The sequence below is a fragment of the Rhineura floridana genome, chromosome 2 (assembly GCF_030035675.1).
Source record: "Rhineura floridana isolate rRhiFlo1 chromosome 2, rRhiFlo1.hap2, whole genome shotgun sequence".
Taxonomy (NCBI): domain Eukaryota; kingdom Metazoa; phylum Chordata; class Lepidosauria; order Squamata; family Rhineuridae; genus Rhineura; species Rhineura floridana.
In genome coordinates, this window is record NC_084481.1 from 138,926,117 (window position 1) to 139,070,295 (window position 144,179).

The 144,179-nt window shown below is 40.7% G+C and overlaps 1 protein-coding gene across 10 annotated transcripts; it reads right to left on the bottom strand.

Annotated features, from left to right (window-relative positions):
• Positions 1-6,561: 6,561 nt before the first annotated feature.
• Positions 6,562-97,843, bottom strand: PRMT3 (protein arginine methyltransferase 3). Of its 10 annotated transcripts, XM_061610639.1 has the most exons (17): positions 97,711-97,842; positions 97,492-97,633; positions 96,042-96,124; positions 95,085-95,134; positions 93,794-93,896; positions 90,274-90,427; positions 86,490-86,619; positions 78,815-78,880; positions 75,779-75,900; positions 68,037-68,136; positions 54,368-54,446; positions 38,631-38,818; positions 32,746-32,832; positions 20,425-20,475; positions 20,181-20,268; positions 18,119-18,223; positions 15,626-16,826 (listed from the first exon to the last, which is right to left on the bottom strand). In XM_061610639.1, the coding sequence occupies exons 1-17, from the start codon at positions 97,736-97,738 to the stop codon at positions 16,810-16,812; spliced, it is 1,593 nt and encodes a 530-aa protein (XP_061466623.1). In that variant the 5' UTR covers positions 97,739-97,842; the 3' UTR covers positions 15,626-16,809. The 10 variants fall into 10 exon arrangements, 8 of the variants coding, with proteins under 8 accessions (XP_061466624.1, XP_061466623.1, XP_061466626.1 ...); XM_061610640.1 differs by lacking the exons at positions 15,626-16,826; positions 18,119-18,223 and adding an exon at positions 6,562-8,566 and having other exon boundaries at positions 97,711-97,841; XM_061610642.1 differs by lacking the exon at positions 18,119-18,223 and having other exon boundaries at positions 97,711-97,841.
• Between the last annotated feature and the right edge of the window lie 46,336 nt (positions 97,844-144,179).

Here is a 144,179-nt window from a genome sequence, read left to right on the forward strand (position 1 = left end):
AGTCTATATAAAATCCCATTCTCACACACAACTTGATTCCTCAGCTTGTCAGTGAAAGGAATCTGTTGGATCAGAGCTTGTTCCTTTATCTGCTTCAAACTTACATCTTTATGCAGCTCTTCCCTGAATTGCTCTGCTTCTTTCTTATCAGAGACCACTTGATACAGTTTGTCTCCTTCAGCAGGCCTGCTAGTGGTTGCTATGGTGACCTGAGGCTGGTTAACAGATTCCACCCTGTTTGTTTCAGCCCCCCTTAATATGGCTTCTTTTTCTCTGCCAATTTGCTGTCTGGTCACTACATAGATCTTTCCTTGGGCTCCCATTACATCTCTTCCCAGTATTACTGGTTCTTGTTGCTGGGCATTAATGCCTACTTTATATCGGCCCTCTCGGCCTCTCCAAGTCATTTCCACCAGGGCCACAGGCAAACTTTCTGGTTGACCCCTCACTCCTTGGATAGTCACAGTTTCCTCAGGTGATATTACCTCAGATTTTATTAAATCTGGCCTCAGTAATGTCTGAGCGGCACCAGTATCAAGCAATGCCCAATAATTTGCCCCTTGTACACTCACTTCCTCTCTCAGACTTGAATCAAGGTCTGTTACTTCTGTCCAGTTTATCTGGCAGAACTGAACCTTTTTCACTGTTTCAAAAGCCTTGGGCTCTGTTTTCACTGCCCTTGTCTGAGCAGGATTACTAATGGGGTTGGCAACCTCACATTGAAAATGTAGGTGCCCCGGTCTACCACATTTGTAGCATAATTTCTCCTCACTTTTAGGGTACACAGATCCACTCTGGGGTGTCCTGTGCCCTTCAGATTTTACTGGAGGATTCACTCGCTGTGGTACCACATCCCTTCTGTCAGCATTATATGGTCTGGGTTTAAAATCTCTTGATGTTTTCCCCACCCAGCTAGTTCTGTTGGAGGCGAAGTGATCCGCCATCTCTGCGGCCTCCTGCACCGATGTAGGGGAACGGTCTTTGACCAGGAGCCTTATTTCTGGTGGTAACTGATGGTATAATTGATCCAATATCATGAGGTTTTTCACCTCCTCCACAGACTGAGCTTTTGCACTTGTCAGCCATTTCCCAAATATGTCCATCAGTTTTGCCCCCAGCTCCATGAAAGACCTCCCTGTCTGTATCTGGCAGTTTCTGAAAAGCTTTCTAAAATAATCAGGCCCCAGTCTGAATCTTTTAAACACTGCTTCTTTGAATTCAGCATAGGTGACGGGCCTGTCTGAGGGGAAATATTGGTATACCTCTGCCAATTCCCCTTTGATCAGGTTTGATAAATACTGCATGTATTTATCTTCAGGTAGCCCCCACAACTGAGCTGCCTTTTCAAAGGTTGTGAGATAAATTTGAGGATCTTGACCAGGCTCATAGACAGCAAAGTCCTTTGGAGTAATTTTTATTTTTGCTCCATCTCTGTCTTTCCTTGTCTCATCAGAATGAAACTTCTCTCTTTCAAATTTTAACTTTTCTGCCTGTAATTCCGCATCCACTCTCATTCTCTCAAATTCCAACTCCCTCTGTTTTTCCTTCTCTGCACCTTCCATCCTCAATCTCTCAGCTTCCAACTCCCTCTGCTTGTCTTTCCCATCAGCTTCCATCCTCAATCTCTCAGCTTCCAACTCCCTCTGCTTGTCTTTCCCATCAGCTTCCATCCTCAATCTCTCAGCTTCCAACTCCCTCTGCTTGTCTTTTTCCTCAGCCTCCCATCTTAACTTCTCTCTCAAGTACTCTATATAAGCGGGATTGCTTAAATATCCTTCTGGGGTCTCTTCTCTGACAGGTTGTTTTTGCTGGGCAGTAGCAAATCCTATAAGTGCTACCCTCAATTCATCTACCCCTTTACCCTTGTGAGGTAAATTGAATGTTATGCACTTCTCCACCAGCTCCTCTCTTTTCATTTTTATGTATTCAGCCATGGTGTTTGAGTTCACTCACTCTTTGCCACACACTCTTTGCCAGTCACTCTCACAAGAAATCTTGTTTTGTTATTTCTGTTTGCCACACCACTGTTCTGGATTCTCTAGTATTCGTATCTGGATTCTCTGTTGTTCGTATCCCACCGCTACTGCCACCACGTGTGACGCCCTTCCCTGGCTCTCCCTGTCAGGTTCCTACCTGCGCGTGGCTACTGCCTGTCACTAGGCATCACCAGGGACTCCACCAGTCCGGACTGTCCTTTATTTTATTTTTTCTCTCCCCGCTCTAGCACAGATCTCAACAGATTCCCCTGCTAGGCAACCACCAGTCACGTCCTAATACTAGTATTCCCAGAGACTCTGAATACTGGTATTGTTATTCTCTTCACCGCTGCCACCATTTGTTACAGTTTCCCTTCAGCCTTGGTCATTACCTTACCCTCCCTTCTGGTCTGTGAAACCCCAGCCAAGGATCAGGCCTTTGGTAAACCAAATTAAGTATTTATTAAAGATAACAAAGCTAACAAGATTAACAAGATTTCTTCTTAAGGCACATAAGCATATGGTTTTACTCAATACTAATCCGAACTCCACCCCCCTCCTTCTCCACTCTCTCCTGGCAAACAACTCTCTCAAACCCCACCAAGCAACCCACTCTTTCTCTTCTCCCCCCAGATTCCACTCTCACTCTTCCTTTTATACGTTCAGCCATTTTAAACACTCAGCCAATCATCTAGCATTCTACTGCCCATTCACTCCCCCTCCTCTTTCACTTCACTTACCATGTATCTTCTAAACAACCAACACTTACCATATATACATTAATATAGGAACATCACAAGGGCCTCCTGCAGATACCGTCTTATCAGGAGGTTTGTTCTGCACAATATAGGAAATGGACCTTTAGTGTTGCGGCACCCATCCTTTGGAATTCCCTCCCTTTGAATATTAGGCAGGCGCCATCTCTGCTATCTTTTCGGCACCTTTTGAAGACTTTCCTCTTTCAACAAGCCTTTTAGGTTGAGACCTATCCCAGTCTGCATCTGTTAGAATTGCTTAATAAGTTTTTTAATAATGTTTTTAACCCTTTTTAAAGTTTTTTTTTACAAAATGTTTTTAACTCTGTTTTGTTTTAATATTTATTTATTTATTTATTGTATTTGTATACTGCCCCATAGCCAAAGCTCTCTGGGCGGTTTACAGTAACTAAAAACATTAAAAACAAATATACAAATTTAAAACACATCTTTTAAAAACAATTTAAAACACAATTTAAAACAATTTAAAAGCACATGCTCAAATGCCTGGGAGAAGAGGAAAGTAATGTATTTTAAGATCTGTTTTTATGATGTTTTAGAGTGTTTTTAGCTCTTTGTTTGCCGCCCTGGGCTCTTGCTGGGAGGAAGGGCGGGATACAAAGTAAATAATAAAGAAAGAAATAAAAGATATATCTCCGCTTCTATTGCATCCTCAGAGAATTGCCGAGCAAAGCTGTTTAGAGTGGTAAACCACCTGGTCCAGACCACTGTGATATCACCAACAATGGACTGCTCAATAGCCTGATGTGAAAGATGTAAGAATCACTTTGAGGGGAAAATTACTCAAATTCGTGCTGAACTTGATGCTGCATTTGGTTCAGGCTTGTTGGAGGCTTCTGGAGCACTGACAAATCATAACTTGTGGGATCATTTTCAGTTGTTGCAACCCAAGGAAGCGGACAGGATGCTTGCAGCAGTGAGATTAGGTATGTGCCTTCTTGATCCCTGCCCACCATGGTTAGTAAAATCTAGTTGGAGGGGCTTGATTTGATGGGGCCAGGGAGTGGTCAGTGCCTCACTATGGGACAGAGTTATACCCACTGCTTTGAAAGAGGTGGTGTGCACCTGTTGAAGAGGTTCTCCTTAGACCCAGAGGTTTTAGTAAACTATCATCCAATCTCTAATATTCCCTTCCTGGGGAAGGTGATTGAGAAGGTGGTGGCTGGTCAGCCGCAGGCACGCCTGGAGGAAGCAGGTTGTCTATACCCATTCCAGCCTGGTTTCTGGCCTGGTTTCAGCACAGAAACAGTGTTGGTGACCCTGATTGATTACCTTTATCAGGAGAGAGATGGGGGCAATGTGACCCTGTTGGTTCTCCTTGATCTCTCAGTGGCTTTTGACACCATTGACCATGCTGTCCTATAGCGATGATAGGAGGTGGAAGTTGGCAGTACTGTCTTGCATTGGTTCCACTCCTACCTGCAGGGCCTCTCCCAGTAAATAGTACTAGGAATGTGTTGCTCAGTTCCATGGCTTTTATGCTGTAGGGTACTCACGAGGGTCCATTCTGCCTCCAATGCTATTTAACATCTGTATGAAATTGTTGGGAGCTGTCATGTGGGGATTTGGAGCTCTATTTCTAAATTCCATCTGAATCAGGAGAGACTATAAAGTGTTGGACAGGTGTCTGAAGACAGTGAGCGGGTGGATGGGGGCCAACAAACTGAGGCTCAATCCTGATAAGATGGAAGTACTATGGGTGGGTGGTACCCATCTCCAGGAATTAGGTTTATGACCTGTTCTGGGAGGGGTTGTACTCCCCCCAACAGAACAGGTTCATAATCTGGGAATAGTCCGGATTCCAACTTGTCACTGGAATCTCAAGTAGCTTCTGTAGTTAGGAGTGCTTATGCCCAGTTGAGGCTGATTTCACAGCTGCAGCTGTTCCTGGACTGGGATAGCCTGGCCTTAGTTGTCCAGGTTCTGGTGACTTCCCATCTGGACTGTTGTAATGCTCTGTAAGTGTGACTGCCTTTGAATCCAGTCCACAGGCAGCAGCTAGTGTAGAATGTGGCTGCTAAGCTGGTAAGACGGGCAGTCTGATGGGACCATGTGTCACCTTTCCTGAAAGGACTGCAGTGCCAATTCAAGGTGTTAGTACTAGCACATAAAGCCCTAAATAGCTTAGGACCAAACTACCTAAAAGAGCAACTTCCTCAGTATCAACTGTATTGGACCCTACAATGGGCAGAAGAGATCTTGGTAATGGCGCTGACCTGCATCAGGGCCTTTTTAGTGGTGGCTCCCCGCTTGTGGCATACCCTCCACACTGAAGTGCATCTGTCTCCATCACTATTGGTTTTTAGGAAAAAACAAAGAGGCAAAAAGAGTAAATTGCTAGGAATAACAAATCCAATAAATGGATCCAGAGATGTTTTGTGTGAGCAGAAAGGCACTTCTGCTTGTATAAGCAATCCTGCCTGATTACTCCACCCTGGTACAGTTGCTCAACCCATTACATGCTGTTCTAGAGCAGTGGTTCCCAACCTTTATAAGTATGGGGCCCCCTTTATAAGCTCAAAAAGTTTCACGACCCCCTCCCCCCAGGCTGGCTGCCAGAAAGGAAGGGGGAAAGCAGCCTTTCTTTGCAGCCTTGCTTCTTTTTTGCTTCACAAAAAGCTCTCTCCTCTCGTTCTGAGTAAGGGCATTGTCAGCAACGGTAGTGTGAGGAGTCTGTAGTCGGTGATAGTAATCCCCTCTTCTTCCTGGTATCTCCACCCTCAGCCTCCTTTGGCATCTGCCATGTATTTCAGAGGCAGATGCCTGCCCTTGGTGCTCCTGAAAGACACTCTGGAGCTTCAGAAAAGGCCTCCCCTCTTGTTTGGAGCAAGGGGGAAGGTGTCATCTGCAGTGGCAGTGGGAAGCAGACAGTGTCCAGGGAGTGAAAACTTTTTTAAAAAATTAATAAATACTTCATTTCTTTTCTGTTCGTGGCCCCTCTGGATTTCTTCACGGCCCCCCTGGGGGTCAAGGCTCCCAGGTTGGGAATCACTGTTCTAGAGGATCTTTCAACTCTCAGGAATGGCCTTTGTAGGGACACAGGAGACTATTTGTCTGGGGGTGGAGGAAAGGAAGCAGGAAAGTTCATTTGCATGAGGGGAATTATCCTTCTCTGAATACAATCCATAAGTGCATATTAACATAACATGGAGTTCAAACATCAATAATAAAAATAGTGGATAAAATACACTTCAGCTTTTACAAATACTACAGTGTAAGCAAGGTCTGAAATTCTGAAGGGCAATGAAGAAAATCCACAGAAGTTCAGCAGCTAACTAGAAAAATACAGGGACTGCAGGGTAGTTTGGTCACTTCATCTGTTTTCCGTAAATCTTCATTGACAGCCAGTTTCCATGCAGAACTTCAGCAGTCTAAATGCAACCCTTGGGTCTGCATCCAAGATTGAACAAGTCCAATGAAAATCCACACAAAAGAATCTTGTTGCACACACTTAAGCAACAGATTTAGTGTGAGCTTTCAGACTAGAGCACACCATGTGGTGAGCTCTAGTTCACAAAACCTTATGCCAAAATAAGTCTTAGACCTATACTTTAAAGACTGTGTATTTGCTGGAACAGATTCACACAGCAACCTCTCTGGAACAAAAGTCCTGCAACATTCCCAGTGGTGGCAAAAGTGAACCATACAAAAACTAATCCACTTCTCAGTAGTATGTTCTGTGATTAAGGTTGTTTTAAAATTCTGGGACACACAACGTAAAACATCAAGGGACACTCTCCATAAATTCATATTTATTGGTTGAGAAGTTCTACAGAGCTCAAGCTGCTTGACCATCCTAAACTGTATGGCAGGACATTTGATCATCTAAATCTGTTCCTTGATATAAGCTATCTGAATGAGTATAATGGTATGATTGTTTAGGACTGTTAACCCAATTAAGTGAAAATTTTGAACAACTATTCCTGTATAACCCATTGCAAAATACTAGGTAGCAGATGCAAATGGTCATGGGATTGTCCTGGAGTATTTGACCATTCTGAGTAACTCTTGAATATTAGCTACAGGAGTTTATCTGAAACATTATTCATGATTACCAGACCTGGTGCCTATACACAGCAAATGTTCAGTCTTCAGTGGTTATTCAAATCATTGCCTTAAATAGCTAAAGGAATCATTAAATATAAAAACAGTCGGCACAAACTGTAGTTACATCAGCTAATGACAAACCTCTTAGCTTTAATAGCCTATGTGGCTTTGCATCATTAATAAACTATTTAGTGATGTGATTAATTTGAGATCTTATTTTAAGTATTAGTACCACTTGTAAGGATTTAGCAAAAGAACCAGTCTCTTTGATAATGCACTGATTGGAAAGGGGTTGGCAAACTAAGGGACAAAGATTTTGGTTGAGAAAGCAAATTCTGTGAGTGGGACAGTTAGTGACAATTAGCCAGAAATGTATTAGTGTGCCCACTCTCGACAGAGCAAGACTTGAAAAGTATTTTGGATTTCCAGCCAATGTGCAAAGACATAGAGATTATCACCAAACTAGAATGAGTCCAGAGGATGGTGGCAAAGACAGTACGGGGACTGGAGAACAACAATGTAAGGAGCTGGGGATGTTTAGCCTAGATAAGAAATACGATAGCAATCGTCAAATATTTAAAGGGCTGACACATAGACAGACCAGATTTGTTTTCTGTTGCTCCAGAGGGTAGGGCCTGGACCAATGAGTTCAAATTTCAAGAGAAAGGGGTTTAGATTACACATCAGGAAGAATTTCCTGACGATATGATCTGTTACACAGTGGAAGAGACTGCCTCCGAAAGTAGTGTACTCTCATTCATAGGTGGACATGCAGCCTTAAAGAACTTCTACTGGGGTGTTGCAACAGTGGATTTCCTGCATTGGCAGGTGGCTGGATCAGATTACCTTTGTGGTTCTCTCCATCTCTCTGACAAGCAATTCTGTCTCTATGACAAGCAACAGTCTGGAACACAACATGATATATTGTGCATTTTATTTGTAACAGTTCATGGATTTAAGTTATGACAATCTGAATGGGTATTCAGATTTTATTCCATATGTAAAAGGGAATATAATATCAAGTGTGACAAGTTTGCAAAACAAAGAATTAACCAGACTAATTTCTTAAAGCCTGAATAGGTGACTCACTATGAAAATCAAGAGACATAATAAATGCATGGTGTCAATACAAAAAGTGTGTTTATTTTTTCAGATGTTATAGTATAAAAATACTTGAGGATAAATAATAACTTTTGCCTATCCAAGGGAAGCCTAAACTGAATTTTTTTATTAGAAGTCCCATAGGATTCCTTGCACTGTCAAGAATCTTGGCTATGTTCCTAAAACTAAGCTATCCAAGGGTGGCATTTGACTAAGTCATACTCAAGAGTAGAAATCAGTGGACTTTTAGTTATGAATAACTTGAGTCCATTATTTCAGTAGATGACTTGGACAACACACACACACCCCACAGTCTAATTCACAAACGGATCAAAAGTATTTTTAGAATATATGTTAGTAATGTACACAATAGCAGACTTGCAGCAAACTTAATTCCCTCATGGGTTCATGTACGTACGAGAAATGCTTTCCAGATTGTATGAAATGGTCTGCAGAACAGAATTATTTGATGTTTTATTGAGATGTATCTGCCTGCAAATAGCTATCAGGTACATTTTAAAAAGAATGTGTTTCAAAGCCACCTGTGGGGTAATCCTCACTGAAGACTGTATGCCTGTTTCACATTTTTAATTGAAAGCGTTACGATGAGGGAGCGTGGATCTTTTCTGTTTTTGTGGACTGTTATCTTTCCTTTCAGTTCTTCACCTACAAAACAATGCACAAATGCAGAAACTTTATTAAATTACCAAGCAGATGGTTGCATATAGTGGTACTGCGTTTGCATGCACGCTGGCACCCATTTCATTGAATGCACTTGTTATAATATGGCAAAAAGTTGTAACAATAGTGATCACCACTTGGATGACATTTCAGTTGGTTATATTTTTGCAATCTTCACCAGTACTGGGTAAAATTTATTTATTGATGAAAATTAAGCTGCTAGTATTAAAAAGAGAGCGAGCTATTCTACAAATATTGACGATAGCACTGGCACATTTTATGCAAGTATTTACTTGGCATCACGAGCTATTGCAGACTGCACAAGATGGAGAATTGCTGTGCCTGCAGCGATGAGGAAACCTTGTTTTTATAGTCAAACACATTATTTCTCTGACATGTATCCCAGAAGTCCTGATGAGCAATGAAATAAGAGATTTTATCTGACAAATGGAATGGTATTAAGAAAAACAGGGAACCTTAAAGCCTTATTCAACTAACTCAGCTAACGATTCCTTCCCCCCAATCCTCTCCCTGTGCACCCCCAGCACTGTTCCCAAATCTGCTTTGGAGGATCGAGAGAACCCTTTGAACAGCACACAGTGGAGGGGGGCAAGACTGTGCCATCATTGCAAGCATTTCTGTTTGTCTGACATAACAATATCCTTGGCGCTGCATTGAATACAATTTCCAGGCTGCAACTCTGTACTTTTTTAACTGGGAGTAAGTCCCATTCAACTTAATGGAACTAAATTCTGAATGGACATGTATAAGATCGTATAGCTGACCTATGAAATGATGGCACTAAGCATAGAGTAGCTTGAATTAAGGCACATATTGGCTTTTCCCCAAAGTGGCTTTCCTATCCACTCTTCCAAAGCAATTTCAAACCAGAAAGTACAATGTTCTCCACATTTTATGGCTCTCCCAATACAGGAAACTTAAGAGAGTGATATCTATGCCCAGGCATTGGAGGTTGTCAGCCTTGACTAATTTATCTTCGCTATTAACTTTTCTTCTAAGGGGATAGTTGTTATATTTTCTATCCCTTTTATACAACAATACCAGTCCTTGTTTCATTTTTTAAAATTGAGATTTAAAATTTGAAATATACAATGCAATAAAATAATGTATTCCAGAACTTGCATTCCAAAACATTTGGTCCATAATAAATTCAATATTTTCCTTCTCCAATCCTGCCTCATAACTCTTCTTTTAAGAGAGCAGGTAGAGAAAGGAATCTTTTGTGTCTCCTTGCATCATAGTACGTATGATTTTGCAAAATAAGCCTGAAGGTTTTGTGAATATACTCACGTACAGTTGATTACTTTGATGACATTACTATTTGTATCAACTAAAAATTGTATGAATGAATGAATCTTTGGAAAGGTGAAGCTTTACAAAAATTGCTGAAGAGAAAATGATTACAGTTACTGGGAGCTAACTTAAAAAAAACAGGACTAAAAATCAGATTATGCAGTCTGCTGCAGACGTCTCATGAGACTTCACAAAGGACAGACATATTTAAAAACCAACATGGTAGCAAAGTATAATCAGTCGTTTTGCAATTTATCACAAATTAACTAATATAGGGAACATGACATAGTTTTAATTCTGTTCACAAATGATCCAGGAACTCTTTATGAAAAGGAGATAATGTACATTTGGCATCTACTTAGCACCTTACCTTAGATACATATGTGGTTTCTACTTCTGAATTACTGGAGAAAGCCTAGATAAACCATGGTTTGAACTTAATTGTTAATATTCTAACCCCCCAAAAACATAAAAATGCACACATGCAATAGGTGGGAGCAGCCTGGGAACAGCTTGCAACTCCTTTTAAGATCTCATTCTATATTTTGACACTCATGACTTTCATGTATTAAAATATCAGCTCTTAAGTAAAGATCTTCCACTATTGGCATGTGAACAGTTCTGGAGATTGGTTTATGGGGGGAAAAGTAACAAGAAGAAAAAAAGCCCAGGTAGTACAACATGTGATTTTTCTATTGTATTTTCACAACTTTTTAGAAGAATTGCCTTTAAATCTCCAGGATTACTTTATTACAGTATTCTCTTGGGTAGCAGGCACACTTAGTACTGTCTTTTTGGAGTCTTCATGAATTCAAGAATATGAAGAACCTGACCTTTTTAGCTCTACGGAACACCATTATTTCATTTCATGGTAACTTTGAGCAGCACATTCAATAATTGCATAAATATAGAATTATATCCCTGTACTAGTTAATATTGTTGATAGGGACTTTTTGCTGAGTCATCATAAGCTTAAAAAAAGCAAGACCATATGTGCTTTTGGATGCAATGCACATCTGAACTTATTGAGCTGATGGGATTGATCTTGATCGTTGTTGTGTATGACCAGTTATGAAGTAGTGCAGAACTGAAGCCTACTTAAAAAAAAAAAAAACTCCCACCCATAAAGGAAAAAAAGTATCAGACAACTGAATGTTAGTTGAGAACTGAAGGTATATTAATTCATAAAAATGAACATGAATGCTACAAAATCTAAATAAAATAGGTTGGACAGGACCAAAGATTTCACAATCAGTTCGAGAGTATTTAAGAGATGCTATCTTAAAAAAGCAAATGTAGTGTTTAAAATTGCTTCAAATGCTCAAAGTACATCTGCCCACAAAAATATTCTATGATAGCACAGAAAACCCTAATCATATAATGTAACAACAAATATGTTTCTAAAAATATGGCCAACCAGATTTTACTGCAGAGTTGTAATTCTACCCCCTAGGGGATTTTATTGTCTTAGTTTAATTGCATAAAAATGAATTAAACTTGCTATTTAAACAGCATTGGTGATGAATACCTTGAGGCAAGCTCTAAGAGACATTTCTATAACAGCCTACTACTATTTTCAGTAAGGACAGCCCCCAGTTATTTATAGCTAAGTTAACTGCATTAAGCGACCTGGACAATCAGTTTATTTCATTGTCATGAGGCAGATCTTTGCCTTTTTCTCGCCCTAACGGGCCACGTTAAATCTTTTGCGCACAGCCATTTCTGTTGCTAAACTAAAGCAATGGCTGTGTAATCATAAAGGAGAGGAAGATCAGACCAATTAATCAATGCCATATAGATATAAAATGACTGATGTGGTTTCAACAGCTCTACTGCTCTATGTACTGCAGAGAACGCTTCCTAGGACTGAGCTGCATCACCTATGCTCAATAAGGTGCAAGCAAGGCACAAGTCATGTCATGGTTTGATCAAGACTGAATTCATTATCTTTCTACTGCAGTACTGTCACTCTTCCCTTGAAGAATGCCTAAGTTGGGTTTGCCTAATAAAAAGTACAGCAAAAAGGAACAGAACAAGAAACATGCTGTTTCTGCAGCATGCAAAACATAATGTTAACCTTTTGCCTCTCAAAAGGCAAAATGCACGATAACATTTCAGCTCATTTACGGTTGAGCTTCTTGCTTAAATTACTCACACTGACACTACATGATGCCTATGGGACAAACTGTTCATATGATAATGTGGCATTATTTACTATATTTAGCAGACATCCAATGAAGAGATTCTCTGGGTGATGTACAAGTTGATATTCAACCATTCCCAGTGCAAAAAATGGGAAGGAAAAGCTCAAACTGTAACATTTAGGATTCAATTGCAGCACATAGACAAAACAGAAAAATCATGGGATTACCATGCAAGCACAGAAAGATTACACAAATGGGGAAAATAGAGAAGCAAGACTACACCTCACTGCAGCCAACTTTAAAAGAAAGGGGAATACAGTTGGGAGATTCCATGGAATCCCCATATGCTCTTATTTATTTATTAAAGTATTTACAAGCTGCACTTTTCATACAAGTACATTAAGGCAGCTTACGACATACAAAATTAAAAACCAATAAAAACATCATTTAAAATAATAATTAATGCATCAACAAATACTACACCGGTTGGGGAAAAAATCATGTGAAAAGGCCTTTCTAAAAAGTTCAGTTTTCAAGAGACACTTGAAAGAAGGAATGGTTCCTGCCAAACCTCTATTGGCAGGGAGTTCCACAGGGCAGGGCCTGCCCTACTAAAAGCTCAGTCCCTGGTGGAGGCCAACTGAACCTCAGGGGCATGGGGAGCCACTAGAAATGCCCTATCAGAAGATATCTGTGTTGAAGATGGAACATATGGAGTCAGGAAGTCCTTAAGGCAGTTCTCTTGAGCAGAAATTACTTGTGACCTTATCAAATATTGTGCCCCGTGAAATCCAAGGGATCATGGAAACAGCCACAACATGGCAACAACAGGAAATCAGTAGTAACAGACATTAGCGGAAATGAGTGTGCAGCTTCTACAAAAATCACCAATGGAGTTTATCAGTAAAACAGAATCAAAAGAAAGAAGGCACATCCAAATACAGAGGAAAAAACCAAACTATAACCAAACGATTCTTCAAAATGTATGAGTACTTGAGAAGGAATATTAACAAAGCGGAAGGAATAAAATATCAGGTGGTAGTCATTCTCTATCGTTGTGCACCACATGCTTGATCTATTGATCCCATGAACAGAGTTCAGCTCAGGGAAAGATTGCTTCTGAAAGAACTAATGGAAGGGGAAGTTGATTTTTGCCCACTTCCCCACATCCTGCCATGCTCCTCCAAAGTCTGCTTCAGAGAGTGAAGCAACACAGGGCCTGCAGGGGGAGGCAGAAATCAGCAGAAATTGCTTTACCATAGTCTGTTAGTGGATGCCTCCATTGATCCAAATGCATGAGTTTGAAGTTCCAAGTGGGGTCAGGGCAACCACTCCATTGTTATCGCAGTTCCATTGGCCAGTGGTTTGCTTCCGAGCACAATTCAAAATGCTGGTTATGACCTATAAAGCCCTATCTTGGGTTCACGCTATCTAAAGGACCATCTCTTCCCATATGAGCCTGTTTGACCTCTAAGATGTTTGGGGGAGGCCCTTCTCTTGATCCCACCACTCTCACAGGTTCGTCTGATGGGAACACACAAGGCGGCTTTCTCAGTGGCTGCCCCAAGCCTCTGGAACTCCCTTCTGAGGAAGGTTAGGTTGGCTGCCTGCTTGCTGTTGTTCCGCCAGCAAGTGAAAACTTTTCTATTCCATCAGGCTTTGGGGGTATGACTGCACGGGCTTTTAATAGTGTGCTGTTCTACTTATCTTTATCTTTGGCTTTTTAAAATATGTTTTCAATGGTTTTAATTCTATAGATAGTTTAATTACATTTTAACAGTAACTTCTTGTATGATTTTATTTGTATTTGTTTTAATTTTTGTAAGCCACCTTGAGTCCCAGTCTTGGGAAAAAGGTGGGATATAAATGAAGAAATAATAATAGCAGGCAAGATTTTCCTTTTTTAAAAAAAAAACCCTCAGCATCAACAACAACGGAGTTATATTACATGTCCAGAGAAAATTTAGAGAATGAGAAAACACATTATGAAGTCTGGTTCAGTCAGGCATCCAGAAATAGCTCTGTGTGAGTGTGTGCATGGGTGTATGCGTGCACACATGTACACACGCACACAGAGGACAGCCAGCACCACCCAACATGGGAATCTGGCCATTCATCACTAAGTGCCTAGCCTTCATGCATCTGCTGTACAACAATGTATACACCTTCCCTTGATGTCCAAGTCTGTGAACTGTCTATTAAGTTAGCTACTTAATATAGTCCTGGGCCCAGTGCTCTTCAATATTTTTATGAACGACTTGGATGAGGAGGTACAGAGCATGCTTATCAAATTTGCAGATGATACAAAATTAGGGGGCATAGCTAATACCATGGAAGACAGAAACAAAATTCAAAGGGACCTTGATAGGCTGGAGCATTGGGATGAAAACAACAGAATGAAATTCAACAGGGATAAATACAAAGTTCTACACTTAGGAAAAAGAAACCAAATGCACAGTTATAAGATGGGGGATACTTGGCTCAGCAGTACGACATGTGAGAAGGATCTTGGAATTGTCGTTGATCACAAGCTGAATATGAGCCAACAGTGTGATGTGGCTGCAAAAAAGGCAAATGCTATATTAGGCTGCATTAACAGAAGTACAGTTTCCAAATCGCGTGAAGTATCAGTTCCCCTCTATTCAGCACTGGTTAGGCCTCATCTTGAATACTGCTTCCAGTTCTGGTCTCCGCACTCCAAGAAGGATGCAGACAAACTGGAACAGGTTCAGAGGAGGGCAACAAGGATGATCAGGGGACTGGAAACAAAGCCCTATGAGAAGAGACTGAAAGAACTGGGCATGTTTAGCCTGGAGAAGAGAAGACTGAGGGGAGATATGATAGCACTCTTCAAGTACATGAAAGGTTGTCATATAGAGGAGGGCTGGGATCTCTTCTTGATCGTCCCGGAGTGCAGGACATGGAATAATGGCCTCAAGCTGTAGGAAGCCAGATTTTGACTGGATATCAGGAAAAACTTCCTAACTTTTAGAGCCATATGACAATGGAATCAATTACCTAGAGAGGTAATAGGCTCTCCAACACTGGAGGCATTCAAGAGGCAGCTGGACAGCCATCTGTCGGGAATGCTTTGATTTGGATTCCTGCATTGAGCAGGGGGTTGGACTTGATGGCCTTAGAGGCCCCTTCCAACTCTACTATTCTATGATTTTATGGATTGTTTCTGCTTTCCGATTCTGAATATCAGATTAAAAACTGTCAATTTCTAAACATATTTATTAAAATAAACCAAAACTTAGAAACAATGGCTAACAAATTGGCAAGAAGAATGTCAAGAACGACACTTGTAGCAGTCGCCCAATCTCTGTACTTGTGACAGAATAAATCCTACTACATATACATTATTTTTAAAATGTACACCGTAGACATGTATTTTTTCTAACAGAGAAAATTAAACTACCAAGTATGAACTGGTCCTCAGAAAAGTATTTTCCTTTTTGTTGGTTGCACTGTTCTGTGGCGTACAACCTTTTAAACTGCTGTGGAAAACAAACATTTTATTTTCACTGCAAGGCATTATCAAGAACATAAAATGAAACCATGTGCCATTTTATTCATCATCAGCGCTTTATTTGCTTTTAGCCATAGGCCATTGCACAGCATACAACAAACAATTTAAAACCATGCAACCATTAAAACCATGCAACTTAAAATTTGCAATCATTACAAGGTTGTGGGCATTTTGCTTTTACGTAATTTGCTCTTAGCTTTTTTGCAGCTAGGGCAAAGTTGGCCACCGCAACTGTTACCTGGTTGTACTTATCGGCCAGGAGCTCGGCTACTAGGATGTCGCAAGGTAACCCCCCTTTAAGGTTGATCAGAGGTGCTAGGAATTTGTGTCTAGGGTTCCTATACAGGGGACAAAAGAGCATGTAGTGCACTAGATCTTCAGGCACCTTACAGCCACGAACACAAATTCGCTCCTCTATCGGAATACCCCGATACCTACATTCAAGGTAAGCTGTAGGCATTGTTTGAAATCTGATTTCTGTGAAAGCTCTATGCAAAGGGGCACTTGTTAGGGAGACGAAGTAGGGCGGGACAGAATGATTGGGTTTCAGCAAGGGAAACCAAGCTGAAAAAGGTGCCACCCTTATTGCTAATGGGTTTTGTTTTGTGTGGGGTTTTTTGGTTCAAGATAATGCCTTCCCCTCCTTTGGAGTTAAGGCAGAGCAAATCTTTAAAAAAGATTTTAAGGAAGGTTATATTTAACATTTGATTGTTATCTAAGTCTGGCAAGCCAGAAATATTCTCTAGCACATCCTTTCTATTTTGAAAATAAACAAACCAACCATTTAAGAGCTGGAGGAAAACAAGGCAATGTATTCCCAATTTGTGGTAGACTTTAGAGCTGAAGACAATTCTTGCATAAAAACACCACTGAGCGTTCAGGAACTAGCCATGTGAAATTTGTGAGGCATGTCTATGTCAGTCAAGAATGTACTCCTAAAAGTGGCCTTCAAAGTGGATAGTTTTCCCTGACCATAATATATCAAGATGGCTTTTTCTTCTGTCATTTAGCAATGCAGCAAGGTATTACGAACAAATGGAGTATAGTGACAGCATTCTGTTGTACCTCACTCTGAATTGCTGTCACATTTCGGAACATCACTCATTCATATCAAGTTACTTCCAGTCTAGTTAGAAAAATCTTACTTTTGCAATATACAGCCCAAATCATGACTGCTTAGATGGAGTTCAATGGACTGACTTCTTAGTATGTGACTCCAGCCTCTAAAAGCACTCACTTCACGGCAAGTAATTCACTGTAGTGGTATAATAGATACTTTTCTGGTCAAAACATTTTAAAAAAAAATTAGGTCTCAGTGCTGTGCAAGAGACATCTCTTAATTTTTTTGGAAAAAGCAGAAAACATAATACATAATATACAATATATGTCTATGAACAAATATAATAAATAACAATGAGAGGATATTATTAATTTAAGCAGGCAGTTCATAACAATGAGGAACCATTAGTATTTCAAAAAATGGATGGAGACACAATTTTTCTATAAATCATGGATGAAGAACCTGTGGTCGTCCAAACGTTTCTGGACTACAACTGCCATCAGCCAGGGCCAGCACCAGGGATGACTGGGCCCTTGGGCACCAGCCCGCCCTGAGCCCGTGGTACCATAGCCAAACACCCCCCCATACAGGAGGCATGGGGCTAACCCTATCGCAGAGAGGGAGCTCTCAGGCAGCCCCCCAATATAGAGAAGTGTGGGCTTCAATAAGCCTGCATGCAAGCCCCACCTACCTTTCCCATCGTATGAAAGACGTGTGCGTAGCTCACATGTCAACCATCACCCAAGATGGCAGTAGGGTGATGGCAGGGCACATGGCATTCACACTGATGGAGAGGCAGCGGTGTGTGGGCGGGCTTATTGAAGCCCATGCTGTCTGTATTGGGGACACGTCTAGGAGCTCCCTCTCTGCGATCTGTGGCAGGGTTGGGTTGTAGGACCTGATTCTGCCACGGATTACAGAATGGGAGTGCCACCCTCCCACTCTAATGAGGGACCCTTCAGGGGCCCTCAGCCAGGGCCCAACCTGGCTAACCTCTGGCACCAGCCCTGGCCATCAGCTCTAGCCAGCACGGCCAGTGGTTAGGGATGATGCAAGCTGTTAGTCAAACAACATCTGGAGGGCCACAGCTTCCTCACACCTGCTATACATTTACTAGAGGACCACAGTTAATTTTGTGGAGAGAACAACCTCCCAAATTCTTCTAATCCATTATATGATTCTGAGAGCTTCCACAGATTTCCAGTGGAATGCAATGCCTATCCTTTCAACTATTAATGAATTCAGGACTACTACCAGTCTACTGGTTCTACTACTTCTTTTACATGGTTTTGTAATGCTGTTTTTAAATTAAAAGGTAAGTGATACCCTGTCATCCATTGAATCTTTAACACATCCCTCCAGAATTTTTGAATATGTGAGTATGACCATAAAAATGAAATCAGAGAATCTGAACTTTATTTTTCATGAATGATTTTAACATAGGTTAAGAACTAAAGGTATGCAATTTTGGTGTCTAGTTGTGAGACCTGTAAATAGATGACTGGATCCGGCAGTTCTTCTCTGTGAATGGAAGGAGTCTTTTGTTCCCAGGAGGCCTCCTTCCTTGAACGGAAATGGCTTTGATCCAGTATCTTTCACAAGCAAAAGGGGAAGGAGACTTTTTTTGACTATTCCTTATTTGCTCTATAGCCCCTCACACCACCTCCCACACTGAACTAAAAGGTCCCCCAGCTCTCTGGCACAGATTTGGGGATTGCAGGGTGTCTGGAGGCTTATAATAGTCTTCCTCCCACTTCTGTTTATTGGGGCAAAGAACTCCGTACCCCTCACTGATTTCTGGATTCAACTACAAACAGCAGGTCAGAGCAGAACAGGCAGGAGGATCCTCCTCCATGTTGCCTAGGAGGTATTAAAAATATCAATTGGTGGGGTGATCTTTCTGCAAAGTACAATTGGAGAGGCAAGGGTTAACCATAAGATCAGCACGGCCACCCCACCCGGCATAATTTGGTTTGAAACAAGCAGGGTTTTTTTAAGCCTAACTGTTTGGGTGGGCGGGGGGAGAGAAGAAGAGAGTATACATATGCATGCACACACTTGTCTCAGCCACGACCATTACTGGTATGCTGGCTCCCAGGAGGCTTGGGAGCTCTCGGGCTGAAAAACATTCTCCACCCTTGCTGTAGACCTTGGATACTACTTTTAACAGAGATTAAGCTGGTGAAAGTGCCTTTTCTACTGCACCGCTGTAGACGCTTTCCCAAGGAATCATATGTTGAAAAGCTAGCATTTTTATAATAACTACAGGAATGTATGAAGGGTTAAGAAAAGCAGTTCTGATGGAGAGCAAGCTATGTACGAATTCTGTAACATATGGAAAGGAAATACTGATAGCCAGATTTACTGTGATCACTGGTACAGAAAGATCATGCACTTATTAAGTACATATGCTTAGGTCTAAGATTGTTCTTTAAGTCACTGGACCTTAGTTAACAGAGTTCTTATAGGAGATTAGACACCTATTTTCTTAATGTTATGTGTGTTCTGACAAATGCCACTGCACATTTATTAATGTAGATCTAGCAAAAAAAATCAGCTAAAATGATCTATGAAAAATGCAAGTTAGGAGCCTAGAAGCACTCCATCAAACTCTTAACACATACATTTCTTTGAAGTTGAAACATCGGGCAAAGGTGTTTCATGTATAAATACATGAACATGCATCTTCCTAGACTGTATAACTTAGGTTGGTATATTTCAGGAGCCCAAGACATTACACCCACAGAGAATCTTAGGTTAGATCAAGAATAGCCAACATAGTGCCCTCCAGATGTTGTTGAACTCTCAGCTCCCATCAGCATAGCCAATGGTCTGGGATCATTGGGTGGTAGTCCAGCAACATCTGGAGGGCACCCCTGGGTTACATGGAGGTCCAAAGCAACTAATGCCTGCTTTATATGTTACAGATTAAGAGGCTACAATAGCTCTACTAACTTGTTCTCCATGCATAACGTGCGGTTGTGCTATTGGCATTGGAGCAGTCCACATATGAACACCTGCTTCTATGTTGGCTTTTCTGACAGACAACCAGTTGTCCAGGGGTATGACCAGTACTCAGGGAGCAAATAAAGTATGCAAATCTTTCTTGGGCTCTTACCACTTCAGGCTGGATGACAGGGGTTGGAGTTTTGAATGTTTTCATGTAAAAACAAAACAGAACACAAACACCCTGCATGTAAAAAACTAGTACATGTGGGAGAAATATTTTATAGTCTAGTTCTCTTTCTTTTGTCACAGTTGTCTACTTGCACAGATTTTTAAAAAAATCACATATACTATGGAAGAGCATTCAAAATGCAATCCTGCATTTAGCATAGCCCTTGTCAGGCTCACCGCACTATTTTGGTGAACTAAAAAAGCAAGAGATTTTACACATAGTCCAGTCTAAGGCAGAACGGAAAGTAGTCTTGTGGGATATGCAGGAAATTTCCAAGTATTTACTTTCAGCTTTTGTAAATAAGATTGAAATGATATCAAGTAGAATCTAGTATTATGGAAATGCTATATATCTAGAAAAAAATATGGTACCTTCTTCAACAGAAATTGGGTTCTCCAGAAAAAATGCTGCTTGTTTCCAGTGTGTTTTGGTACAACAGGGACTTGTTGAGAACAATACCTGCAGTAACATAGTTCAAAAATCTCTGATGAAGTACAAGACTTACATTTATTAAATGCTTGCAAAAGCAAAATAGGCTTATTCCCAAACACCTTAAGGCAAAAAGCTGTCAAAATGTAACATATATCTTAAAATTAATTTTGAATGTGTACTCACTGGTGTGTTGCAATTCTTTTCAAAATATATATCAAAATATCCAGCAATTGCCTGAAATTTAGAAACAAACATAACATTTAGCAATCTTTACAGTCATTATCCTTAATTCTTTAAATGTTTGTTGATATTATCAATATAAATATTGAAAATAATCTTTTGATTAACACAACATTCTTGCTTGAGCATGGAAATTCAAAACAAACTAAAAAGTCATTTGCCAGTCAGCAAATATGGCTCCTTTACATTTTAAGATAAAAGAATACAAAGGTTAAAGCTGAGGGTGTGTGTCTTTATTCAGTTGAGGTTTGTCCTTCCATTTCCGTTACCATCACAGAAGTGATATCCTATTGTTTCAGGGGTATGAATAATGGAGAGCTAAAGCTAATAAACTGCTCAGAATCCAGGACTACCCGTGGTAACAATTTGTTCAAAGGATGCATTCATTTGTCCTGTTACTTTAAGAGTCCTTACCTCTGATGCACTGAACTATGTTGAAGAAAATGCAACAGATCATCTTAGGAATGTTGAGATCACCTGCTGGATCAGGCCAACAGCTCATCTACCCAGCATCCTGTTCTCACAGCCTGCAAGCGGAACCTGAGTGCAATAGCACTTGCCCTACCTGCAATCCCAGCAACTGCTATTCAGAGGCATACTGCTCTGACCGTGGAGACAGAATATTGCTACTGTTGCTAGTAGTCACTAATAGCCTTATCCTCCATTAACTTGTCTCATCCTCTTTTAAAGCCATCTCACTATCTCTTGTGGGAGCGAACTCCACTATTTTTTGCTACATGTCTAAACCACAAACCTCTAAGATGTTAAATGTTATATTTAACTGAAGACTAGCTGAGACCGTTATCTTAACTGCGAGAACAGCAAAAGGCTGCCTGCATAATGCTGCACTCACAAAGCCTAATGATGTTCTCATAGTCCCATCCCAGCAAATAAGCAATGCAGACACAAACTCTGTGAAGTCTCTCAAATAAGCAACCATAGGTTGTTGGATTCAGGGTTCTTTTCTATTTTGGCTGGCTTGTCTGCTGCTGACTGATGCAATTTTCAAATACAAATCGATTTCTGCATGTGGGCAGCATTATCTGGATTGCATTCTCTGTACAAGAACATGAATGAAAGACTACCTGTGAAGGCAATGTGTGAACTTTCCTTCCAATGAAACATCACTTGTGTTTTCTTCAGCAATGGAAAAAAATTAAATTGTAATCTGTATTGATAAGCACCAAACAGTGGCAAGTTCTTTAAAGAATAGCTTGAGAAATGAATACAAGAAACAACTATTCTATCCTTCAGCCATGCAATTCTACCACTACCCAAACTATTTATTTATTTATAATATTTGTATACTGCTATTCATTAAAAAATCAAAGCTTACAACAATCATATATATATGCAATAAAAACCATGTAAACATTTCAAATCAGAGATAAAATCAACTATCATAGAAAAAAAGTCAATTGCCTATATAAGTTTGGCAGCATAGAAATGTTTTTGACAAATGTTTAAATGTTAAAACAGAAGGCTCCTGCTAAATCTCTATCGGCAGAGCATCCCACAGGACTGTGCTGATGACACTGAAGGTTTGACTTCTTGCTGCTGTCAAATGAGCCTTGCCAACTCAAGGAGCTGGGATATAAGAGTTCAGGAGGTCCCCAAGGTATCCTAGTCCTAAATTGTTCAGGGCTTTGTAAATTAATACAAGGTCTCTGAACCTGGCTCACTAGCAGATGGACAGCCAGTGCAGATATTTTAACAATGGTGTCACATGTTGTTGGCCATGTACCCCCATCAGCAGTCTGGCTGCTGCATTTTGTACCATCTGAAGCATCTGAACCAGGCCCAAAGGCAGCCTCACATAGAGGGTGTGGCAGTAATCCAGCATTGGTTTCAGGGCACAAGGAGACACCTACTATAAAGAATGCAACAACCCGGACTTTAGATTCTCCATGCCTTTCACCAATTCTTTATCTCACCTATCAGAACACTAAATCCCCGAGGCAGCAACTGGAGTGCTTCTATATTCCACAGGCTGGATCCAGAGTGTTCCTCCCATGAAGTGAAAGGGATCCAGATTCAGTGGGGCCTCCCACAGGAGAAAGGGGAGGGAGACAATTTTCATTGATTTCCCCTTCTCCTTTCAACCTCTCACCTCTCACACTTTTGTGTCAGGTTCCCCAGCCCTGCAGAGCAACTTTTCAGGCAACTGCAGAGGGAAGGAGGAATAAAGTCTCCCCACCCCTTTCTCCATCCAGCAGGAGCTTCCCAAGAGTGGAGAAATAATGAATAAGCAAGTTATGCTTTTTAGCTGTTTGTGTTTCTTTTTTCATCGACCCAAGAAATGGAACAAATACATTCCCCTCCTCTGCATATAATAATATAGGAAGCTGCCTTATATTGTTTCAGATCATTGGTCCATCTAGCTCAGTACTGTCTACTCAGACTGGCAGTGGCTCTCCAGGGTTTCAGGCAGGGATTTCTCCCAGACCTATCTAAAGTTGCCAGCGATTGAATCTGGGATCTTCTGCATGCCAAAGCAGATGCTCTACCATTGAGCTATGGCCCTTTCCCCACATACTTTTCTCTGGAACAGTTAGCAGCAGTATGCCTTAGCCACCACTAATGTAGATCAGAATTAACTGGCATACTTTAACATAAGCAGCATTAATACGTGAATATAGTTTACATTGAGCCTTGAACAGTTGTTGTTAGAGCAGTTAATGGCTTAGCAATTCTCAGTTCTCTTTTACTAAAGACATTGACAAAAGCTTAAAGATTAATATCTCTGCAAATTGGACAGTCTTTTCTGCTGTCCCACACTATAATATTTAAACACTACTCATAGGAGATATAGATGCACAATACCCTTTATAGTCAGTCTTCAAACGCATTGTCACTCCCCCCCCCCAATTCTGGACATCACATCCTCACATCAGGATTTCCATCAAAAGAAATAAATACATCTGCTCAATGTTTGTGGTTTTTTATTTAAATAACTTATACTTTTCACTGTGTCTCAAGAGACAGACACACACTCAATACAACTTACCCTGTTTGTCAAATATAACAGAGCAATGCTGCTAAACACAGAATTAAAATAGGGAACAGAGAAAGGAAGTAAAAACATCAGCAGCCCACAAAGTTAAAAGCCTGGTAAAATAAAGACCTTCTTCATGAGGCAGCCACCAGGCCTCCCTAGGGAGAGGGTTCGACAGTCTGGACACAACCATAAAGGCCATGGCTCTCTTGGTATCTCAGCTCAATGACACAGCACAGCCCCCCTCCCCCCAGAGATCTTAACACACAGGTGGGTTCACATGCGAGGGGCAGTTTTTAAGGTACCCTGGTCCTAAGCCATTCAGGGCTTTAAAAGATGATAATCAGAACACTGAATTGATGTTGTAAAAAGACCAGAAGCCAATGGAGCTGTTGCAACAGTGGAATCACATAACCCCTACAGCTAGCTCCAATCAACATCCTAAACTGCTGCATTCTGGATGAAAATTTCCAAACACTCTTCAAAAGACAAGCACACGTAGAGGACATTACAGCAGTCTAATCTTGATTTAATTATGACACGTGTCACCATAGACAAATATACAATTGATTCTGTGGCCATTTAATGTCATTACACCTTCTGGACTAAATCTTTTCCAAGTTCAATAGTACTTTTTTCTACACTAAAGTTTTCTGAGCTAAGTGATGGTCCAGTTTGCATAGGCCAGTTTCCCACAGTGCCCTGCACTGAATTTTTGGAAACTGTCTGCAGGTTTTATGCAAGTAACCACCTATAGAATTATGTAGCGTGATGTCCACTTGATTGCACAACAGAAATATGCTTGCTCAACAGAACTTCTGCTTTCTCTTCTCACCCCTCCAGCTCCCTGCACACCTCAAAATCTGTTCTGGATGTTCCCCAAACCTCCAAAGCAGCTTTTTGGGGTGCGCAGAGAGCTGCATGAGATAAGGTGAAGGTGAAGCCTCATTGCATGAGTGAATGGCCGCTTTCACTATGTCAGGTCTTTCCCTTTCACAATATTTGTCTATGGCCAAACAATGTATATTCAATTCACTACAGCTCCAAACCTATACACACAGAAGCCCAGTTCACACACAATACTACACCGACTTCCCCAACCTTGTATTGCAAAACGTCTGGAGAGCACAACTCCTACCAGCCCCAGTCATCTGAACTTGACAAACTGTGGTTAATTTAAACTATGGTTTGGCAAAATATACTAACTTCAAGAACCTTATTTGTTTCACTAAACCATAGTTACCTTGAAAAATGAAATGGAAATGCCTTCAAGTCGATCCCGACTTATGGCGACCCTATGAATAGGTTTTTCATGGTAAGCGGTATTCAGAGGTGGTTTACCATTGCCTCTCCCTGAGGCTGAGAGGCAGTGACTGGCCCAAGGTCACCCAGTGAGCTTCATCGCTGTGTGGGGATTTGAAACCTGGTCTCCCAGATCACCTTAACCACTACACCACACTGGCTCTCATAGTTACCTTAACCATAGTTTAAGATTTGGATGCAACACTAAATTGTTGTGAAGAGTAAAACTGAAGCAAAAGGATCTGATATCCTCCTCATGGCCATGCTGGTGAAAAAGGTGAAGGAGAGAGAAAGAACACAAACCCAGGGCAAGACTAGAACGATTGCCATAATACTAAACCTGAATGCAGGCAGTGTTTCTTTCTAAGCTTGAATGCAAGTAGGTGGTAAATCTGCAACTGTGCCAGGCTCTTTCAGCAGGTATTTCCTTCTGTAGTTTCAGGCAAATGCCTAAGCCATTTCTTAATTGAAAAAAGGAAGCCTGATTCGAGTATCTCACACAATGTGTGCTTTTGCACAATTTTCATTTCTGCATACTGAATTTGAATCTATGCATTGTATTTTTGAGGAGAACTGGAAAAGTCCAAGAAAACCCACAAACCTGTTCTCCACATCATTCAAGTCAGGGAGTCCCACAGCTAATTGTGATAATTCCAAACCAATGTGATCATTCCCTAATCAATGGATTCCTTAGTTTGGCGGTTTCAACTAAAGGCATAGAAATAAAGAATAGACTATGTTGTAAAAATACTGGAAAATATCCAATGTTGCCTAAATTGGAAGGCAGCTGATGGAACAGTTCTTTCCCTCACCTCCCCATATTCTCTAAAAGTCTTCTCCAGAGGGTTGGGGGAACACACCCAACATTGTGTGCTATATTGTATGGGCAATCTCTCCACATCAGGTGGAGAAGTCTGGGGAGGGGGTACAGGGGCTGCAGGAGGAAATATCTATTCTGCAAGCTATCTTCTGCTCATGAAATATTGGATACAACCCTGTGTTTTTATTTTCCTACCACAGAAGTAGACAACTTTCAAACACATTAGTTTTTCCAGATTTTGCACAACTTGCTGGATTCTATGCCATGTCATATACCACATTGCCAATTATATCTGTGTGCCATGGTCATACATGGACAACTTCTGGGAGGTGCTTTCTCAATTGTGGAACTTCCATTGTTTTGATACATGTCAAAGCCTTAGTGTCAGACACACAACTATCTTTGGTAAAGGTTTTTTTTTTAATGAATATCTCATTTTATTGATGTTTTAATTTTGACATTCAATTTTTTACTTTGATCTTTCTGCTTTAAGTTCAAAAACATTTTGCATCCTGCCTCAAGTCCTATGTATAATGCAGGATAAAATGTGAAATTAAAAAAATATCTATCCTGCCAAATTACAAAGCTATATAGTCCTTCTAAAGCATATCAAGGCTCCATTTCAATGGTTCTACAGAAGATCAGCTGAGTACGCCAATCTTTTATTCCGCAGTCAACTTACACTATGAAGAGATAAATAAAATATATGTAACTTAAGGGAGTTACAAAACTCAAGTGTGAGAAATGGCATACAACTGAAACTTGTGTGGACTTCAGTAAGAGTTACTTTGGCAGTTTTCTTGTTTTGTTTTATTCACAACTGACTATGCTTCCTTTTACCTCTCCTCTACCACACCACCTCATCTTTGACAACAGATATATAATCTTCCAGAGGAATAATCATGATAGACTCCAGCATCTCCACTAGAGTAATTCAGACACTACTCTCTGAACAGTATCCACTGGGAAACTGAAAGTGAACACAACGGGATTGGCCATATATAACTGAAGATCTGGCCTGGCATGCCCTTTGAAAGGATGTTTTTTGTTAAGAAACACTGCGGCAGAGTAATTATTCTGCCTTCTGTTCTCAGCATCTCATCAACAGATAGAACTGCTATGTATTGTGTGTGTGTTGGGGGAAGGATGTTGTTCTGAAAAGTAGGCAAGCAAAAAAGAGCAAGTAGGTTAATGAGATGTAAACATTCACAAACCCCCTGAATTTCTCCTGCTCATAAACCATGTCAGCAATACAGAAGGAAAACGAGGTGCACCAGAGCTGCAAATGTGATCATTAAGCCTGCATACAGACCTGTGAAATCAATTCGCAAACCAAGATGACATTGAAATATAAGCTAGGCCAGTTGGCTTAATGTAGAAATCCTTCCAAATCTATTACAGGGAGCATGCATATAAGCAGCATCGGTAGCCATAATGTTGCCAATCTGGGGCTGCAAGTGCAAGATCAGGAAAAAAAAGTCTGCAAGATTTCTTGTACAAATCAAGTATTTGTAGCTCTATTCAATACTTATTTATTCTGTTGCTGCAGCAAGACACATTTTTACTTACAGGAATCATGAAATAAGCTCTCAAAAATTTCATTGTCTGTTTGAGATTGTCAAACATCCACAATTTAGTCAATAGTTATCCTGCATTTCAGGCTTATTTTCAAGCACAGATAATACAATAATTATTTTTAAGCACAGGATGATTTTTGTTTCCTCATTTACCTGAGCCTTTTCTTTAAGAAGCAAAACATCAGTTCTCATTATAAATACCTAACTGATTTATACAACACCCTGTGAAACCAGTTAAAAGCAATCTGACCAATTCACTTAGGAGAGAGGAAATTAAAAGTTACCATCATTGCTATCAGCTGCGGGGAGCAATTTATCATTTTTGTTCCTCATCAGTATCGTGTTCCGACAGCATGCAGCTAGAGCAGATACAATTAGGCAGCTGGCCACAGAAGTAGGAGGATAATGTGCTTTTGATGGAGTTTATCCAAGCATGGAGATGAAATGCTTGTAAGCCATACAGCAGAGAGGGAGAGAGAGAAAGAGAATCACTATGTTCTTGGAGCAGAAATACCACTTTAATTTTGAAAATGATATTTCTTAAATGAAAACAATTCAGTGTCTTGAGATTACTGAATGATCCTTTCTTCTCAAGGGGGTTCTGAAGAAAAATTACTTTGCTTATTGTACAATGTACAAAGCTACCTTCCATCTAACAACTAGACTAACTGAATGTCTTAGGTATTAGGCTTTGTACTGTATTATTCAAAGTGTGATTTCGCCTGAAAATTAATCTTCAATCTACACAACAGTAATTCCATATGATGAACTCAGTGCAAAGTTGTATCTCATGTGCCAGAATGGGTTAGCTGTTTATTCCTTGAAGCAAGCCAGTCTTCTTTTATTTGTCCTTTCCAAGTTGGGATCTGCAAAGAATCACAGAGGGGAAAGAAACGATTGGGAAATTCCACCCACCATAGTATATAATAGTGTCAGTGGTGAGCTTTGGAGCTACATAACTAACTATCTGCATACCTAGCTTGGAATCACAGCAGTCTAATACTATATCCTAATTGTCCTATAATGATGGTTTTGGAGGTTTGGGTCTAGAAGAGGCTCCTCAGCTAGCACAATCGCAACAATATAGCGTGAGGTAGAAGAACATATTCACCTCTCCCTTCCCATAGCGTATGGGAGTTTGGGTGAGAAATTGGGTTAGCCAAAGTGTGTGCCATGCATCCTCTGTCCCTCTCCCCACCCTGACATCATAAGTTGTTAGAGACTGAATGAGATCAATATACCCTTAATCGTGTTTTCTCCCGTTTCCCCTCCAGCTGACATCTACAACATTTAATGAATCCAACAGGGCAATGAGTACCTGCAGTCTTTATTTTTTTAAATTACAAACAAATATATTTCTGCATATCTGGGAAGTTCCCCAAGTATGTAGAAACTACTACCTTCCATGTGGGTTAGGTATGGAACCATCAAATTTAGAATGAGAAAGAAGAATGGTGTTAAAATTTGCATTGCCTATCCTTCCTCCCTGCCCCCAAACCAGCTAATAATGCTGCAGCCTTTACTGTGCCCTGGAAGGCAGATTTTATGCTTTTACCATGAATCCTATGTAGGCCTACTCAAATGGGGGTCACTATATAATTCAATGGGGGTGACTATCAGATAAGTAGCCACAGAACCACAACCTTAATGTGTAAGATCTTAGGTCATAGCTAACACCACAAACCAATATGAACCAATGAATAACAATTGATAATGAGCTTATTAACTAGGATTAACTAAAAGCATCTCAGTTGTTATGCTAGAGAGGAAACTAGCTCTTAAGATAGTTATTTTTAATACAAGTACTGTGCTTTCCAACAAGGCAATGAGGATGTGCAATACTGTGTAATATTTATAAAACTTTGACAATTTAGTTTATCTAGGTTTTTAACCTGGTTAATCCCAAAGGTTCTGTGGATGCAGCAATAGATTAAAGCTGAATATTAGAAGTTTTTTAGATCTGGGATTAGAACAGACTGAAAAGACATTCCCTGTTCCCCAATGGATTGGTTATTTTACATGCTACTAGGTGTCCTTATGGCAGATACCCATGCCCATGGTGCTCTTGCATTTTTGTATTTGTTGTTTGTTTCTTATAGGTGTGCAATTTCAAATTGGCCTGTGGTGTGAATACATATGCAAGTTAGACCAGGTTGAGTTTAAAAGAAATTTATCTATTACTACAAGTGCCAAAATGACACTGAAGAGCAAAATAGTTGTATGGCTTGAATCACCAAAATGTAAAATGAGTAAAATCATACATAGGCTTCACAAATCCACTTTGACTGAACACACCCCTTACCCCAGGGGCGCCAACCTTTTGAACTGGGGGCACATTTTGAATTTTGAGAGTGCCAATCAAAAAATGTCTGTCATTGGTGGTGGTGGGGCGCAGCGTAACACAACATGGCTGTGGTGGTTGGGGATATGGCATAACATAAAATTAGAGAGAGTACACGCACTGGTGATTTTCCACCCCACCCCCAGACCACCTCATCCTTACCACAGGAAATCAGCTATGTCCTGCTGGTCCTGATTGCAGAGAAAAAGCACAAGAACCCTGTTTGCCCAAATCCCAACACCAAACTTAGGCTGCCATCCTATATCTGCTTACCTGGGAATAAGCCCAATTAAACATAAAGAGACTTGCTTCAGAAATTGATGTGTATGTCACTCTACTGTAGTGTAAGTTAATTAGACAGTGAATTCTTAATGAGCCCCTGGACAATAGCACAGCAGGAATCATGCCTAAGCCTCTTTGCAAAGTTTTCACATTTTGCATTTGTCATTGGGGATAAACATCCACCCGCACATACTGTGTAGCAGGAAAAAACTTCTAGAGAGTAACTAATGAGCCCAGCACAGAGAAAATGCATTGCGGCTGCTAGGAAAAAAGGACAAAATATGGAGATTCCAAGGACTACTAGAAAAAAAGAGAGAAGCAAGAAAAATCCACTAAAGGAAAAAACAGAAGCTCTTTAGGACTCATGTCGGAACAACTTGCTTATCAATCACAGTTGTGACTTCACTCATTGGGCACACTGACAGATAAGAGCAGCCAGGCTGCATCATTTCACAGAAATTGCTTAGAAGGGTGCCTGCACATTTTGCTTCATAACATTCTTTCTAGGATGGCTAGAGACTTCTTTTTTTTAGAAAAATGAAAGCTCAGGTCCTCAGGCACTTGCCTGGTTAACAATCCGTGCCTTACACTTTGCTTGTTTCTATGAAAGAGACAGAGGTGGGGAATTTTCCTGATTACATACAAGGACTGGGGAGCAGCACTGGGGATCTGGATGGTAACAATGGACCCCCAGAGCTCAACTGCAAATTGCAGGGATTTAGGTCATATGAAAGCAAAAAAAAAAGACAGATTTAAGTAGTGGAGGGAAGAGAGAGAGAGAAATAAAAGTGTTAGTGTTAACAGTTATCTGTCCAAAGACAAGAAGTAGCATGTTACCTCAGAAATTGAGTTTGGATCTATGGCTGTATATCCAAGTTCTAAAAGTGGCTGAGCATGAGTCTCTGGATATGCGCCATAGTCTACTTTCCAAAGCTTGTAGACTGTGCCTCGCCCATAAATACTACAGAATTTATAGTTGCAACTTGGGTTGCTTGGAACTCTCCCCAAATAGTTCTAAAAATAGAAAAAATGCCTTGAAGAACAATGCTCAACTTCGTGTTCAGTTGCTGGACTAGCTCAAAGAAAACACATGCACAGACAGGAGATAAGGAGAGAGGGTACAGGAGACTGGGGATGAAGCAACCTGTCCAGCTTGCTGGATCTTAGTGGAAAACAGCAGTGTGCTGATGGAGGTCTGGACACAACATGGAGATGGATAATCCCATCATTAAGGGATGCAAAATGTCTATTGGTTAATATTAGTTTGCCAGTGCAGGCAATGCTTGTTGAGGAAACCTCTTTGTTCTCAGCCAGGCTAATTAATGGCCAAAGTGAGAAGTGTGCTCCTGTTTGCACTTAGCAAAAAGATCAGATACAGAAGTGGGCATGAGCATACGACTGGAACTCTTGTCACTCCCACACAGCGAGGGCAAGTTTGTTTCCTATTCATGAAGATAACTAGCTGATGCCAAGGCTTGCTTCCTCTGAGCTCAGTCATTTGCAGTGTGAAGCTTAAGAAGACAAGGAATTAAAGGGATGCCCAGGGTGCCAGCTGGACTGGCCACTAAGGGAAGAAGTTTTAAGTATCTCAGGTTACAGTGCTACATATTTATTTGAACAAAGTGGATTTACTTCAGGACAAAAATAAATAGGATTGAGTTGTGTTCACAACCTTTCAGGTTCAAAAATAAACTTTCTAACATTTAAGCTTACAAGTTCCTCCTTTGATGCTTAATAGCAACTTCAGGGATGTGATCTGGATCAGGGCCACGGCACAGGTAGAGCGTTAGATCCATTTCCACCTGTTCCAAACTGGGCTGTCCATACCACGTCTGCTTTTACAAAAAGAAAGTTGGGGGCTCCAAACACAGCTCCCCAACATAGCATTTAGTTTCACCCCAAACTGAGAGAGTAACGTATCCTCCTCTCATAGATGAGAAATATCCACATTAGGTTTTGGAAGCATATATTTCTTTTTAAGAGAAACTTTTATTCTTATATTTTAAACCAAACCAAAAATCTAGATTTGGAAAATCAAGAGGGAAAATGTGTCCAGCTGAAGACTTACACCTTTAAATCATCTTCAAAATCTCCAATAGATATAAGAGACTTTATTGTTCATTTACTGCAAGGTTAGGCAGCCTGATGTGATGGATGGACTGTCAGCCTCTAACTAAACTGCTATACTCCATCATAAAAAGACTGGAAATTCTGGTCATAAGATATCAATAATCTTACATAATGAAGTATGTAATACTTGACTGTGTGTGCACACGCATGAGATCAATCTTTGACCAAAACCTGATAACTTCCAAAGCAAACATTTCACCCATATCACTACATTTTTAAGACTGGAGAACACAAGAGTATAAAAAGCAACAAATACACGTATCATTTTAAAAATGAAAATACCACCCATACCCCAAAACTACACAAATAAACAGGAAGACACAAGCAACGCTGTCTGTGAAAGCAACAGATACAAACTACTTTGCTGAAAGAGTGGGTGTAAAAAGTGGAATTCACGGTGAGAAGGAGAAGTCATTCCATATGAATCTGGCTACAAACAGTTCAAAAGGTGGGTGGATGATGACATTTTAAAAAGAGGTAGCATATCAGCTCATTACAAGCAGAAAAGAAAGGGAAGATAACACAGGAGAAAGAGTAAAATAAGTCTTAAGATGTAAACAACAGGAGATATGAAAGAGGGAGGACTTAGGAGGAATGTCATAGTTGGCAGAGGGAAGCTTTTAGCAGACACATTACACTATGACCAAAGATGGGAGCCATTGCTTGAAAGAGTTGCAATACATCAACAGCTACCAGCTACAGCCAACATTTAATCTTGCAGCCATCAATGGCCTTCATTTGCAAACTTGTTAGCTTTGAGCAAAGATTTCAGAAGTCAGGCACCTAACCCCTAGAAATGATTGAATAAAATACTTACTGTACATACTGAAGTTGTTGTGACTGTCAGAGTGAAGTCTGATGAAAATTCCAGTTCTGAAACCAATACAACATGGCAATCTATCTGCTGCAAGGAAGTGCAAAGTCTCATGTGAGTGTGAGAAGAAAACAGAAGCAAAATATTTGAGTGGAATCTACAGAGACTGTTTTAATCATGTCTGACTTGAAAGAAAACTTACTTTACTCTTCTTCAACTTAAGAGTAAAGCATCTGAACAGACAAATCATTTACTAGTCTATATAAACAAATATAACTAGTAGCCCCGGGTTAATTCTGGCCTCTTGACTGGCGATTCAGCACCACCACTCCATGGCAAAAACAGTTTGGAGGGAATGCTAGCAGCAACAATGGAACTTGCCCATCAGGCCATCCAGGAGTGTAGTACTGTAGGCCAAGGGCTCACTTAACCCCATTCTCAAAAACAACCTACAGGAAAATACTATCTACCAGGTGTATATTGATACAGTTGTGAAACCAGAAGCAAAAATCCAGAGACTTTTTGTCACCAGGCAAATTGCAGTCCTCTAACATCTAACATCACATGATAAACACCTTTTGAAACTCTTACAGTTCAAAAGTTGCTTGCAATGCAGTTTGCAGAGAAGGGACTTCTCTGGATGTATGAATCTAAGCCTCACTTGAGGTGCAGTTCTTTGGCCTATAGCCAGAAAGTTAAAATTGTAAGGACACTTTTATGGAGGATGCACTTCCCACATGGATTATGATGATATTATCATCATCCCTTTATCAGAAGGTCTCAGGGTGGGTCACCACAATATAAAATACAGTATTAAAAACAGTTTAAAACAAGTTACATTCACAACTAGATAGGGTTCTAATATATATATAAATCTCAAAAGCCAAGGTGAATTGGTACATCTTCAACATATGATGAAAGCTGTACAATGAAAGTGCAAGACATACGTCTGTGAGGAGGGAATTCCACAATTTAGGGGCTAGCAAGGCAATCAATGCAGCTGTTTTGAAACAGGGGTTATATGAGATCTAAATAAATGGAGCCCCAGCCAGGAATCTGGCTGCTGCATTTTGGACCAGTTGAAATTTCCAAGTTATCTTCAAGGGCAGCCCCACGTAGAGTGCATTGTAATAATCCAATCTGGATTATCACTTTCATTCAGGAAATTATGCACATATGTGGAAGGAAGCCCCAAGTGGCAACAAAATGGACATGTGTATTCACTAACCATGACTGTACATGTAAAGTATACACAATTTCTTATTTTCATATGTATGTGAAAATGTATCACATGGAAAGCAGTTCTAATTTGAAGGAGACATAAAAGGTACAGATTATTTTATGGTTTGATGAATCTTATAAACTCAATCAGAGGCCTAACAAAAAGGCACTAGAAAATGAAATCAAGGTGAGGCACATTCTTAAAACTGGCCACATCAGTCTGGCTTTAATTCTTACAAATTCTCACATAGTGTTCCTTTGTTCTATTTGGAGTAAGGAAAATGGCTCGAGAACACCAGCTAGGTTCCACCAGGACTCACATGTCCATTTATGATCAGAGTCACACAACTTTCTTACACATGCACACACCCTTATATACTCCACTTCCTTTTAGTTAAAAGTCTGAATTGTACCTATGTACTGTACTTAAATTAACCTTAAAGGTTTTAAAAAATTGAATAATATGCAAACATAATGTATGTTCTGCATCCTGGACCTGGATAATGGTCGGGATATGCAAAGCAACTCAGTCATTTTACTTCATCTTACTTTAGAATCCACATGCAAAGCAATATAGCAGAAAAATAATGGCATAATCGTATCAGACAATAAGAGGCATTTTCAACATCTGCTGTAGCTAAACCATTCTTTTGTGCCTACCTCCAGGTAAAAAATGGCGGCAATGAGGCAGAGGGCATTCTCTGTGGTAGCCCCACAGCTGTGGAACTCATTGCCAAATGAACTATGAGACTACAACAGAGTTCCAAGAAACATTAGAAGACTTATCTTTTCCTTGAAACGGGGCTCAGCTGATGGACTTGTTTTTTTACTGTTGGGCTTGGCTATACTTTGTAATCTTGGGATGGCTGTTTGTTTTATTATTGGTTTATACTATTTTATCTATGAGTATTGTGTACTGATTTTCTGCTTTTATTGGAATGTTTTATATATTGGTATTATGTTTGTTTAATTTTGTATTATTATTTGCTGTAAGAATTCTTCAATGGCAGGATGTAAATTTATTAAACAAACAAATGATTGAATAGGATTATCAGCAATTGCTCAGCCTACAGGAAAAAAATCCCCTTGGAAAAAAAACTTATACAAACTGTCAGATTTTCATGAAGCTCAGCAAAGTATGACAAAAGCATTACTCATATTAATGAATGCCTGAGTCAGAGGCGAAACATACATTCATACTCATCATATGATTAACTAGGTACATTTTTATAATTAACTGGATATTTTAAAATCTTCAGCTGTATGGAACAGTTATTGATTTTGGTTGTTTACTCAGAATGTCATTCTTGGTCAATTCATTAATTTTACTACAAGTTACACAGGAAAACAGAGTCGAAATGTAAAGGCTTATTTGAAACTTTTACCTACCAATTCTAAACAACCACATTTTTTTCAGCTCGCAGTGTAAAAGTAGGTTATAAAGCAACTGCAGTGTATCATAGTAGCCATAACCAAGACAAACAGGCCTATCATTTTTTTTGATCTACTGGAGATGCATTGGGAGTCTGCACTACAGGATCTCTTATTTTTTTAGAAGAACAAATCTAAATCAGTGAAATCTTGGGCTGTATAATATTTAGAGGCAGATGCTGCACAAAATATTACAACCACAATTTTAATTTGGGAGCAATGAAGACTCCCTCCTTTTGAGATAGAAATGTAGCCTATTCTGATCTAGATAGGAGAAAGTTACTTTAGGCCACTGGTCTAAATTTGAACCTATCATTATCAGGGCACTGAATGTGTACAATTCCACACAGTAACAATGCTGTATATATGAAAACAATAGATTATCTCTTCAGACATCAGCCAAAAAGAGGGTGGGGGGCTGGAAAGGAACTTTTCCCTGAAATGCTTCAATTAAGCACACCTAAGTTGCACATGCAACAACATCTGTATGGTTTTCTCAGATGTTCTATTATGGAAGTGCCACATTATTCATGTACATGGAAAACAATATATTGCTTAACCAGTCATCTTCATTATACTGCCACTATGGCATAATGTGGTGGTTAGAGTGCTGCACTAGGACCTGGAAGACCAGGGTGCAAATCTCCACTCAGTCATTGTGCCTCAACATAACCTACCTCTTAGGGTTGTTGTGAGGAAAAAATGGGGAAGGTGGAGAACCATGTACACCACCCTGAGGTCCTTGGAGGAAAGGTGGGATATAAATGTAATAAATATATGAAACAACAATTTTAGCAAGCAAATTTGGTTCATATGAACAATCAAAGATTTCAGCAAGTAATATAAATATTAATTAATGCAGCTTCAAATTCCACAATCTAAACTAAGTGTATCAGGGACAGGAAGTGCCTGAGAGAAGAAAGAAAAGACATGGGGATATAAACAGAAATTTGAGTTATTAAAGGTTTAAAGACAGCTCTTTGGGTCATTTTATGGACTCCAGATGGAACCAGAGAATTGCACATCATTTTTGACATATACATGTATATGTAAGGGAGTCAAAGGTGTCCTAAAGAACGATAAGGAGATTGCAGAGAAGCTAAATGAATTCTTTGCATCTGTCTTCACAGTGGAAGATATAGGGCAGATCCCTGAACCTGAACTAACATTTGCAGGAAGGGATTCTGAGGAACTAAGACAAATAGTGGTAACGAGAGAGGAAGTTCTAAGCTTAATGGACAATATAAAAACTGACAAATCACCGGGCCCGGATGGCATCCACCCGAGAGTTCTCAAAGAACTCAAAGGTGAAATTGCTGATCTGCTAACTAAAATATGTAACTTGTCCCTTGGGTCCTCCTCCGTGCCTGAGGACTGGAAAGTGGCAAATGTAACGCCAATCTTCAAAAAGGGATCCAGAGGGGATCCCGGAAATTACAGGCCAGTTAGCTTAACTTCTGTCCCTGGAAAACTGGTAGAAAGTATGATTAAAGCTAGATTAACTAAGCACATAGAAGAACAAGCCTTGCTGAAGCAGAGCCAGCATGGCTTCTGCAAGGGAAAGTCCTGTCTCAGTAACCTATTAGAATTCTTTGAGAGTGTCAACAAGCATATAGATAGAGGGGATCCAGTGGACATAGTGTACTTAGACTTTCAAAAAGCGTTTGACAAGGTACCTCACCAAAGGCTTCTGAGGAAGCTTAGCAGTCATGGAATAAGAGGAGAGGTCCTCTTGTGGATAAGGAATTGGTTAAGAAGCAGAAAGCAGAGAGTAGGAATAAACGGACAGTTCTCCCAATGGAGGGCTGTAGAAAGTGGAGTCCCTCAAGGATCGGTATTGGGACCTGTACTTTTCAACTTGTTCATTAATGACCTAGAATTAGGAGTGAGCAGTGAAGTGGCCAAGTTTGCTGACGACACTAAATTGTTCAGGGTTGTTAAAACAAAAAGGGATTGTGAAGAGCTCCAAAAAGACCTCTCCAAACTGAGTGAATGGGCGGAAAAATGGCAAATGCAATTCAATATAAACAAGTGTAAAATTATGCATATTGGAGCAAAAAATCTGAATTTCACATATACGCTCATGGGGTCTGAACTGGCGGTGACCGACCAGGAGAGAGACCTCGGGGTTGTAGTGGACAGCACGATGAAAATGTCGACCCAGTGTGCGGCAGCTGTGAAAAAGGCAAATTCCATGCTAGCAATAATTAGGAAAGGTATTGAAAATAAAACAGCCGATATCATAATGCCGTTGTATAAATCTATGGTGCGGCCGCATTTGGAATACTGTGTACAGTTCTGGTCGCCTCATCTCAAAAAGGATATTATAGAGTTGGAAAAGGTTCAGAAGAGGGCAACAAGAATGATCAAGGGGATGGAGCGACTCCCTTCCGAGGAAAGGTTGCAGCATTTGGGGCTTTTTAGTTTAGAGAAAAGGTGGGTCAGAGGAGACATGATAGAAGTGTATAAAATTATGCATGGCATTGAGAAAGTGGATAGAGAAAAGTTCTTCTCCCTCTCTCATAATACTAGAACTCGTGGACATTCAAAGAAGCTGAATGTTGGAAGATTCAGGACAGACAAAAAGAAGTACTTCTTTACTCAGCGCATAGTTAAACTATGGAATTTGCTCCCACAAGATGCAGTAATGGCCACCAGCTTGGATGGCTTTAAAAGAAGATTAGACAAATTCATGGAGGACGGAGCTATCAATGGCTACTAGCCATGATGGCTGTGCTGTGCCACCCTAGTCAGAGGCAGCATGCTTCTGAAAACCAGTTGCCGGAAGCCTCAGGAGGGGAGAGTGTTCTTGCACCCGGGTCCTGCTTGCGGGCTTCCCCCAGGCACCTGGTTGGCCACTGTGAGAACAGGATGCTGGACTAGATGGGCCACTGGCCTGATCCAGCAGGCTCTTCTTATGTTCTTATGTTCTTATGTTCTTATACCATCAATAGATGTTGAGTGGACAATGTGCAAGAAGCCATTACACCTCCTTATTTTCAGTCTGCTTTTATGAGTTTTGTGGTGGGAAAGAAGAGAAAAAAATCTACTATGAAAAGGATGCTAAATCCATACAGATATGTTCAAGTTCCAAAATATTAGTACTATCGACTCCATATGTTATAAACACTAAACAGCCACCATATGATTTTTCTATACATTGTCTAGTTTACATATTGCATTGGATTAATAATTATACATTTCTGTCTAGAAGTTCATATTATTTGTTACAGTACCTTGATGACACAAGCGTCAGATATAAGTGTGGCTGAATCTAAGACTTCCACAACAGCTTCTGGAATTACAGCTTTCTTCATGCAGGACATGTTGAAGCCATACACATCATCCCAGAAAGCTAATCGGTCTGCATGTTTATTGAGGTCACTGATAGCCACTAGACTAATGGTGCAGATGTCAGGATACACTGCAAACAGACATTGCAAGTTATTTAACAATGAATAGGATACACTGCAAGTTATTTAACAATGATTGTGTAGCGTAGCCATCTCCAACTAAGTAACCTTCAGATGTTTTGGACTGTAACTCTCATTAACCCTGGCCACTGGTCATGCTGGTTGAAACTGATGGGAGTTTAGTCCAAAACATCTGGAATATACTGTACCAGAATATACTGTAGGAGAGAAACCAAATGCTGACTAAACATACAGATGAAAAACAATCATTTTAATGCAACAATTCCATAGGATAACAAGGGTAAAGAAGAGGAACGTCTGGCCCTCCAGATGTTGTTGAACTTTCAAGTCGCATTAACCTCAGCTGACATGACCAATGGTGAAGGATGAAGGAAGTTGTAGTGCAGCACATCTGGAGAGCACCTGGTTCCCCATCCCTGTTCTAGAACTAACATGCAAGTATAATCCCATGAAAGGAGTATAACCTGGAATCATCATTCAGATCTTTTTCTTGACACACGTTTTGTGTATGTCCGGAGGAGAAACATATCAAAGCCATACATTGTACCTCACAGATAGTAACCAGACACCTTTTATTAAAAAGTGAGGGAATACCTGTTGGTAAAAAATAAATAAAAAATATGCTTTGTTGCCAATGGTGCAACAAACAAAAAAACAGCATTACTGAGAATGCAAACTGCACTGAACACTTGTATTTTTTTCATTGTGACAGATCACAGATATTGTGCTACAAGCCACAGTTTATTCTTTACAAGTGTTAAGTAGCACAAAAGGGCATTTAAATATGAAAACATACAGCAAATAGTAAAGTTATGCAGAATACTTTTTCTATCCAACATTAATTAACCTCTAAACTTTGACCTTTGACAATGTATAAGTCAAACGTAAGTGCAACTAGCCCTGAGGAACACAGTGTGAATGCATTTTTGAATAAACATGCGTAGAATTGCGCTGTAAAATTAAGTTATGCTAACGTTATAGCAAAGAGAACAGAAGACTATGGAACATGCAACCGGAAAGTTTAAGATTATTCCTTTCACTACAAGGGTAAAAAAGTAATTAGCATCCTGAAAAGCCATCTATGCTACTAGGCCACTTTTGTTGTTGTTGTTATGTGCCTTCAAGTCGACTACGACTTATGGCGACCCTATGAATCAGTGACCTCCAACAGCATCTGTCGTGAACCACCCTGTTCAGATCTTGTAAGTTCAGGTCTGTGGCTTCCTTTATGGAATCAATCCATCTCTTGTTTGGCCTTCCTCTTTTTCTACTCTCTTCTGTTTTCCCCAGCATTATTGTCTTTTCTAGTAAATCATGTCTTCTCATTATGTGTCCAAAGTATGATAACCTCAGTTTCATCATTTTAGCTTCTAGTGATAGTTCTGGTTTAATTTGTTCTAACACCCAATTATTTGTCTTTTTTTGCAGTCCATGGTATATGCAAAGCTCTCCTCCAACACCACATTGCAAATGAGTTGATTTTTCTCTTATCCACTTATGTCACTGTCCAACTTTCACATCCATACATAGAGATTGGCTTTTAAATAGAGTTTATTTAGATTTGTCAATGTCCGAATTTTATTGATATTTTGCTGTTTTGGTGATATGTATTTGTATGCTGGTCTTTGACCGTAATAAATTTTATTCATTCATACACAGAGATAGGGAATACCATGGTCTGAATGATCCTGACTTTGGTGTTCAGTGATACATCTTTGCATTTGAGGACCTTTTCTAGTTCCCTCATAGCTGCCCTCCCCAGTCCTAGCCTTCTTCTGATTTCTTGACTATTGTCTCCATTTTGGTTAATGACTGTGCCAAGGTGTTGATAATCCTTGACAAGTTCAATGTCCTCATTGTCAACTTTAAAGTTCCATAAATCTTCTGTTGCCACTTTTAGGCCAGCTAAATACACTTCTATGGAATTTCTATGAATTATGTATATTTACCTAAGAACCTACTATATTGATCATACACAGATCTGAATGGGACATTTACACCCATCAGAATTAAACATTTGGAAGGAAGTTTACAATATTAAAGGATGTTTGAAGAACATGAAGTATAAGCTCCCTTTTCTTTTAGCATTTACATTAATTGAAATTATTTGAAGAAAATTATTAATTTAGCAAACACAGAAACTGAGGCAAGTCTACTGTTTTGAGGATTTTTAAAAAATCCATTTCAGGGATTTAATGTTCATTTTTGGTACATGACAACAATTGAAGGAAAATAATCAACACAATCTGAGACAAATCAATGGCTGTACACCTGACAGCTGTTGCAAAAACTGGCACCTGGTGTTATAGCAACTGCTCCAGAAAATATATTACAAGAGAATTTTAACTTTCTCAGTGGTTGCTGTTATCCAGGAACACCACTGATTTTTTTTTTTGGGGGGGGGGAGGTGTTACACTTTTGGGCTCTTGCCACCCCACCTTTCAGACCTGTTCTCAAGTTATCAGTAATATCTCTGTGCAATGGTAGACAAAACACTCCAAGTCAAGCATCTCTTTCCAAAATGGCAGTCCTGTATTAAGTACACAGCAGCACAAATGAAAACGTCCAAAGTGGCGCAAGTAATGTTGCTGCCAGATTAACAGAGGAAGGTAATGGAGTGATGACTTCATTATACAGCCACGAGAGTGGCTGTATATTATAGTCAGTAGAGATTTTTCGCGTTCTACCATGTTAAATGAAAATACCCACACACACACCTTTCCGGTGCTTTCTAGAGTCCCAATTCAAAACAAAAACTTACAAGTCTTATACTGTTGGATTCAGAATCGCTTGCTCTACAACTCTGAAAGTTTTCTTGGTGATACACAACCCCCCCACGGAGAATTCAAACGTTAAAGTAAAAAACTGGAGAGAGAAAAACAAGAAGCCGTTGGGACTTTTTTCTTGAGAAGTTCTCATAATCTGTTGTCGTTCATTAAAACTCAGAGATGACTGTAAGGTATCTCTAATCAAATCCCTGAGCTTGCCCCAAACACAGACCTTCATCTTCAGTAGGTTTAAAGTAAAAAAACCTGGCATGGTTTGTTTCTAATTAATACATAAAAAATTGCATTACCATGGGTGATAACGTCATGCAGGTGGCAGTAGAAACCAGGAGTTCTTTCGTTTCACTCCCCCTTCCCCCTCCCCTTCCAGTTACTTGGAGGAAGCAGGAAAAGTCTTCTGCTCCTGTGATTGGTGGGCAACAGACATGTGACTCACACTGGCCTTCTGCTCGGCATTGCTCTTCCCTCGTGCTCTGTGTGAGGAAGCACGAAGGAGGAAATGGACAGCCAGACAGTTAGGAAAGAGAGAAAGAAAAATGCACGGTGGAGGGAGAAAGGCAGAGGGCAAGGACTTTTTGTTTGCAGTGGGTGTGGCTGTTTGACCTGTGCTCATAACATTGTTGTAGTTATTTTGAAATTGTATGAGACTCTTTGTTTGTAACACTTTAATCCTGCATTTAGCTCTTGGTTCTTAAATCTCAATCTCTCTCTCTCTCTCTCTCACACACACACACCATTAGTATATCCATAGTGCAGCAGTGGGAAGGGGTGGATATAGTGCTGGATAGATTACAGCAGCCCTGCAAAGTAGCCTAGTGTGGCTGTACAGATATGGGGGGGGTTGTGTATGACAACCCTGAAGTGTAGTCCAGTGTTGTTCAGTCTGTCGGTTTTGTGTTTTTTCTTTTTCTTTTTTGAAAAGAACTTTTAAATTGACTGTTGCAGCAGCATTCATTTCTTTAATTTATTAAATTTATATCCCACCATTCCTCCCAGAAGGAGCCTAGGGCGGCAATGGGTGGAGGGATCATTGCTTTACCACTCATGGGAGAAAAATAGAGGCTTCTTGTGTTCGGGTTGATGCTGGTGGTATAAATCCTTAAATGGGTTTATAAATGACAAACGCTCAAATATTTTTTGTCTGAAGTGTGTGTGGCTGTTTGACCTGTGCTCATAACATTGCTGTAGTTATTTTGAAATTTGATGCGACTCTTTGTTTTTAACACTTTAATCTTGAATTTAGCTCTTGGTTGTTTAATCTTAAATCTCACTCACTCACTCACTCACTCACTCTCTGAAATTAGTCCTGTTGTTGAAGCCCCCATTTGAAATTAGTGCTGTGTTGGCTACTGCCTCCCACTTTTGTGAAAGCCTTTGCTGCATAGGGAAGGGGCATTTTCCTCTTCATCTTTTGCAGAGAACAGAAGGTCTTCGTCAAACATTTGCAGGGGCATCAAACATTTGCTACACTAATGAGGTGGCCAAGTGGTTTTTCTGTTTGTGACCAGTAGTGCAGTAGCAAATTAAAAAGTCAGGTTTAAGAATCTCAGAACGCACAGTTGCTTCTTAAGTGTATAATCTGTCACAGTGAGCCCTATGACTGGCATTCAGAGATTAAAGCAGAAGAGGTAGTAACTGCTGATACTTTGCAAAGTAATACAGATTGCAAGATGCACAATGTTTAAAGAAAGGGTCTCAAGCATATTTCATTGTGTATCCCCTGTAGAGTATAGGAAACATAGGAAGCTGCTTTATACCAAGTCAGACCATTGGTCCATCTAGCTCAGTACTGACTGACAAGGTTTCAGATAAGGATCTCTCCCAGCCTTAATTGGAGATGCTGGATATTGAATGTGGGGACTTTTGCATACAAAGCATGTTCTCTGCCACTAAGCCATGACCCTCTTGTAAAAGTAAAGGCATTCTTGATGGCAATATAACATATAAAATACAGTGCTGAACTATTTCTCTTACTGCTGGTGCTAACTTGCACAGGATCCCATCTCTTACCTCCCGGATTAAAAAGCAGGGAAATTCACTAATAGGCAAAAAACCTGGCAGTTTAAGAATGTAACTATAGCCCACAGCTATTTCTATCAAACTTTAAAAAGCAGGGAAATTGGGCAGCTATAGTGAATGCATCAGGGGAGCAGGAGACCTGACCTCCTTTCTGAGATATTGTACTGCCCTAAAAATTGGTCAAAATGCAAACACCATTTGGGTTGGTCTTTCACGGTCCAATCCACTTCCTGTGAAGCTTGGAAGAATTTGGTAACATGTGCCTCTGAGTATATGGTAAGTGGTAGCAATACCTGCCATCTCCAAAGATGGAGAATTACATTTGTGTATGATTGTTAGTGTCCTTACATTGCTTTATTCCTGTGTTACTATTGTTTTTACAGAGAATCTAATCTAGAAAATTTTATTTCTCTCATTATTCATCCTAGAAACCTGTGTCAAATTTATTTTTATTAATTTCAAAGCCTTTTTATTGGTCAATGTGATATGATGGTGAAGACAGCCTTTTGTGTTTCAAATTAGAGGTTATGTTCTATTTCTATTTTGGGTGCATTAACAGTTCAATCTGAAACTGAAGTTTGATGCAAAATCATACTGATTACAATATGTTGCTCCTTCAGGAATGACTCTAGCTGTTGGAAGAAACAAACTTAGCCTGCCCAAGATGCATGTTCTCAGCCTGCTATGCTTAAACCACTTCATTTAAGGCAAGGTTGTTGTTATTGTTATGTGCCTTCAACTCGATTACAACTTATGGCGACCCTACAAATCAGCGACCTCCAAGAGCATCTGTCATGAACCACCCTGTTCAGATCTTGTACATTCAGGTCTGTGGCTTCCTTTATGGAATCAATCCATAGGCAAGGTGGGCACGGTCAATTAAAAACATAGACCACACCTAGAATATATTTCACCTCCCACTGTTTTATCTTGTGCAAACGGAGACAATCCTGATGTCCACTGTGGAGACTATTCTGCAGAATAGCCAGTGCCATTATTCCATAATTATTTTTGGACATTTTTTAGTGTAAATTTTTCAAAGTGTTGCTGTACTTCACATATTCACAGAAATAGAAACAAAAGAAAATGATTTCCTATAGGAAACTTCACTAACATTGCAAAGTAAATCAGACATATTAAAAGTGACTATCTGAACTATGTCAACTGTCTTAATAATGTTGCTTCTTTCCTGCTAAAACAAGATCAGCACAGCACATATCTTCTTTCTATTATTTGGGCTGATTCCAGGTGTTGCTACCACTCACCATATGCTCGGAGGCACATGTTACCAAATTCTTCCAAGCTACATAGCAAGAGGATTGGACTGTGAAAGACCAACACAAATTGTGTTTGCATTTTTATAAATCAGTAGGGCAGTACAATATCTCAAGAGAGGAATTCAGGTCTCCTGCTCCCCTGGTGCATTCACTAGAGCTGCCCAATTTCCCTGCTTTTTAAAGTTGGATAGATATATCTGTGGGCTATAGGTACGTTCTTAAACTTCAAGGTTTTTTTTGCCTATTAGCGAATTTCTTTGCTTTTTAATCCAGGAGGTAAGATATGTGATCCTGTGCAAGTTTGCTGAGAATGGATTGATCAATTTTAAGCTTATTGGGTTCAGTGGGATTTACTCCCCTGCAATCATGTTTAGGATACGTGAAACTGACCACAGGGGATGGGGAGGAGGGGGGAGAACAGGAGGAGGATGGGAGCAGGAAGGAGGGGGAGGGGAGGACAGGTTTGATCATTTGCATGTTTATTGAGTTCAGTGGGATTTACTCCCGTGCAAACGTAAGAAAGCAGGGAGGGGAGGAGGAAGGGAGAGGAGGGGGAAGGAGGAGAAAGCCAAGTCTTATCATTTGCATGCTTATGGAATTCAATGGGATTTACTCCTATGTAATCATGGTTAGGATTGGTAAAACTGACCATGGGGGAGGAGCAGAGGGAGGGAAGAGGAAAGGAGAAAGGGAGGGGAGAGAGGAGTGGAAGGAGGGGATTGGAGGGGGAGGGGCAAAGGAAGGGGCAGGGCAGGGGAGGTTTGATCATTTGCATGCTTATTGAGTTCAATGGGATTTACTCCCGTGCAATCATGCTTAAGATAGGTAAAACTGACCATGTGGAGGGGGAGGGAGAAGGAGGGGATTTAAGGGGAAGGGGATTGGAGGGGGAAGGGATTGGAGGGGAAGGAAAGGGCAAGAGGGAGGAGATAGGAAGGAGGTGGTTTTGATCAGTTGCATGCTTTTTGAGTTTAATGGGATTTATTTCTGTGCAATCATGTTTAAAAATGGAGATGGACTGCCTTCAAGTCGATCCCGACTTATGGCAACCCTATGAATAGGGTTGTCATGGTAAACAGTATTCATAGGTGGTTTTACCCTTGCCTTCCTCTGAGGCTGAGAGGCAGTGACTGGCCCAAGGTCACCCAGTGAGCTTCATGGCTGTGTAGGGATTCGAACCCTCATCTCCCAGGTTGTAGTCCAACACTGGCCTAGAGGAGGGGCAGGGAGGGGAGGAAGAGGTGGAGAGGAGGAGAGGTGGGTGGGCACTTTGCAGAGGGGAAGTCCCTTTCCTTTTCAAAAGGAAAACATTGTGAACAGTATAATTCTTTTTCAGTGCTTCCCCCACCATTTTATTCTACAGCAGGCACATGTAGACTCCCACCCAAATTTAAACTAAAGCTGTCCCTGGCCACATCCACACCAGACCGGGGAAGTGTAATTAGTGAAGGGTGCTGAGAGTTGCTAGGAGACGCCCTGTTCTCCTCACAGACAGTCAATCAGAGCAGCTGACTGTTAAACCACTCTGGCCACTGGACCTCTGTCAGTGGAATAGGAGTCTCCTCTCCGCCTTCACAAACTACACTTCCCAGGATTCTTTGGGGGAAGCCATGACTGTCTCAAGTGAAATCAAAGTCTTGTGTGGGTGTGGCCCCCTGATTAAGCAAGCCCAGCAGCTGTGAGTCTGGCTTTTAGAACACTGCCAGTTGGTTCTTACTGAGCATGCCCAACACTATCATTCAGTTCAATGCAAAATTTCTTTAATTAATTAGGAATCAGCCAGGCATTTTTTAAACTGCAGTAGATGAAGGTCAGAGTATGGGGCAAGGTCAGTAATACGATGACAGGTACTCTGTGGACATGGATGATTTTTAATGAATTTCAAGAGATTACTCTGACAGAAAAAAGTCCAAAAGGGGGCTGGGTTTTTTTCCCTCTCTTTTTAAACTTTGAACTCTCTATTCTGTCTGACTGTTTTGTGTATCGTCATGAAAATTTAGAGGGTTGTTAAGCAAGCGTTTCTGAGTTCTGGACTACAAGTTTTCTAAGGTTTTGTTTTGAAATGAGCTTACGGGAAGCATCAGAATGTATGGCTGTATAATAACAAAATGACCAAACAAACGAGGCCTAACAGAAGATGTGCTACTTTGTGTCTGTTACAGCTTGAACTAGTATGGGTTTAATTAAATTTTAAACCCTTTGGATCTTTAGCTCTTAAATGAAACATGAAACTGAAGGCTAGTTACAAAAAACTAAAATGTTAACAGATAAAGTGGAATGGACCAAAAGGTATGCAAGTGTCAATTTAGCATAGGCACCAAAATGTGTCTGCATTTCTTATTCAGCAGCTATACTAAACAAATTTATTCAGATTTAAGACTACTTGAATAGCACATACCGAATAGAAAACTGACAAAACCCTTGATACATGTGTATTGTGACTAATGTGTTCCTTGTCCAGAAAGCCAAACACAGCATTAAGGGTAAAAACCAGGTGACAACATTGTGGTATGGTTTGTGCCCTTAATGCTCTGTTTGGCTTTGTGGCCAAGGAACAAATTAGCCACAGAGCTCATACATCAGAGCTTTTGATATGAATTGTGCAGTGTGTTAAATTTAATTCTTAAAGTACTCTTTAAGAAGTACTTTGCAAGCAGGACGCAAACAAAAACATAACACTATGAAATGCTATGCTTTCATATTGTCAAGCCTGTTATAAATTATAATTTGTCAATTTTTTCACTTTGTGATGGACCCAGACTGACTTTTGTGAGCAGCCCAATACGCCCTATTTCATGCAATCTCCTCACCTAGAGAAGCAGCTTTTCAGCATATATAAGAGGCTGTAGCAAGAAGGCAACAGGAAAATATGTATACGTAGAACTCTGCTTCTCCAAATCCTTCCCTTTATTTCTTATTTTGGGTATTCTATTAAAGATGTTCAGGCTCCTAGGAACAAGCCCTACAACCTTCACTTTGTTTCTTGAGTCATCATCCTATTTCTATTCTCCAAGTGTAAATCCTGATATAGCCAAAACAGCACTATCCACACATTATTAATAGGCTTGGGGAAATCTTAAGATTTACAAAAGAAAAAATCCTTTAGAAAAGAATCTAAAACCCTCCAAAACAGCCCAATGAAACCTGTGCATGTCGGGGGGCCCCCCCAGAAAATTTGGAATGGAAAAGGACATGGCTGGCTGGAACTCTGAACAGAAGTACTTCACATGGCAACATTTCTCCCTGCAATCCTGCTTTACCAGATGCCTAAAAAGATGTGGAAGTTTTCATAGTTAACAACTGTGAAGTGCATTTGGCACAGCTCAGAGCCCCTCCAAACAGTACACTGGCATTCTAAGAAGCTCTGAAGTGAATACACTAACAAAGGGATGGCTTACCTGTGGCTCTCTAGATGTTGTTTTACAACAACACCCATCATTCCTAACTCTTTATGGTAGCTTGGGCTGATGGGAGTACAAGTCCAACAACATCTAGAGGGTTAGAGGTTAGCTAACCTGGTTGCTGCCCTGGTCTCCTTCTGGGAGGAAGGGCGGGACATAAATTCATTAAATAAATAAATAAAATAGCTACCTCTGCTCTAACACTACAGCCATGTCCATTCATTCTTCAACTCATGTTTTGTGTGACAGCCAACCTTCAGAATTCATCTCAGCAGCAGGTATGCAGCTTTCTATTGCTTTGCAACTTATAGTATTCGGACCATTATCTAGATGCTCATTGTAGTATTACAATACGTTTCCAGGAATTTTTACTTAAATAATCTTCAGAAAAGATATGGCCTAATAAGTACTGAAATTATTTCTCTCATTCATCTAAAAACCATAATAGCGAACGATTTCAACGTATTTTGAAGAATCTACCTCACTGATGGATCAGTTTCATTAACCCTTGCTACTTGTAAGAATAAACTTGTATGTGAGAAACATTTAATTCTCATTTCTTACATATTTTGCAATTTAGTTGTTCATCTGATTGAATTATTTCACATCACAGGTAACATTTAAACTGCTGATCAGACATATCTTACAGCAGCACACTTTAGAAATTCATAGGTTTGTCATCTGTGTCCTTCTCGACTCACTGCACCCAAACCATTTGTCATTAGTAACAGCTCATATGGAGAGCAAAGCAAGATGGGAAACATTTTATCCCTCAGCAACACCTCACAAATTTAAGGACATTAAAAGGGTAAGATTGTAGTAACTGCAGGGCCAGAGACAAACAATAATCACAGGAACGTGGGAAAGTAAATATAACCCATTATTCTCTCATGCACTAGTTTTACTTCCAGGATGAAAGTCTCCTTCCAGAGGCCATATTTTAGAGATCAGGATTTTGGAAAACTTGAGGAAGGAGATGACACAGAAATCAACCAGTTGCCCATATTGTGCCAACACAATTAAGTCAACAAATTGAAATGGAACTGTGGATAGAATAATTAGCACTTGGCTATGTTGTTATTAAAGTGGTAGCATAAACAAAATGACCATCACAGAAGTAGAAGTGGGAAATATGGATACTTTTCTTTCTAGCATTTGTTTGAATCCTAACAAAATTGCACACATGGAGCGTACCATACTATCACAAATGACACAAACATATTCTAGAATTGGTACAACTACAGCTTGTATACTAAGGTTGAGAAATCCATTTTATCTCAAGGTTGGAATGTAAATTTTAACTTCCCCGGAAAACATTAAACGTTATGAAGAATGTTACTGTGAACAACTGTTTCAAATAGCTGGCAAAAACTCATGAGTTACAAATATCCGCAGGAGGAAGCATTCTATTTAAAATCCTGGTAAATGAGCTGTACAATTAGGCTAGTGGCACAGTATTGAACAAGGAAAGTTGATACATTTATGCAGATTTGATAGCTAGTTAATTTTGAGTAGCATGCTTCTCCCACCCCCAAGCAATTCCATTTTGGCTGACCTTTTACCATCTTGGCCACATTTACCATTTTAGAAGCTTCTAGCATTTTCTTTTTCCTATTCTCTCACTTTGAAGGCAGCCTATGCTTATGTTTTGGGGGAGGGGAATGAGATGTGGACATAAAAGGACAATGGAGAAAAGTTTTTTTAAAAAATACAATAATATTGTTTTGTTTTTACAGTTGATTTTGTACATGGCCTAGAGCAGCGGCTCCCAAACCTTTTCCCCCCGCGGACCACTTGAAAATTGCTGAGGGTCCTGGCAGACCACTCAATGATTTTTTCCTGCCTGTTGTAGCAATCATAAGGCAATGTGCCAAATTCTGTATGATTTTAACTATATTTTTGTATTTTATTCTACAACAATTTGAATCTGTGTTCTTCACAGACACACTGTGGACCACCTGAATGAAGCTTGTGGACTACTGGTGATCTGTGGACCGATGGGAACCCCTGGCCTAGAGCTCTATTTCTGGAAGGTGATTAACAATAACAATAAAAATAAGAAGACCTGTCAGTACAAGTTATACACACATTGTTGTGGTAGCAAATCCCATGTTCTAAGAAATCCTAAACTACACTATATCAAAGCATAAATCATGATAAATCTCCATCCTTTCATCAGGTAAAGTGGTTACTGGAACTCTTGAATAAGTTCCACCCTAAAATTAATGTAGCATATTTTTATCTCATTGGTGCCTGACAGAATCATCGGTCTGCTGCTACACATAATGCCAGAGTAAACTGCATGTACTATGGGTCTTCTGCTGTTTGAACCCCACCTGCTGGCTGATTTATGGAGAAACAAAAGAAACTATCTACAAGGCCTCCATTAACCTCCTAAACTAGCTGGCATAAGAGCATCAGTTACAAATGCCTGACGGCGTAAGAGTTCTATTTAAAATCCTGCTAAATGAACTGGACAATCAGGCTAGAGAACTATTAATGTTGTATTCTTTTGGGAGTGAGAAATAATTGTAGATATTAACTTCCCATCATTTATTTTCACTCTTAACTCTTTTCCCCAGTTGCCTCTTCTGTCTCCAAACATAAGAATTGTGTTCTAGACACATCTCAATGCCACTTCAATTTTATATTTCAAAATCAGCACTCAGATCCAGCCTGTTGGGGCTGACAAATGCCACCGCCACTTTGAGATGCCAGATTTGGTTCTTGGGCTGTCAGTTGCCAAAGTCTCTTTTAGACAGACCATCAACACGAAACTCTCCTGGCTGCACTGGCTTAGTGCTTTGCTCTAAGAACTGAAGGTGGAAAAGCTGAAAATTGCACAGCTGTACCATTTGCAATTGGAGTAAAAAGTGTTCTCTGCAGGCTATGCAAAACTATATACTTCACCCTAGAGGAAAAGCAAGGAAACTGCAGAAAATAGGTCAATTTTGTTGAACCTGAGCCTGTTGTACCACCTGCATTTCTGTTAAGCAGCTCAAATTACTATTTCCCATCTGTATAAGAGGAACTTAAAAGAGAAAGCACTCAATTATACTCTGTGCTTTCCATGCAAATACATCCCATAGTCTTGACAATACAGTAAAAAAAGTAACTCTGTTATTATTTTGGCCACAGACATTCAAAATACAAAACATGGAGTGGCAATATTTGGCAACTTTATAATATTACTGGATGGGCAATGGCCAAATCTCCCAGGATGCTCTAAATGCTGCAGTCTGCCTTGAAAATGGCCAGCATTTTTCCCCTGGCTAAGCACTATTTTTAATTAAGCCATCCAGCTGTGCATATTGCTAGTAGGTGGATCAGTGAGAACAGATGACTCACCAATTCTATTACAAAAAGTCAACATTAGATGTTCCACAATCTCTGTAAGCAGGAACAAGGAATAAATATATATACGTGGTGAGTTTTGGTTGGGGCCATGCTATCTCCATGTGCTTGTCAAGTCTCTAATAGGAATCCAATTTCCCATCAAGAAACTCACAAGTGTACCTATGACTTATGGCCTGCTTAAAAGGGCAGGAAATTTGACACAGGCATGGCGTTTTTGTCCCCTTTGAAACAGCAGAGCACTTAAGCATTTGAAGGGATTGTATAGGAGAAACAGGTCACAATTTCAGTGGTGTGTTTTAAATGAATTTCTATAACTAAAATAACAAGACAAAGCTAGTCAAGGGTTTTGCAGCATGAAGCAAACACTGTCATGTTTTTATTGGTTGACATTGCTACAGAGACTAGTTTTCCCTCTTAAAAACTGGTCAAGTCAAGTGTAGATAAAAAATGAACAAAATTTAAAATACACCCAGATTTTAATTTCATAAAAGCCTGCATATTAAGCACAGGAAAAAGACCAGTGGAAGATTTGGAAGCAGTTATAAAATGGGTGAGTATTCTGAGCCAGTTAAATGGCAATGTATACAATTCTTTTACTGGGCTTAATATAATACCTCTGCATGCTAAGAAAAAAATCACAAGAAGATAGGAGCATTACAGAGACCAGATAATGCTGCCACCTGCACTTCTTCCAAGGCTTTGCCACAATAATGCCATATTAGAACACTGTGGGTTCAAGGAGATGGGCCACAAAATTAGTGTCACAATAATTTCTCTTCTTGACTTAAGGATTGGGTCTTTGACAAGTCAAATGTTGTCAAAAACCAATTTTAAAGTATTACATTACAAATCAGTTAGCTGTGAAACCATGAGATTAACTTTAAAAAAACGCAATAATGATTGTAATTTTAAAATCAATGTTAGGTATAGTTTCCCAAAAGTATAAATGATTCCCTGAGCATTTTTTATTTCTTTCCCTTTTACCTTGGGGCTCCAAGGTTAGACTACAGTTTCAAATTTTTTAAAATATGGAATAAACGTCACTAAGATATGGAGAAATATCCAGATACAAAGTCAATGGGAATTAATGTCATGAACAATAATTGCAACTAGAGTTAGTATTAAGTAGTCTGATAAATCCGTTAAACATACAGGAGTATACCTAATTCCAAATCTAGAGAATTTATTTAAAGTTAACAATTAGTAGATTACATTACATTGAAACAAAAAATGGAATTCATGGCTTCATGGCCTATTTTACACTATCTGTCCACAATCAAGTAACTGGAAGTCAAATGACAATACTTGAATAGTCCAACTTGATTTCCCCACCTCACCTCTCTTTACATTTTCTGCTTTTTCTTCCTTATTTTTTCTTCTACTGTTCTTCCATCAACCCCTTTTGGGGTTATTCTGTTGGTTCTCAACAAATAAAGATGTTCACAAGGCTCAACTCTTTTCTTTTTCCTACAGAATAACTTGCCTAGTTTTCTATAATGTACCTAATTTATTATGGCGGAGGCTCACTGCCTTATTATTATTATGTCTCTTGCAGGAACAACAACAAAAGAATCTTGTGGCACCTTTAAGTTGACACAAGACTTTTACGAATGGAAGAGTTATCATAAAAGCAGATTACCAGTCATGATAAACTGGCATCCCTGGTTCAGTTCTACATCCTATAAAAATGGATTCAGGTGCTACTTTTTCAGCTCTGGTAACTAGTGCACATGGTTAATGGTGCTTCTTCCATATCATCTTTTCAAAAGAATAGCAATGTGAGCTATTGCAGCCATGTAATGCTAAAACCATGTTTGAGTGCCATGTGGGTCAGCTTCAAGGAACTCAACCACAGCATAGAGTTTGCGTACTCCCTGGCACTTTCCCATGTGTCTGGAAGAATAGGCTTTAGCAGAGTTAAGTTTCATTTTTATGGAATCCTGGCATGTTCAAACCAGGGTTCCTATTGTAAAACAAACTCTGGTTAGTTTAATAAGCCAATTCCGTAACTTTTCTTCTGAAGTTTGCTTGTTTTAAAACTTAATAGAGTTGGTTTAACCCAAGTTCCCTGTTTTCAAATTATAAGAGCATAAGAGGAGCCAAAGGCCCACCTATTCCAGCACTTTTGTTTTCACAGTGGCCACCAGGTAGATGCCCATGGAAAGCGCACAAACAAAACATGAGCACAACAGTGCTCTCCTCTCCTGCGATTCCCAGCAACTGGTAGTCAAAGGCATACTGCCCCCACCAATGACAAGCCAGGTTTCAGTAAAAGTGAAACTGAACACTGCCAAACTCCTCCCCTTAGGTGTGCGGGAGGAATACTAAATTTACGAATTTAGCATTACGGGTGAACAGAGCCAATAGATTAACAAGCTAGACCAAAGCTCCTATATCAATGTTTCATTTCTAACTACATTCTTAGCCTGTTATTTACTGGAATATTTTAATAAACTTTCAAGGATCATTCCTCAACTATCTTTAAAAAGTCAAGGTGTTCTTGAAAGCACTATTTTGTTTAAGGCCCAAATATTCCATTAATGCCTTTGTATTACCAATACTATGAAATGAATGGCTTGGAGCTTCCACTAATGGAAACATTTTTCATCTCAGGTATGAACTTTCTTAGTCATGCATAGCAGAATCTAAGCCTTCAGGTTTCCCCAGAGTTTGATTGTTTATTAGAATTCTAGACTAACCTGAGCCTCCTTTTGCCAAGTACTTGTCTCTTGCACAAATGACAGAATCCAGCATTGACTCAAAGAGAAGGAAATAACCCTGGGAAAACAAGAGAAAGAAAACACACCACTTAAAAAAAAGGGGGGCAGACAGTGCCACATATACTTTTATTAGGTTCTGGGCTCAAAGAAAATTTTCACTTTAAGCTTTGTTTTCCCAAGTAGCAAGTATCAGGAGCATCCTTTGGGGTCTTTATTTTTTGCTTTATTGCTGATTCCTGTTCTAATTACTTAATGGTTACAGTGCTGGTGCTAGTGGAATATGTCATAAATAAAAAATGTGAAGAGGTTTAGCTCTAATAGATTGATTGTCTATTAATAAACATTTCATAGTTAAAACCATATGCGTAATATGCAGCTAGTGAAGTGTCATGAGCAAAATCCAATCACTATTGATAATCAGACCTCACCACCCACATTCCAAATAGTAGCAGAAGGTCTGTGAAGAGATTCCCTGCCTATGCAGAATAAACAAGCAGAGGTTCAGTATGTCCCCCTTGTTCTCCAAAACCGGCAGGACAGAGGGCTGTGCATGTACACAGTCTTTATGCTATCAGACGTCATCACCTGCTACAGAGAACAGCATGCTATCGCTAGTCCTCAGCTAACACAAGAGGAGTCCTGCTGGATCAGGCCAAGGGGCCATCCAAGTCCAGCATTCTGCTCTCACAGCTGCCAGCCAGATGCCTTTGGGAAGCTGGCAAGCAGGCCTAAGCACAACAGCACTCTCTCTACCTGTGATTGGTATTCAGAGGCATACTGCCTCCAACAGCAGAAATAGAACATAGCTATTATTAGATAGAAATTTGTCTAATTTCTTAAAGTCATCTAACTTTCTGGCCATCACCACGTCTTGTGGGAGAGAATTCTAGTTTAACTACACACTATGTATACTTTCTTTTCTCCATCGTAAGTATTCCAACATTCAGCATCATTAGATGTTCAAGAGTTCTAGTATTATGAGGGGGCAACAATTTCTCACTATCCACTTTCTCCACACCATGCATAATCTTAAACATCTTGATCATGTCCTCCTCTTGCACACCTTTTCACTATAGAGCTGCAGATGCTGCAACTTTTTCTCACAGCGGAGCTGCTCAAACCACTTGATAATTTTGGTTGCCCTTTTCTGAACCTTTTCTAGCTCTACAACATCAAAAGGTGAGAAGACCAGAAATATTCAATATATTCCAAATGTGGTCACACTATGGATTTGTATAATGGCATTACAATATTTTCAGTTCCCTTCCTAATGATCCCTAGCATGCACTTCACCTTCTTCACAGCTGCCACACATTGGGTCAACATCTTCACTAAGCTGTCCACTACAGCTCCAAAGTCTCATTCCTGGTTAGTCACTGCCACTGCGGGTATATATAAATTTAGTATTTTTTTACTCTAATATGCACCACTTTATACTTGCTTACATCGCACTGCTATTAATAAACAATGGCTGGGAGTTTAGGTAGCTGAAGGAAAAAGCAAATGGAAGCTGCACATGTTACCAAATTCTTGCAAGCTACACAGCAAGTGGATTGGACTGTGAAAGACCAACACAAATTGTGTTTGCATTCTGACAAATTTGTAGGGCAGTACAGTATCTCAGAGAGGAGGTCAGGTCTCCTGCTCCCCTGGTGCATTCACTAGAGCTGCCCAATTTCCCTGCTTTATAAAGTTGGATAGAAATATCTGTGGGCTATAGGTACGTTCTTAAACAGCAAGATCTTTTGCATATTAGTGAATTTCTCTGCTTTTTAATCCGGAAGATAAGAAATGGGATCCTGTGCAAGTTTGCTGAGAATCAATTGATCATTTCCATGCTTGTTAAGTTCAGTGGGATTTACTCCCCTGCAATCATGCTTAGGATAGGTGAAACTGACCACAGGGGATGGGGGGGAGGAGGGAGGGAGGAAGGGCAGAGGGGAGGTCTGGGATGGGAGCAGGCAGGAGGGGGAAGGGGGGACAGGTTTGATCATTTGGATGTTTATTGAGTTCAGTGGGATTTACTGCTGTGCAATCATGCTTAGGATAGGTAAAACTGACCAAGGGGGGAGGGACGGCTGGAGTGGGCAGGGGAAGAAAAAGAAGAGGGGAGGGGACAAGGAAGGGAGAAGAGAGGGGAAGGAGAGGAAAGGCAAGTCTTATCATTTGCATGCTTATTGAGTACAATGGGATTTACTCCTATGCAATCATGGTTAGGATAGGTAAAACTGACCGTGTGAGAGGAGGAGGGGGGAGGGGGAAGGAGAGGATTGGAGGGGGCAAAGGAAGGGGGAGGGCAGGTTTGATCATTTTCATGCTTACAGAGATCAATGGAATTTACTCCCGTGCAATCATGCTTAAGATAGGTAAAGCTGACCATGGGGAGGATGGGGAGGAAGGGGAAGGAGGGGATTGGGGGAAGAGGGGGAAGGGGAAGGAGGGGCAAAGGAAGGAGGAGAGGAGGGGCAAGAGGGAGGGGATGGGAGGGAGGAGGGTGGGTTTGACCATTTGCATACTTTTTGAGTTCAGTGGGATTTATTTCTATGCAATCATGTTTGAAAATGGAAATGGACTGCCTTCAAGTCGATCCCGACTTATGGCGACCCTATGAATAGGATTTTCATGGTAAATGGTATTCAGAAGTGGTTTTACCATTGCCTTTCTATGAGGCTGAGAGGCAGTGACTGGCCCAAGGTCACCCAGTGAGCTTCATGGCTGTGCGGGGATTCGAACCCTCATCTCCCAGGTCATAGTCCAACACCAACCCGGAGGAGGGGCAGGGAGGGGAGGGGAGGAGATTGGGTAAGTGGGCACTGGGCAGAGGGAAGCCCGTTTCCTTTCCAAAAGGAAAACTCTGTGAACAGTGTCATTGCTTTTCAGTGTTTCCCCCACCTTTTTATCCTACAGCAGGCACATGTAGTCTCCCACCCAAATTTAAACCAAAGCTGTCCCTGGCAACATCCACACTAAGCCTTTATTTCACTTTGGACAGTCATGGCTTCTCCAAAAGAATCCTGGGAAGTGTACTTAGTGAAGGGTGCTGCGAGTTGTTCCCCTGTTCCCCTCACAGACCTTCAATCAGAGTGGCTGACTGTTAAACCAGTCTGGCCACTGGAGCTCTGTCAGTGGAATAGGAGTCTCCTTTCAGTATCCTTCACAAACTGGATTTTCGAGAATTCTTTGGGGGACGCCATGACTGTATCACATGAAATCAAAGTCTGGTGTGGGTGTGGCCCCCTGATTAGGCAAGCCAAGCAGCTGTGAGTCTGGCTTTTAGAACAGTGACAGTTGGTTCTTACTGAGCATGCCCAACACTATCATTCATTCAACACTAAATTTCTTAAATTAATTAAAAATCAGCCAGGCATTTTTTAAACTTTTAAACTGCAGAAGATGAAGGTCAGAGTATGGGGCAAGGTCAGTAATACGAGTACAGGTACTCTGTGAACATGGCTGATTTTTAATGAATTTCAACAGATTATGAGAACTCTGGCAGAAGAAAGTCCAAAAGGGCTCTGGGGTTTTTTCTTTCTCTTTTTAGATTTGAACTCTCTGTTCTCTCTGACTGTTTTGTAGTATCGCCATGAAAATTTAGAAGGTTGTTAAGCAAGCATTTCTGAGTTCAGGACTATAAGTTTTGTAAGGTTTTGTTTTAAAATGAATGTATGGGAAGCATCAGAATGGCATGGGGCTATTTCCAATTTAACACTGCGGAATGTGAAAAATCCATGCTGGCTATAGTATACAGCCACTCTTATGCTGTATAATACTCAATTATCTGTACTTGCTAGATTGAGGTGATTATGGCAGGTGGTGAACCACCGGCTTGCAAGCCAGGCCCAGGCCACCAAGCATTTATTTTTTGCCTCTCAGATCACCTACTGATTTTTCCCTGCAGCACGGTGGTGAAAGAAATGTAACCCCTTCCTTTGTTTTGGCTTTGGCCATGCACTATTTCACATTGACCCTGATGACTTTTTGCATGCAGCCCACAGAAGGTGCGCAATGGGGCAATGTGGCTCACAAGCAAACAAAGACAGCCATCCCCTGTGCTAAGGGATCCAACTGGATCCTGTGGGCAAAAGGAGGGAAGGTCTGCCAATTTTGCCTCTCCCCTGCAGCCCTCAAAAATCTGCTCTGCAGGGTTAGGGGACCTTCCAGAGCAGAATAGGAGATGGTGTAGAGCAGCCTTTCCCAACCAGTGTGCCTCTAGATGTTGTTGGACCACAATTCCCATCTTTCCTGACCATTGGCAATGCTGGCTGAGGCTGATGGGAGTTGTGGTCCAACAACATCTGGAGGCACACTGGTTGGGAAAGGCTGGTGTAGAGAAAGGACATCTTGAAAAATTACCTCCCTCCTCCTGCCTGTGAAAATATCCAGTTGGTGGAACTGCTTTATCTGACTCACTTCCATGAACAGAGCCTTTCTGTTTGTGGGACATCACATCTGGATCTAATCGTATTCTTTTATTCTGTATTTCTTATCTGCCCTGGGAACTCTCACAGCTAAAGAATTCAGCAGCTGCTTCTACATGTTGATCTATATGTATTGTTTTTATTCTTGTTGTTCGTCGCCTAGAGTGTCCCTAACCCGGACAGATAGGCGGCTGAAAAATAAAATTTATTATTATTATTATTATTATTATTATTACACACAAGTCGTGTGCATTCCAATGGGATACTACAGCTGGGGGAGTTTAGCTCCCATTGGTAGAGGTGGAAGGCATCCTCTCTCTCTTCCTGCTGTCATCTATTTCAGAGGTGAGGGAATGTGGCACCCATGGTGGCTGGGGCTGATGGGAACTGCAGTCCCAACAGAATGTGGAGGACCACTGGTTCCACACACCTGACATATTTGAAAACCAGAATAGGGAATGGAGATAAATGAGTGTTATTAGATTTGCTAGTTGCTTATTACCCAGAGGTCTCCAAATGACTTACAACGTATTTAAAATCATAAATGCAATACTGACATTCATATAAAAACAAATGAAATTCATTAAAAATATACAAAGCACCTTCCCCCATAACAACCAGGGGAAGCTTTGCAAGCACACTAGCATAATGCTCATAAAATTCTGAAGGCTGTTTGTTTTCAAACAGTCTGAAACGTGCTTCTTTTATTGAAAAGGAGTCTGTGCTAGTCGTCGAATTCTGCTTAAATCCAGATGCAGCAATACAATTTTCTATGAACACCAGCCACTGTGCCAGTTCAAATAATAAAGTTCACTGGACGCAGAGATCATATACCACTATGGAATGGCACCACTACAAAATAGATAACACAGAATTAATGATAGACAAATACTGCTTATCAACATATGGTTTTCTACGTGTGTACATTCTTAAAGATTTAAGACATCTCCTGTCATCTTCTGAGTAGCTTCAGGAAAATCTGCGGGATCCATGTGGAAGGTGGCCAACTACACTGGAAATACGGTAAGAAAGCGCAACCCACCACACACATACATCCTTGGGGTTGATGTAGCAATTTTATTTTTTTAGAGCACTGCTGCTGACTGAATACACCCTAATTGCTAGCTGTCTTAATCTGATTTAACAGCAATTTATATGTACATTTTATTGCACCTTTCTGTCAATCATCCCTCCTCACTGAGCCCACCTCCAAAAGCTGCTCCTGAGGCTTGGGAACCCTCCAGAATATGTTACAGAAGACGGGGGATTGTAGGAAGGGAATTATCAAAAGTTGGGCATTTGACATGGCACAAGCTGAACTATTTTCTTCTAGCCTAAAACCACCACTGGACAGAACCTGATGTGTTTATGTTGTCAGCTGCTCTACAAAAAAGTGGGTCACCAAGCCACCACCACGGTTATCAAAAGACTGTTCTTGGTTCTACAAGATTTATCTCTCATGCATTATCACATCCCTCATCTTACTAAGGAACGATTCCTCATACTGAAGCAAGCCACTTATTACTAATCTCTAAATGCTTTGCTCCATGTGTGGAGCTCATCACTGGTGTAATTTAGAATGCAATTTCACACGCTACTGCCTCACCTGTAGGGGTGCCATCTGGAAAGACAATTATACCTGACATTTTCTCCTATGATGTTCCAGGACTCTCTTCCGCACTGACAAGGTTCAGATTTAAAATTAAAAAAAAAATACAAAACCTTGCATTAGTACCTTCAAGATTAATTACAGCAAAGGGATCTGTACTGCACAGATTTGTGAGTAGAATATTAATGAGTTAGACTAGCAGCTAAACTAAGGCATACAAATGACACATTCACTCTAGGCAATATCCATCTAATTCATACATTGTGTAGACCCACTGAAATCTATGGACTTCAGTTACTAAGTATGATGCTGAGGTGCATCATCAGATCAGGTGAACTAAGAAAGGAAAAGGTATTTTACTCTTTACAGAACCACACTTTTCTAAGCAATAAAAAGGGCTGTTTGAGGCATATTCCTGTAGTTAGGTGTAGTCAGAAATTGCTCTCTCTCAAGAATCACATCACACTGTCCTGGCGGATGAACAAAAATGTTGCTGCACCCAAGCTGACTTTTAAGTAGAAGGTTCTTTGTTTTCTTTTGCTTCAAATAAAAGCTCAATTGTCATACAAGACACAACAGGTAAACATGAAATAGGCTATTACCATTTACAAGAAACTGAATCTCTCAGGTAAGTCAGTTACATTCTACATTATCAGGAGCCGAAGTACATTGAAGCTCATCATTTTAACACTGTCTGTTTTAGAAATCTGTATCTAAAGAACTGTTTAACTGTTTCAAATAAGTTTCATTTAGTTTTCCATACCCCAGGCTTCAGGCCTGGTCATGATACTGAAACTGCCTTGGTTGTCATGGTTGATGGCATCTGTTGGGAGAGAGATGGGGAAGTGTGACCCTGCTTGTTCTCCTTGACCTCTTGCTGGTTTTGGATACCACTGACCACATCATCCTTCTGGAGCATCACAGTGAAGTGGAGGCACTATGCTTCAGGTTGTTCTATTGACCAGAGCTTGGAAAAGTTACTTTTTTGAACTACAACTCCCATCAGCCCAATCCAGTGGCTATGCTGTCTGGGGTTTATGGGAGTTGTAGTTTTAAAAAGTAACTTTTCCAAGCTCTGTGTTGTTGCCATGAAGTAGTTATGGGAGGTTACTGTTGGGCACCATAGGAGTTGTCCTGTGTTGTCCTTCAGGATTCCATCTTGTCTCTCATGCTATTTAACACCTATATGAAGCCACTAGGAGCTGTTATCAGAGGATTTGGAGTGAGGTGTCACCAACATGCAGCTGATACTATCTCTGTTCCATCTGAACCAGAACAGGCTACTGAAGTATTAGACTGGTGGAGGTAGTAATGGGCTAATAAACTGAAACTGAATCCTGAAATGATAAAAGTGTTATGCGTCCCACGTTCTCAAGTCCAGGAGACACGGAGACAGCCTGTCCTGGATTGCATTCCCCTAGAAGGATCAGGTCTGTAACTTTGGGGTGCTCCTGGATTCAACCTTATCACTGGAGGCTCACGTGGCCTCAGTGGCTAGGAGCACCTTTTCCAAGTTCCATCTGGTTCACAGCTTTGGCTGCTTTTGGACAGAGATGACTTGGCCACTGTACTCCATGCTCTGGTAACTTTCAGTTTGGATTACTGCAATGCATTCTATGTGGGGCTGCCCTTGAAGACTACTCAGAACCTTCAACTGATCCAAAATACAACAGCCAGATTATTGGCTGGGGTTCCATTAAGAACTCATAACACTCTGTTGGAAAGCAACTGCATTGGTTACCAGTTCATTTCCGGGCCTAATTAAAGGTGCTCATGCTTGTATTTAAAGTCGTAAACTGCTTAGGCCCCAAATCTCTGAAAGACCACCTCTTTCCCTACAAATCCTCTTGGGTGTTGAGCTCGGCAGAAGGGCCCCTCTTGATAATTCCACCACCCTCAAATGTTTGAGAGAGCCAGTGTGGTGTAGTGGTTAAGGTGTTGGACTACGACCTGGAAGACCAGGGTTCGAATCCCAACACAGCCATGAAGTGGGTAGCCTTGGGCCAGTCACTGCCTGTCAGCCTCAGAGGAAGGCAATAGTAAACCCCCTCTGAATACCGCTTACCATGAAAACCCTATCCATAGGGTCGCCATAAGTCAGAATTGACTTGAAGGCAGTCCATTTCCTGAAGTTTGAAAGGAGGGTGGCGGCCTGGGAGACTGCAATCTCTGTGACAGTCTCTAAATTGTGGAATTCCCTCCCTGCAGAGGCATGTCTGGTACTTTCATTGTTCAGCATTCCTCGTATGCTAATACGCACCTCTTCAGCCTCGCTTTTGACACAAGAACCTCTCTAGTTATAAATATAATTTTAAACTGTTTTTTAGACTGTACCATATATTGTTGTAATCTGCTCTGGGACCTACTGGAGAACGGTGGATAATGATGATGATAATATTATTTATTTATTTATTTATTTAATCAGATTTATATCCCACCCTTCCTCCCAACAGGGGGAATATTCTTAAAATAGGGGTGGATCTCCAGATGATATTAAACTATAATCCCACCATCCCTAACTATTGGCTGGGGAGCCACAGGTGAGTCATCCCTGTCTGAAATGACAGCGTGGTTGGGTAAATTATCAGAGGCTCCTACAACAGATCTCTTCATTTTCTTTTCAAATGTAGGGCTCTGCACTGACAAGACAAGGGCCAGACAAGGCAACTGCCCCCAATGCTAGAGATATCCTGGGGAAATGAAGATGAAGCTCTTGGCGATATGAAACCTCCAGGATCAGAGGCAGCATGCCATTGAATACTGGTTGTTGAGAAAAATAGCAGGAGATGGCCCTCCTGTTTGTGGGCTTCACATAGGCATCTGGTTGGGCACTATGGAAAACAGGATGCTAGACTAGGTAGGTTTTCATCTGATCCAGCACGACTTTATGTTCTTATGTCTTTCCCAGTGCTTCTTGTTGTAGGGCTGGGCTGAAGGAATACCAAGAAGCTGGAGATGTGCTGCTGTCCATCCCTACTGCCACCTACCACGTTCCCCTGCTCCCTCCCCCCCCCAGAAAGCTTGCTTGAGGAGCCTGCCTCAGGCATGACAATGAGTCTGGACCACTGCCAACTCTACCTACTCCTGAGATATTCTTAAACACACACTCAGGGGAAAAACAGAAGCACACAGGCAGCCATATTCCTTTAATTAGTTTGCAAACTGTTTTAGATAATACAAGTTACAGTAATGCTTCCAAGGCTAAAGTTTAACCCTTCAAGACTAAAACATGCTAGATACTGATAATTTTGAAGAAGAAAAAACCAGCCCACGTCTCTAAGGCATTCTGCTATCTGCACTCATTCTTTCCTGTGAAGAAAAATGTGAAGTCTGTGCTAAATAGCTTCATCCCATGTGTATGTACACATGGAATTTTCTCCCTCTACAGATAAAATATTTTGGGAAACTAGCACTAATGCACTGCACAGTCGCTCTCATTTCACAGTTAACTACTGTATGTAGAATTACTCTAATTACTGTAAAACAACATTACCTCTTAAAATTCTGTACCTCAAGGGAACAAAAGCACAGTTCTGACTGTATACAAAGCAGCCTTGTTCACAAAGCCTGCTCGTCAAGATATATAGTCCATTTCTCCAGCAATACCCAAGGCACATTTCTTAGCTTCCAGCAAGCAGACAAATATACACATACAAGTGTAAAATCTTCTAAGGCTGCAATCCAATACATGTTTACTCAGGAGTAAGCTCTATTGGATTCAATGGGATTTACTCCCAGGTAAGTGGATTGCAACCTAAATGTCATTCCAGGGCTAGGGTAAATTATACAATATAAGACTAAAGCCTTTGAAACTATTGCTATTGTATCATAATTCATTAGCACCAATGATTTTGTATCTGTCTTCCTATTCCAGAACAGGATTGTAACAGCTGTGAAGGCAACATCACACCAACCAAATTTTCCAAGAATCTAGACTTGCCCATTTCAAAGTCCTTCTTTATAAATTAAAGATAGAATGTAGTCTAATCACCGCAGATTTTTTAACATTGTCAGTTTTTTAATATGGCTGCTAAAAAGTGTGATCCTTTGTGTGTATATTGTAAAGTAGATCCTATTGAGTTCAATGAGTCATATTCCCAAGTAAGAACAGAGAATATTTCAGCCTGAAAGATTCATGTTGTGTAGATTCTTAAAAGTGGTACAAGCAACAACTTAACATCTTTCATGTCCCTCTATAGATATGGCCAAGACAGTCATGTTCAGACATAATACTAAAACCATGGTTTAGTGCTACATGAAAAAGCTGAGCCCCATCCCAGGCTTTTGTGCTCTTCCCTACATAGTTTGGAAAAAGTTCAGAAACTTTTGTTCAGTTCTTACTTAACCACAGATTGCTGTTTCCTCCAAATCAGAAATTGCCATTTAACTACGGTTAGATTCTGAACAGAGAGCCAGTGTGGTGTAGTGGTTAAGGTGTTGGACTACAGCCTGGGAGACCAAGGTTCAAATCCCCACACAGCTATGAGGCTCACTGGGTGACCTTGGGCCAGTCACTGCCTCTCAGCCTCAGAGGGAGGCAATGGTAAACCCCCTCTGAATACCGCTTACCATGAAAACCCTATTTGTAGGGTCGCCATAAATCGGAACCGAAGGCAGTCCATTGAGACTGAGATTCTGAACAAGTCAGCTTCAGATCATGGGCTATGTTAAGCCACAATTTCTGGTTTGGAGGAAAAAATAAATAGTTAGCTAAACGTGGAAACAAAAGTTTCGAAATCCCCCTTTCGGGCATGAGGGAGAATAGCATGCATGAGCCAGAGAGGAGGCTAGGCCCATTGTCACTGGGGTCCCACTAGAGAACAAAGAAGTTCCAACTGTTACATTCAAACACAAGTGTGGAATAGGAGTATTTAAGTTAAAGAAAAAAGCTAGGATAGTATAGAAGTGAAGGTTAATAATACAGACGCAGGTGTCATTTCCAGTCTAATGTTATAGCAATACAGAAGTGTTCAAAAAGCAGCCTTACTCCCTAAATTACTACTGGGGAGCTCTGCTGGAAAGACATTAGTTTTTTAAAGTAGGTCATGCACTTTATTACATTTTCATAAATTATGTATAGCAGGTGTTGCCTACCTGTAGGACCAGAGGGTTCAAATTTTCAGACAGCACCATAGGCACCAGTCATAAAATGGTTGCCATAGGAGGGGCATGGCATACCACAAAATTAGTCATGGTGAAGCATTTCCCATAATTATATTTCCATATAGAAAATGCTGGACCTGTTGAATGTCTGCCTGCCATACAGCTGTTAAAGGCACAAGAACCATGTTTCCCTCCCAATGCCAACCCTAAACCAAAGCCTAGGCTGCCATCCCGTATCCACTTACCTGGAAGTAAGCCCCATTAAACACAAAGAGACTTCATACTAAACATGTATACCATTCTACTGTAAGTTATTCACTACACAATCAATTCTTAATGAGTCCCTGGTCTTTAGTTCCTGCAAAGCAGGAGATACAACTAAGCTTCTTTGCATAGTTTTCATATTTGCCTTTTGAGGGGAGGGTAATTCTTTAACTCAGGCGAACCCAGCACAGAAAAGATGCATCTTGGTTGCTAGAGGAAAAGGAAGGGCAAACTATGGAGATTCCAAGGACTAGGGAAAAAAGGTGAAAGCAGGAAAAGTTCATTAAAAGGGAGGGCAAAACAGCAGCTCTTTAGGATCCCAGAGATTCCTGTTGCCTGGTGTCCAAACAACTCACATCACAGCTGTGACTTCACTCACTGGCTAAAAACACTGACAAGCAGGATCAGCCAGGCTGGCTCATTTCACAGAAATCATTTCAGAAGGGTACTTATATGACTGCTCTTTAACTTTCTTTCTAGGAGGGCTAGAGACTCTTTTTAAAAAGAAAAAGGGGGGAGGGAAGAAAGCTCAGAGTATGGGCCACCTGCTGGGTGATTCCCAATGTACAGTATGAAAAACAACACTAGCCAACGTTATTTATCACGACACGGCTACCAGCCATCCAAGAAAAAGATACAGAATTCACTGACAATAATGGATGAATGAATCGTTCCTTAAGTTTAAGGAAGGAAGCAGATGTTCCACAGATGTTCCTCCCCTCTTCCTGTCCTCCCGCAAATTACCACAACCTTTTTGTTATGATGCATCCCTTCATCCCAGTTTTAAAGGAACATTGACCTCAAATAAATGAACCAGAACATTGACTGCTGTCCCAAATCTTATTAGTTTCCAGTGTCAGAAAAAATGCTCACTTGACCTGAAGAATCTATTTTTTCAAGAGTATTTGCATTATGAAAGTCTCATATTTCCATGCTGAAAAACCATTAGAAAAGCTGAACTGTTGCCCAAGGAGCAAAGATTTAACTAGTGTTTATAGTAATGCAGATAGCTATAAAAATGTGTTTGTTTGTTTTTTAAAAAAACTCACCTACCATTCCTTTTTTTTTTTAAATGATTTTAAATAACAATTTTAATGAAAAAAAACCATATGGTTGTATCCAAACCAACACTAAGTCATGGTCCTATCAGCACAAGGTTTTATGCTTGCACAATGGCACTTCTCCTGTGCACGCCCTAAATCTGTTCTAGAAGCAGATTTAGGGGGGCATAGGGCATGCACTCACGAAGGAGAGGGAGGTAAAGTCCTGTTGCACAAGCAGAAATCCTTGCACCAATGGGACATGTTAATTGGGATATCGCCCAGAGAAAACACCATCAGGCCACATTAAGATACAATAACCATCAAAACAGTTGAACATATTTCTTATAAATATTGATTTCATGTGGATACCTATCTGGACACTTGGAGATGTTATATCAATTCATTTTTTCAAACAAGATGGATTTATTGATGGTCAACTACTATTTCTAGACAAATTTCTTACAAGTTTTTTCAGATGTACATCCCATCACTTTTATAATATCAGAATGTCCAAACAAGAAAGCTGCAATAAACAATTACAAGGCAATCTGCTATCTCTCCCCACCACCTCCTCCCACCACAGCACATAATCCCAAGAAGCACCACCATCTATTTAACATACACGTCTCTATCAACATAAAACAAAAGGTTACACCAACAGCTGATGATTTTTCAAAGCGCTCACAGCTTAGTCATTTTTGCTGACAAAGGTGTTAAATACACTAATAGAACCTGGACCTGATCACCATGAAAACACTGACAATAATTTTTAAATTTTCAGGATTTAAACAGGTGGTATCAGAATAGTTACCACAGGGATAACTGGCTAGGTAGTTGCTGCAAAATGTTTATTGAGTAATCACTCTTTGATTCTACAGTGACAACTTCTTATCATGAAGGATTTAAAAGAAATTGGATTCTTCAGTTACAGAGAACTCTGCATTGTGTATGGGTCCACACCATCATACTTTTTGGATTTTTTAAAAAATGATTCATTGTGCGTATCAGCCCCTCATGCTGGTTTGCATAAATAGATACTGAACATATACGAATAGACAATTGAAATCTTGGCTATTCCTTCCCTTGCAAACCTACACATGATTTAAAAAAACCCCTCTTACATCTGTAACTTGAACATGCAACAACAAAGTTCAGTAATATCAGATCAAGTACTTCTGAAAAAATCTAACTGAGCATATTTCTGCACTTACCATCCACTCAGATATGACAACATCCACTCTTTCAACAGGCAAATTGACTTCTTCAATCCGTCCTTTGATCAAACAAATAGTATCTTCGAGTCCATTGAGTCTGCAAAGCACAATGGGAAGAATGTGAATCTTCTAGCCAAGATTCACAAGTGCTCCAATAATACCATTAACATTTAATTAACAGCAGAGAGCTCTTTCACAACAAGAGGTTTACTAGATCATCACCACAGCCTATACTTGAGAAAGGAGAACAGTCCTTTTATGAACATCTTGCATCTGCATGATTTTCACCAGTGCTAGGGGAAAAATCAGACCTGTAAAACTAATTTTGATATCCTATGCTTTGTAGGAGCCTTGAGTTTCATTCTTCACAAGAGAAAGGCTATACTATGAGACCGTCTTAAGCCTGTAGTGACAACACAAGATCAGTAAAGCAACAGAACACAGAAATAACATGCTCCCCAGCCAGATGTTATCTATTTCATCCTAGAGTCACAGTGCTTGAGTGTATAAGAGATTGGATTTAATAGTGTGATCCAACTATGAATGTTCAAGAAGTTAAGTCCCACTAATTTCAGAATGGACTTATTTCTAAGCAAGCATACTTAGGATTATAGCCTCTGTGTCCAATGTAAGACCCAAGTGCTACTAATGTAGGACTGTTGCCTGTGATGCAACGGCTGGCACGTCCTCCCAACATCTAAATATTTCTAGCCCCCTAAAAGCAGTTTCAGTGGTCTCGAAAAAGAACTGCTGTTATAACCAGGTGTGCGTACAGGGTTTTCTGGGCCCAGTACACTGTATGTGGATTCTGTCCTCTTTTCCAGGTGGGGTGGAAGGCCCCAAACTAAAAACAGTTGTCACACATGTAATAAAATGTCTGGCAGACAGAATGTGAACAGCTAAAGCTTTCCCCAAAAATTCATTTCCATACAAGGAAAGATTTAATCTGTTGAATTTCTGCCTACCACACAGCTGTTAAAGGCACTAAACCGAATCGTAGGCTGAAGGAGTAAGCCTCATTAAACACAAAGACTTGAGTAGACATGTATGTACTGGAGGTCAAGCATACAGTGACTTCTTAATAAGTGTCTGGTCTTTGGCTCCTGCACAGCAGGAGACATGCCTATACCTCTTTGCAAAGTTAATTGCGCTTATTGTGTAGTAGTATTTGCAGAAAATGACTACCTGGTTTCAAACAAGCCCAACACAGGAAAGATGCATCCTGGTTGGTAGGAAGGAAGGGCAAATTATGGATTCCAAGGACTAGAAAACTAGATAGAAGCAGGAAAAGTGCACTAAATGAAAGGGGGAAACACCAGCTCTTGGAGACTCCAGGGATGTCTATTGCTTGGTATCCAAACAATTCACTTATCACACCTCTGACTTCAATCACTGGCTAAAACGTTGAAAAGTGGGAGCAGCTCAGCTGATTTATCTCACAGAAATCACTTAGAATGGTACCTGTGTACCTGCACGTTTTTTTTGGAGGGCTAGAGACCTTTTTTAAATTAAAGTTCAGAGTCTGGGGCACCTGCTGCCTATGGGCCTGGTACATCAAGAGCCCCTGTACCTGCCTCTTGAAGGCCTATTTATAAAAGTGTTGTATCATTTTGCTGATGAGGTCCTTTTGTTACTAAAATGTATTATGCAAGTGACAGTTTCTATAATTCCCACTCAAAAGCATAGTAGTAAACATAAGCATTTAATTGCCAATGAAAGAAAAGCAAAGAGACTGGCATTCTCAAATATATGCACATCTCACTCATATGTCAGATTCATATAGATTTTGGTTTTGTACAGCACACAAATGACAGTCTTCCAAAAATTAGCAATTGGTCTTGAAGGTTACTAAATCTGCTGCAGATCAATATTATCTTGCCGTCACAAACATGTATGCTATGAGTAGTTAAGACAGTTAAAAACGTATTCTCTCTTTCACTTAAAGTTTCTCTTTCACTGGAGGCCTTCAAGAGGAAGATAGACAGCCACCTGTCGGGTATGCTTAAAGTTGGATTCCTGCACTTAGCAGGGGGTTGGGCTCGATCATCATATAGGCCCCTTCCAACTCTACTATTTTATGATTCTATGAAAGTTTCAGACTATAAGATCAAACAAATGGAAGGCTATTTAAGTGGGAGAAGGGAGAGGGAAATGTTTACAGTGGGAAACTTCAAAGACACGGTTGTATTTGTTTTGTACGAAAGAGTTATGCCTTCAAAACCTAGGAGTACATCCTGCCACTTCAGTCTTGTTGGGTTACACTGTAACTGTAAGAGAATTAGAGAACAGAAATTCTCTTACAATACAATGATTACATTTAAGTGCTCATGTCTGAAGTGAACACTTAACTCCCAAAAAGCAAACTATTTTTGCTAAATAAAACTGAATAGTTAGCAAACAAATGCTGTCCACCAATAAGATCACTGTATAATAAAGTCATCTTTTTCACTGTGCTATTGGGGTATAGCGGTTAAGTGTGCTGGGCTAGGACCTGGAAGACCGGGGTTCAAATCCCTACTCAATCATAAAGCTCACCAGGCCAGTCACTTTTTCTAGCCTAACCTTCCTCACACGGTTGTTGCGACAATAAAAATGGTGGGGGGAAGAGCATCACGTATGCCCTCTTGAGTTCCTGGTAAGAATGGTGAGATATAAATACAAAAAATAAAATTGAATTTCCAGTGACAATATTGTCTGCAGTATTGGGCTTAACTTTAGCAGTATAGCACAATTTTCCCCTAAAAAATAGCCCCTCATATTTTTTTTAAATAAAGCTGAACTGCTTTTTAATAGGTAAATGATACTAAGTTTTAATGTTGTTTACTCTCTCTGACGTGCACAATATCAATCCTTCTAATGGCCCATCTCAGATGATTACCTTAATAAGTAAAGATACAAAGGAACTTTTGCCTGCATACACAGGATCTTTGCTCTTCTCTTCATGGCATGAGCAAATCAAATCAGGAAGCTTCTAACCAGAGTTTCCTGTTTCATCCTAACCAGAAACAATGGTTACCAGCTGTGGAACAAGTCAGGATATTAAACCAATTAGCACTCATTTGATCTGAACCTTCTGCGATTAACTACACAGTAAGGAGCTATATACTTCTGGTAAACAGATATTGAATTTTTTAAATGAGGAAATTGAGGGAAAATGCCTTGAAAGACCGCCGGCAGCTGTTTTTGCCATTTTTGAACATTTTAGTCAGTGTTAACCAAAACATATGATCATACACATAGCTAGAAGGATGTTGGTCCCAGAATTCCCACAGAAGAACTATGACAAAGAATACTGTGATGAAGATGCTCAGGAGTTAAGCAAGGGACTTTGTTCAACATGAAGTCAGAACAGTAAGTTGTATCCAACGAAGCACTAACTCACAGTCCCATCATGATTTCCAGTTGCCTAAAGGGATTTCTCTCCACTTCTCCTCCCTCTCCTGATCCTAAATCTGTTCTAAGGGTTCCCTCTGGAGCAGATTTGGGCTAAGGTGCAAGGCACAAAAAGGGAGAAGAGGTTCTGCTGCACAGACAAAAATCCTTGTCTTGACAGGATGCTGCAGTTGAATACTGAAATACTGCCCTATTCTCTCTTACACGGCCACCAATATATGCATCATAGAAATGAACAATGGTACAGCACCTTGGTAGACTGTACTTCTTGTTGTTATATGCCTTCAAGTCGATTACGACCACATAGAACTATAAACCCATAATTACTCCCTCTCTGCCCTACATGTAAATAAATACATTCATGGCGATGCTCAGGGTACATTGGCTCTGGTGACTGACCAATGGGCGATGGGGACTGACCAACTGTAACTGCCAATCTTTTCTATCATTCAGAAAATCTCATCTCTGCTTAGGCCAGAAAACTACGGTTAACAAATCGGGAACGAGCCAGGATATGAAGCCAACTTAACTATGGCTTCATATCCTGGCTTACTCTGAAGCCATTAACTATGGTTTCTCAGTGTGAACTGAATACTTCCGGCCTTGTTTACTCACACACACAAAAGGAAAAGTGCAGCAATCACAGAAGCTGGGAGATTGTTTGAATGCATACTGCGAGTATCAAATAGGTTAATGCAGCAGCTATTCCAAAATTCTAACAAGATTCTTACAAATTGTTTTAATACGATTTAGAGACAAATGAAATAGTTTTACAATCAGCAGATGTAACCTCAGAGCAACTGTTCACTGGGTACTCCTAGGAATCTTTAATCACTGTCACAAGATTAGTTCTTTTTAATCCCCTTTTGTCCTTATTATGGCATGCAAATCAAACAAATCCAAAAAGGTTATGCTGACAGTATTTTCATAATTATCCTGGCTACCAATTATAGTAAGGACTTTCTGTACTTCTTTAATGAAGGAATAGAAATTAATTCAAATGACAGTTTCTTAATTCTACAACTGTCTGCAGTGCTTCATAAAAAGGCAAGCCTCAATGAAGTTAAGAGCCTATAGCAACTGCTCTTTTTAGCAACTGCAATTCCATGATAAAACTATTGTATATATCATGTATATAATGTGCTCACAGCTCCCCCCCCAGTTGTGCATGATCTGAAAAATCTGATTGCCTTAATTATGATGGTAGTAATTTCCATGCCTTGCTCCTTAGAGCTAACAGTATACCCAATGAGTTCTCCAAATATGAACTTTGCCTTAATTGTGATGGTAGTAACTTCTATGGCTTGTACTTTAGAGTTAGCAATTCACCCAATGAGCTTGATTGACAATGTTTTTACAATCTCTCAAAAATTGGTATACAGTACAATACACACACACAGAGGGTTGAAATCTATTTGCTATTTTGTGAAAGGTAACTGTTTTATCATTTTAGGTGCAAATTTTGTTTTCTTATCAGAAGTGAGTGCTACAGGCTCTTGAACATTGAGCATTGTCATGGTTCTAATAATTTGTTGTAACTTTGCATTAAATTTAAATAAAGACTGTGCTGACAATACAGGAAGTCAACTATGCAACAGCATTCCTCTCTAGTAAGCCAGGCAATATACAAAGGAGAATTAGAACTATTTAATATACATATTCCAAACTGTGAAATTCATAAGTGCAGATGGGCACGCAACAATGGAGTCTATACAATGAAAAATATTGAATGTCCCTTTAACGAATACATTTTTTGTAATATATATCTAAATAGTATATCAAATGAGCAGACCAAGTTGTGTGTTCTACAATTTGCTGAAGTGGTAGCATGTATTGTTTAAGCAAGGAACATCCAGGTCAGCCCACAACTGCAAACTCCTGGTCCTTCAACAACCATTAACACCTTGTAAAGCAGGATTACCAGCCCTTTACCTCCCAGAAACTGGAAGAAGCACCAATTCAAAAGTACTTACAGCAATGAAGTTGCTGACACCAGGGCTAGATCAGAGTGTTGATGCCAACAGGGGGACCAAACACAAAAACTGTGACTTACGGTCATACCCATGAAGTGCTGAGTTAACGCAAGACATCAAAGATCAACTTGTGAAGGGTTTGATCAATATCAAAGATTCAGAGTTCAGGTCTGTTTGTTTACAAAGTCTTCAGCGTACAATGTACAAGAAACAGTGTGCTGCGTTCAAAATCCTGACCCACAAAGGGATTTGGCTTTGGCTAAAAGAATCTGATGTATGGTATGACTATGTCCTTAAAATTTTAAACAAATGATAGCATGTGCTGAGTTTCACAAGTAACAGTGAGAAAGCATTGCTTTTCAAGGAAGAAATATAGGTTTCTGAGCAGGTAAGCAGCATCTTTCCACTACTGCCTGCCTGTAGCCTCCTGCTCTCAGAAAACAGCACAACTGCAGCAAATGAAATAATGGATTACAGATTATTCCCTAAACATGCACTGCACAACAATTCTTAGAGAGCATTATAGCTGTCATGACCTCCACCCCACGGGTGCCAGGTACATGCTTCGGACCCAATTCCCCACCCTGGGTAATTGATCCGGAACCCAATTTCCCCCCATGCCAAGGCTGTGCAAACCAACACCAACCCTGCAAGGTAGAAGATAGGCTGCCACCACCCCTTCAACTGGTTCTCACTCTGAGTTAGGGGAAACTCAGAGCCCAGACATAGGTAAACCAAGGATTTCTAAAGACAAGAGCCAAACAGGCACTCCTTGTCCAGAAGCCTCTGGTAAAGCCAAAACACACTCTTGGTAGTTTGTGGTCAGTGGTCAAGGTGCTGGATTCAGAACCAAACTGGTCTCACTCAACAAACACACAAAGGTAAATAGAAGTAGCTTTATTAATAAAATATAAAAAAGTAAAGGTGTCCCCGCACTTGTAGTGCAAGTCGTTTCCAACTCTTAGGGTGATGTCTTGCGACGTTTACTAAGCAGACCGTATATATGGGGTGGGATTGCCAGTTCCTTCCCCAGCCTTTCTTTACCCCCCAACATATGCCAGGTACTCATTTTACCGACCACAGATGGATGGAAGGCTGAGTGGACCTCGACCCCTTTTACCGGAGATTCGACTTCCTCCTTCCGTTGGAATCGAACTCTGGTCGTGAGCAGAGCTTTTAGCTGCGTTACCGCCGCTTACCACTCTGCGCCACGGAGAATATAACTGCACAATTAATAGCAGCAAAACAATTCCTCAAAACCCACATTCAACCAGGGATTTAAGTAAGACATACAAGAGAGTTCAGACACGACCAAAAATAACAAAACTAACTGACCTATTCTACTTACTTGAAGAGGTAGTCATCGTAAATCTCATCTCTCCTCAGAGAGACATAAGTAGGGTAGTGAAGGCAGTGGAACCCCACTCAGGTAACCACCCGTCTAGATGGAACCCAGGGGAACAAAGACTATGGGTCTCACCCCCTATAAAGGAAAAAACCCTAGCAACAGTTCACAGTGATTCAGCCAGTCAGGGGGCTTTCTAATGAAGTAATTTTCCCAAAGCTTTTTCCCTTTTCGCGCCTTAGCAGGGCCCCCTCCCTTCCTGATCTCAACTCTTCTCAGGCCCGCTTGACCTTGAGTACCAGGCTCTCACCAGATAACAGAGACAACCAGGTGCAGCTTCACCAGCTCTTAATTAGTGGCAGCTGAGAAATGAAACTTAAAAGTTTTCCACTCACACAGAGGCCCATCTCCTCCCAAGATGCAATCCCCACAATTCTCTGCATCTGAGCCATGTTGCAAAAAAACATTTTAGACAATATTACAATTTCATGACAATAGCAACAGGCTTCATCCAGCAGAACACAAGCACCAACATTGGTACTACTTGCAGCCAATACTCCTTGTTGAAACCCCCAAGGATTCCAGCTTTTATTTAGTTTCCAGTCATCATGAAAGAAAGGGTAGGGCAGTGTCCAGACAGGGGCATTCACTCACAAACGAATGGTTCAGATCAGGTTTTTCTTGTGCACAATTGGCACACGAGGGTCCACACTCCTGCTTTTTCAGTCACCATATTTATTGCTATTCCACTGCTTCCTGCCCACACTAGTGGGCAGATCTTGTTATAAAATATCCAGGGTGTGGGGTTGTTTTCTTCCTCTCCTGATTCACTCCTCCCCATACATAATTACATAATTAATTAAACTGCAGTTTGCTTGTGCTTAAAGTATATATAACCGCCAGTCCAGTTAAAAAGGATGTAAGTGCCAATGCAATCAGCAGCACAACTGGGTTAAGCACTGAAGCCCATGTTAAATAAGCCCTTTCAAGTTCAGTGCAGAGAATTCTAGTTTCTAACATCCTCTTACCTAATTATGTCCATAGCTTGATATAGAATTTCAGACTGGTCCACTCCTATCACCTTCTTTGCACCTGCTTTGGCAGCAAACATGGAGAGGATTCCAGTTCCACAACCGACATCCAGGACAATCTGCCAAAAGAAAGAAAGAAAGAATTTTCCCCGCCATGTTTGATGATGTTACAAAGCAATTATAACTGAGTCCCAAAACCCATTTGTGAAAATGCACAGGTTTCCAGGATAGAGTAATTAGGAAATACAAAAGGTAAGTTCTCAGGTAGATAAAGAATAAAACTCAGAAGCAGGGATGGGGAGCCTGTGCCCCTCCAAGTGGCTTCCCAACTTCCATCAACTTCAACCAGGATGGACAATGGTCAGGGATGGGAACTGTCTCCAGCACCATCTGGAGGGCCACAGGGTCTCCATTCCCTGCTATGTAATTCCATTCCCTGCTGTTTTTGGTAAACTGCCCAGACAGCTTTGGCTATAGGGCAGTATATAAATGTAATAAAAAAATAAAAAAATACAGATTGCATGCAGCTCTTGAAACATTTTTGCTATGTGTTGCGAGCTCTATTGAGAGACTTGAGTAACTTGCCATTCATTTTAAACACAAAAAAACTCTTCAGCATTAGTCAGTATCTCAGGAGTTCAAAAAAGCCTGAGGCAAATCACATACCTATGGTGCCTCCAAAAGCATGTTGCAATTTTGAAACACTCACAACGAGCAACAGCAGGTGCTTTGGCCAGAGTGCAGCTAGCTATGGTAGAGTTACTTGTCCAACATACTCAGACAGTACAATAAAGCATATCACTTCAGCCCTATGGCAAATTCAAGCTTTCTGTGTGGAATATGCTGTTCGCTACTGAATTAGCGTATCGATAATTGTATACACACACAGTTGTTCATTTGTAACACCTACATGAAGTTATTGTAAACAAGTGGCAAGCATGAAAAAATAAAAAACAGGGCAGATGTCCAGATAGCTGGACACCCAAGTGTTCAACCAGTTCTGTAATTAAAGGCCTGTCAGCTTTTTCCATTATAGACCCTTCAGTGATTTCTCATTTCACCGCAGAGATTTATTCCAAGTTGAAACCTGGCATAGAAAAGGCCATGATGAGATTTTTTTTCTTCAGAGAGGAAGATAATTTGGGTTAGGTGTTCAAATGTAGTTTGTTTACAACAACATACTTCCAAGTGTAGATTAAAGATCTAAAGAAGCACTGAAATATGTTTGTTAGGTTAGACATTATGACTACAATACTCTTAAATGTATTGTTTATCTTTCTGCCAATACCCTGTTTTATGCACACTATTATAAATATCAATATAGATATATCATGGAATTTCATTTGATATCTTATTCTTTTCTACAACTGATTATAGATTCTGCATCAAGTAACATAAGAATGATACTCCAACTTGATACATCATCATGCAAAAGGCAAAGCAACCAATTTTACCCAACCATCTGTCAGTTAAGGTTGATAGAGAAGCAAGATAAAGACTGACTTTGGGGAGAAGAAAGGGTAGTGATAGTGGTTGACAGGTTTAAAATTACATTCAGTTTTCTCCTATTAACCATATGAAATCCCTAAACATTTAGCTTCACATTTCTGAATGTAAGGTCATCCCCAAACACGGTAATGCTAATAATTATTTATGTAGGATCAGCGACAAAATAGCAACAGGGCTTTGACAGAGAAATTGGTGTTCCAAGCTTTTGCTTGGACAAGTATCAAAAGATCTCAAAAAACAAAACAAAACAAAATGACAAAGTGTCCTTTAACCAGTGGGTGGGCAGGATGGCCTTCATACCTATGCTCAGCCCCAAGATAGCAGGTGCTTTCTTATTTTGCCTTGTTACTTCCATAATTTACCAGCAATATATACAAACTTACCCAGTAGTTTTAGCTATGAAGGTGGTAAATAAAGTACAATGAATTGCTGCTGGAATTGGTCTGTGTACTTGTATCTGCCAGTAGTTTCCAGCATTGGCAAAATTAAAATGCTTGGAGTTGGAGAAGGGAACACAAATTGTCCCCACACCACAGAAGGCCCACACAACTATGGGGATGAACGCTGCTCCCTCTCCAGCTCCAAAGTGGAGGGTAGGAGCAAAGAACTGCCCGTTAACTACACTGAAACAGAGGACAAGATCGGGGATAATATAATACTCCTCATCCAAGAACAGAGTACCCGCAACAAGGTTTTCATTGGCTAGCAAGGCCAGCAAAGATTTTTGAACACAGCATAAAAATGTTTTTGAAATGGTCAAATAAAATACCCTCTATTATAAAAAAGCAGGAAAATGCCTTTTAAAATATTTTAACAAGGGCAAAGAAGTAGAGTAGTGCCAACGTATCTCTCTACATGGAATATGTGAATAGACCTCCCATTAAAGGTAATACCCAGGCACACTGCAACACACTGACATTATGTATGCTCGGCTACGGGCCATTAGGGAAGACACTGGGAAAGGCTCAGTAGTGGATCTCTGACACATGCATGTATTTATAGTGTTCTTCCTTTTCAAACACTTATCCTTCAACAGTAGCTTCACATAACAGCAGAATATAGTACCTGGCAATGATTTTTTTATGAACTGCCCAGGAAAGCCTTATTTATATGGGTATCAGTCACACAAAAACAATGGAATTTGAACTACTTCCAGAAGCTGATTCCTTAGGGATCGTCATGATGCCTTTATCATGCAAGATACAGGTTCAAAATTAACTTGAATTACTGTAAATAAGTATATACGCGTCTCTTTCAGAAGAACAGTAGACAAGGAAAGGTTTAAGGCAACGATGTCCGCATAATTAATGAACACTCCAAGACAGCACATTGAACAATGACAATGCAGATCAGCATTTCTCTTATCAGTACTCTGCACCCTCCAGCAGCATAATAATGCTCTCCATGTAATAGAACCCACGTACATTGAATCAAAGCCCTGTCAAAGCATCATTCCCCACTTCTAGAAAGAATTCAATCCAAGAGGCTTTTATTACCTCAGAGTCACATACTGCAAAAACTTACCTTATCTCTAAAGATGTGGGAGTTTTGATATATGAAGTCACGATAGCTTTCTGTGCGTACTTTATCCTATTAAAAAAAGACTTAGTCAGGGCACACACTCAATTTTTTGTGCAATGGCAGTAAAATAAAATGTTTTAGTCACCTTTCAAATGTTCCCTGCTACCATCTCCAAAGAACAAGTTTTAGGATTTTCCAGGCAAAGAAATTTGAGAGATCATATTTTATTCAGGAAATAGTAAATTAATTTTCTACTTAGCCTGTTTGCCAATGATGCCTAAGTTCCAGGGTATAAATGAAATGTTTATTTATTTTACCAGGATAAAGTTTGTCCCTTTTGTTAATAAGTAAATAGTTAATATTTTTTATATGCATGTTCCCTAATTTTTAAAGCACCATACTACAAATAACATGGCAAGATTAGCGAAGTCCCATTCAAATCTTAAATCTTGGCACCTAAGGTATGAACTATGGAAGTCATATTAAAGGCAAAAAGCAATATACTACTCCTGTTTGAAAGTAAGACCACTGATCAGGTCTAGGTAGCAAAGCATGCTGTTCACTTCCTAAAAGAAATCTTATTTTCAGCCAGGAGCAAAGCCAAGTGAATCTTAGAAGCTGTGCAAGCTGCTGTGTAAAATGTCAAGTTCAGAAAACGCCTCCAGTGCCTACTCAGTGTAACTAGAGATATCCTGGTGTTTTTCCAGTTTGCGCACCTGAATTGATGTAATACATCTGTAACGTGAGCTGGTATGTAGCTTGTCTCTGCAACCAACTAACATAACTCCTTTTAATATGCGTAGGCAGGGAGACAGACTGCCAGCAAGCCATATGCTTTACTATCCCTGCAAATGGCTAGAGAAACACTCAGCAAACCAAAGGAAAACAGTATTTGTAGTTTTTCTTTTTAGCTCCTTATGACAGCGGTCAAAAAAAAAAGAAAAGAGCATAAAGTGTGCAGAGAACAGCTATAAAAGGCAAGAACCTCTGCTTGCATACAAATTGGACACTGCAGCACTTAGATGCAATGCTAAAAGGACAATTCTCTGCAGCAACTAATATTCCAGAACTTGAGTTTAAAGAAGCAAAAACACAATTAGAGCTAGATTGTCAAGACAATTCTAAGTTTATATTTACAAATCAGAATTTGAGATTGCAACCTGAAATGGATAAAGATTTCAACATTTGCAAGTAACCTTTAAGTTCTAAATCATCTCAGGTTTTAGATATCTAAAAAGACTACTTCCTCTGGTACGAATCTAGGAGCCATGAGGAGCTGCAGCCATCAAGAAAGGCCCTGCTATGCACCTTTCTGCCATGTGAGGTATAGAGAACAGGGGCATGGGATTGTCCCTTCCCATCAGCAGTGCCAGGTTTATGGAATTTACGGTCCTATGATCTCCAGCTTTCCATCTCAGTAGACATGTCCAGATAATAGGTAAAAACAACCTTGGTTGAATGTGCACTTTATAGCACTTCTCATGGTTCACTGTTCTTGATGCTGTTTAGTTTACACCAGTGGTTCTTAATATTTATCAGCATGGGACCCCCTTTGTAAGCTCAAACAATTTTGTGACCCCTCCCAAGCTAACTGTAATTTTAGTCTCTATTATGAAAAAATAGTGAATGGCAAAATCACATCTCTAAATATCCCTTTCCATTAAAAGCTCCCTGCAGACAGGGAGGCGTTGCTTTCTTTTCTTAATGCAAAGTTTCATCAAACTGGTATCCCCCTCACCCTCACACACATAATCTGAAGATGTACAGTCTTGTCTCCCAACACCAGTGGGTTAGAGTGCTGGACTAAGATCCAGGTTCAAATCCCCACCCAGCCATGAAGCCCACTGGGTGACCTTGGACCAAACATCACCTCTCACTCTGACCTATCCCACAGGTTTGGTGTAAGGATAAAATGGAAAGGGGGGGGGAGACCATGTGCACCACCTTGAGCATCCTGGAGGAAAGGTGGGATATATTTTGTGGTGTTACTTATTGATACTGTTGAAGTTTATTATTACAGTATTATTATGTTCTGAATTTTTATTATATTGTTTTATTCTTGCTATGGAAGCTGCTTTGAGGTCACCCGGTGATGAAAAGCTGCATACAAATATACAAAATAAATAAAAATATTTCAGCTGTGCTGTGTGGACCCAGCCTCAGCCAACCTGCTGAACTTTTATTATAATAATAATCAAGCAGCAGCAATGTAGTAGTGGAGGGGATGCTACATTGTGAAGACAAAAGGGTAGATAGACTGAGGAGGGGGGTTAGTGCTTTTAGGCCTGGGGATGATCATCGGAACTGATGACTTGGTTAGCATGCACTTGAGGAATGAAAACAGTGCAGAAGACAGATCAGCGCACGCACGCACACACAAACACACCTGCCCCTCCTGCAAGCATCTGCAGGCGTTCATGCATTTGGGCATGTGGGAGGGAGGGAAGCCCTCAACTGCCGCAGCATCTTGGAGAGAGAATGGGGGGAGGTGGAATGTAGGTGGAAGAAAGGGGGACGCTGGCACACGTACTTAGCCTGAGAAACAGGGGGTGAGTGGGGGAGGCGAAATATGTTATAGTTCCTTCCTCTGTACTATTTGAAAATGAAAACTAAAATTAAAAAAATGGGGGGCAAGCAAGTTCTGAGCTTCCTGGTTCTGTCTGGGCCAAAGGCGAGATCTGGGTGACCTCACAAATAATAATTTTTAAAAGGAGGTGACGGTGAAGCAGGAGCCAAGAAAGGCAGGCAGGCTGGCTGCCAGGAAGGAAGGGGGAAAGCAGCCTTTCCTTGCAGCCTTGCTTCTTTTTGCTTCACTAAAAGCCCTCTCCTCTCATTCTGAGTAGGGGTGTTGTGATGTTCCTGTATTAATGTATATATGGTAAGTGCTGTTTGTATAGAAGATACATGGTAAGTGGAATGAAAGAGGAGGGGGGAGTAAATGAGCAGTAGAATGCTGGATGATTGGCTGAGTGTTTGGATGGCTGAGAGTATAAATGGAAGGATGACAGTTGAATCTGGGAGGACGTTAGTGGGTTGTTTTGGTGGACGTTAGTGGGTTGTTTGAGAGGTGTTTGGTGGGGTTTTTGAGAGGAGATTGTGTGGAGAGTTGGTGGATGTGGGGAGAGTGGGGAGTTCGGATTAATACTAAGACAAGTATCACAGGAATAGATGAAACCATATGCTTATGTGTCTTTATAAAGTAATCTTGTTATTTCTAATATTTAATAAACACTATTTTGGTTTACCGGAGGCCTGATCCTTGGCTGGGGAATATACAGAGCAGAGGGGAGGGCAAGGTACTTACCAAGGCTGAAGGGAAACTGTAACAATTGGTGGCAGCGGTGAAGGGAAGAATATAACACCACAAGTATCCAGAGCAACCCAGAGTTGTATGCTTTTTATATAAAGATCAAAGGGATTGGGGACAGCTTAAGCACACAGTCACAGAGGTAATCTGATAGAGAGACTCAGACAGAGTCTCTGGGAATACTGGTTACAGGACGTGACTGGTGGTGCTGCCTAGCAGGGGGATCTGGTGAGGTCTGTGGTAGAGCGGAGAGAGAAACCATAAAAAAGGACAGTCCGGACTGGTGGAGTCCCTGGTGGTGCCTAGTGACAGGCAGTAGCCACGAGCAGGTAGGAACCTGACAGGGAGAGCCAGGGAAGGGCGTCACAGTGTCATCAGCAGCTACAGTGTGAGGAGACGGGAGTCGGTGACAGCAATCCTCTCTTCTTTCTGGTAGCTCTGGCATCAGATTCCTTCGGTGTCTGCCATGTGGCTTATAGGCAGACACTCTGCCACTTCAGCAAAAGTCCTCCCCTCTTGTTTGAAGCAAGGGGGAGGTGTCATCCACAGTGGCAGTGGGGAGCTGACAGCGCCCAGGGAGTGAAGACTTTTTAAAAAAATTAATTAATAATTCATTTCTTTACTGTCCAGCCACCTCCCCAGATTACTTTACGCCCCCCCCCCGGAATCACAGCCCCCAGGTTGGGAACCACTGGTTTACACTTTTGCTGGATTTTGGAAAGACAGGAACTGACCAATAGTCTGGCTAGGTATGAGGCAATCTAGTTCAATATTGTCTATGCTGACTGGCAGCAGCTTTCCAGAGTTTGGGACAGGAGTATTTCCTAGATCTATCTGGAGAAGCCAGTGGTTGCATGCAAAACATCCTGGCTTCAAAGCATGTGCTGGACCACTTAGTTATTGTCCTTGTCAATTCCAAATGATTGTTTCATTATTGTACTGTAGCACTGACTGTAAGCCAACCTGAGAATTCAATTTGGAGGGAAGGTGCAGGCTATAAATAAAATTAAAATAAAGTGTTTCTGTATTGCTTACTGCAAACATCCAGAATGAAGTTACTCATTTGGCTCTCTTAATTCTCATTACCTAGGAGGAACTACGCAGCAGCTACTTTTTTTTTTTTTGTTCGCTACTTTGACAGTGTATTAAGCGAGACTATCTAAGGTCAAAAGTCTCTTTGTCAGTCGCAAAGGCAGTCAACTGTAAGGCTTTCAGACTTCTACCTTCACTATTTTTTGCTGCCTAAACTTAATCAATAGATTTCCAACTGCTGTCTTCACTACATGCACGGTTGCTCAGGAAGCCTCTAGTCATTTATTTTGGGGCACTGTTAACTCCTCTCCTCCCTCCATCACCCATTTCTCCCCCTCTTTCAGTGCAGGAATAATATTCAAGCAGTTCTAAAGAAAAAATAGCCAGGGCATCTATTATGTATATAAAAAGCAAAAATTCAAGAAAAACAGACTACTTAAAAATGCTGCAGCAGGTAACAGCAAAAAAACCTTTTTAACTTTGGTTCTCACGTAAAATAAAACAGGGAAGTGCTTAAACTGTTTTAAGCATAAGCCAATAATTTCCATTCCAAACTTATATTAATATGCAAATCCAATACTAATAAGTCACCCCCTAACAAAAGAATATATAAACATTGAGTCCTGTTTTTCTCTCCAGTATAAAAATTTAACCTGAGACCATGTAAAATGTAATCACCCCTTAATTGCAGGTGTCAGCCATCACTTGATAACAGGTTTTGCATGCAAAAGGCCCCATGTTCAATCCCCAGCAGCTCTATAAAAGGCTTTATTTAATGGGTTTTTAAAACTGCATTTCAGGATAAGTCAGCTTCCCAAGGCAGTTTACATATAGCCAATAAAAGAGTCTAATAAGATTACAGATCATTAAAACATCAAAATAACAAAATATTTAAACGAAACAAAAGCAGCAAATAATAGTGGTTACAGTGTTGGCCTAGGATCTGGGAGACCAGAGTTCAAATCCCCACTCAGCCATAAAGCAAGCCCACTGGGTAACCTTGGACCATTCACTGTACCTTAGCCTAACCTACCTCACAAGATTGTTGCAGGGATAAAATGGAGCAAAGTAGTAAGCGTGTATGCCACCTTGCGCTCCTTGGAGAATATAAGTGTCATAATAAATAAAACAGGTTAATATTTCAACAACATATTAAAACGTTATTAAAACGCAGATTAAAAATAATCTAAATACAGATAGGAATAAGAGAGGTCTTTAGAGCTCTCATAAAGACTCAGTAAGTAGGGGTACCAAACATGTTTCCCTGGAAAGAATATTCCAGAGATGCGGGGTCACCACAGAAAAGGATCTGATCTTGATACTCACAAGGATAATAGCTCTCAGCTATAGTAGACAATAAGTAGACAAGGTATCAGGGCCTCAGATGCTGATCTTAAGGCTTGGGCAGGCACATAAGTGCAGATGGTCCCTGTCTCAACCCATTTCGGACTCTAAAGGTTAATACTGCAATGTTCTCTAGAGCTTGTTTTCCCCTTCCCATTGTTTTTGTATGTACTAGAGATCCAAATCTATAATACACCCTACACAAAAATAAGTTGTGCAAGCCTGTGAATAGGGATCTATCAAGAACACCTGGTTTCTAAAATGGTTCTGTGGCAAGGAATTGTGGGGGGAACATCTTGCCTGAATTAGGGCCTCTGAGATGCCATGAGATAGTCAGTTCTCACAGCTGAACTCAGTTAATTAAGCAGAAAGCAAGAACACCTGCTTATCAGCCGAGACTGGTACTTCAAGGCCACAGGCCTGGGAAGGTTAGAGATGTGCGTGACCGTTAGGCACAAAAGTTCCGGAAGATTTCATCATCAGAAAGCCCCCTGATCAGCTAACTAATTCCTGGCTGTTGCTGGGCTTTTCCCCATAAGAATAGGACCAAGACCATAGGTCTTTGTTTCCCAATGTTCTTTGGTGCTACCTGATGTTGGGGTTCCATCTGCTATCCAGGCTATACATCTCTGGCGAGGAGTGGAACCATGATGTTACTCTGCTGGTTTACCTCTGTTGTGAGTATAGATTATTCTAGGCAGGTTGGTTATTTTTATTTGTGATTTGAACTCTCTCTGTATTTTACCTAGCCTTTGGGGGTGTTTGGTTTAAGGAACTATTTTGCTGCTATACTTTTTGCACTTATATTTTATTCTAATAAAGCTACTTCTTATTTACCAGTGTGTGCTCATTTCAGGGGGAAACTGGCTCTGAATCTAGCACCTTGGCCGATTAGCCACAGACTACTGTATATTGGGGTATTTTGCCTTAAGGCTCCAAAACAAGGAGTGTATCTTTGGCTCTTGTCTTCTGGAATCCTTGGCTGGTCTATTTCTGGCACTTTGGGTTTCCCCTTGGCCTAGAGTGGGTGGCCAGGTTTAAGGGGTGGTGGCAGTCTACCTACCTTGCAGGGTTGTTGTTGGTTTACTCAGCCCTGATTAGGGAGGCACAGGTTCTGCCTGGCCAGGATCAATTGCCCTGGGTTTGGGAATTGAGTCCTGGTGAGAACTGGCAGCAGTTCTTGACAGGATCTATGTGACAAAGCATAACAAGACTCAGAAGGAAGATGCAACATATTTTACATTCTAACTACTGAGCAGTATACAAAGCACGGACAATGTAGATCAGAAACTAAAGTTCAAGTGACTTAAACAGAACCTACTCTGTCAAGAAGTGCTTTCAGTTTCCTGTGCTGCCTAGCTTTATGTGGATTTTATATATTACTATATATTGCTCTATTTTATTGTAAGCTCCCCACCCCAAAAGAGAACTCTGATAATGGAGTAGCATAATATACACACGGCGTATTTTTTTATCTCTTGGACAAAAACATTTGACAAAATTATGGATGGATTTCATGAACAAGTTACATTTTTGTAGGGCATCAGTACTTTAATCTCCCAAATTCAATCATCTACTTTTGCAACTACCAAGATGTACCCTATCTAAATGAGTGGAAAGTAATTATATTCACAGTATCTTAATTATGGAGATAAACGTGAGTTGACAATTTTTATTCCTGACTTGAGTTCTCCTGGTGCTACACTGTACCCCTCTTAAAAGGAGTCTACAAACCTTTCAGACGGCTTTCTGGACAGTGCAGAAGGAGATCAGACTGTTCAGGTCTCTGCATCTTGAACTCAGATGTTTCTTTTGTAGTGTTCCCCCCCCCACAGTTTTTTCTTGCATTTCTACCTTGGCTTTCACCAGAATAACCACCGTGAAGTATAAGTAAGGGTTAAAAATGCAGCTAGCTATGCTGCAGTGTACTGACGGGCAAACAGTCTTACTTCCATCTTTATGGCACGCAATATATACTTCTACTCATTTCCCGACCTTTATCATCTCTTCATGGATCCCATAGTGCCCGTATGAACTGAAGTAAACATCCTCCTCATCCTCCTTGAGGTCTGCAACGGTGCCACTTCTGACTTCTGTGTTCATCACAAAATCCTCTGCAAACCGTCTGCAATCAATTTGAAACATACCCTTGAGACACGTTAAGGAAACCATAAAAAGAAATGCAGGGAGGATGTGCGAAGAGAAAAAGCATGCAGGTCTCAGAGAGCTATCTGGGGCCTTAGGCATGCTGACGCTCCCCCTGCTGGCTGCAGTGCAGGAAGCCGCTGTGTAAATTCTTTTGTATTGTATTTTGTATCTTTGGTATTCTTTTGTGCACACCAGCCTCAGTATTTTTCTACATTTCAGATTCTGTGAAACTCAAATTTAGAATCCTGACTTATTTTCACAAGATAACTTCCAGATAAATGCCTTCCATGTTGACCCATTTAACGTAGATTCTTTCTTTACCCTCACATGCTGAAACTATACCAAAGAGAGGATGTACTTTCCAAAGTGTTTCTAAAAGACAGGCAAAACAGTAGAGAAGCCAGGTATACAGATCCCTTACCATCCAAACACAATGGCACAAGGTGTCTTCATTATATAGCATTAAAAATAAATTAGAAAATGGCCTTTCAAGGACAAGCAACCGGCTACAGAAAAAGAAAAGGTAGCAGTAAAAAAGTACCATGCTTATAATGAGACTATGGCATATATCTGGAAGAACTGCTCATTCATTTGAACAAAGCAGTCCAACAGAAGCAGGGGACCGAGGATTGGTGGCAGAAGCAGCACTCTGCTGGTTTCATGCCAGCTAGGACAGACGATGGGGAGAGCAGCAGCTGGCATACTTTCTCCCCAGGAGCACACTGTGTGAGAGCTTTGGATCCAAAGTGACTCCCTAAACTGCCCCAAGAACACTATTTTGCCATTACCACCCTTGGCGCACTGAAGGTAGAGAGGTGGGGTTTGCATGTCCACAACACGAAGGCTGGTAAATATGAACTTCCATCACCATCCCTGCACCTCCCTCTCCATGGGCAGAGAAGGAGGTCCTCTCTTTAGGGATGGACAGACCAGCTTGTCCATCCCTCTAAAAATTTACTTTGTTGTTCATTGCTTGCTCTTCTATGTTAATTTAGACATTACTGCAGTAGTCCAGATTCTGTTAAACCATTGTGAAACTAATGGGGGAGTACCTCCCCTGCTCCACAATTTTTTACTAGATAAATTTTGGCATTACAGAGATTTGCCACTACTTCCAAATAGAAATCTAAAACAGAAGGTTTTAAATAGCCCAAGAGTAATATTTAAGGCTCTGGTGAGCGTAAGTGTTCAGTCATTTCCCTGATTAGACGCTGGATTGCATTCCAAAAGGTCTGGATTATCAGACATTCCCCAAATGTTTGCAGGAAGTCTGCTCATGGAGCTCTACATGTCCAATAACATTTTCTGTGTTGAGTTGCTGGCTATAATTACTTCTTCAAGTTTTATGTTTTTTGCAAAAGGAGGGGGATAATAATTTGAAGAAAGATTCGGGTAATTGGGAACAGTGCACCACAGACTGCAATCACGGATTGTGGTACAGAAGCTACACTTTAACTAGAAAGTACCTCACCAAATCACTTCATTTTGAAGTTCCAGGTTATTGAACATTTTAAAACTCCACAACATTTCCACAACCAGGAAAGCTACGGAACTTGTTACTTAATAAAAACTGTATACAATGTCATATATACAATGGGTGAATGATTCTCTTTGTGTGGAGCAGGTTTAGAATCTGTTAAACTGTTCAAATCTACTGGAGGGGGGGGATTAGGGTGGTTCTCTCCTAGAAACCAATGGATTCAAATGGATTTCTGACAAGTCTGAGGGATTTTCCAACTGACATAGCTGGCAACGCTGCTGATGCCCCGGCCACTTCTGTCTTCTGCAAATTGACCCAAGATCTTCTAAGCCCATCTTCCCACTGGTAGAGTCCACAAGGCTCCTTGGTTTACCAAGAAGCTATTTTTATGGTGTCTGGTTTACAGCTAAGGAAGACTTGGAGCAAACGCAACTGAAGATGGCTTAGCTTTCATTGTCAAGCCTATTCTGTGGCAATGATGGTGACAAAGGCTTACTTGTCCACTGCCATTGCACCTGCTCGGTGCCATCCAGCAGAGGTATTACATGTTGTGAAGAACCTTTTACATCATGGTCTTCAGAATGAGTTACATGGGGCCACGGAAGCCCACTGTGTCCTGCTTGCGAAGCACTTTGCATATAAAATTGCTCAGATCCATTCTGACTTGGGCTCCACTTTGTCAGTAGAGTGGGGAGTCTGGGGGCATGGTGTCACCATGGCTGTGTTCATTCCTGAGAAACAGGACTCAGAAAGTGGCATTTCTCTTCTCCATGGTCTGTCCCCTCCCCCCCCCTTCTATTTAACATCTACATGAAGTCGTTGGAGGAGGTCATCCAGAGATTTGGACTATGGAGTCATCAGTATGCTGATGATACCCAACTCTCCTTCTGACTGTCATCTGATCCTACGGAGGCAGTTTGATAGCACTGAAGGACTGGGTGAGCTTCAAGAAGCTGAAACTTAATACAGACAAACCAGACATACTATTAGTAGGTGGGTCACATGACTCAATATGGAGTTTAAAGCCAGTTCTGGATGGGGTTAAATTCTCCCTGAATGAGCAGGTGCCTAGTTTTGGAGGTATTTCTCAACCTAGAGCTCCTGTTTGATGGTGTCTGTTACTAGAGGTACCTTATTCCAGCATTGGCTGCTGTGGTGAGTGCAGCCATTCCTGACAAAGGTGGACTCTGCCATGGTACTTCATGCTCCAGTGATCTGTAAGAATCCTGTAAGACTGACACACTGTGTGGGTCTACTCTTGAAAATGTATTTGGAAATTTTAGTTAGCGCAAAATTGCTACAGCCAGAATGCTGACATGAGGTAGGAGTTTTAATTCAGTCATGCCATTCCTACAGGCTCAATTCAATGTGCTGGTTTTAACCTTTGAGAACCACATTCTACCATGTGTTCAGCCCACGTGTTCCAATGGTCATGTGGGGTTCTGCTGCAAATCCCTCAGCTTTGGAGGTAAGGCTGGTGTCAACTAGGGGCAAGGTCTTTTCTGTTGTGACTCCTACCTTATGGAATGCCTTACCAGTAAGGTCCATCAAGCCCCATCACTATGCTGCTTTAGGTGGTTGATGAACACTGAGCCTGTTTTTAAAAAGACCTTTGGTTAATTGTGTTAGCATAGCGAATTCACCTTTTAGGGATTACTGCCTGTTATTCTATTTTCATTACTATCTCTTAGCTGCCTTGAGTCTCCTTGGAAAAATAGGAGAGGTAGATGTTTAAAAAATATTTTAAAATGTACCTCAACTCTTCATGCAACACTTCAGGGTGCGTAACAGTCGTGATTCCTGCATTTGTAAGATTGTTGTACTGCCAAAAATAGGGGAGAATACTGCAGGAACTGCCATGTCTGCAATGTCCCTCTGCCACAGAATAAGAATGGCAGCCTGCTTTATTTTATGTATTATTTGATTGTAGAATTGATAACCCACTTTGCTTCCCCGCAACTTAACAGGAGACCTGGTCTCTGTGACAATATATACATATGAATTTTGCATGCAGCCTACTAACCTCTTTCTAATCCATTTAATGGAACAGTCATCCTGCTGAACATCTTCACCAGTATGAAGCCTTAGTGTTGAAACCTATTTCACTTTAATATATCAAGGTACTGGAGTAAAAAGACTTTTCGTCAATACCTCATTTTTTGAAGATCTTCTTGGGCTCTGGCCAATGCTGCTTCTGCCAGCTCTGCTTTGTGCTCTGCACGTTTCAAACGCTCAAGGAGAGATGAAGCCTCAGTTAGTCCCTTAGGACAAGAAACATCAGTGGAGTCAAGAAGTTCTTCTATATCTAGAAAGGAACCAAGAGAATTTACCACACAGTGTGCAAATATTGTGACTTACGAATTGTTTGGTATCCAAACAACTGCATGGCTTGTTCTGTATGCCAAGGAGGCTCTGGGCTATGTTTATTACTACATTTTATATTTTATTTATATCTCACCTTTCTTCCAAGGTACTCGACATGGAAAACATAGTTCACCCCTCTCCATTTTCTTTTCCCAACAACTCAGTGAGGTATGTTAGGTTATAAACAGCAAATCCCTCTACATGCAACCAGGAGGGAGTAACATGAAAAGCTTCTTTTGGCAGTAGCAGTAAATGCTTTTATGTAGCATGGTCTGCAAAACAGCCTGAGAACCACGTTCCTTTCCGGGTAACCTTCCAGGATGTGCATGCCAGCGACAGTCATGGCTAGAGTCAGAAAACGAACACAGCTACAGTTGCGACTCTTGCCTTCGTACGGCAGGCTACGTTCCAGCCATGCAAACACCAGAGGTTTCTACACCACACACCCCTCTCCATCCAGGCAAGCAAGAGGGATCATCACCGTTCAAGGCCACATTCCACTTCAGGGGGACATGGAGCGGGGCCAGTGAAAGGCCTGTTCTAGCAGTTGTAACATGCTGTGTTCGATGCTGTATGATTTTTAATTGTATCTTTATTGCTTCTTGTGTTATGTTGTATTCAATTGCAAGTGTTCTCCACAGACACACTCAGGCTATCTGAATGAAGAGCGTAGGCCACTGATGTTCAATGGACCACAGTATGGGAACCCCTGCTCTAGAGAGTGATTGGTTTTATTTGTATTTAGTAAACAAAACCAAAAAAATAACATCTGAAACGTGCCAATTGCAAATGCAATATTAGGCATCCATTCATTGTTCCAAATGAACATTTGAAAGAGATATTTTCTGCAGAAAAATAAAGCACTGGAAAAAATGTTCTAGCCCACATCACTGGGGAGGACCACATTTGGCCCCAGGTCTGAGGTTCTCCACTCCTGTTGTAAAAGGTTAAACAGAGGAAGGAAAAGAAGCTTCTTTTGACATTATCCAAATGAAACTTCACTGCTGCCACCAAATTATATTTTTCACATTACTCCTTCATGGTTGAAAAATTCAAAAAGCTGGATTCCAAGTGGCTACATTAGACGTGCCCTTGGAAGTACTTAACAGGATTTATTTTATCTTACCCATAAAATATCAAACTGCTTTTAAAGTCTTCCTCAGTTTTAAAAGGGGTTGGCAAGTTGCAGACAGGAGGCTGCTGTTTGAGAAACACTGGCCAAACCCCCCTTGGGCAGAGAGAAGAAGTCAAAGGCATAACATTCTTTGGATGCCAACTAAAATGGTTTTGTTACTATACAGCACTCTCCAGTGTTCCAACTTTGAAATGTACCAAAGCCAAACTCTTTGTACGCATTCAGGTTAATTGTTTTGACTAGAAAGGACTCCTATAGGGACAAAAGAGTTCAGGGGACTCCTTGAAAAACCACAGCAAATTCCAGAAAGCAAAGTGTGCAGAAGTAGGATGACATATAACATGAAGGGGGTTAGTTCATTTTTTCACCATCAGTGCCCATCAACATTAATTGAAATTCATAGCTGAGCAAGCGACTGAATCAAAGTGTGCCTTGTACAAGGCCAACATTCTGCCCACTGAACTACACTGCTTAACTCTCTCACTGCAATAGGAATTAAAAGTGCTCATTTTTGGCTGGACTTTTTTTTAAAAAATTTTTTCTTAGATTACCATGTACCTTACTCTGAAGAGTAGAGACAGCAGGCATCCTCCTCATTGTAGTACTGGGCTGCAGAGTAATTTAAACCTGTCCTCTCAGTCCAGTGCTGTGATGGGGATACGTGTGATAACTGTCTACGTGTTGCATATTTCATTCTGTCTAGGGGTAAAATGTGTAGCAAACTGCTCACAGTGAGTTACTGTGCAGTCCACTTCTCCAACTACTCACAACAGCCCAATGGCTAACAGACTGCATGTAGGTGACAGGAAAGATTTCTTTTGCCATCAGCACTGCAGTAGAGTAGGCTGTAAATGACTTATATCCTGTGTTCAATTAGATTTGTCACAAGTCTTCCATTACCATTGCTCTAGTTGTTTGCCCTTTCATAGCTCACAGCTCCTCAAATCACCAAGGGGCTAATGTAGTGTCATCAGAGAGGATGTTTAGTAGCTACTATATTAATCTCCCAAGTCACTTCCCCATTCCAGAGGTCAACTAAGGCTTCAACAGCAGCAACTGAGAAATCCCCAGGAGCCATTAGAAAGCCAATGGGATCCATCAATGTCCTAGGATGGACATTCTTAATAGGCCCCCACCATCCAGCAAAGGTTGGTGTTCTGTGAGCCTAAACCCAACCAGGTAGTGACTGGTCCATGACAATGAAGTTAAATTAACTTCTCCCACCTCCAGATCACCCTCCTCCCATCCAGCACAAAAAGGACATAGCTCAAAGTGTGCCCAGAAAAATAGGTGGTGCTAAAAGTTTCCTGAGAGAATCCCATGGTGGCCATGAACTCCAGAACAACTCCCAAGAGAGGAACCTCAGCATGGATGTTAAAGTATCCCAGAACAATCAGTCTGGGGGAGGGAGGGAACTGTAGCATCACCCAACACCACCTTGGCTAGCTCTAGTAGTGAGACCATTTGGCAGTAGGGTGAACAATGGACTAACAGAATTCCTATCCTGTCCTGAGCACCCAACTGCAGAAATACACACTCAAATTCTAGCAAATACTGGAAGGGGCATCTGGTCAAGGAGAGAGAATCCCCCATCGGGCCATCTCCACTTCCCCCAGGTCAAGTTCACAGCTCACAGAGAATCATGTTAGACAACACAAACAGATATATGCCCCCACCTCTGCCTGTTCATCCAGGACAAAGTCCCGGGTGGCGGAAGTTTTATCATTATATGACCAGGCATTCAGCAACACAACTTACAAATTCTAGAGTCTGTCACATAAGCTGCCAGAAAACCATTAGTTGGGAAATGAGCCAAAAGGCAGAGTGACCAATATACTGTCACACTGTCTTCCCCTGTAATCTCAAATTCTCATTTTGTAATGTATATTTTTACAAAGCGGAAACTTAGGGTTGTATTCAAGTAAATCCTACTCAGAGTAAACCCATTGACATTAATGAAGTTAGTCATATCTATTAACTTCAATGGGTCTACTCTGAATAGAACTAGCATTGAATACTATCCTTAATCTAAACATTTAGTGCCCTTTATGTCCTTGAGGATACAAGATAACTTTTTTCTTGCCCCAGAATGCACCAGTTCTTTAAGTCATCAGTATATGAAGTTGCTTATCCTTCTTATAAAGGTTGTGTTTAAATTTAAAAGAGCCCTACCAAACTGGAGTAAGAGGTCGTCTTCCAATATAGGCTTCAAATATTTTTCTTCCTCCCAAGGAAATGGGGTCTTAATAGAACTAAGATTCTCTACAGATGGTTTCTGAAATAAAAGATGAAGATATAAAGTTCTTAACATGTTTAATGTATGTTCAGTGTTGTTAAAGCATCTTTATAGCTATTGCTGAAGGAGAATAGAATAAAAAGTCAGGCTTCAAGCCTTAACCAGTACTAACTGGAAAACTCTTTCAGAAGCCGAGACTCCTAGAATGCTAAATCTTAACTCTTTTGGTACTTGTACACATACCCTATTTCACAGTCTTTCCCTGGTCACCCTTCAGTCTACTGATCATTTTACTGAAGCGTTCTAGTTTTTTAAAATCCTGGAACTAGTTGCCAACTTCCAAATCAAACAATTTTTCTTAGACAGTCTATTATTTTTTCTGCAACTTTATTTTATTTGTGGTTAGTGGACCATAGATAAATTACATTTGGATATTACTTACAGCCTTGGCAATTCTGTAGCTTTGGCAGGATTAATATTATCCAGTTATTATCAAGGTGTTAGAGTGCAAGTGTGGTGTAGTGGTTAGAGTGTTGGACTATGACCTGGGAGACCAGGGTTGGAATCCCCACATAGCCATGAAACTCACTGGGTGACCTTGGGCCAGTCACTGCCTCTCAGCCTCAGAGGAAGGCAATGGTAAACCACCTCTGAATATCACTTACCATGAAAACCCTATTCATAGGGTCGCCATAAGCTGGAATCGACTTGAAGCAGTCCATTCATCAAGGTGTTAATTCCACATCACAAGAAAACATGAGATGAATCTCATGAAGAAGTCACACAAACATGTTCCTAAAATTATATCCAACACCTACCAGTAGCACACCCTGAGTAAGGCTGCAATCCAATTCACAGTTACCTGGGAGTAAGTCCCATTGAACCCAACTGAGCTTACTTCTAAGTAGACATGTGTTTTGGATTGCAAAATAGTAAACGTGATACACATTCACCATACATTCTACATCTAAACAGAACCTTTATCCTTCCCATATTACACTTCTTACCACACCCAGTTTTGCAATCCCAAAATGTTTATCATATAAAAAATTATTAGACAAATTGTAAGCATGAAAGCAACAGAAACTAACTGCATGTTTAGAACAAACATGTGCTGCAGTTTTCCTCAGAAACCTATTACTAAACTTTAAACAAATTCTCACTACCATGCCTTCAAAGAGACACTGTACTGTTCAACTTCAAGTCACAGAATACTTGGTAACTTACTTCCAGCCTAATAAAGTTTACTAGTTTGATGTATCCATAGAAATCAAGTCCTAAAAGAGGGGAAGGACAGCAGAATTAGTGTTTAGCCAAGGTGAAGAGTTCACCAGCATTTTAACCTATTTACCAGCTGCATTCAGAGACTTTTTTCCTGCTCAGCTATATTATACCCCGTCACAACTTCCAGACTGGTTTTCAGATATCACCCTCCAAAAGAATGCCAAAAATAATCCCCATCTCTTACTGGCTCACAGAAAATATATTTTTAATATTTTCTATTGTAACAGCAAGCAGATTTTCACCACACAGAAGAATTTTGGTAGCTCAGATACCATTTACATTTTTCTTGTAGCCCTGATCAAGCAACCTCTCAAAGGATCAGGATTTCCAATATGTATACAGAAGTGCTCCACTTACAAAGAATGATCCACCCACTTGTGTGCTAAAACTCGACTGCATCTCCTAGCCCCCTGAGGTATTCTGAATGTTTGACACTTAAGAATCTTACTTGTCACAAGTACTGGCAGATTCAAACAACATATGCAGCTTACCTATCACAGTAAGATGAATTAAGCTCACACTGTAAACTACCTGAAAGCTTCTGGGTTTTTTTTATATTTCCCTATTTAGCAATTTATACTGTAGTTTGTGTGGGTATATCAGTTTGTATATAGATTAAGATCATTCCCATAATGTTATTCAATTTCCCTTTATTCTCTTTCTGCTTCACTTAAAAGAATTATTTCAATCATATAGAAATATCAAAAATTAAGATGTCATACAAACACTACAAAACAGGTTTACCAAAGAGATTTAAAGGGTACAGAATAGCTCTTCATTAGTCTAAAATCTGGTGGGTTTTATTTCAAGGTTTAAGAGACCTTCATAAAAGTTCAATTTGTAAAAGGTAACCTTGTAGCAAAGTACTAAAAAACTTATACAATGGAAAAATAAACTTACTGTGTTTATAAGCCACCTCACCAATGTTGAAACCATGGTCTGATGTACAGTGGCAAAAAGCATCCTCAGCTGAACAGAAAAATCTTGGAAGACATAGAAAACTGAATATATGAATTGTTCAAATGTTATGTCAAGCTTTTTAAATATGACTTTAACGGCATCTGGAAATAGACATAGACCACAAGCCCCTAAAAAAAATAAAACTTCCAGCTGAGTGGATAGTAATTCGGGCAATTATCAGAGAATGAACAACACTAACCTCCGGAGTATCGATGTGAAGAAAAATGTGAAATGGAAGCATATTACTGTATTGCAGCAAAAACTTTGTCACTTAACAGAAAAAAGCAGAGAAAAAAGCATTGGCTGTACATGAGGACCAGCAGTGCTTACAGGCAAAAAAAGGCCAATAGCTGCCATACTGAATGCTCTTTGCTGCCTGTGCTCCTCACTCACTGTGCAAAGCCTTGGTGGAGTGTTCAGGTTTCCCACTTATACTATTACATGGCTATTTCCTTGCACAAGCCCCTCCACCTTTGAGCAACAATGCAGCTCCTTCTGGGAGGAATAGAAATTGAATTTATTTATTTATTATTTGATTAATATCCCTCCCTTCCTCCCAGCAGGAGCCCATGGTGGCAAATAAATAAAATAATGTAGTTACTGTTCAAGTGAATACAGAGAAGCCGACCAGAGGTTACTTTTACATCAGGAATGGGGTATCTGTGGCCCTCTAGATGTTTTTGAAGCATAATTCCAATCATCCCTGACCACTGAAAATGCCGGCTGGGGCTAATGAGAGTTGGAGTTGAACAACATCTGGAATCCACAGGTTTCCCATTCCTGCTCCACACAGTGCTGCAGACCTTTCTGTGTGTTTTATGCCAACGGATCCCACTGATAGAACAAAACCCAAATAGGTGCTGTACAACTTTAAACTCTTTTGGTTATTTTTGAATCCTGTAACAAAGTTAAACAGAACCAGCACTTTCCTACCTAAAAAAATGATTTTTTAAAAAAATGTTGCTTTGCAATCTTTTATATTGCCAGGAACTGAAGCTGTTTTGCAAGATTTTGTGTTGTATTCAACTAAGTCATACTAAGAGTAAACACATCTAAATTAATCAACCCAAGTCAGTCATGTCTGTCATCTTCAATGGATCTTCTCTGAATAGGACTAGCACTGAATACCACACATTGCCTTGTTTTAATAAACATTTTTAATGTGAACTTTAAAAACTGCTGAGTTTTTAAAATAATTATTACTGCTGTTATAAGTCGCTTTGGGGACTCCAGTAAACATGGAAAAGGGAAGAGAGAAAAACACAAACGAACTGGGCAGTAAAAGTTGCTGCTGCTAATGCCGGCATCAAAACAAAAGCTTTAGAGGCTCGTACGGGACAGAGACTCCCATCTCTCTTTTGAGAGGCCGAAAACGCAAGCCGAGCCAAACCTGTCACAGAAAAGGCAGGAGGTCCTCAGCGCAGGTCCCTTCGTCTCGTCATCATCGTCTTCCTCCCAGGCATCCTCGCTCGCGCTGTCAGACAAGCAAGGCTCGTCCTCCGAAGCATCCCCTGCCGCTGCCTGCGCCTCGCCTGCGATAATAAGAAAGGAATGAGTGCTGCAGAGATCCAATCGCTCCGAAACCTTCGGATGGTGGGACGGAACCTACCAACCACCACAGCTACCCTGGAGCTCATGACCAGGATCTCTTAGTACGCCTCCCACAACACACCACAGTGATCCTTTCACGTGCAACACGGGGCGCACCCAAACTTCCGGGTTGGCGTTTCCGGCCGCTGGCCAATGAGAGAAAAGAATATATAAGAAGGCGGTGAAGCGGCGGAAAGAATATGTATGGTGGGTCTATTGAGCCAAACTTCATGGGAACAAGCGAGTGAGAAGCGTACGAGCACACAGGAGTGCAAACAACAACAAAAAGGGAAGGGTGGTTATCTTTTGTTTGTCACCATGGTGGGACTCGAAGAGAGATCCCAATAAACCGTCTCTGTTTCTATTCCTAAGGATTCGGCAGTAAGATTGCGCAATAACGTGCAGTGGAGGGAGCTAGTTTCCATGGTTTTGGTCAATTAATCCAAGGCCGGATAATAGTGCAACTAGAGAAAAGTGAAATTGGAGAAAAGGCACTAGGGCCTGTGTCTGCAAGGGGCCCTCTTGCCTCCACCCGCTGTGTCACCCTCTTTGCGGCTCAGACATCGCCTTCTTCCCCGCCCCGCTTCGCCTGAAACTTTTCTAGGGAAGAGAGTAAGGGTGCCTTGGTGTGATGGCGTCTTGGACTACAAGTCCCATCAACTCCAGCCTCTATGGCCCATGGTCAGGAATTATGGGAGCTGTAGTCCAGAAACATCCAAAGACTCAAAGGTTGGGAAAGGCTCAGTCAGAGAATCAACCGCAAAGTCTGCACACCATTCGTTCTGGAATAGTATCGTGGAAGTCTGTGCAGTTCCTCTGGAATTACCTTGAAGAGTTGAGAGCGGCAAGAGAAACGCCTCGTTGCCAGGCAGAGCCAAAGCTGTATTTTTTAAAAATATATATATTGTGTTTGTGCCCCACTCTAAAGCCAAAAAGGCTCCTAGAGTGGTTTGCATACAATCAATTGATACAAGATAGATGAATTACTAGGGTGTCAGCTGAAGAAAGATGGTGATTAGAACCATTTCTTGAAAATGCAAAAATGGAAATGGACTGCCATCAAGTCGATCCGGACTTATGGCTACCCTATGAATAGGGTGTTCATGGTAAGCGGTATTCAGAGGGGGTTTACCATTGCCTCCCTCTGAGGCTAGTCCTTCCCAGCTGGTGAGGGCCTGCTCAGCTGGCCACAGCTACACAAGACAGCCCCTTCTTTGTCCGCAACTGCCAGTGGGGGGCAACTGGGCTCCTTGGGACTATGCAGCTTGCCCACGGCTGCACAGGTGGCAGGGCACGTAACCCCTGAGCCACTCCCTGTGGGGGTGATCTTTAGCTGGCCCTTGACACCCAGGAGACACGAGCGGGGATTTGAACTCACAGACTCTGGACTCCCACCCAGGCTCTCCTCACTGTGCTGTACCAGCTGTTTGAAAACAATTTCTTACAACCCTTTAAAAAACCCACCCGTGTGCCCACCTTTTAGGCTGTCCCCTTCTCACATCCCCTGGTGCATCCTCACCCAGAGGGTGAACCACTGGCCCCACTGATTTCCATATTTCCAGTGGAAGGTAATTTGCCTCCCTCTTAGTTTTTGTCAGAGACAGCTGGAGAATCAGCTGATGGGCCGTTTTTTTAAGTAAGCGGGATTGCTTACTTGTTTTGGTTCTCATCAAATAATGATATTTTTGACAACCGTTGGAGTCTCTGATCTGAAGGGTCTTGCATTCATCACATGTTTATTGAGTGCTGCTGTTTTTGTTGCCTTTTAGTTAAACACCAATAACCGACCCCCCCTTTTTAAAAAAAAATAGATACAAGAAATACATGCGTTAAATATCTAGGTTTGACCCATCCTTCCAAGTTTAGCACTTTCAAGGTTTTGATTTCTTTCAACTGGGAAGAGCATTAAACTGAATCCTAAGGGGGAGGGAGATGTAAAATTGGCAGTAAAGACTAACAAAGGCTTGTGCACAGTAAGGGAATCTGAGGGAATGCCTCTAATGGGGCCCAATAATAGTCTTCATAAAAATGTAGGAAGGAAGCCAGGCTGTAAATCACATGGCCTTTGATGTCTGTATACTAATTCCCAGAGTATGGGAAACAAACAAGACGAACTAGAAGTCTTAATACAGGAGTAAATACGACCTGATAAGTGTAACTGAAACTTGGTGGGATGACTCCCATGACTGAAATACAGCAATTGAAGGAACTGACTTGTTCAAAAAGAACAGAAAGAATAGAAAGGGAGGCGGAGTCACGCTATATGTTAAAGAAATATATCCCTGCACAGATATACAGGAGGACTCGCTTGATAGATTCACCAAGAGTACCTGGATTAAAATTAATGGGGCGAGGAATAAAAGGAACATGGTAGTTGGAGTCTACTATCAACTGCCCAATGAAGGAGAAGACGAGGATGAAACCTTTGAAAAGCACATTGCCAATGTTTCGAGGAGGCATGATGTAGCAGTAATGGGGAATTTCAATTACCCCAATATCTGTTGGAAGACAAATTCTGCCAAACACACACACACCAAGAAATTCCTGACTTGTTGGAGATAATCTATTAGAAAGTGGAGGAAGCAACTAGAGGATCATCTATCCTTGACTTGATTCTAACCAATAGAGATGACTCGGTGGATGAAGTGGCAGTTAAGGGAACTCTGGGGGAAAGTGACCACACTATACTTCAGTTCTTATTTTAAAGGAAGCAAAAGCTGAGAGTAGCCATACACATAACCTGGACTTCAGGAAAACCGATTTTAACAAACTCAGAACAATGGTAAGTAAGGTTCTGTGGCAAGCGACACTACTGAGGAGTCCAAGATCGTTGGGAGTTTCTAAAAAAGGAAATTATAAAGGTGCCATGGCAACAATTCCATCAAGGAAAAGGGGGGGAAGACAGCAGAAGCCAATGTGGCTTCACAGAAAGCTTAGAGATGACCTGAAAACAAAAAAAAGGACACATACAGAAAGTGGAAGGAAGGCCAGACCACAAAGGAAGAGTACAGGCAGGTATCATGGAATTGCAGTGATGGTGTCAGGAAGGCTAAAGCTGAGAAAGAGTTGAGGTTAGCGAGAGATGCCAAAAGCAACAAAAAAAGCTTTCTTCAGGTACATCCATAGTACAAGACAGAGAAAAGAAATGGTGGTACAGCTACTCAATGAGGATGGCAAAATGATAACGGATGACAAAGAAAAGGCAGAAGTGCTCTATTCCTACTTTGGCTCAGTCTTCTCCCAAAAGAGGGTCTATGAGCCTCCTGAGAAATGTGAAGTTGAAGGGGCAGGATTGCAGCTTGATATTGATAGACAAATGGTCAAGGAATACCTAATCACTCTGAATGAGTTTAAATCTCCAGGGCCCTATGAGCTGCATCTTAAAGTATTGAAGGAAATGCCTGAAGAACTCTCAGAATCACTGTCTATTATCTTTGGAAATTGTGGAGGATGGGTGAAGTGCTGGATGACTGGAGCAGGGCTAATGTTCCAATCTTCAAAAAGGGCAAAAAGGAGGAACCTGGGAACTACAGACCAGTCAGCCCGACATCAATCCCTGGAAAAATTCTGGAGCAGATTATAAAGCAGTCAATCTGTAAGCACCTTGAAAACAATGCAGTGATGTACTAGAAGCCAACATGAATTTGTCAAGAACAAACTCTGGCAGAATAATCTTGGCTCATTTTTTTATTGGGTAACCTCCCTGGTAGACTGTGGGAATGCTGTGGACATAATATATCTTGACTTTAGCAAAGCTTTCGGCGAAGTGCCCCATGATATTCTTATTAGGCTAGCTAAATGTGGCCTGGATGGAACAACTATCAGGTGGATCCACAGTTGGCTACATAATCGTACTCAAAGAGTGCTTATCAATGGTTCCTTCTCAAACTGGGAGGAGGTAACAAGTGGGGTACCAGAGGGCTCAGTTCTGGGCCCAGTGCTCTTCAAAAGTTTTATTAATGACTTGGATGAGGAGGTGCGGGAACTGCTTATCAAATTTGCAGATGATACAAAATTGGGATGGGTAGCTAATACCTTGGAAGACAGAAAGAAATGCAAAGGGATCTTGATACTCTGGAGCATTGGGCTGAAAACAACAGAATGAAATCTAACAGGGATGAGTGCAAAGTTCTACACCTAGGAAAAAGAAACCAAATGTACAGTTATGAGATGGGGGATACTTGGCTTAGCAATACAACATGCAACAAGGATCTTGGGATTGTTGTTGATCACAAGCTGAATATGAGCCAACTATGTGATGTGGCTGCAAAAAAAGCAAAAGCTATTTTAGGCTGAATTAACAGAAGTATAGTTTCCAAATCATGTGAAGTATTAGTTCCCCTCTATTCAGCACTGATTAGGCCTCATCTTGAATACTGCTTCCAGTTCTGGTCTCCGCACTCCAAGAAGGATGCAGACAAACTGGAACAGGTTCAGAGGAGGGCAACAAGGATGATCAGGGGACTGGAAACAAAGCCCTATGAGAAGAGACTGAAAGAACTGGGCATGTTTAGCCTGGAGGAGAGAAGACTGAGGGGAGATATGATAGCACTCTTCAAGTACATGAAAGGTTGTCACACAGAGGAGGATCAGGATCCCTTCTCGATTGTCCCAGAGTGCAGGACACGGAAGAATGGGCTCAAATTGTAGGAAGCCAGATTTTGATTTAACATTAGGAACAACATTCTAATTGTTAGAGTGGTACAACAATGGAACCAATTATCTAGGAAGACTGTGGGCTGTCCAACACTGGAGGCATTCAAGAGGCAGCTGGACAGGCACCTGTCGGGTTTGCTTTAATTTGGATTCCTGCATTATTGGGAGAAGGACAGGGGGAGTGCAACCCTGTTATTCTTACTTGATCTCTCAGCAGCTTTTGATACCATTGACCATGGTATCCTTCTGCTCCAACTTGGTGAGATGGGTATTAGAGGCACTGTTTTACAGTGGTTCCGATCCTATTTCCAGGGTTGTTCTCAGAGAATAGCATTGGGTGACTGTCTTTTGGACCCCTGGCAGCTGTGCTGTGCGGTGCCACAGGGTACCATCTTGTCTCCCATGCTGTTTAACATCTATATGAAGCCCTTGGGAGCAGTCATCAGGAGCTTTGGGGTGAGGTGTCAGCAGTATGCTGATGATACCCAGCTCTATTTCTCCGTAACATCTGAATCAGGAGAGGCCGTGCAAGCCCTGGACCGCTGCCTGGACTCGGTGGTGGGCTGGATGAGAGCCAATAAACTGAGTCTGAATCCTAGCAAGACGGAGGCGCTGTGGGTTGGTGGTTCCTGTGTTTGGATAATTGGTCAGTTGCCTGGTTTGGATGGGGTCGTACTCCCTCTGAAAGAGCAGGTCCGTAGCCTGGGGGTGCTTCTGGATCCATCTTTGTCGCTAGAGGCCCAGGTGACCTCAGTGACTATGAGTGCCTTTTATCAGCTTCGGCTGGTGAGACAGCTGTGGCCGTTTCTGGACCGGGATAGGCTGACCACTGTTGTCCACACACTGGTAACCTCTAGGCTGGATTACTGTAATGCGCTCTATGTGGGGCTGCCCTTGAGGTTGGTCCAGAACCTGCAGCTGGTGCAACATGTGGCGGCGAGACTGCTCACTGGGGCAGGGTATCGCCAACATGTCACCCCACCGCTGAAAGAATTGCACTGGCTGCCCATTTGCTACTGGGCCAGGTTCAAGGTTCTAGTTTTGGTGTGTAAAGTCCTGTACAGCTCAGGACCAGGATACCTGAAAGACTGTCTTATTCCTTACATACCCAGTTGATCATTGCACTCTGCAGGTGAGGGCCTCCTGCAGATACCATCTTATCAGGAGGTTCATTCTGTGCAATATAGGAAACGGACCTTTAGTGTGGCAGCACCTACCCTGTGGAATTCCCTCCCTTTGAATATTAGGCAGGCGCCATCTGCTATCTTTTCGGCGCCTTTTGAAGACTTTTCTTTTTCAACAAGCCTTTTAAGTTGAGAGGTGTCCCAGTGTGTGTCTGTGTCAGAATTGCTTAATATGTTTTTTAATAATGTTTTTAACCCTTTAAAAAAGTTTTAAAAATGGTTTTAACACTGTTTTGTCTTAATGTATCTTAAGATTTGTTTTTATGATGTTTTAAAGTGTGTTTAGTGCCTTGTTTGCCGCTCTGGGCTGCTGCTGGGAGGAAGGGTGGGATACAAATTAATTAAATAAATAATAATAAATAATTAAGCAGGGGGTTGACTCGATGGCCTTATAGGCCCCTTCCAACTCTACAATTATATGATTCTGTGATTAAATAGGTGAATTCTATTTTGAATGGGTCACTGCTTACTTTGTAAACATTTAAGCTTCACATTGAGTTGTCCTGGACTTCACCTTTTGGCCCCACTATTTCAGTTTTCCCTCTGTATACACTGGTGTGCGTGTGTGTGTAGGGTCAGGTGGGGAGAGAGAATAGGATACACATATTATGCATCTGATAAAGTAGTATATAGTCTGTGAAAATTCTGCCATCATCTTAAACTTTAAGATACCGCACGACTCCATGCAATCCTTTAAATGTCTACTCAGAAGTAAGCCACATTGCATTCAGAAGACTTACTTGTGGGTAAGTGTGTGTAGTATTGAAGACTTTGGTTTAAGTTCTTTCACTGAAATTGATGGGACTTGAAAGTGCTCCAGTTGATTAGATCACCAGATGTAATATGTATTATTTTAGATATATTTCCCACAATACATGTATTAATAACCTGGCCTGGGTGGAAGAGAGTAGCCTAAAGAAGTACTGTTCTTCTCCTCCCTCTTCCCTCCTTGTACCTAGGGTTGCCAGGTCCATGGCCTGAGACTGGTCCTGTATCTTTAGGAGAAGAGAAAGTCAGTTAAGTGCAGATGTTCTTGCAACTCTGTAATGGGAAAAACCACCAGGTGGAATTCTCGCTTCCCCCTCCACAACTTTTAAAGATACAGAAGATCTCTTGGTGCCTGGCCTCCAAGAGGTCTTCTGTATCTTTAAAAGTTGTGCATGGGGAAGGGAGAAGTCCACCTTGTGGTTTTTCCCATTACAGAGTTGCAAGAACACCTGCACTTGGCTGACTTTCTCTTCTCCTAAAGATACTGGATCAGTCTCAGGCCAAGAACCTGGCAACCCTACTTGTACCAGACATCTATAGTCCATGAGGAAGTTTTTAAACATGTTTTCCTAAATAAGAACATAAACAGAGCCTGCTGGATCAAACCAATGGCCCATCTAGTCCACCATCCTGTTCTCACAGTGGCCAATCCGTTGTATCACTGACAGTGATGACTGGCAGTCTCTATCTTTTTGATTGCAGACCAACAACACAGATGAAGTGGATTGACTCTAATCTGCTCATCAGACAGGATGAATCTGTTCTCAGCTGTATGTGGAGCATTATTGTGTTCCAAGTTACATGGCTGGATTTATAATGGTGCAATTGCACTAGGGCCTCGGCCTGCAAGGGCCCCCAGGGTTTGAGCTTCCTTTAACAAAAAGAAAAAAAGGAAAGCCTCTCCCCACCTACTAGAAGGGAAGTTATAAAGCAAAATGTGCAGACACCCTTCTAAGCTATTTCTGTGAGATAAACCAGCCAGGCTGCTCCTGCCTTTCAGTGTTTTCAGCCAATGTGTGAAATCAGAACTCTAATTGATTATTGTTTGGACACCAGGATATAGGAGTTTTCAAGAGCTGCTGTTTGCCTCTCTTCAGTGCACCTTTCTTTCCTGCTTCTGTTTCATTTTCTAGTTCTAAATTTCTTGGGAATTCCCCTAGTTCTAAAGACCTACTAGATTCCTTCTTTGCCCTTCCTTTCTTCCTAATGACCAGGGTGGATCTTTCCTCTGGTGGTTTCATTTGAGATAAGGTATTCCCTACAAGTTATTTTCTATAAATGCTACTACACAATAAGTAGCTGAAGTATAGGCAGTCAGTAAGAATTAACTTATAATACAATGTATATATATTTACTTGGAAGCAAGTCTCTTTGTGTCTAATGGGGCTTACACCCAAGTAAGTGGGTACAGGATTGTAGCCTTGGTTTTCTTGGAAGAAGGGACGGAAGGGTTCATGGTGAGGGGGTCAGTATCAATGCAAAGCAAACATCTTACAGAAAGGCAGAGAGGTAATCAATAATTTTAATTAAATTATTATTAATAAAATAATTCTATAACATTTAAAAATCTTGCTGTTGGGGTAGAACATTGGAAAATGGGAGCAGTGTGTTTTGCTTTGCTGGGCAATTCTGAAAAATACTTTTTTACCTACAAAAATTAAAATATTAAAAGAAAATTAAAGTATATAACTCTGCTTTCCACAGTTCCCCCATCACCACCACCATCTTCAGTGGTTACATGTCCCATGGAATACAATGGGACTTACTTCCAAGTAAATATGCCTAGGATTATGCCATCAAAGAATTTGAAGGTCCCGCAAAGGTCATCTAGTCTAACATGCTGATGCAGGAAATCCACTATTGCAATAGGATTTTACTTCTGACCATTGCACAGCATTTTCCTACATTTATGGGAACAGAGAAACAAAATCACGGGAAGGCATAAGATAATGACATATCTTGTAAACTCAGTTATATTGAGTGAGACCTCCTTCTAGAAGTGACTGTTTTGCTTTTTAAATTAAAAAGTAATGTTAGCCTTATTCTATTTTGGTGGGTAAATGAAACAGTGGTAACAGCTGGCTTTTATTTAGATGTCCTAAATTTGACATCAAGTTTCTTTCCAATCTTGTATAAATCATATTTTAGAGCTAATGAAGTTCTACCTTTACAAAACTCAGAAAAAATTTAAACAACCAACCAAAAAAGCCTCCAGGAACTTCTTCTACAGATGTTATATCTTTTCAGCTTTTCAGTAAACCTTCCCTTCTCCCCCTCCTTTTTTTGCTCTGTTCTGACAAAAAAAGTTTGCAAAAGACCAAAGAAGAAAAATATTTCAAGAAATATCAGAATCTTTGATTGTAAAATATGTGGGTAGCAATAAACTTCTTGATCCTGTAGTTTTCTACTATGCATGATACCACCTTGTGGGTGTGAAAAATGCAAATTGCATGTTGGGGATCATTAGGAAAGGTATTGAAAATAAGTCTACCCAAATCATATTTTTATATAAATCTATGGTGCACTCTTATTTGGAATACTGTGTATAGTTCTGGTCATTGCATTTAAAAAAGAATATTTTAGAGCAGAAGAAGGGGCAAAAAAGGGCAGCCAACCAAATCAAGGATATGGAGCAACTCACTTATGCTTTACAACATTTGGGACATTTTAGCATAGAAAAAAAAGCTGAGTAAGGGGGGAAATGATAGAGGTGTATAAAATTACGCATGGGTTAGAGAAGGTTGATAAGGAAAAAGTGGCTGCCAACTTGGATGACTTCAACAGGGGATTAGACATGTTTGTGGAGGATAAAGCTATCAATGGCTACTAGTCATGGTAGTTATGTTTTGCCTCCATTGTTGGAGACAGTATGTCTTTGAGAGCACTTCCAGACTACCATTGTTTTTAGGTAGGATTCAGTTGCATCCCGGTAAATTCAGGCCACATGATTAGAGTTGGTCTGGAGCTCTTGCAAAACAAAAGATTCCCAAAAGATTGGACTTTTTGTGATAAGGAAAACGATGGAAATGCACTGGGAAGTGTGGTATAACGCTTGATACAACATCATTTAATCTCCCCACAAACAAATCAGGATGAATGCTCATTAAACAGGTTGCCTGGAAATGCCCATAATACCAGTTGCTGGGAATCACAAGTGGGGAGAGTGCTGCTGCACTCAGGTCCTGCTGTCTGTTTGGGTCCCCTCGCTGGATCGTCACCTTACAGTGGTGAGTGGGCTTGTGTGTTCCAATGAACCCTGTGAGCGGTGCTGTCGGGAGTCGTACTCCCAGCAGGGTCACCCATGGCGGTAAGGTCAAGGGAGAGGAACCAGGCAAAGAACGATCCAAGAAAGTCCTCAACAGCAGAACAGGCGGAGGATAACAATGTGTATGTTACAACGGCTGTGAAGGCTGCAGCAGATAAAAGACTTCCAATCGTTGTCGTATCCATGCCATTGGATCAAAGCCCTTTTCTGTGAAGATTGTGTGTTGATCGTCGTGCGCCGATCTCCCCACATAAAACAAATTCAGACACAGGAGTCTTCCAACCAAACAAAACCTGGAAGACAATTTTACTCAGCCACGCGTGATTGCCAATTATCTGTTTGGGCACTGTGGGAAAAGAATGCTGGACTAGATAGTTCTTTGGATTGATCCAGCATTGCTCTTCTTATGTTCTTAACAGCACAATGTTACATATGTCTACTCAGAAGTAAGTCCCATTTGAGTTTGATGGGGCTTTTTCTTAGGTAAGTGGTTATAGACTGCAGCCCACTGCACACAGTTACTTGAGAGTAAGACCCATGAACACAGCAGGACTCATTTCTGAGTAAAAATACAATACATAAGTCTGAACTAAAATTATGCTTTAAAGGACAGTGTTTTTTCTAACATAAAAATAGGAGTTGCATAACGAACAAAAAAAGTATAATTCACCAAGCAAAAATAGCTTCTTAATTGTAAAAAGTTTATTAGCATGTTAATAAATATTTTCCCAAGCTTTTAAAGGTGCCTGGATTCTGTTTTAAGAAATGGCTTCCCCCTCTCCCTCTAATGAGTCTTCTGTTACTTGCATGTATGGGGAAGCAGCTCTAGTTACAACATTGAAATTGAAGTTCCTGGTGGATGTTGATATCTGGAGTCCTGAGAAGACAAGTGGTGTTTGTCTGCCAGCTGATTTGGCTCTGCTTTCTGTTGAGTGTGTGTGCCAAGTTTTTGTGTGTGTGCTATATTATTCCAACATCATATCATATCATGAATATCTTATATTTGAAAGTGTGCATTTATTAACTTGTTTTTGCATTTTGCATTAATTTTAATAACTATTGCATATGTGTTATTCATTTACAGTTGAGGAATTTATGTGTAACAATAAATTGGTACTTCAAGGCTATTCTTTTCTTCTCCCCCTGAATATTGTAGGGTGTAAAATACAGGTATATATGGATGTAGTAGGGATATCTGGAATAGAGAACGCTATCAATGATGGATTGGGCTGCAGTTCTGTATAAATTTAAATGGGTGTAAGTCCTGTTGAGATCAGTGGGGCTTAGTTCTGAGTAGAGTTGTATAGGCTTGCACTGTCACTCTAACACCTCCTAAGAATGACTCTTGAAGCACAGAATAAATTAATCGTCTTAAAACAGAACTTCATGCTACAGTAAAAGGAACTATGAAAATACAGACAACTTTTAGTTTAGGTGTCTTGTGATTGCTTTTTGTTTTGTTAAGAGTACAATCTAGAAGTAAATAGGCATTCAGTAAAGAGGAGAGAAAGCTTCATCATTTATCCTAGGATTGTGGCAATCAGGAAACATTTTATATTGCAGTACTGATGAATACCAGCAACAACTCCTCACAAGAAGTGGGAGAAGTTGTAGTGTAAGGTTATTTAATTCAACTAAATTGAAATAATTCAAGTAAATTACACTTTTTTTAAAAAAAGCTGAAGGCTCTCTCACAAAAAATACTAATTCTCCTTACACATGCATTATTTCCCGTTTTTAAAAGAAAAAGAAGGGGGCTGTTTGAAGTATTCTATGAGGTAGTTGTGTGTAAAATCTCTCATTCTTCATATTGGCATCTTAAAAATTAGCCAGCCAATCAAAAACCCCTAGACCGACGCTGTCTTTCTGAGTTAATCCAAGGCTAGTGAAAGGATAATTTGATTAAACTGAGACCCTAATTTATTTAGCTTTTAGTTCTGGATCAAGCTTTGCTTAATAGAGTGCTGTCGTCTTCAATTGTTTGAGGCAAATTAAAGTGACATAAATACCATGGGACTTTTTCAATCTGATTAGTCAGCTAACTTGCCTCAATACTACCCCAGCCATCAGATGCTGGCGTCTTTCCTTTCATTAGCCTCACTAACAACTGACAAGTTCTCCTTGAAGAATGGGCACCCACGCTGCCACGCCGACCCCCACACTTAACCCATCATCCTTTCTCAATAGGTCCAGTTTGACAAGGTGCCCACACCTTTCTCCACTGCTGTTCCCCAGACAAAGCTAAATATTGTTTTATTAGCTATCAATAGCCTATTAATCCCAAACAATTTCACAAATCCACTGAGCTCTCAAACTGATTATAAACATTTGTTCTTTTAAGATGCTAAATTTCTGCTGGTTTATTTCCTCTGTTCTTTTTCCTCAGTGCAGGATGCCCAGATCATAGTAGTTTGGGAGTAAAGCTTCAAATACCACAGGTAGCCTGCCCTTTAATGTTACATTTTGATAGTCAATACCAGAAAAAGGAATTTCTTTGAAGATTGCTCCCAAATATTGATCATCTGTAATGTATTCAAGGAGTTTGTTTCTATATATCACTATCTTAACCTCACTATCTTTTTCAAATACCAGCACAGCAGGATTCTGTTTGTAAACCTTTCTAACAGAATTTTAACAAACTGGGGGAAATCTCATATTTATCTTAATGGAGTGTGAAGCCCAAAAGTTAGAAGTAAATGGCAAGTCTGCTATACAAGAAATTTGTTTTTGTGTGGATGGCTGAACAGTCAACTCATCATGAAAACACCACACATAACCAATACACAAATCAATAAATGGGAGAAGATTAATGTGAGAAATTTCTTCAAAACTCTTTAATATCGAAGGGTAAATTATGTAATAAGATTTTGAATGATAGCATCAGCAATAGTCAGGGAGGGCCATAACTCAGTTGTAGAGCATATACTTTACATATAAAGATCTCTAGGTAGGGTTTGAGGAAATAATCTGAAACCTTTTGGAAACACTGAGCTAGGCGATATAATGCAGTTTCATATGTCACTTCCAGGCAATTTTCAGGAGCAGCACATTATCTAGCTACTGCCATAGTTCTTCACTGTGGATCAATACATAAAACCTGAGTCCATGTATGTTGAAACAGGAAGCTGTATCATCAAAGGTTAGGGTATAATCCAAAATGAGTTTAGGCCAGACTCTTGCACCAGTAATGCAGTCCTGTGTGTTTACTCGGGTGAGTCCCATTGACCTGGGGCTCTTACTCTCCAGTGAATCTAGGATAGCAGCCAGGCAGAGCAATCCAACCCTCGCTTGCGCAGGGCTGGTGGGGGGGGGGGTTGGAGTGGATGAAGCTGTCCCTCCACCCAGTTCTCCCTGCTAAGCTGACCTCCTGTTGGTGTGGCACTCCCCCTTCTGCCCACCAAATGGGTGGGCAGGAGTGCCGGTGTCATGCCTGCCATTAATAACCAGTGGAAAGCCCCAAAATGGGACATTCTGGAGGTAGGGAGGGGGAGCAGCTGATCCAGCCCAGCATCCATTGGATCCCAAGCTAGTCTTGCTGCACTCATTCAACAGCACCAGGCCTGGCTGGTACAGCGATCATACTGCCCCTCCCATCTTCCACCCTGCCCACTGTTTGCAGTAGGGCTGTGGATGAGGTGGTGGGCCCACCATTCCACAAAACTCTGCTGGCAGCAGTTGGAGGCAAGTTTGTATTGTGGCCTAAGTCATTTCATCTCTGTTAAAGACTTATGGTCCAATGGGAATCTGGTGATCTATCTAGTGCTCCTCCTAGCAGAGATGAAGCTCATCCACTTGCAGCTTCATTAGACACACTTCCCTGCAATCTGTGGCCAATTACTGCATTGCACTGCAGCCATTGTTTCCACCTACTTCCTTGTGGTCCAAGGAGGCATTTAAAATGCAATTCAGCTAGAGCTCCACAGGCACAGCAGTATTTCAAGCCAATCAGGATTAGGTGCAAATATGCCAATTTAAGTTGATTTTCCAGAAAATGTTTTACTGTAACAGAAGAATAGTGTTTGTCTTGGGGAAAATAAGAAATGAAGATGGTGAACTTGTCTCTTTGTAACTTAGCACCACCGGTATGCAGATGCCATCCAGCTCTATTTCTATTTGTCATTTGAGGCAGGTGAGGCTGTGCAGGTTCTGAACTGGTGTCTGGCCACTGTAATGGACTGGATGAGGATTAATAAATTGAAGCTGAATTCTGATAAGACAGATGCTGTGGCTTGGCAGTTTTAGGGTCCAGGAATTGGGTGAATTGCTTGTTCTTTTTTTTTTTTTTTACAATAATTTTTATTCAAATTTTCATAAAACAAAATCAAAAAACATTCAAAGACAAAAAACAAAACAAAAATAATTAAACAGTAAAATAAAATGTTGACTTCCGATTTGTCGCAGATCAGTTATAGGTCTACAATATATAACAATCCTGTCTCTTAAATTATATTATAAAATCACTTTCCTCCAGTAGTTATCTTAATTAATCATCAAATCTCATAAACATTACTTTATTCTTTCCACAAAAAGTCAAAGAGAGGTTTCAATTCTTTGAGAAATATATCTATCCATTTTTCTCCAAATAAGCATGTCGATTAATCCATCTCGTTCAAATCTATTAGGTCCAATAATTTCAATAGCCATTCTTCCATTATCAATGTTAATTCCATCTTCCATCTTCAATAATCCTGTTAAGTCCAGTAATTTCAGTAGCCATTCTTCCATTATCAGTATCCCATAATAATCTTGTTGTCATAGCCATAGTCCAAATAAACATATCGATCAATCCATCTCATCAAAACTGTTAGGTCCAATAATTTCAATAGCCATTCCTCCATTATCAATATTAATTCCATCTTCCATCTTCAATAGTCCTGTCAAGTCCAGTAATTTCAGTATCCATTCTTCCATTATCAGTATCCCATAATAATCTTGCTGTCGTAGCCATAGTCATATAATAAGAGTCTGATGGGAATTTCCCCCATCACAAATATTTCCTTGCCATCAATTCTGAATATGTTGCTGAAATATTGTTGTAAAGTCATATCTCTGCTCCTCTTTTTCACAAAATGCACCGGCCCATCTCTTGAGAGTTTTTCCATTGTCACACATCTGTAGTTAATTCCATAGATTTTTTCTATGTCAAGCTCCATCACATCATTCTAGTCCAGAAAATCATCCAAGACATTGATAACCCTATCTCCAATATCTTCATCAATTTCTTCAGAGACAACGTTGAATTCCAGACAGTAAACTTTGTTTCTAATATCCATAAACTCCAGATCTTTTTCCAATTCCACACTTGTTCCAATCTCCAGGTCTTGTATCCTCCCTTTAATCTTTCTTTTCTCATCTCTGATCACATCAATCTCCTCTCTCACAAGATCCCCTATTTCTTTAAGCTCCTGCGTCGTTTTGCCCAATTCAATTTTCATCTCCTTTCTACCCTGTCTCAGGGTTTGTTTCGTTATCTCAATCTCATCCATTATTTTCTGGAACATAATTACTTCCAGAGTCTCAGCCACCCTCTTGATTGCCATTCTTAAAACCACGAAAACAAAAAAAAACCCACTTATTTCAGCAACAATTGGGTTAATATTCCAGGCTTGATGACATCACAGTATAGACAGAACAGCCTGCCTTATCTCTTATATGTTCAGGAATACAAAACAAATTTAGTTCCCAGCATCAAAACAGTTAGTGGCGTCGTGAACAAGCAGATTCGTCAAAATGAAATAGACCAAAAAGAAAATAGTCCCAGACATAATATTCCAAAGTTCATAAATCAAATTTATTTATTTTTTTCTCCTCGGAATAGAAATCCCTCTTCCGTTTGTATCTTTAGAATGCACTTCCAGGCCAGCTTTTTGCAATAAAAACAAAGATAAGCTTTTTCAATTTCTTTCCTCCTTAATTTCGTGAATAAAAGAGAAGAGTTATAACTCACCCAGAAATTCTTTATAGCTGATTCATTGACAAATCTCTTTTTGCTGCAACAATTTAAACCAAGTGAAAAAAAAATAGAAAGAAGGATGCTTGCCTGTTAAAGTCCGTTTTTCTTTGAAGAAAAGATAAATGTGTCGCATTAATCAGTTAGAGCTTGTTTGGAAGTCCGTCCGGCATTGCTGGCTGAACCTTCTCTCATAAATTAATGAAATCCAGTCCTCCCAACAAAAACAGGCTTTTGCAGTTAATCTCTACGTTTCTCCCTGCCCGGGAGAAAATCTTTACCAATCAAAAAGAACGTTCTGACTGATTTTAAAACTGAAAAAGCTTCTTCTGAGACGAGAGCTCGTCTCAAAAAGCAGGCACAAGCAAAGTCACCCTTCCCGGAAGTCGGGTGAATTGCTTGTTCTTAATGGGTTTGCCCTCCCCTGGAAAGAGCAGAAATGAAGTCTGGGATTTCTCCTGGATTCTGTCGTGTTACTGGAGACCCAAGTGTTTGGCATGGTGTGGACAGCCTTTCCCACCTATGATTAGTTCACTTCCTAGAGCTGCCTACTATCCCTGAACTGGGATAGCTTGGCCACAGTAATTTATACTCCGATAACCTCTTGTTTGGATTACTTAATGCACAGTACATGGGACTGCCCTTGAAGATGACTTAGAAATTGCAATTAGTGCAAAATACGATGGCGGTAGGAGCTGATGAGCGGTAGGAGCATGCCTTGCTCAAGGAGCGAGAAACGGTTTCCATTGAATGGAAATTGCTTCCCGCTCCTTGAGCAAGGTGTGAAGCTGCTTCCAAAGAGCTTGCAAAGAGCCCAGCACTGTGCTTTGAAGTTCTGACAATCAGGTCTTCAGAGTGCAGCATTGCCAAGCATCACTGTCAAGTCTGGCCTGACAAGGGGTGGGGGCTAGAAAAAGTTCCCTACCCCTGCTGTAAGGTCACCTACTTCCAGAAAGGTTGGGATGGGCCACCAGATCGTGGCTCCTAAACTGCGGGATGCCAGTTTTCATCCAAATTGGTCATTATAAAAATCTTGTTGCATTAGGAATTTGGTGTCAGAGTTTGCTTGTTTTTCTCTTCTCCTTCCACCATCCCTTTTTTCCTTTTGTAGTGTGTCTTTTTTTCTAGATGGTAAGCCTGAAGAAAGGGCTCTGGGTGATATTCAATGTTAGTCATACTCAGAATAGACCCATTGTAACCTAAGTCCATTATTTCCGTGTTCTTCTGCAATCAGCTCAGCAGTCCTCTGCCTGCATTTCCCTTTTTGAAAAAAAACAACCCTGAACCAATTGTGGATTATTATTATTGTTGTTGTTGTTGCTGATAATAATAATAATAATAATAATAGTTACTGTAAACCACCCAGAGAGCTTCGGCTATGGGGCGGTATACAAATACAATCAATCAGTCAATCAATATTAGGATTTATTAGTCATCTTTTCATAAAAAGTGGCTAAAAATGACTCTACCTAGTTCCACTGAAAGGAGAACAAACAGGGCTGCCCACTCTTTCCACTGCTCTTTACCCTATCCCTGGAGCCTATAGCTGCTAGGTTGCGTGGGAATGTCTCCATTATGGGATATCGGAGAAGGCAAAGAGCACCTATTCGATCTGTATGTTGATGATATGATTCTCATGTTGGGTGATCCAATGACAGCGTCTAGCCCTCTTAGGGAAGAGTTGAATATATTTGCTCATGTTGCTGGCTTACAGGTTAATTATGGAAAATCAATCATTATGTTTTTCCACATACCTCCAAATCATCAATTAGAAACAAGTAAACTGTTAGGAGTTTCTATTTGCATTAAATCCTTAAGATATTTAGGGATATACATTCTGAAGAAATTTTCCAAATTGTTTCAACTTAATTTTTCTCCACTAATTCACACTCTTTAAAAGGAGATAAAACATTGATCCAAGCTTAATCTTTCCCTCCTGGGAGGGCTTGCTTCAGTCTGCATGAAACTTGTCCCAAAATTTCTGTATCTCTTTCAAGTCCTCCCCAGCTTCTTCCAATCATCCCATATAAAGAAATGGTATGTTATCTGAAATTAATTTGTCTTTCAGCATAAAAAGCCATGACTAGCCATGAAAATATACTACACTCATGCGATTGGAGGATGGTGGGCCTGCCTAACCTGCAATTACATTATGATGCATTCGAGCTCTGCCAACTTAGTTTTATGATTCTGAAAACAAACAAAAATTGGATTATGCTGGAGAAACCAGTGCTGAACTCTGGTCTGTTATGGGTGTTACCATTTATGCTTGTAATTGCTTCTTTTTTACTTTCTATTGAAAACCCATTTACTAGGACCCATTTACTATTTGGAAAACGTAGCAAATGAAAGTTTCCCCACTTTACTCACCAGTGGCCCCACTGCGAATGTATCCCAGAATTGTGGAAGAAGCCCTTTGGTGGCATATAGCTAGATGGGAGAAACATGGTTTCTTTCAGCTGAGGGACTTCTATATCCAGGGTCACCTGGCCTCTGTGGCACCACTTGGACTTGCCATACCCAACCTTGGCTGGGTTGGCTACATGCTCATCAATTGAAAAATATCCAGGATCCTCATGTTATCTCCCACACTTGCAGATTGCTTACTAAATTTGAAAAGAAAATTGCTGGATAGGGGTCAGGGTGTTGTTTCTGCATTATATTGGATCCTATTGGAAGCTCAGATGGGATAAATTACGGGATTCAAAAACCAGTGGGAACAAGATCTCAATATAGAGTTGGGCATGCATGATTGGCAGGCACTTCTCTCCTTTAAATATAATATAACGCTTTTGGCAAATTATACAGAGATGAATTTTAATTTTTTTCACAGGTGGTACCTTACACAAGTCCATCTCTCACATATTTGCTCCTCTTCCAGTCCACAAAGCTGCTGAATCTTTTCAGAGCAGGGCACATACCTCCACTTTTGGTAGATTTACCTGAAGATGGCACCTTTCTGGGAGATGGTTCACAGGGAACTTGTTAAAATTATACAAGAAAACATATACCAGACCCCTTGTTTTTGTTGTATTTATTTATTCATAACAACATGGAGTTACAGTAGAAGCCTTTGATTTCTAAGTTGTTACTAGTGGCTCAACAGATGATCTTATAATGATGGAAGCTTCTTGATGGACTGGACTAATCTGCATGGTACAGGAACATTTGGAATGTTAACAGTACTGGACAATATCACACATAATCTTCATTTCCTTCAAGAAAGAAACATTCATGTCTATTTGGTGGAATTTCATGGACTCCACATCCACACAAGGCCTCCACAATAATCTACCAGCTGTTACTAGGTCTATATGGTTATCTTAGAAATTTCTCCACTCCTAATTTATTAAGACCTTTTATTGTGTCATTATACTATAAGCATCTGCACCCTGTAACAAGAATAGTTACATTATGATTTTTCTTGGATATCTTCCTATTCTGCTGTTCCTGTGCTTCCTTCCTTATTGGGACTTGTATCAGATGTTTATTTCTTAGTATTTTTCTCTCTCGTTTTATTTTTCCATTCTTATATAAAATAAATAAATAAATAACACAAATGGGTCTTTCACATCTAATTTGTGTGTGTGTGCATTTGGCACTTAGCTTCCATACAGTCACATTTTTTAAAATTCATGAATATTCATTGCTATTCTGCTGCTTACTGTCTACACCAGTGGGTGGAAGTTGGCGGAAAGTATCTAGCCTGTTTTTCTGTCCCTTTCTCTGATCGCTCGTCCTTCAACCTTCCCTCCCCTTTTCCATTCTGGGCATGGGTGTAGGTATTTCCCTACAGAAAGCACAAGAGCAAATGTTACCAACCTTAGTTGTCATCTTTCACAGTGGACAAAATTAGGCTTTATTTTTTTTTGGTGGGGGTGAAATATCCATTTCCATTTTTATATTATTTTATTTTTTGATAGTTGAATTCTTGCACAAGAGGAATATTTATCTGACTTAACATAAGGCTTGCACAAGAAATCCATATTAATTTTTTTTTTAAGCCAGTGTCGCCCTGGGCTCCTACTAGGAGGAAGGGCGGGAAATAAATCAAATAAATAATGTATGTATGTATGTACTGCAATTACAGTCTTCAGGGTAATCTCTCACATGCACTGTGTGGAGATCTTGAGAGCCCAGTTCTTCTAAACCAGATTGTTAAAATTCTGATATACCTTCAGCATGTGGGAATAAGTTGACATAGGCATGCTCCTATTGTTGCTGCAAAGAGGGAAAGGGCTAGCTTTTACTCAGATGAGGAGCAAACAGAAGTAAGGGTGTGGCAATAGAGACCACCCATCAAAACATCGCCACATACACGTCAAACCGCCCACCCCAACAATATGTGCTAACAAGGTTCCACACTAGTGGTGGCTGTGGATAATGGGTTATTTTTACTTTTCTGGATTATACGTAAACTGCTACTGTGGATGATGTGAAAAAGATGTGCATGAGCAGGACTGATTCCGCAATAAACTCCAGTCTTAAACCACCCTATGTTACAAAGCCATGAGTTGTATCCAATGTTAGTCATACTCACAGTAGACCCACTGAAATGAATGGCATACTTTCATTAGTTTTAATGGGTGTACTCTGAGTAGAATTTAGTTGGATACCATTCTATAATTCTTAAGCTGCAACTCTGGCCCCTCTCTTTAGTATTTTTTGGCTGCAATTTCCACTTTGAAACACAAGAGGGCAGTACAGGTCTAATCTGAGAAAATCTTTTCAGCCATTATTGGAAGGATTTTTCCTCCCCTCAACAGAAAAGCAAGGTCTCAGGCTACAGTCCTTAATATGCTTACTGAGACGTTAATCCCACTGAACCAATGAGACTTACTTCTGAGTAAACATGTTTAGGATTAGGGCATTAGACTTAGTTACACTGATTGCAACGGACAAACCTTTTTTTAAGATAAAAAAGTGTCATTTATAAGTAATCTTAAAATTACTGTTGATACCTTTCATTGTCTTTTAAGTTCAGTAATGTTTATCTTTTGTTTGATCTTTCCACTGCATCCTGGCCCTGCTGTTTTTTACAAAAACAACAATTTAAAATGACAACCATCCTCTTCTAGTGCTGTAACTATATTATCTCGGTGGAAGGCGACAAGAGCACAATGTCACACAGCGAAATGCACTTTTTTTTAACTTAAAGGAACTTTATGAGTAACTTGGTTATGCTAGGAAGCAGCGATTCCACCATTCCCATATATAACAAATCATGTTGTAGTCTTCTGAGTTCAGCTGCAATTTTGCACAACACTACAAACCTATGCATGTTTATTTGGAAGTCCAATTGAATTCAATTGAGCTTGCTTGCATTCAGGTAAATATGCATAGGACTGCAGTCTATGTCCAATTGAAGTCAGTGGGGGCTACTTGCAATAAGCATACTTAGGATCAGATAATGTGGCTAATTGTTTTTATTAGCCACACAAGCTGATCCTAATCAAGTTTATTTGCAAGGGAGGACGTTTTATACAGCAATATAAGTAAATCAGTTTGAACTGACTTCTGTTTTGTAGCTGAGCAACCCATCTCCTTATGTTCAAAGTTAGTTATGAATACATAAAAAGTAAAGTTGTCTAAATGGCTGATATACTTTGCAACATCAATATCATTCATCTTGTAATTTATTTTAAATGTGTACCCCAACATTCAATTAAAAATTCCAAAGTGGCTTACAATAATAATAGAATAACAATGAAAATATTGCAGCCAAATTATAAAATGGTAATAAGCATGTTTGTATATGTATTTGTGTGTCTGAGTATTATACATGGTTGGCTCCAAAGGTGTCCTTCTGTAAGCAGAAGGTATCATTAATTTTATTATTTATTTATCATATTTGCATGGCACTTTTCATTACCAGGTTACCTCAAAGTGGCTTCCATAGCAAGAATATCATAAAAACAATTCAGAACATAATAACAATAAAAAAAATTCAACAGTATCAACACTACAAAATATCACAAAACAGGCTCAAATCTCAAGTCAATCTAGTCTGCAAAAGCTAGAGAAAAAATATATTTTATTACACAGTAGAGCCCCATCATTGTTATAACCGCCCATGTCTCCAAGAGGAGAGAGTTCCACCACTGGGGCACCACTATAGAAAAGACCTTTCTCCAAGTCCTTCTCTGGAGAGAACGATGTAGCCACCCATCTTGTGATCCAAGAGTTCTTTCAGGCATTCTAATGAGCACACAACAGCAGCCATCTTGCTTCATAGTGGCCACCCTGAGAAATCTACTTATAAGCCTAAGTCCTTACTGGCACCAAATGGGCAGTGCCCAAGGCCACTGCCTTGGACTTCTACAGCTAAATATCTTCTTGCTGGGCCACACCTCTGAGAGCTACAGGTGGAGACAATCATCCACGAGTGGAAAGGCTCTTGCTAACTCAGTGCACGTTCCTTATTTGAGAGAAGAGAAATAAAATCCAGTGGTGGTCTTCTCTTAGTACAAGACCTTGCACAATCTTTTGCACATCATGCATAACATCTTGTGATGTACGCTTGCACTAAGCCTTCCAATAGATCTTCCACAATACTTCATAGAATAGCACTTCTGCCAGGATTTCTTCCACGGACTTTTCCACACCTCTCTCTCTCTCTTTTTAAGCATTTCCTTCTTCTTTTTTAATAAAAGGTGGATTATATTCCTAATATTGGGTTGGACCAGTAGTTGCACTTAATTCTCACTGACATCAATGGGATCTAGCTCGTACTATTTATTACAATGGTACCCAAATCCAACTAAGAGCCTGTATACAACCCATTTCATCCCCCACCCCCACCTCCCCACCCCCGATTCTAATTTGTGAATCTGGGGCAAACAAGCTTTACTCAATTCCCAAAGTACTACCCTCACAGCACAATCTCATAGATATTTACTCAGAAGTAAGTCTTACTGTGTTCAAAGGAACTTATTCCCTAGTAAGTATGTTTAGCATTGCAGCCTTTGTTTAGATATTTGGGGTGCACAAAGCTCAAGATTGCAGTAAAATATCAAAATTCCATCTTTGCTTCAGGTATTTGTTTTTCAACTAATATTTCTTTCATGTATGTTGTCCTTCAGCAAAGTTATCTTATAAGCATTTGTCTCAGTCTAGCAAAGGAGATGCATACTTGGAAACAGCCCCCTGTGCACACACACCCTTGGAAGACTGGAGATTGCATATACAGGCAGATCTGAAGCGTATGCACATCCCAACATGAGGCATCCAATGCAACTGTTATGTAGTTAGATGAGGAAGTCCCACCCCATTTTTCTTGCACTGTGGATGAGAATGCACATCCCCATCTGCTGTCTCCTGCCACAAGTTGTGAACTCTCTCCCTCTCACAACTTGCTCAAAATGCCCATTGCAGCAAGATCTAAATGGAATACATGCAGCCCAGCTCAGTCTGCCCAGCTATGGAAAAACTCAGCAGTGGAGTAAAAGCAGGTACAATCCATGTCAGTTCCAGTCCCATATGTAATCATTAAGGGTTTAAGAAAATTTCATTGCCCATGTCTCTCACGGTGACAAGCAGCTGCACATGATATCCTTTTAAAAAGTTGCATAATATTTCTATCCCAAGAGTTTTACCTTTAAGCTTTCAACTGACAGGCATCAAGAAGATCCATCCTCTCTAAATCTAGAGATGGGGGGGGGGTCCTCTCCCTTTTACATTCAGCAGCTGAACCAAACTTCACAAAAGCAACCCAAAAGAAAGGGTAAAAGGTTAGGATAGATTGACTGTTTCCAAATTGGAATACTAATGATGATCTTTAATGAAGCCTGACAGTACAATCTGTTTCTTATTGTTCCCTAAGTGCTGGCTACTGATCATATTCACTGGCTTTAGGTGATGGGGAGAGGTAGGGACAAATGGCGCCCGCTGGCAAGCAGCACTGTTCACAGCTGATCTTTCAGCAAGGATTAAATTAATTAAAATGATTCCTGCATCTGAAGAATCAATCTTTTTATTTGTTATCATACTGTTTATTAATATTGAATGGTAGCTAATTGGTGCCACTGCTGTTTGGGTCATCTGGCTTGGTAATCTTCTTAGAAGGCAGTCACAAATGCCCAATTTGAGTAGCTTAAGACTCGAGTAGGGAATTGGGAGAAGAGATTTCCCAGCTTCTTGTTTATGGGAAGAGGTGAGGAGAAATGAATGAGAGTTTTACAACTCCTGGCCTTGGCATAAATTGTTTAACTGTGTGTTCTGTTCAGTCACCATAAGTAGCAGGCCTATTGTTTCCTGCTTGGAAATATTTTATTTCCTTTCATTTCAAACCCATGTTTCTCAAGACCCATCCAAAGGTGCACGAGCAACCTCAGAAGCTTATTAATAAATTATAAAATATTATACAGATAAATATTTGCTCATATACAGATCTATATCTGTATATTAAGAAGATAACTTGGCTTAGGGGAGGCAATGTATAAAAGAATTAAACATTGTTTAAAAAGGTTAAAAATCCTGTTCATTTTTATTGTCATTGGCAGATTGGATCATGTTTAAAAAACTTAATTTTTTATTTTGGCAAATTAAAGAGATGACAGTGGGGTATTCCATGGTTCCTGAAGGAGTTAATTTTTATAAGACCAATTTTGAGGATAAGGCTTCAGTCATAAGTTTACTTGCTGAAGAGTACATTCCATTTAATTCAGTGGGAGTTACTTGTGAGTGGAGATGCTGAGGATTAGACTGAATCACTATCTATAGCTATACTTTATAATGATGTGTCACTTTGAAATAGATTTTTGGTTTATTTTCTTTTTCCGCAGCAAGACTGTAGTTCCTATGTTCTCACTGTCTGTCCCTGAACAAAAGTGGTCATATTTGTTAAAGCCATCATAAGTTTCCAGAATACTAAAAAGGAAATTGAAATATTTTATTTCAAGGTTTGAAACAACAGTATGTTCTGGAAGGAGCAAACTCAGTAAAGCTTAAAGCACAATCCTAAGCATGTTTACTCAGAAGTACATCCCTCTAAGTTCAATGGGAGTTACTCCCAAGTAGGTGAGCATAGGACTGCAGCCTTAGTGTCCAGTTTAATATACATACAATCAGGAATGTTGTCAGTTCCTGTGAAAATGCTATCATACACATAAAAAATGTGATGTAGCATTTCTATAGACAACTGCTCCTTCTTTCACAGGGGTTGACAGCTATGACAGCAGGATCCATCAATCAAAAGTTTGACAAGTCTTTCCTCATCCTGCTGCATGCTGCTCATATGAAAGATAAGACACAACACTGATCACAAATGTCTGTTAATCTATGTATGGACAACCTTACTCAAAAGTTTGCCAATGCCAAAACATTTATTCATTTGTTAAAATTTATTAAAAGTGTAAAATTTATACTCCATTTACTATATACTGTCTTTATTTTGATTCCTCAGAAATAAATACTTTAAAGGAGCTCCTTGCCACAGAGATTTTCTTCTAGGAAGCAAAATATAATGGTAAAAAATATTGGTTAAGATCAGAGCAATTTATCTGTTTTGTCAGTCCTTGAATCTTGTTTTGTTTTCAACGCTTCCTATTATCTTCTGTTCAGAGACTTCGTAGACTGCTTAGGTTAGAATCCCAAAACTTTTCATATGCTTACAATGGCATGTTAAAAGAATTCCTGACTGGCACTCCATGGCTCCAGTCCAAAGAGCTCATTTAGCCTCATACAAGCAGGCCCAGCTCCAGCAGGGGCTCAGGTGGGGCACAGGAGTGCAGAGGGACCCCTCACTGGCCCCAGTGGAATGGGATCTGCTGTTTGTTGCCGAACCTATCCTATTCCAAAGAATTGTTGTCGTTGCTATTATATCCGTCAAGTCGATTATGACTTATGGTGACCCTATGAATCAGCGACCTCCAATAGCATCTGTTATAAACCACCCTGCTCAGATCATGTTCAGGTCTGTGGCTTCCTTTATGGAATCAATCCATCTCTTGTTTGGCCCTCTTTTTCTACTCCCTTCTGTTTATCCCACCATTATTGTCTTTTCTAGTGAATCATATCTTCTCATGATGTGTCCAAAGTATGATATCCTCAGTTTCATCATTTTAGCTTCTAGTGACAGTACTGGTTTAATTTGATCTGACACCCAATTATTTTTTTTCGCAGTCCATGGTATGCACAAAGTGCTACTCCAACACCACATTTCAAATGAGTTGGTTTTTGTCTTATCTGCTTTTTTCACTGTCCAACTTTCACATCCATACATAGAGATCGGGAATACCATGGTCTGAATGATCCTGACTTTAGAGTTCACTGATACGTCTTTGCATTTGAGGACCTTTTCTAGTTCTCTCACAGCTGTCCTCCCCAGTCCTAGCCTTCTTCTGATTTCTTGACTATCGTCTCGATTTTGGTTAATGACTGTGCCAAGGTATTGATAATCCTTGACAAGTTCAATGTCCTCCCTGTCAACTTTAAAGTTACATAAATCTTCTGTTGTTATTACTTCAGTCTTCTTGACATTCAGCTGTAGTCCTGTTTTTGTCCTTTCCTCTTTAACTTTCAACAGCATTCGTTTCAAATCATTACTGGTTTCTGCTAGTAGTATGGTACCGTCTGCATATCTTAAATTATTGATATTTCTCCCTCCAATTTTCACACCTTCCTCTTGGTCCAAACCTGCTTTCTGGATGATATGTTCTGCATATAGATTAAAAAAATAGGATGATAAAATACACCCGTCTCACACTCTTTCCAATTGAGTTTTTGGTTTCTCCATATTCTGTCCGTAACAATAGCCTCTTGGCCAGAGTATAGGTTGCACATCAGGACAATCAGATGCTGTGGCACCCCCATTTCTTTTAAAGGATTCCATAGTTTTTCATAATCTACACAATCAAAGGCTTTGCTGTAATCTATAAAGCACAGCCTCCTCTTCGGATGCACACCTTAACATGGTGAGGGGGTATGAGAGAGTTGAAGAAGCTAAGAGCAATGCTGTCAGGAGTCTAGACCAAGAGGCTAGACTCCTAGCAGGGGCACCCAAGGTGGAATGGTCAAAGCTGAGACACCAGACTAAGATACATCCAAACTCAGAGGAAGGCAATGGTAAACTACCTCTGAATATCTCTTACCACGAAAACCCTATGAACAGAGTATTCAAAATGCAACATGAGATAGTGCTGGAAGATGAGACCCCCAGGTCAGAAGGCACTCAATGAGCTACTGGGGAAGAACAAAGGACAAGTACAAGTAGCACTGTGACTAATGACGCAGCTGGGTCAAAGCCAAAAGGAAGCCCAGAGGCTGAAGCGCACAGATGCGAAAGGAGAGTCTGGAGTTGTACGATGCACACAATAGGAACATGGAATGTGAGAAACATGAACCAGGGAAAGTTAGAAATTGTCAAGCAAGAAATGGAACACATCAACATTACAATACTTGGTGTGAGCGAACTAAAATGGATGGGAATGGGACATTTCCAATCAGGCAACTACAAAATATTTTATGCAGGAAATGAGAAATTAAGAAGAAATGGGGTTGCTTTAATAGTGAGAAGTGATGTAGCAAGAGCAATTAGGAGCTACAATGCAAGGTCTGAGCGAGTGATATCAATGAGATTAAATGGGAAACCTATCAAGATAACCATCATCCAAGTCTATGCTCCGACGGCAAACGCAGAAGAAGAGGAATTGGAGAGATTTTGTGCAGAAGTACAGGAAGAAATTGATCACACACCAAAACAAGATGTGCTGATAATTATGGGGGATTGGAATGCAAAAGTAGGGAACAGAGAAGAATTAGGAATTATGGGGAAATGGGGCTTAGGAGACAGAAATGAAGCAGGAGAAAGACTTATTGAATTCTGTGAAGGTGTTGGGTTCAAATCTGAGTGCCCCCCCTTCCTTCTGAAGGGGCGAGCTAACACACCCCTCAGCCCTGGATAGGAGTGCAAACTTGGCAATTTAATTTACCTGTTTCAGTGGCTCAGCCAGATACCAAACATAAAGTAGACACACAATACTGCTTGATCAAGAGGGGTCTCTAAACTGTACAGACAGCAGTCTGACAGGGAAGAGAGCATGGTTTATTAATTGAAGCATCATTATATAGGTTTCATAAGCAAAACAAGATATAATATTACTAAAATCATAACAGACAGGGAATACAGTATTACAGAGATAAAGCAAGCGCATTTTCTTATCCTTGTTACATTTCTTATAATTCTTAAAAAGCGAGAAATTGATAAAGAATTTATACACTTGTCAATCTAAGAAAACTCATTTTGAGATAAGAACTACGGAAGGCGAGGAAGAGAGTTAGATTGACACCAGTAAAAGATAAAGATAGGGCTAGTATGCCTGTAAAAGTTATCCACTCAGCAGTATGACGTAAATCTATGGATACAATTGTAGCAAAGTATTTGGGGAACACTTCTTCCTTTGTGCTGAGTTTGCTACAATGCACAGGATGTGTAAAACTGAAACAAGGCAAGAGAACTAACAACAATCCAGAAGGGATACACTTTATCTTTTTTCCAAGATGCTACAGCCTGAGAGGCGCCTCTGGGTGTTATCTCTCACAGGAGAAGAAACGAAACTTAGAGTGTTATGTTCCCCACCCTCTCTTAGTTCCATCATTCATTGCGGCACTAGTTCTGGCTACAATTTAGCGTTTCTGAACAACTCTTGGGGCCTAGAAATAAAATATTTCCTAACAATCCCCCCTTTCAGCGAAATTTAAAACAAGGCTGTTTAAATTATAGCTGCATCATTGTGTCCTAACCATTTGGAGTTACTTAGAGAAGTAAAAGGACGGCTTTGGAGGAGGAATTCGCTTGGGAAAGGGGACCTCCTTAGACACTGATTCCCAAGAGTTGAAAAAAAGGGAGACTAAATTGGGTAGGCATTGTATACAGCAACATAAGAAAATAATACCGGAAATTCCCACAAAAATGTAAATAAAAAGCTTGTGCCAGCTCGGCCAGCTATTAAACCATTCAGATAGACTTGGAAAAGAAGAGAAGGTCTTAATGCTTTCCATGTCGTTATATACTGTGTTGAGGTGATTTAAATGTTGTAAAACATCAGCCTTTGTATCAGTGATGGAGGTGCAACATTCGCTGCCAATCAAAGAATATAGCCCGCCCGAACTGGCCAACAAATAATCAATTCCTAATCTATTTTGCAAAGTTATGGTCCGGACCTGTCCTTGCTCATTAGTCAAATCTCATAGTGAGGCCGTGGTGTCATTTAGGAAATCCTCAAAATCCTGAGACAATTTAATTAAATCTTGGTAGTTCTGTCCTGCCCCATAATGTGGGAAAAAAAACCTCGTAAGACCGCCTCACCAGTGTCTTTTCGATTCCGGTGTCGGGCTGTTGGAAGAGAAGTAGTAGTTCTAATTCCGGGCATTACTCTTCCTAATGTACACGTCCATCTTACTAGGGATGGTAGCCTCCGCTGAGCCCTATGCCCACACAACCACCATAGTCCCCTGGGAGTGGGTTTGGTGTATAGGGAAAGAATAAAAGGGAATAAATCAGGGCTCTGAGCATCTTGGGGAATGAGGGCACCCCAAGCCTGTAACCATGTATTGTTGTTGGCAGTTGCTGCATTAAGTAAATGAGTATTATTGAAAAAACCCCATGAGCCCCCTTTTCTCCAACTAAAAATGAATTTACAGGATAGACCCATGTAGGCGCGTAAGCTGCTGCTTACACACAACTCTCCCTGGAGCAGGCCACTTGTATCCAAAGGGCCGTCGAGTTCTTTGGCCTGCTGTTGGTTCTTAAAACTTGAAATCTCTTCTAAAGGGAGGGGTGCACCTATGAGGGGTACTCCTGCAGTTCCATGCGGAGGAGTGTGGGCACATACATAACAAGATCCGTTTTGGGGGGCTGAGGCTTCCAAGAGAGAGAGAAAGGTATTTGCCTTCCAACTGTCCCCACGAGGTACGAAGGGTGGGGGTGTGATATGCCTTAAAGGGGGCTGGGATGTTAGTTCAGGTGTACTTGGGGGAGCAAACCGATTGAGCTGGCTTTTTCGGAGAGTAGTATAACAATTATATTCCCCTATCCCAATGCAAAACTTAGGTGCTATAGTTCCCAAATTACAATAAGTAAAGACAGAATATTCCTTAGTGACGGAGCTAGGGTCTAGGGATGTAGGGCATGCTGAATCTCTGGTTAGGCCTGGGGCTGGTGTACAGTTTACGGCCAGATAAACTGCCCATGCTATTTCCGCCCACACAGATTGGGTGACAAGAAAGCCGTTGAGGCTGTGTTGAAATACCACCGTGCCTTTTTGACACCTAGTCTTCCATCCTGCAATATCTACAGTGAAGGATTGATTATGATTTAAAAGAACATGATATAGGTATGGATCAGGGCACTCACCCAGCACCTTCGGGTCTGGCAACCCATTCCGGATCCCAGCAAGAGGGGGTTTGTAGTCATCCCCCGTGCATATTTTTATTATCAGGACAACACAAAGGAAAAACAAGGCTGAATTGCACAAACACACAAAGAATACAATAGAGAACCCCACAGTCCTGAGGATTACAATAGTTCATGATAGTTCAGCTGTGCGGAAAGGGACAGTATGTGGTGCCCACAGATCAGTTACTGGATCTCTTCGCAAGTGTAAAGCTGGCACAATTCTGTCCTCTAAGTCCACAAGTCCATCTTGGGAAGGCACGTCTGGCGCGTCCGTGGGGCTGAGATCCACTACCGCGGGCTTAACGTGTGAGTGATGAATCCAAGAGTTTCTTCCTTCCAGGAAGACTGCGGTCTGGGTAGATAATAAATCCTGGTGAGGACCAGTGAATTTCGGATGGAGTGGGCTGCAACGGACAAATTTCTTCGCCCAAACGAAGTCACCTGGCTGGAAAGGATGGACCTGTTCCTCCAACGGCACCGTCTGTGCGTACCGAGCGACACGCCACAATGCTTGTAATCTGTTGTGTAAAGAAAGAAACTGAGAACAGGTCACGTGCTCCCCCCCAACAGGGACACATCGGGCTTCGGCAGGCCCCCAACCTTGGAGGGCGGATGACTGTACAGCAACTCATAAGAAGAGAGACCCAAAGTCCGTGTGGACCTGGTGCGCATGTGGAACAATACTATAGGCAGTACCTGAGGCCATTTCAATCTAGTCTCCTGACAATATTTTGCCAAAAATGATTTCAATTCCCTGTTCTGTCTCTCTGTCTTTCCAGTGGATTGTGGTCTGTATGGGGTGTGAAAGAGGTGAGAGATACCCAAGCCCTCCTCTACGTGTTTTAATACTTGTCCTGTAAAATGTGCGCCCCGGTCAGAGTCTATGGTTTCTGGGACCCCAAACCGCGGAATGATTTCCTTTACCAATAACTTTGCTACAGTGAGGGCTGTGGCGTTTGTAGTGGGGTAAGCTTCAACCCAAGACGTGAGGGTACATACAATAACAAGTAAATGCTTTTTACCCATTGCCAGTGGTAAATCGACGAAGTCCATCTGTAAATGTTGAAAGGGTGCAGCGGCTGCTGGCCGCCCCCCTTTCGGTGCTCGGTTTGGCAGAGCAGGTCCATTAGCCTGGCATAGACTACAGGCTTTTACAATTGATGTGCATACAGGTTGAATGCCAGGGGCGTACCAGTGCCTAGTGATGGTGTCTACTAATGCATGAGTCCCATAGTGCCCCCCTTTACTGTGATGCTAGGCAACTGCTGCGAAATACATAGAGCGGGGTAGGCAGGCTCTTCCATCAGGCATAATCCACAAATTATTCCTGTAGCTGGCTCCCAACACTTCCCAGGCTTGGGTCTCTTTTGGTGGTACAGATGTTAAAGTAGTGGGTTGAAAGTCATCGGTAATCAATGCCAATGTGGGGAAAGAAAGGGGGAGCCGTGCTGCGATCTTGGCTGTCCTGTCTGCGAGGGCATTTCCCATTGCTATGGGATCGCGTTCCTTGGTGTGCGCCTTACAGTGGACCACTGCTATCTCCGCTGGTTTTTGAACCACTTCCAGCAATTTCTGTACTAAGGACAGGTGTTGAATAGGCTTCCCTCCCGCAGTTAAAAACCCTCGGTATTTCCACAGGTGTATGTGGCAATGAATTACCCCAAAGGCATATCTACTGTCCGTGTAAATAGATACAGTCTTACCCTCTGCTATTAGGCAGGCTCTGGCCAATGCATATAGTTCTGCTGCTTGTGCTCCCCACCGACCGGGCAGAGCAGCTGCTTCCACGGGTTCCCATTGATTAACAACAGCGTATCCTGTATACCGCGTTCCCTCAATGTAGAAGGAACTCCCATCTGTGAAGAGGATAAGATCTGGATTGGACAATGGCTCGTCACACAAATGTTGTCTTACTTGGAGGGTGGAGTTGACCACGTCCACACAATCGTGATTGTCCAGTGGTGCAGGGAGATCAGGCAGCAAAGTAGCTGGATTCAACGGACCGCATCTCTCGAAGGTCAAGTTCGGATCCTCCAGCAGTTCTGCTTCAAGTTGCTGTTGTCTTTGAGCCAAAAAAACCTGGGTAGTACCCCTGCGGATTAGAGCTGATAAAGCATGGGAAGTCCATATAATAGTGCTGTGCCCCAGAGTTAAACCTTTGCTTTTTCGCACTAAGAGCGCCGCCGCCATTAAGGCGCGTGTGCATGAGGGGGTGCCCTTTGCCACAGTGTCTATTTGTTGTGAATAAAACGCCACCGGGAAGTGGCTAGGACCCCACTTCTGGGTTAACACTCCACTTGCCACTCCCTCCTTTTCGTGCACAAACAAGTGAAAGGGCTTACCATAGTTGGGCGGCTTGAGGGACATTGAGGTTGCCACACCGTCCTTCAGTTGTTGGAACGCTAATATCAACTCGGGGCACCACACAAGGGGGTCTGCAGCCTTCTTAGTCGTGAGAGCATGAAGAGGTTTACAGAGTTCCCCACAGGAAGGAAGCCACTGTCTACAAAATCCGATGATGCCTAAAAATCCCCTCAGCTGCTTCTTGGAGCAGGGCAGCGGGCATTGCTGTATTGCAGATATCCTTTCTGGGTCCATCTGTCTGCCCTCTGATGTCAGTATGAACCCCAAGTACTTAACTTTCTGGGAGACCCATTGTAATTTCTTTGGGTCTACCTTATGTCCTCTGGAATGGAGATAGCTTAGAAGTGCCTTACCATCCTCCCGTAGTCTGCCATCATTCACATTGGTCAGCAGGACATCGTCTACGTAAAGAATGATAGTAGAGCCTCCAGAAGGGGTGAAGTCTACCAGATCCTCTCTAAAACATTGGCTAAAAATTTGTGGACTATTTCTGAACCCTTGTGGGATTCTATCCCAGACCATACTGCAGTGGTCCCATTCAAATCCGAACAAAAATTTAGATTCCGGGTGCAAAGGAATGCCAAAAAAAGCATTTTTTAAGTCTATTACTGTGAACCATTGAGCATCCCAAGGAATTTGGCTGACAATAGTGGCTGGATCTGGTACTACAGTGTGGAGGGGAACAACATACTTATTGACCGCTCGAAGGTCCTGGCAAAATCTCCATTTAACAGGATCCCCTGGGTTTTTTGGAGGTTTCTTGATGGGCAAAATGGGAGAATTACATGGAGTACATTGGGGGTGTATAATTCCTTCTCTGATGAACCCTTCAATGATGGGACGGATCTCTTCCCGTGCTTCTAAAGACAAGGGGTACTGCAGAATGCATGGAGGGGGAAGGGTTTGTTTTACTTGTATTTTGATTGGCTGTACTGATTTCAAAAGTCCCACGTCAGTGTCTTTTGTTCCCCACAATGAAGCAGGTAGTTCTTTCAGGTCTTCGTGTAATATAATGTCTCCTAACGTGTGTGCATCATCCCTTACCCCGAATATGCTGAGCAACAATCCCACCCCTCCAGGAGTGCAGGTTAAAGTGGCCTCAAGTTTACAAAGCATATCCCGCCCCATCAGAGACATGGGGCAATCTCTAGAAAACAAGAACACATGGTTAAACATTCGTCCCTCATGCTCAACCTGCAGAGGTTTTGTAATGGTGAGCGCCTGAGGAACCCCCCCCATTCCCATTGCAAGTTTTGAGTCTTCTGTAAGCCATGCATTTGGTGCCTTATTCAAAAGAGAATAAGTTGCACCTGTGTCAACCAAAAAGGGAAACTCAGATCCTTCCACACACATTGAAATAACGGGTTCGGCCGTCGCAGGGTGAAGGAGGAGGAATGTGCCGGCCAAGGACAGAATTGCAAGCATTCCTAGCTCCTTCCAGGAATGGGCTGTTTGGTTAGTAGGTCCGGTTAGTCATTGTTGTGTCTGTCGTTGGGGCATTACTCCGATCTGGTTCCATGCAGCTGGGATTTGCTGCTGTTGAGGCGGTGGCACGCTTGGAGGCATCGGAGGAGGTAGTGCACTGTTATCTGCAAAAGTAAAAGGATTACCGTACCCATCCGGAACGCTAGCCCCTTCTGCCAGTGGGCAGTCTCTCCGGAAATGAGATGGATCCCTGCATCGGTAACACCCCAGATTGCTCCTGGTGCCCCCGCAAGGCTGTCCTCGTCCACGACCTCGGGAACCTCGGCCTCTCCCTCCCCGGGGGTATCTAATTCCCAAAGAGCCACAGAGAGCGGATGCAAGGATTTGATACTGTTCTTTCTTCTCGCGCTTCCGACCTTTTTCCTTCTCATTTTCCCAAATGACATCTGCCACTTCCAAAATCGCAGTGACCGACTCAGCACCCCACCCTGGCCTATAGTGCTGGAAGTAATCCCGTATGGACGGAATTGCTTGATGCACAAACGAGGCAACTAACGTGGGTTGATCCCCCTTTTTTTCTGGGTTCAAATTGGTATAATTGCGTGCCCCTTCTAGCAACCGAGTCCAGAATTTACGTGGAGCCTCGGTGGATTCCTGCCTAATGGCCAGGAATTTGGTCTGATTGGGTGGTTTTTGGGCCATTTGTTTTAGGTGGGTGAGAAGCCGGTCTCTGTCTGCCCTAAGCTGTGTGCGTCTGTCGGGAGTCCACTCATTACCTGTCCAGGAAGCGGCTGCTTCCGTTCTCCTTTCCCAGGATCGTCTGCGGTTGAATCCTCGGCAGCCCAGGCAGATTCCAGCACCCAAAGGCAACTTCGCTCTTCTCCGGTTAACATTCGGTCTAAGAGGTAATTGACGTCTCCATAAATGGGATTATGGCTATTGAACAGTCTCCTCAGCAAATTCTGGATCTTGGTAGGGGATTCTTCAAAGGATCCTTCCATCTTACTCCATTCCTTCAGATCCCATTCCAGCCATGCTTTATATTCCGGAAGCACCGCGTGCTTCATGGCTCCATTGGCATCTATATATGGCTGTTGGTTAATCATTAAAGGAAGCACTCTTTCAACAGGCAGTTGTGGGGATGTCAGCATTGCCTGTTGCGCCTCCTGGCTTGCAGAGGTTTGGAGAGATGAGCCTGTTTGGCAGGTAAAAACTTGTGGAGGTGTTTGGGGTGTATGGGAAAGAGAAAAACGCGGGGAAGGGGAGAGGGTACCAGGGGAGAATAGAGTGAAAGGGGTGGAAGGGGACTGGGTGCAGTGGGGACATGCAACAGGCACAGGTGTTGGATGTGGTGTAAAACAAATGGACGTTGGTAAAAATCGATGTTGGGATGTCGAGCTTACACCCTCGGTAATATTTTGTTGGCTTGGTGATTGTTGAGTGAGGAGCTGGCGTAATATTGGACCTTGTGGTTGTGCATCTGAAATATAGCTGTGTGGTGTACTTGTGTGTGTGTGCTGTAACTGGCCCTCTGCGTCCATATCCCAACCCGGTCCCTGTGTTGGGCTTTGGCCCCCGCTAGGGTTGGTAGAACCAGCTTCTACCTTGCGTTTCCTCCCAGACGGCTCACTGCCGACCCGTGGGTCTGAGTCGGACAATAACCCCAATGAGGTCCCACCATCCAGATACTGCTTCATCAAGAGGGGTCTCTAAACTGTACAGACAGCAGTCTGACAGGGAAGAGAGCATGGTTTATTAATTGAAGCATCATTATATAGGTTTCATAAGCAAAACAAGATATAATATTACTAAAATCATAACAGACAGGGAATACAGTATTACAGAGATAAAGCAAGCGCATTTTCTTATCCTTGTTACATTTCTTATAATTCTTAAAAAGCGAGAAATTGATAAAGAATTTATACACTTGTCAATCTAAGAAAACTCATTTTGAGATAAGAACTACGGAAGGCGAGGAAGAGAGTTAGATTGACACCAGTAAAAGATAAAGATAGGGCTAGTATGCCTGTAAAAGTTATCCACTCAGCAGTATGACGTAAATCTATGGATACAATTGTAGCAAAGTATTTGCGGAACACTTCTTCCTTTGTGCCAAGTTTGCTACAATGCACAGGATGTGTAAAACTGAAACAAGGCAAGAGAACTAACAACAATCCAGAAGGGATACACTTTATCTTTTTTCCAAGATGCTACAGCCTGAGAGGCGCCTCTGGGTGTTATCTCTCACAGGAGAAGAAACGAAACTTAGAGTGTTATGTTCCCCACCCTCTCTTAGTTCCATCATTCATTGCGGCACTAGTTCTGGCTACAATTTAGCGTTTCTGAACAACTCTTGGGGCCTAGAAATAAAATATTTCCTAACAAAGGCAATAATTTTTTTCTTGCGAACACATTTTTTGAACATCCGAAAAGATGACTATACACGTGGACATCACCAAATGGTCAATATAGGAATCAAATTGATTATATAATTGGTAGCAGAAGGTGGAGAAGTTCCATACTTTCTGCAAAAACAAGACCAGGAGCAGACTGCGGTACAGATCATGAACTGGTCGTATCGAAAATCAGAGTAAAGCTAAAGAAGACCAACAAAGCAATCATAATGCCAAAATACAATTTAAATAACATCCCAAAAGAATATAGAGATCAAATAAGGAACAGGTTTGAGGCTTTAAACTTAATTGACAGAGAACCAGAAGAACTATGGAATAAGTCAGAGATGTTATCAGAGAAGAATGCAAAAAGACAATACAGAGATGTTATCAGAGAAGAATGCAAAAAGAGAAAAAGACCTCAATGGATGACTGAAGAAACTCTTCAAATGGTTAAAGAGAGAAGGAAAGCAAAAGCAAAAGGAGACAGAAACACAGACAGAACCCTAAATGCAACAATAAAGCGACTAGTACGTAGGGACAAAGAGAACTATTACAATAGTTACTGTATAGAAATAGAAGAGGACAACAAAAAAGGGTAGAACAAGAGCCCTGTTCCAAAAGATTAGAGAAATGAAAGGGAAATTTAAACCACGAGTAGGGATGTTGAATTATCAACAGGGGAAAAAGGAAGATGGAAGCAATTCACTGAAGAACTGTATAAAAGAGATGCCAGGATGACAGATTTATTCACGGAGGAACCATATGATGAAGAACCAGAAATTTTAGAATGCGAGGTGAAAGCTGCTCTTAAAATACTTGGAAGAAACAAATCACCAGGAACAGATGGCATACCAATAGAGTTGCTACAAGCTACTGAGACTGAATCTGTCCAAATTTTGAGTAAAATCTGTCAAGAAGTATGGAAAACTAAACAATGGCCCACAGACTGGAAGCATTCAATATACATCCCAATTCCAAAGAAAGGGGATCTCAGGGAATGCAGTAATTATTGAACTATTGCCTTAATATCCCATGCAAGTAAAGTAATGCTCAAGATTCTACAACGAAGGCTCTTGCCATATATGGAGCGAGAAATGCCAGACGTCCAAGCTGGATTTAGAAAGGGAAGAGGTACCAGAGATCATATCGCAAACATACATTGGATAATGGAACGGAGCATGGAATTTCAGAAGAAAATCACCCTGTGCTTTATAGATTACAGCAAAGCCTTTGACTGTGTAGATTATGAAAAACTATGGAATGCTTTAAAAGAAATGGGGGTGCCACAGCATCTGATTGTCCTGATGCGCAACCTATACTAGAGATATTGTCTTTTTGCATTCTTTGCTGATAATGTCTCAGACTTCAATCCATAGTTCTTCTGGTTCTCTGTCAACTAGGTTTAAAGCCTCAAATCTGTTCCTTATTTGATATTTATATTCTGTTGGGATGTTATTTAAATTGTATTTTGGCATTATGATTGCTTTGTTGTTCCTCTTTAACTCTGATTTTTGATATTACCAGTTCATGATCTGTACCGCAGTCTGCTCCTGGTCTTGTTTTCACAGAAAGTATGAAACTTCTCCATCTTCTGCTACCAATTATATAATCAATTTGATTCCTATATCAACCATTTGGTGATGTCCACATGTATAGTAGTCTTTTCTGTGGCTCAAAAATGTGTTTGCAAGAATCAAATTATTGGCTTCACAGAATTCAATAAGTCTCCAAAGCCCTCCCTTTCTAAATAGTTTCCCTGTTGGTAAACACACTGACTACAAAGCAAATGTTTTAAGGACCTATTTTTTAAGTATATTTGTTATGAATGGACCTTGGACTTCCTCTTGAGCATGGCTCACTAGAAATGCAAGTTCCCCTATTGTGAGTGCAGCAGGACCTTTTGCTGGAGTTACCCGCACATCACCCCTAAACCTGTATAAATCTTCCCTTAACCCAATGACACACAGACAGAAAGTAAAGAGTGGTTTTGTTAAGAGAAGAAACAAGGAAAAATATTGCAGTGTACAATTACGATTAATATTTACACAGTATCTAACTATTACTCATTCATGCATTTTGTAGTGCTAGATAGACTAAAGCAAAGAGAATAAACTTATGCACACGTTCACATCAAGCTCACCCACACAGAAAGAAAAAGAATGAGACCCAGAAGTTGTGTATACCTTTCCTGGAGAGTTGCTGAGAGTCTAAGGCTGAGAGAGAGACTTTCATATCTAGCCCAATGAGCCAAGGCTTCACCCTCATGTAACCAGCGCTAGATTTGAAAGATCTCACCCAAATCCTTAGCTCTGAAGTTCTGAAATTGTGCCAGAGATGCTAGGGAGCACTGAACAGAAAGGCAGCTGTTGAGTCCTCCAGAAGCAGGAACTGCTGACCCCTTTAAACCCCTCGTGTTTTATACCTTTTCTAACTGAAGTGACCCCAATGTAAAACTGACCAGAAGATGTGGACGTGACAGATAAGAACAATGAAAGAATTTAGGATCACGGGTCAAGGAATCTGTTTTTTTCCAGAACCCATTCCCTAATAAGTTCCCAGATAACAGCTGTGTTAATTTCTGATGTTTCAGATAATCATTATCCTGTCTCTTCCTAAAGGTTAAGATTATCATAACCCTTATGCAAACTGTTGATTTGTTTGAAAAGAGCACCTGATTCTTACTGGACAACATCCCCCAAATTTTCATAGGAGTCAGGAAGTCTACACTCTCAGGCTTTCAAGATATGTAGCTAATCAGAAGTCATGGAGAGGCTGTTTCCCAGGAATCTTTGCTGTTGCAGGTTCTCCAAACTCTGGTTCACTGAAGTGAATCAAAGATTAAAAATCCCCAATATTTTGTTCCTCATTACAACCTTGTTCTCAAAGTTAGCCAGTAGTTAACCTTTGACCTTTTATAACACCATGCAGGATGCCTCTTAAAAATCTCCTTGTGAAAGGCGTACAATAAGGACGCTTTTAAGACTGGTTTTTGTCACTTTCTCTCCTTTTCTGCTGTTTCAACTAATTTGTAAAACAGTTTTTTAGAAAACATCTTTCTGGATTTTTACTGTTTCTTTTTCCAACTAAAACACAGAACAATCGTACTTCTCAGTTATATCTAAGCAAGTTAGATGCCTGATGCAACAATCCTATGTGTGTCAAAGGTTCTAGAAATAGCAAACAAGGAGGCCTTGATGAAGAACAGATGAGACCTCTTGGTTACTAAAGTTTGTCCCTCCCAAGATAGACTTTGCTGTAGCCTACAATTTGATTAGGTTAACAAAGATGTTTGCACCAGCATTACAAAGTACTGGCACTTGCTAAATGAGATCCCAGGATGTTCAAAACAACCCTTATTTGCATTTAGACACACAAGGAATCTTGACTGGCTGGTTCATAGTAATAGTAGCCTACCCTCTGGCTCACAACAGCCAGTCCTAAGTGGTGCTTCTGCAGCCATAGGGCACCATTCATTTGGTCACTGTGTTTTGCAAGCATACCACAAGTTCCTTTCCTTTGTTAATACTGGTGACAATAGAGTATATCTTCTCCAAGTCATTTCTCAACATGCAGCAGCTCCAACATTGTATAAGCCATAGAATGTCCATGTAAAAAGCTTTATATTGGAAAAATTAAAAAGCGTATTAATGAGCATTTAAAGCTATATTTGAAACAACAGAGTAGACAATGCTTTGGTTGCTCACTTTCAGAATTATGGTCATGTTGGAGATTTGATTTTCTGGGCTATAGAAAAGTTTGCAGTCCTAATAAGAAGGTTCTTCTCCAAAGTAGGGGATCTGCTGGCCAGTGCCAGTTGAAAAGCATTCCGTTGACCTAAAGGGTTGGCATTGATCTGAGTTCATTCTTTATCCACTAGCAGCTGCTTTTATTTATTTATTTATTTATTACATTTTTACCCCGTCTTTCTTTTCTTGATAGACACCCAAGGCTGCTGACATATGGTTCCCACGCGGTCTCCCATCCAGGCACTGACTGGACCTGACCCTGCTTAGCTTCAGCAGGGAGCTGGCCTTATGTGCCTTCAGACCATAGCCTGGGACCGATCCTTTTTTCTTTTTAGCTTGGAAAAAATATCAATATTTTAAAAGGAAATATCAATATTTTTAAAATAAATTTTGATAAATTATAATTCTTGAAATAAATATTGTAGGGGTGGATTTTTTAAAAAATTCTGTTTTCAAAATTAGCCGTAAAAATTCGCTACATTAAAATCTGATCCTCAACAATTTAGAATAAGCGAATTAATGAAAAATTTGGTACTAAATTCAAATTGGGCGGAATTCTAGCACATCCCTACTCAAGAGGGAACTATTTTGGATGCTCAAATTGAAGAGTTTATCTCCTACAGGTATGAATGAAGACCTAGATTTTTTTTAAACCTCTGTTATAGTTAAAAATCTGTTTAGGTAGTGTAATAATAACACTGACAACAGAATATGATAAAAAAAAACTTATTTTATTTTTTGTGGCTGACCATGAATAAAACATAAGTCTGCTTGTGAGCAAATCACCTGTTCAGACATCATTGATACCTTAATAATAATCAGAATGAAGCCACCTTGTCTATCTTACCAGGTTTATTAGGAAGAGCTTCATCTGGCATTGAATTATTTTATTTATTTGTTTATTTATTTCATTTTTAAACCGCCCATAGCGAATAGCTCTCTGGGCGGTGTACAAAAAGATTAAAATACAAAATATCATAATAAAATCATCCAAACAATAGTAAACACAAACAAAAACAACTGAAATATAAAAGTTAAACACATTAAAATGCCTGGGAGCATAGCCAGGTCTTAACCTGGCGCCGAAAAGATAGAAGCGTAGGCGCCAGGCGTATTTCTTCGGGGAGACTATTCCACAATTCGGGGGCCACTACAGAAGCTTGTGGTTGCTCAGCTCAGCTTTGAGAATGCAAAGAGATTTTGAATTAGAAGTTTTATCTAAGGTAAATAATGTTGGGGTTGTTCTTGTTGGTTATAAAACATTCATGGTTATTCCTTTTATGTTTTATATTGTGTTTGAGTGGTCACCATTTTTTGGTTTTTGGATATCTACGAAGTTTTCTACCTTCACATTTTTTAAATAATTTTGAAATGTTTTTATAGTTTAAATTCTGTAAACTGCAAATTTTATATGTTTTAGTAATCTGGTAGACTGCCCTCAAAAAAGGCTCATTCAGATGTGAAACATGATGGGCTTCAATAAACAGCTCCTGTTTGATTAAAAAAAGAAAGAAAAATCCCTTTAGTTCATTTTGACTGACCTTGGAATTCCTGAATAATTTGTTTCCTCTTTTGGTTTTTACTCAAAAGTAAGCCTTCTTGAGTTCAATGAGACTTACTCCCAGGTAAGTGTGTATTGGATCGCAGCCTAATTTTTTTTCTTTGAATACTCTACTTGTGTTATAGATTCATGAAATGGTGGCCACTCATACATTGTCACAAAAAGAAGAAACATATCCTAAAGCCATATTTTTGTATTTTTTAACTGAACATGTAAATATCGATGAACAGTCTAGAAATATAGTAAATAAATAAGATTTTACCCATTTGCATAAAACTTGTATATACTAATTTGTATGTATCGATACAAATTTAGAAATAATTACTTTAAATAAAAATATAGTACATCTCATTTATAGGGGGAAGATTGTGACCACATAATTTGTGTGACTACTTAATCTGCTGTCAAGGTGCTGATTTGATGGCCAACTTCAGGACCTCTGTTCTCCCTTCTTATGGTCCTTTAAGCCGAACTTGGACTGGACAGCTGTTCTCTGTGAACTATGATGCAAGACCACACTAGTTTACACCTAATTTACAACTGGACCAGCTTACCAAAGCAACTGCCTCACCCTATAAACCTGGCAACTGTACTCCTCAGATGTGGCACTGTTAAGAGTACCACATGCCCCAGAGTTGCACTTAGAGAAGTAAAGGCCCAGGAAAAAAAATATGGGGGAAAACCCTGGTTTTCTTCCTTTTCCCCCCCAACATTTTTTTCTGGGCCTTTACATTTCTCAGTGCACTTATTAAGCACTAGAAACTGGGCTCTTAGTGTTACAGCTCCAGCCCTCTGGAATCATTTACCAACTGAAATTGGACAAGTACCTAGCATTTTGACACTTAAGTAGTTATTGATATTTTTGTTTACAAAAGGCAGTATTCAACAAACTTTTGTGCTAGTGCAAGGATTAGCATTAGTGCAAGAGGATTTTCCCGCTCTTCTGCCCCGCACACCCTCACACCATGCCCAAATCTACTTGGGAGGGTTGAGGGAGAGAGGAGAGAACTTTCTTTTGTGCAAGAAAAAATCCTTGCACTGAGGGAACGTTCACCTTGTACTACATTGAATACATACAACCCAAAGACTTTCCCTGAAGTGTGACCCCATCATTTTATGGAGTAGTAATTGTTTAGTTGTGGTAATGGTTTAATGCTTGTAGTTTATTGAGTCTTTAATCTTTTGTATTTTAACTTATTGTACATAGATTCAGTTGCCTTTGGCTGTGAAGTGGTTTATATGTCTGCAAATAAATAAATGATAGCAAAAGATAAGAGACATGAGATTAGTTAACAGAAAGATGAATGGAGTCATCTTTGACTTGCAGCATTGCTGAAGGGTCTAATATTTTCTTTTCAGGACATTTTGATGATGAAAGGCATGAAGGTACAATGCAGAAAGGAAGAATGTGCAATCTACAGCACAGTCACTTATCAGACGTGCCATTTTAGGTTTCAGAATAAAATGATTTCAGTGGGAAGGGCAAGGTCCAAAGGCCAACTTTTGGATATATTGAATTGTCCTGCAACTTACAGATCCAAATGTTCTATTATTTTTATTGGAATTATTTGCTGAACTGGAAAAATTTTGTGTGAAGTACTCATTTTCCTTATTATGAACAAAGACTAGTACCTTGCAATGTGATTTCTACCTAAAACTTGTATACACTGTAGTCCTGTTGGATATTTTGATATTCCTGTTGTGTAGCAGGAATAGCCTGATTTGTATGTTACAACAAAAAAGCAGTAGATGTGGTGTTATCTTTCAGACTAATGTCTTGATTTTAAGAGTCAGTGTAGCGTGATGGTTAGAGTGTAGGACTGGAAGCCAGGAAATCATGATTCAACTGTCCATTGAACCACGAAGCTCCTTGGGTTAACTTGGGCCAGTCACTGTCTCTGATCCTAACCTATCTCACAGGGTTGTTGCAAAGATATAATGGGGAGGGGAAGAAGCATGTAGGCTATCTTGAGCTTCCTGGAGGAAAGGTGTGAAATAAATGTTCTAGACAGCTAGGTAGATAACTGTTATGTATATAGAGTAGGGTGGCCAATAGACCAGAAAAATAAAACGGATTGTTTGCTTTGGGGCAGTTGCCAAAAAGCAAGTGTCAAGATTGTGGTCCCCCAATCATCATTTTTTAGCTGTACACCTTAGATGTATAGAAATATTAATTGCTAGGCCCTGCCCCTCAATCTATTCAAAAGTAACTGGGCCTGCCCTCCTGGTACTCCCCCAGGTATCAGATTTTTTAAAATTATTATTATTCCAGGAGTTGGTAAGCCTAACACTGGGGCAGGGGAACCATGCATGCAGCCAGATGATTCTTTGACATTTTTGCTCTTTGCATTTCAGTGGGACTAGCAACTAGGGTCCTGATGATTGGAGTCCCGGTTTCAAATAACCCATGTGTCCGTACGTTGTATTGTAGCCAACAAAATAGTCCAAATAGCACAATGACTTCCGCTTGAAGGATGGAACTTCCCCTACCTCTCTTCTCCCCGTGTGCTACCCCCGCATACACAAATCTGTTACTGACGGTTGGGGGAATTCCCAGAACAAATTGGGGGGGGGGTTCATGGGAGAATGATAGGGAGGAAAGTTCTACTGCACAAGCAGATGTCCTTGTACGAATGGATCGAATTTGTTGGATACAACATATTTGATCTGGATAGTCTGTCTCATAATTCACTGACAACTGTGGTATGCAAAAATTGGTTTGTTATTTTAAAGTTAAGAGTTCATGTGTTACTGATGCTTCTGAACCCTTCTGCCAAAGAATAATCATTTTTAAACCCCTTTCCTAAATTAAATTTGATTTGATTTTGATTTATATTCAGCTGTGTCCCTCCATTCACAGAAGGCTCTTCAATCCATTTGAAGCCTCCATGTAGGGGGTGAGGGTGGGTGATTTACCCTTTCCCTCTGCAGCCCCCCTTCTCCTCCAATCTGTTCCTGATGGTTGAGGGACTGTTTAGAATGATGTGGGAAGTGGTGTGGGGACCTGTAGGTGAAAGGGGGAATTTACAAAAACTGTCTCCTCCCCCTTCCATTCACAGAAGCCTTTTCTGGAGCACAGAGCCTTTATACATCAAGTTCTAAGGCTCTAGGTAAAATATACTAATTCATGTTAGAATATTCTGCTTAGAAACAATAATGGTGGTTTATGCCTAGTAGTAGCTTACCCAGACAGGGCAGGGCGACAGTAAGGTTGGGGCTGCATGGACACACCAGTGGAAGTGGCTTGCCATGTTGGCCGCTGCTGACCATGTGACCTGTAATCCACACAATTACAGGCGCAATGGGTCTCCTGAGATCATGCAGCTCCACCCTCTCTCTGACACACACCCACACTCCCTCACATTGAGCATGGACTTCTGAGAAGGGGAAGTCTATACACATAGGCTTCTATGAGAGCCAGAACCTTAAGAGTTCCAGCTCCCAGAGGTCTGCGTACATAGGCTTGTCCTTCTTAGACGTCCATGCTCAACATGGGGAATCTGGGTGGGACAGAGTTGGGAGCTACTCAATCAGCATCAGAGGTGCTGCTCCAATGCCCCTTTGATCATGTGGAGTCCCTTCATGTGATTAACATTTGAAGGGACTACTTTAACTAAAGAGCATCCTGATTTATAAAATATCCAAGATTGCTTGTTCATTTATCCTCAGGTTTTTACCTATCATCACCATAGACGCCTGCCATAAAACCTCAGAGCCCTCAATATGTAAATTCTGTAATGTTCCATGTACCCAAAGAATACAACACCAAATTACATGACCTTCTTACCATTTTATAAGGGATTGTCAACTCTTTCCAATATTAGGCATGTAAATGTGTTTCAGGTACCAAAATGAGCACACTTTTTCAGTTTGATATCTGCTGTTTCTTTGCTTATTTAATCTATAATTTTTGCTGGTTTTTTTAAATGTTAGTTTCCTCTGTGTGTGTGTGTGTTTGTGATGGAGTAGTCTTTTTCTGATTATGTTTCTTTAAAAAAAAGTTTTGAAAATGTGTTTATATTATACCCTGCTCTAATTACCTTTATGGTTGAAATGCAGGGCTTAAGTAATCCTAATAAATAAGCAAATGAACAAATATTTCAATAGGCCCAAATATTTCAGTGGGCATACTTACACTAAGGACTGCAGACTTAAACAGTCAGCCTGTTGAACATCGTACATGTTTTCCATCACCCCTGCCCTGGTCTATTCTATCAGTATATGAAACTTAAAGGGCAACAGCTCACACTTTCATACTACATTGTTATATGCTTTTCTTGATGTCTTCCTCGTTTCTAACCAGTGAATTAACCTTCAGGTGTTTCCCACAGTAATTTGTCCAATGCTGTCATTTTCCAATCCGCTACAACATAAAGTACCACCACCATCTTCTTAAGGAAACAAAATAAAACTTTATTTGTGTTCTGCAACTGAAATGACCAACCCAAGTTTCATAATGTGCTGCTCATTTTTTATTTTTGTTCCTCTTTAACCTAAATGTTGTCCCGCATTTCTTTTCCTTAGTGTCACCACTTTCACCATATTTCTTTTCTCAGACAGCCAAGAACAGGCTCCTTGTGACCAAGAGAAAATGGAGGTTAAATGGATTATTGCTAAGGTTCACCCTTTACCCAATGAAGTATGCGGAAAGTCCATATAAGTGGTAAGTAACATTTAATTAAATTCCCTTTGTGTGATGCATGGCAATTTCCCAGGCAAAGCGGGGGAGAGGGACATAAAGAAACATAATAAATACCAAACCAATGAGATTTATTAAC

Excerpts from the sequence above, each read along its gene's own strand:
- PRMT3 (XM_061610637.1), bottom strand. The coding sequence starts at position 97,738 with ATGAGCTCCAGGGTAGCTGTGGTGGTTG. Across the intron at positions 90,428-93,793 it reads CGACCTCTTACTCCAGTTTG|ATATAGAAGAACTTCTTGAC; the intron begins GTAGGGCTCTTT and ends GTTCCTTTCTAG. Across the intron at positions 20,476-32,745 it reads CAACAACTTCAGTATGTACA|GCAATTGCTGGATATTTTGA; the intron begins GTAAGTATTTTA and ends TCTAAATTTCAG.